The following is a 141,891-nucleotide window of genomic DNA, read 5'->3' as shown; positions in this document are numbered from 1 at the left end:
CCCATGGCCAGGTTCAAGGACTGTACCTTGTAAATGGTACAAGTCCTTGCCCTTGGAAATGGGCAAGAGGCGAATGAAAAAGGGGGAAAAAATCCTGATGTGAAACAAGAACTAATGCTCAGGAATACGAAGATCATGTCTGTCGTCCACTTGAGTACACCATGAGCACGTGGGAAAATCCAGGTAAATGAGAACTGGTTTGGTCAGGGGAGGACTTTCGGGGTCACATCCAGCTGTGCTCAGGGATTCCTCTGGGCTCTGCACAAAGGGGTCATTCCTAAGGGTGATCAGGGGACTATATGAGGTGCCAGAGATGGAACCCCAGTTGGAAACATGCAAGGCAAGTGCTCTCTCCCCTCTATGCTCGTTCTCTGGGCTGCCAAAGTCATTGTGAGGAAGGTGTGACCTTGTGGGGTGAGTCAAAACACAGGAAGCTTTATTGGCCAGAGACTGACAGGAAGACAATTTCAGGTGCTTAGAATAACAATCATTCCCCGTTCCTGAACAAATGATAGGAGAGGGGGCAATGATAGAGGAGGGGAGGGAAATACATCATTTAGCGATGGCTGCAGATGGGGAGTGGACAGTGAGCAATAGATTCCCTGGTGGGCTGGTCCCCTAGGCCCACCCTAGCTTTTCTGCAAACCTAAACAAAACTGGAAGGCTGGAGCAAAAGCGTAGCTGGTAAGGAGGGTACTTGCCTTGTAAGCAACTCACCTAGATTTGATCCTCAGCACTTCAGAAGGTCCCCCAAGCACTGCCAGAACTAACTCCTGAACACAGAACCAGGAGTCAACCCTGATCACCACTAGATATGGTCCAAAAACCAGCAAGGAAGGGCTAGAGCAATAGTTCATTGGGTTGGGCATTTGCCTTGCATGCAGCCCACCCAGGTTTGATCCTCAGCATCCCATATAGGTCCAGCCAGGAGTGATTCCTGAACACAGAGCCAGGAGTAACCCCTGAGAACTGCGGGGCCCAAAAAAAAAAAAACAAAACAAAGCGTAAAAGACCCACAAAGGAAAACAGGTTTCTGTGTGAGGGTTCCAGACTCCTTACCTTAGGTTTTGGAGGACAAGTAAAGACCATTATCCCTTGAAGTGCTGTTGGATTTTGGATCTGAATCTGACTTTCTGTGGGCCAGTTTCCCAGGCAATGAAAACTCTCCTTGTCAGTCTGTTTCCTTTTCCATGAAAATCTCCAAATAGCCCACGAGCCTGCTTTTGGCTTATGTGATAGTAACAGCTCTTGGAGCTAATATTGCTGGTGGGAATCAGACAGAGCAGTGGGTGCCAACTAGGGTCACATGCTCCTTCCATGTTTTATGGGTTGATCCTCCTTCCATCTCCAGCATCCCAGAGGGTTCCCCAGCCCTGCCAGAAGTGACCCCCAAAGCCAAAACTAAAGACCTCCTTTTGATTTGATTTGCTCATTCTTCTCTGTGTGTGAACCACATAAGGAAGCTCCTGGATTGCAAAAGGGGGCATCAGTCTTCCCCAGCATCCCAGTTCAGGGGACTCTGCATCTAGCTTCTTCCTAGACAAGGACCATTTCCTCATCCCGGAGTGTCACCATGATGCAGTGATGCTGTGATCACCTGGGATTCACCAGCTCTCATTCCAACTTAAAAATCAAGGCTGGAGTAATAGCACAGTGGGTAGGACATTTGCCTTGCACATGGTTGTCCCGGGTTCAATTCCTGGCGTTCCAAATAGTCCTCTGAACCTGCCCGGAATAATTTCTGAGTGCTGCCAGATGTGGCCCCCCAAAAAATCAGGGGCCAGATCAATAGCACAGTGGAGAGGGTGTTTGCCTTGCATGTGACGGACCCAGCTTCAATCTCAGCATCTCATAAGGTCCCCCAAGCCCAAGCCTGCCAGGAGTGATTTTTTTTTTTTTACAGAACAAATTGATTTATTTAAAACACACAAAAATACACAATAAAATAGAAGATTATTCTTAGAATTTTTAATGCTTTGTGAAAGATGAGGTAGGGTTAGAGAGTAAGACAGTAAGAAACTGATCAGGGGAGCACCTGACTAGTCCTAAGGCTTTAGATACAATGAAGCTGATTACATATTAATTCAGTCATTACATACTGGGAATAGTAGTTGGGGGAATCACTAATTTATAGGGAACTCCTACACAAACCAGATCCATCCACACCTCCCCAGTGCTACCCTGCCAGGGTCCTCAGGACACTAAAGCCACCTGGATGATATCACTCCTATCCTTTCTTCACCCCTGCCCCCACAATTCCCTTTCATAGATTCTTCCCTCCCCTAAGGTAAAGTGCAAGCTGAAAGTTTTTGCTCTCTGCAGCTGGAACAGCTACTGTTTGGACTCAAAGGATCCTAGGTGTGAACAGAGAGATTGTAAGGAACAGCCTGACTTTAATATTTCAAGTTTGCCTGACTCTCAGCCTCTTCCTCAAACATTATTTTGATCTTCTCCACTGCAAGTATCAAGCAAATGTACCAATTAAGCAATACCCGTATTCACGAACCATTCATAACTCCCAACCTGTTGCAAACTTCCTGTTTGAGGCATGGGTGTACCTCTCTTTCTCTCTGTCTCTCTGTCTCTCTGTCTCTCTCTCTCTGTCTCTCTCTGTCTCTCTCTGTCTCTCTGTCTCTCTCTGTCTCTCTGTCTCTCTCTCTCTCTCTCTCTCTCTCTCTCTCTCTCTCTCTCTCTCTCTCTCTCTCTCTCTCTCTCTCTCTCTCTCTCTCTCCCTGTCTCCCTGTCTCCCTGTCTCCCTCCTCAGTTGCCATGACAAAGACAGAAATGATTGCTAGTGAGTCTGACAATAGGTAAAAGCACAAGGGCTGCTGCCACATGCACTGCAGACAGGAACCCAATCTCAGACTGTGTCCATTTGTGGGGCATCTGCAGTAGAAGGACCTTAGGATCACAGATTTGTAATCTACTGGGGGAGGAGCTAGGCCTAATAGAGAAACCTCTGGTGTAAAATGTGCATTATTACTACTGGTCTGCTGAAAGGTCAAGCAAGTGGTTCGCCTAGCTCTCCTCCTTTCAGCCAGGCACTTTGCATGGTGTGCAGATAAGGAGAAATTGCAGCAGCTCCGGAATCTCAAAGGCTGGAGGCATCATAGACCCAGACTAGGACTCATGCCAAGAGTGAGTCCTAGAGTTGAAAGAGTAACAGACAGCTGCAAAGACCCAAATGTGTTTTGCGGTGTGTGTGTGTTTGTTTGTTGCAGAATATGGGAGGCCTCACCTACCCCAGGGAAGCTGGAGACTGAAGGCTTTCCAGGAAAGGTTTATAGGTTCCTGACCAATATCCAGTCTGAGATGGTTCTTAAACTGTAGCATATACTTTTTTTTTTCCCCAACCTGGAACGCTTCAGTCTGCTTGAGTAAACTTTGCCTTGCAAAGCCAAGACATCTCCTTAAAACTTGGCCTCTTAACTTTGCTTAGAAGACTGGGAGCTGGGGCCCGGAGAGATAGCACGGTGGCGTTTGCCTTGCAAGCAGCCGATCCAGGACCAAAGGTGGTTGGTTCGAATCCCGGTGTCCCATATGGTCCCCCGTGCCTGCCAGGAGCTGTTTCTGAGCAGACAGCCAGGAGTAACCCCTGAGCACAGCCGGGTGTGGCCCAAAAACCAAAAAAAAAAAAAAAAAAAGAAGACTGGGAGCTAATCTAATCACCCAATGCCCACCATCGATCTGGCTATGGTAACAATGGGCCCAACCCTTTCCCAGGTAATCCTTGTCCATTCCTCACTCATGTGATCACTTGGCTCCCTAACATGCCTGCATGGGTTCCAATCACATCTCCCCTTGCATCCCTGAGGATGCCCATTGCATAAGGGGCTATGGCAACTGGACTTCAAGCCCTCTCCCATACACCTCCCTGGAACATTGACTCAGGCCCTCACCTGCTTCTTGTTCTTTTATTTTATTTTATTTTATTTATTTATTTATTTATTTATTTATTTTTATTTTATTTTATTTTATTTTATTTTATTTTATTTTATTTTTGGTTTTTGGGTCACACCCGGCAGCACTAGGGGTTACTCCTGGCTCTACACTCAAAAATCGCTCCTGGCAGGCTCGCTTGGGGGACCATATGGGATGCAGGGATTCGAACCACCGTCCTTCTGCATGCAAGGCAAACACCCTACCTCCGTGCTATCTCTCCGGCCCCTTGTGTTTTTTTTGTTTGTTTGTTTTTGTTTTGTTTTGGCTTTTTTTGGTTTTTGGGTCAAACCAGCAGCACTCAGGGGTTACTCCTGGCTCTATGCTCAGAAATCACCCCTGACAGGCACAGGGGACCATATGGGATGCCGGGATTCAAACCACCGTCCTTCTGCATGAAAGGCAAACGCCTTACCTCCATGCTATCTCTCTGGCCCCCTGACCCCTTGTTCTTTTATTTTTATAAGATACACAGGAGAGCATACACAGAAAACCCCCATTAAGAGTTCCTCAAAGCAGGTCAGCTACTTGGAACTAACATGAAACTATTTGGAGTCCCCCAAAGCACTGAAGAAATTTCATTCCTTTAGATTCATCAGCTGCATTTCAGACTCTCTCTACTTGACACAGCTTAACTCTGCTATAGCATTTGCACGCATACAAATGGACAGGCTGCCTGGCTTTCATTGTTGCAAGGAAGATGTGGATGGGCAGGGCACTTTCAAGGGTCGCAAGCAGGGCAGTGAGAAGCAGCAGTAGCAGAAGTAGCACAGAACAAAGCCCTTGGTGTTATGACAAGGGTGTAGGAGGGTTGGTCCCTGCCCTTGTCTCTGAGGGTCAGCTCTGCATGCTAAGAGCCCATCCCTTCCTGCACAGCCTCCTTCCCTCATCCCCTTGGACACTGCACTGATCTCAGTTGGAACAACGACCGAAGACTTGGATCTCCTTCCTGCCAGCAGTGATTTCTGAATGCAGAGCCACGAGGATTAACTTTTGAGCACTGTCAGGTGTGGCTTCAAATCCAAAAACAACAACAACAACAATAATAATCAGGGGCCTGTGTTACACCCCACTCAGGAAGGGCACACATCAGAAAAGTGTTGCACTCCTGAAAAAGAATTATTTGCCAAAAAGGCCCGCTTAGAGCAGTCAAATCAGTTGACCCTTTGCGTGAATTGTTTGGCCATAATTCTAACTATCTCTCTCTTTATTTTTGACCATTATTAGAAATCAGGCCTCTGTAATTCTTTCTAACAAAGGAGGACAGTACAAATCCTGCCAAAAGTCTCCCACTGACCAGCTCTCTCTGATCTTTACTACCTTGGCGCCAAGATCATGTTTTTTCCCAAAACTTAGCTCATAGTAAAGCAATTTTCAGTTTTCCCCCCAAACTCTATAAAACATTTCTCTCTCTTCCCACTTCCCTGAAAATTACCTGGTTTCTCCTACTTACCCAAAACAAAGCTAACCCAAAACAAAACTGCCTTTCACCTTCAGTATCGGTTCTTTAATATGCAGATTTCAGCCACCTCTTCCATTCTGTTTCCCTAACCATCTCCCACTTTCTTTGATGTCAAAAAATTACACCCTGCATTCCAAACCTCAACCCTTAAAAGCTACCCAGCTCAAAAAATAAATTTGTCTTCGTCTTTCTAGACGCAAGTCCCCATGCATTCTGTGTGGTCTCATTCATTTCATATTTCATAATTCATTATTCCATATTCGCCTCTTCGTGCTTCCGCTTGACTTCCAGTGGGAAAATGAACTCACTAAGGTTATGCTTAGGAACTTTTTATCTCATCAGGATAAAACAGTCTGCAGCAGGCCTGAGCAATAGCACAGTGGAGAGGCTGTTTGCCTTGCACATGGACAACCCAGATTTGATCCCTGGCATCCCATACGATTCCCCAAGCCTGCCAGGAGTAAGTCCTGAACATTGCTAGGTGTGGCCCCCAAACCAATATAATCATCATCATCTAACAGAATTGAATTATAACTCGATTGGGCCCAGAGTATAAAGATACCTGTCTCTGGACTGGTGACAAAGGGGCCTTGTGTAGAAGCTGTCGGTGACATCACTTCCTCACTTCTTATCCTCACCCAGGGGACCCACAAGGCCTACATTGCAGTCTTTCCTCCAAGCATTGGGCAGGGAACTGCATCACTAATATATTGATGCAAGACCTCTCTGACTCCTCACTTCTGATCCAAGGACTGTGGCGATGGGATTAAGAGATAGAGGAAGCAATATGGCTTTTCTCAAATCCTAAAACCAGGGTCCATGAGTCAATCCAGTAAAGTGGTTCCTTACCTGGGACATGATTGCCCAGGGTCTGACCCCTAGTAGTGCTAACCATCTCTAGTCTCTGGGGCCTGCCCCAGTGATCCCTGAACACAGCCAGGTGTATTCTCCCTCCCCCCATCAGCTGGTGAGACAGTGTCCTTGCATGGGGCCAATCTAGGTTTGATCCCCAGCATCTCATATGCTTCCCCAAGCACTGCCAGGAGTAAGCCCTCAGCACAGCAGGGTATTTCCCCCAAACAAACAAAAATATTTTCTTAATAAAATAACATAACCAAAACCTGTTTCTAATCTCCACTATTTTTGTCTCTCTTTTTATTGTTTTTTGATTTTGTTTTGATGTTTGTTTTTGATTTGGGACCATACCTAGTAGTGCTCAAGGGCTTATTCCTCGCTCTGTGCTCTGGAATCATTTCTGGTGGGTTCAGGGGACTATGTGTGTGGTATTGGGGCTCGAATCTAAACTAGCCCCATGCAAACAAAAGTGCCCTACCTGCTGGATGATTTATTGCTCTGGCCTCATAATCTCCGTAATTTTAACACTAACTCTGTACCCTAAACAATAGATCTTTATTTCTTATAATTACTGACTTTTATCTTCTGTGAGCAATTATTCCTTAGTAGAATAAAAACCAATTGTTGGTGAACTTTCCCCATATCCCCCACACTCACACATTTTGTTTGGATGATATTTAACTTTGTTTTGTTTTGTTTGGGGGCCACACCATGTGGTGCTCAGAGTTTACTCCTGGCTCTGTGTTAAGGACTTCTGACTCCTGATAGACACAGGAGACCAGATGGCATGTCAGGGATCAAACCTGGGTCAGATTGTGTATAAGGTGAGCACCATACCCACTGTACTATTGCTTCAGTCTGAACTTTAGAATATGATATTTAAAGAACTGTTCAAAAAGCAATGGCATGAGTTTTTAGGGGCTGTTTTTTTTGGGGGGGGGGGGGCCACATCCAGCAGTGCTCAGTGCTTACTCTTGGCTCTGCATTGAGGAATTACTCTGCTTGGCTCACGGGACCATATGGGATGATAGGGATGGAACCTAGGTCTGCCATGTGTTCTCTCTCTCTCTCTCTCTCTCTCTCTCTCTCTCTCTCTCTCTCTCTCTCTCTCTCTCTCTCTCTCTCTCTTTCCCAGTTTTTTAGATTTGTTTGTTTGTTTAGGTCACACCTGGCAGCGCTCAGGGGTCACTCCTGGCTCTACACTCAGAAGTTGCTCCTGGCAGGCTTGGGGGATCATATGGGATGCTGGGATTCAAACCACCATCCTTCTGCATGCAAGGCATGCTATCTCTCTGACCCCAGTTTTTTAGATTTTAAACTCAACCCTAGTGGTGCTAAGCCTTACTCCTAGTTTCCTGGTTTTGTACTTAGGGATCACTCATGTTGGTACTTGTGGTGGTGGTGGTGGGGACTATATGAGGTACCAGGAATTGAAGGCAAACACCATGCAAGGCAAGCACCCTAGAAACTGTAATATCTTCAACTTAACCAGATGCATTTAGACAAAAAGGAACATTTTAGAAGATTCGTGGAATAATGGAAGCACCACGGAAACCAACAACTTTCCAAGAGAGCCATGTTTGGCACCCTTTTATCCTTTACCCTTCTCCCTTTACCCTTCAGACTTCACCCTTCACTTCACTACTCAGCACTGTCATTATGACCCATGTGGTGAAGTCAGCACTTTGAACGCCCAGTGGTTTCTGGGAGAAGAAAATTCAGACAAGGGACCATTGTTGAAAAGCTGAGGCCAGTTGTCTACGAATAGGCCACAGGGACTGGCCCCTCAGTGGGGCCCTAGGAGATGGCTCTGGTCATCATCACATGAAGCTTTCTTAAGCATAGGAACAGAAGCCCAGAAACAGATGAGGAGGTGTAGATGAAAGGAGAACTATGGGTATGGGGAAGACCCCAAAATCTCATTTTCCAACTTGAGGAATCAGATTATGAAATTTCGAGGATGTTATTTTTGACCACACCCAGAAATGATCAGGACTTACTCCTGATTATGCTCTGAGAAATCACTTCTGAGGGACCAGAGCAATAGCATAGCTGTAGGACATTTGCCTTGCATGCAACTGACCTGGGACAGACCCTGGTTCCATCCCCAACATCCGATACAGTCCGCCTGAGCCTGCCAGGAGCGGTTTCTGAGTGCAAAGCCAGGAGTGACCCCTGGGTATGCCCCCCCCCCCGGCAAAAAAAAAGAAAGAAATCATTTCTGGGACAGGTGGGGTTGGGAGGGTGGGGAGACTGGGGTGTGGGAGGAAAACAGAAGGATGGTAAATGTGCACTGGTAAAGGGTAGTATACATTGTATGAATGAAACTCAACAATGAACAATTTTGTAATCACATAGCTTTAATAAAGCAATTAAATAATTATCACTCTGACTGGGCTTGGGAGACCTTATGAAATGCTGGGGCTTGAACCCAGGTCTGCTGCAAAGCAAGTGCCCTCTCTACTGTCCTACTGCTTGCTATACCTCCAAGGTTTCAATGTTTCAAGCCAAATGGTTAGAAGACAAGAAAACCATAGTGAAAAACCAGAAACATCTAGAAAATACTCCAACTCTGGCCTCTGAAACCTGAACCAATATGATTTGGTGGGAACCCCAGCAGGATCATGGATCATTGTGTAGACAACAAAATAGTTTTGCCATGGGCTTCGCCATCTTTAAAGAATTAAACAGGAGCTGTTGGAGGCAAGTGCTCAGTAGTTGGAGAGCACCAAGTTGGGATGCATCCACCCCCTTCCCCTTTATTCTGATATGGAGGTTCTTACAGAAAATCACAAACTACATTCTAAGTTGCACCTCTTCTCTCCTGCATAATTTCAGGCTTCTAGCAGGGAGAATTTCCTGTGGACTTGATTTGGTACATATACAAGAGGAGACTTTTTCTTCTGGATTTTAGAGTGCAGATACAGATGAGGTTTCTGGGTCTATCAAAGCCATCATGGCTTGCCCTCTGGCTCATGGTTTGTGGTTCATGACTTAATGCTCACAGCAGACTCAGTGAATGCAAGCAACAGAAGCTGTGAAATCACATAGAATCACAAAGAATTTATGTCAAAGAATCATAGAATCATGTTGCAAAGCCTTTGATCTTTCATTTTGAACATGTTTGTCCCATTCTTGACTATACCCCTTGCCACCAATTGCTTGAATATTACTCAACCAAGACTAATGCAAAAGCCACATGCATTATAGTGGGGTGTGTGTGTGTGTGTGTGTGTGTGTGTGTGTGTGTGTGTGTGTGTGTGTAAATGTATATCCTGTTGAATATATAGCTTCCCTCCAGATGGGCAACTAGAGCTAGAAGGTTGGCTAAATATCACATGGAATTTAAAATCTGTTTGCAGATATTGGAAAAGGAGCTATGTTCATTCATTCATTCATTAATCCCACTCTTTTCCTTATTTCTTTTTTAAATTTTTAGTTTTTGGGTCATACCTAGCGGCGTGAGGGCAAACTTGAGGGCAAAGCACACTTTTTTTGGAGCAGAAGGCAGATCTAAAATGGGAAAGGAGAGAGGCTGGAATCTCAGTGTGGTTGGGGGCTGAGTAGGATGCAAACCCCACCAGAGTCCCATTGGGTGGTGGGTGGAAGGACTCTGGGGATGTGAGGGCTGAACCTCCTCCAGGGAGATGTGATGTTAACTGTGTCTTCAGCCAAGACTCTGGATGGAGATGTCTGTGGTTGGCAGAAACATGCAACTTTGGGCACAATGCCTGGTGCTCCATCCTAAACTTGCTTCTCTTAGCTTTTGTGTGTGTGTGGGGGGGGGGGAAGTTGGACCATAGTTGGTGATGCACAGGGGTAATTCCTAGCTCTTCTCTCAGGATAATTAATACATGAAGAACCACATAGGATGCCAAAGACCAAACCCAGGTCAGCTGCTTGAAAAGCAAAGACACCCACCCCCCACTCTACTCTATAGCCCCATTCCCTTTTTTCTCCTATCTTAAGATTCACTGTGCTAAAATGTTGGATAGAGATATAGATAAATGTAGGATGTTGAATGTATATTGGATAGATGTTGGATAAAGGGTTCTGGATTGGTGTTGAATGGCTATTAGATATTGGGTGGAGAGTGGTTAGGGGTTGGGTGGATATTGTACTAGTTTGGATAATATTTGATGGATGTTTCATGGGTGTTTGGTGGATATTGGATGGGTATTAGATGGACGTTGGATAGATCTTGGATGGATGTCAGATATTGAATGGATATTGAATACATCTTGGGTGGATGTCGGATGTGGGTTGGATGGAAAGAAAGATAATTAGGTGGGCTTAGTGGTAGGTCTATGCTAAGGAAGACTAGGAGAGGGAACACCTACAGTTTCTGGGATGAATTTGAACAGCATCTGTTGATACTGGGCATCCAATGGTCTTTTATGATGGCTAGATTCCAAGCTCTGAGTCCTCTGTTACCTACAAAAGGACTTTTGTTCTCATCAGACACAGAATGTATCTCTTACCCCGTGCTTTTTGAATTGTTTTCAGCACCCAGATGATCAGCAATTTTGTCTATGGCTTTTTGTTTTTCCACTGTGAAGGAGAGAGAAACAGAAGAAACTTGAGCTGCTGCTGATCTCCACCAGCCCCAGGATGCCTCAGATGCCCCTTGGTTTCCAGAGCCATTGCTCTCCATGGTCTGGGCCCTGAGTACCTCTGACCCCTCAAGACATTTAGCCAACTGGCCTTTCCATTCCTCCTTCCCTGCAGGACCCAGAAAAGTCTCTATCCCTTGGGCTTGTAGGTACTCATCACTGTTGTTTAGGGTTCCCGGGTCCTATTATAACATGGTGTGTGTGTGTGTGTGTGTGTGTGTGTGTGTGTGTGTGTGTGTGTGTGTGTGTGTGTGTTCAGGCTTTTCCACATCAACAAGAAATTCTGAGCAGGGTGTCAAAGAATTCAGCTTATTTCCAATCCTGGGGAGTTAGGTTCCAGAGGACAACCTGTGCTTCAGACCAATGACACATGAAGAGCTCCACCTTCCCTCCCATGACTGCATTCATCAGCTCTCATAGCTCTTAGACTCGAGAAAACCATGTAGGGGAAAACTATGTAGGGGATTAGCCATGGGGGGTAAAAGAGCAGATGCATGGGGAAGGATCAGAACAAAGGAACCTCTGTCCTCATGAGTGCTACTTAGGGCCATGCTCAGGGGCCTGAGCAAGCTCTTTGATACCCCAACCTGGAGGCTGCCCACCCCTCCTCCTCATATTTATGGAGGCTTCAATTCAGAGCAATGATTAATAAAATCAGAAGCCATTGGCAATTTTGACTTTATCTCTCTATTCCGTGGTCTCTTTGGAGGTGGGGCTGGACAATTATAACCCCCTCTGATAGAAGGCTAATCACAATTTGGTTAATAAGAGGATTGGTTCTTGAGGGAACCAGCTCCCAGATCTATATCTATATATATCCCAAAATCATCTAATTATCATAACAAATTCTATCCAGCAGGTGCTCAGGACTTTTTCCTGGCTCTTCACTCAGGGCTTTCTTCTAATGGGGCTCAGGTGACCATATGGGTTAACAGAGATTGAACCTAGGTGAACCATGTGCTAGGTAAGTGCCTATCCACTGTATATTCTCTCTCTCTCTCTCTCTCTCTCTCTCTCTCTCTCTCTCACTCTCTCTCTTCTCTCTCCTCTATCTCAAAGAAATTTCTAGTATTCAGTGCTCCCTGAGCCAGAAACTGAAGATGAAATGTATTTGGCATCATTTTGTTGCAGATGACTTTGTGACTTTGTTAAGTGGGGGAGAAGAGAGGAAATGGCCTCAAGTGGGACCTGTCAACTTCCTCTCTGTCCACCTCAGTCTCTGGAAGGGCCCAATGGGTTAGGATTGAGGTCTGCCACAAACATTTATTTTGTGTGGACACTTATGCCCACTAGCTCTACCTGTCAGTGATGAAAATGTGTCTGAGTCCCACTTGATCTATAGGGTGTGGGAATTAATTCTCAACATCTTGTTTATCAGGGGAGCTATGGGCTTTAGGCTGGAGCAAGGAAGTTCTCTTTGCTGTAAAAGTAAAACCAGCCTTAACTTCTGACTAGGCTCTCTTTTTGGGGGGGAAGTAGGACACACCCAGAAGTGTCCAGAAGTTACTCTGACTCTGTAGTCAGAAATCATTCCTTGTATTCTTTTTCTGTTTGTTTTGAGGCCACACCTAGAAATGCTCAGGGGGTAATTCCTGACTCTGCATTAAGAAATTACTCATGGCTAGGCCGGAGAAATAGTATGGAGGTAGAGCGTTTGCCTTGCATGCAGGAGGGTGGTTCGAATCCCAGCACCCCATATTGTCCCCCAGCCTGCCAGGAGCGATTTCTGAGCCTAGAGCCAGGAGTAACTCCTGAGCACTGCTGGGTGTGACCAAAATAAATAAATAAATTACTCATGGCTGTGCTCAGGGATGCCAAGGATTGAACCCGAGTCAGCCATGTGCAAGGCAAATGCTCAACCCACATACTATCACTCCATTTCCCACACTCTCTATATTCTTGTTTACCAAATAATCTTACAGCTTTGGAACTTTGGAATGGTATTTACTCATTGTTCACAAAGCATGGTATATAACCATATGATGTTTGGTAGTTTAAGTAAACAGGACCTAAAAAGACATGTCAGCGATAACTGCATATACCGTATTTTCCGGCGTATAAGACGACTTTTGAAACAAAAAGTCAACCAAAAATCGGGGGTCGTCTTATACGCCGAGTATATTCCAAAAAATGTTTCAACATGCCGCTAAACGAAACAAACAAACAAAAATAATCAGGCCGCAGAGTTTCCCAATCTCTTTCTTGGGGGCTCCCAAACAGTACTCAGGAGATATGCGGGCCACTTCTGGCAAAACCCAGCTAACCGTGTTCGTGGTTCAGTGCTAGGGTCCGAGGATGGGGTGTTGTTTGGTTCATGTAGTGGGGGAGATTAACTGACGCCACCAGGGAATTGCCAGAAAAGGTGCCTATGATAAAGGACCAATCGCTGCCAGGCTGCTCGGACCGCCTCTCGAACTCAGCCAATCCAAGCAGGCTTTTTAGGCATACAAATGAGACAATGTTCTGGACCCGAATCTACATTGTAAACAGCCTGCTCAGATTGGCCAGAGTCAGAGAGGAAGTCTATGACAGTAGAACCTTTGAACCTTTGCTTGTTGTGATTGGCTCACTGTGGTCCATACAGTTGCAGCACAGGAACGTTCTGTCTGATACAGCAAATATAGGCCTCAACCTATGTTTTAACTGCAAAATTAGGGGGTCATCTTATACGCCCAGTTGTCTTATATGCCGGAAAATACGGTAACTGTACGTGGTTATGGTCTTTGCTTTTTTTTTTGGGGGGGGGGGAGTTTGTTTTGTTTTGTTTTGGGTCACACTTAGCTGCGCTCAGGGGTTACTCCTGGCTCTTAGCTCAGAAATTGCTCCTAGCAGGCATGGGAAACCATATGGGATGCCGGACTCGAACCACCGTTCTTCTGCATGCGAGGCAAACCACTCTATCTCCATGCTATCTCTCCGGCCCCATGTTCTTTGCTTCCTGTTTCAGGAGAAGTAAAAAGAAAAATTTACTTAGAGATTGGAGGAGACAGATAGATAGATGATAAAGAGAGAAAGAAACAAAATCAAGAGAAAACATGGGCTGTTCTAGAGCAAAGATGACCAAGAGCACCTCAGAAAGTAGAGAAAGGAGTGATCCACTCTAAGTTAAGATGCACGTAGCCCCAGAAGGAGGAAAACAGCTGCCCATGCAAACCTAGCCTCACAGGTTTCCTCCCAGCCTGTACCCACATGGAGCTTTCTATAGAGAAGGGAGTCTTACTAGGCTGTTGCCAAGGGGAAGAGCTAGGAACTTTGGGTTTCCACCCTCATATTCTCAAAACCTCTCATTTCTGCTGGATCTTCTGTCTGGATGAATACAGACTTTTCTGGACTGATGCAGAGCCAATTAGAGATGTGGTGGTTTCATCTCCTATGCCCAAAAAGGATTCTGCCTCCATGCATTTTGGCTACTTTAGTGATAGGAATGTCTTTGAAGCTAAATGATTTGAATATTTCCCAAGATCTTGTTGCATACCCCCACCCTCATCTGATGACCTGGTTTGGTGTGAATAACCAGATTTGTGATTTTCTTGACTGCCATTGCTGGGGTGCTGCAGAAAAGATACTTCTGAACTGCATGAATCTGCTGGTTCGTCCCCATTCCATGGCTGTTACTGCAGAACTGGTTTAGCTCCTTCATGGGCCCTTGACTTATTGTAGGTGAAACTAGTGCACAAGGCTCTAGTTTATGAAGTTAGAGTTATTAATCGAATAGCTTTAAGAAGGTAGGAGTGAATTTCTCCATGTCCTGCGCTCGTGACCTATGTCCTGTGTTGGCCAATGTGCTATCATGGTACCAACTCATGCAGTTTCTCTCTGGTTTTGTCCCTTGGTGTCCATGTTGGCATCTTCCTGCTATCCCTGTCCCCCTCTGCTCACTGGTGTTTACTGCTCTGTCCCTTTGCCTACTGCCAGGTGGGCAATGCTGCTTCTCCACTCAGACACAGGTAAGACACCAAGAGAGGCTAACCCCCTCCTGGTCAAAGGGCCTTACCTGCCAGCTGCTGCAGCTGCCCCCTAGACATTTCCATCATCTGATTATCTGCCCTTCATATTGATCAGATACAAAATGACCAATTGCATGGGCTGAAGAAATAGTACAGAGGGTAAGGTGCTTACCTTGTATGCTGACCCAGGTATAGTCCTAAGCACCACATATGGTTTTCTGAGTCCTTCAGGAGTGATTCTTTTTAGTTGTTTGTTTGGGGTCCACACCTGGTGGTACTCAGGGGTTATGCCTCGCTCTGTGCACAGAAGTTACTCCTGCCTGGCTTAGGGGACCACATGGGATGTCAGGCATCAAGCCCGGGCCTGCCACATGCAAGACAAATGCCCTTCCTGCTGTGCCATAGCTTTGGCCCCCAGGAGTGATATATATATGTTGGTTTTTTGATAACACCCGGCAGCTCTCAGGGGTTACTTCTGGCTCTATGCTCAGAAATTGCTCCTGAGAGTCTTGGGGGACCATATGAGATGCTGGGATTTGAACCATAGTCTTTCTGTATGCAAGGCAAATAACCTTCATGTTATCTCTCCAGCCCCCAGGAGTGATTTTTGAGTGCAGAGTCAGAAGTTAACCTTGAGCATCACTGGGTGTAGCCTATAAACAACCCCCCAAAAAGACCAATTGTATAAACTAATTACCTTGAGCCCTTTTTCTTCTCTTCCCTTATAACTTTGCCATCCCAGTCCTCTGCTTGACACTAGGATTCATGGGCCCAGGCATAAGAATGTTTTTTCAAAGATTTTTAGGCCACACCTGGTACTGCTTGGGGGATTACTCCTTGCTTTATGGTTAGGGAATCCTTTCTGGTGAGGCTCAGGGGACCCTATGGAATGCCGGTAATCAAAACCAGGCCAACTATATATATGCAAGGCAATAAATATCTGACAGACGTGCCCACTCCTGGTGGGTCAGGACCATATGGGATGTCAGGGATCAAACCTGGGTTGACCACTTGCAAGACAAATGCCCTCCCCACTGTGCTATTGCTTCAGCTCTTCAAAAAGTATTTTAAAATTAGAATTGCTTCCAGGACTGAAATGATACTACAGCAAGCAGAGTGTTTGCTTTGCATGCACTGACCTTGGTTCAAATCCTGGCTCTATATCACCAGGAGTGATCCCTGAGCACCACTGCTAAAAATAAGAAAGGAAAGAAGGAAGGAGAGGGGAGGAAGGAAGGAGAGGGGAGGAAGGAAGGAGAGGGGAAGAAGAAGGAAGGAAAAAGGAAGGAAGAACGAAGAAAGAAGGAAGGTTAGTTATTAGTTGTAGGCAAAAGGTAGATTCCTTGTCCCTTTCCTCCTATCAAAGTTTAATCTGGGTTTAAATATTTACCCTAGGATTAGATAAAGACCCTTCCCAAGGCCTAGGAACCAGCCTGCCCTCACCCTGCCTAGCCTTGGGGCAAGGGTTGGGGGTCATTACAGCTACACAGCAAACACCAGCAGGCAGCCCTCCTGCTATTTCTTTTCTCAACACAATGGGAAAGGTCCTCAAGAAAAGCTGCTCCAGTCAGGGTGAGAGATTGGGGGGGGCCTGGCTCATCCTTCTCTCAGTGGGATGAGCTTGGGGGACACGACATGGACAGAGAAGCTATATACTGTCCCCTCCCTGACCCCTCCCTAAGATGCATATGCCTTTCCTAGCTTTTCTCCTGAGGACACACACAGAGATTTCTAGGGACTCCTCCAACCATGCTTAGAGACTCCCAAAATAGAGATGGGGGTTCCATGGGCTTCTGGACAATGTGGGAGCAGCCCAGGTGATTGACAGAGGAGATTGCAGGGCAGGTTCCTCCGTGTGCTGGCCTTGGCGTGATGTAGTGTCTGTGCCTCTCTACATAGGCTGTATGAGGCAGGGACACCTATGATGCTCAGGGCATCGTATGTGGAATCAGGGATTAAACTAGACTCAGCCAAAGAAGCCAGGGCTACTTGCTAGGGCAAGTGCTTTCCCTCTTGCCATAACTCTCTCGGACATAAATGTAACTTGATTTTAAAGATACTCTGGTGCAGGACTGTGCACCATCTGCCCCACAGTGGCTGTATATTTCTCTCTACATCAAGTTTCAAAATTCATCTATTGGGGCTAGAGCTTTAGCTAGCACAGCAATAGAGCAATTTGCCTTGCATGCAGCCAACACAGGATGGATCCCAGTTCAAATCGTGGCATCCCACATGGTCCCCCAAGCCTGCCAGGAGTGATTTCTGAATGCAGAGCCAGGAGTAACCCCTAAGCAACACTGGGTGTGACCCAACACCCCCCCCCCAAAAAAAAACACACACACACACAAAAACAAAATTTATCTATTTTGTGGCTTGTGATGGAACCCTATGTCCTCTGGAAACAGGAAGCTCCTCCCGATGTGGGGCCTCATAGTGCCTCCATCCTCCTCTGGGTGGGCTTTATTTTGTTGATTATCCTTTCCAGAGTCCTGTGAGCTCCTTGAACATCCTGGACATTCCCACTCTGAAGTCCTTTAAAAAGAGATTCCGAAGCCAGACAGCAATTGAGTCCTCAGGATTGAGGTCTTTGCCCAATACATGGTGGGGTTCTTCTCAGCTTTGCTGTGGTTCTTTTTGTGGTCTTGGGGGGTGGTGAGTCATTTCCATTTCTTTCTTGGTGACCCCCTAGCTGCTATGGAGGTATCTGAAGGAACACTACTAAGTGGGGGAAATTGTCTGTTGGCCATGTTGGTGCTGACCTTGGACGTCCAGGTAGAGTCTGGGGTTGTCCATCAGCTTTATTTTGAATTTAATTTTGATGAAACCACTGACTCTGCCTTTGATGGAAACCCAGAAGTACAGGATAGGTTTTTGAGAGTGAGAGGTTTTGGGGTTCCAGACGTGGGGTTTATGCCATAGGCAAATGTGTGTGGAGAATGTTCTATAATAGTCATGTCTGTGGCATGTAGACTGGGGTACACTGGAGTGGGGGTTCCCTGGTGCATCTGTCAAACACATCTAGAACCTCATCTGGAGCTGATGATCTCTCAAATTAGGTGAGTGTCCAGGCACAAAGGAGATGGAGTGTTTCCTCTTCATTTCTGTCTGGCTGCCTCTGACCAGGCCCTCCAGATAAGGATGCCTGGGGGGCCGCAAACTCAGGGCTCCAACTGGCTGCCCTTCCAGGTTTTTGGGTGCAACCTGGGAAACCCCCAAATGCCCAGTGCTAATCTGATGGAGGAGACATGAGCAATCATGTGACTGACCCTACCGGGACCTGCCAGGGCTGGGGAGAGCTGCTTCTCAGCACCTTCTGGGTTTCCTGGTTCAGAACCAGAAGCAGAGGCCCTGGCACTGCCCGAGGCTCCCAGACAAAGCTGTGCCAGAGGTGGGAAGGGTCCTGGGCTTTGGGACAACGATTTCCTTACGATTTCCTTACTGGAGCTCTGGCCAAGTCCTTCTGTGCACCTGGAGGAAACTAAGAAGAAACCAGTTCCTTGTGACGCATGAAGACAGGTGTTGAGGAGTCTGTCTGGAGCAGTGGGCAGGGCAACCAGCACCTGTCCTTGTGGTAAGGGACACCTTCAAAGAGAGATCATGGAGGTACATGGTACATGGCTGACTGTGTGGGTGCTCTTGACTACAGGCTTTGGAAACAACAGCCTTCTTCTCCTCATCCTGTTATGCTGAGGACCCTCCCCCTGTGCCTGGCAAGTGACTGCAAAGAAGTATTCTGAGCTCTAGGGACTTAGGGTACAGCATAGAGCTCTGAGGGGACACTCAGCTAGGATGCAGTGATTCATCCTGAGCCCAAGCCACTGGATCAGAAACCACTGGTCTTGTGGCTGGAGCGATAGCACAGTGGGGGGGGGGGGGCATCTGTCTTGTACACAGTTAACCTAGGTTTGCCTCGCATGCAGCTAACACAGAACAGACCCCAGTTCGATTCTCGGCATCCCATATGGTCTTCTGAGCCTGCCAGGAATGATTTCTGAGTGTAGAGCCAGGAGTAACTCCTGAGCACTGCTGGGTGCGACCTGCCCCTCCCCCCCCAAAACAGCAAAAACTATAAAGGGAAATTGTAGGTCTCACATCCTCTTTTGGTGTCATGCTAACCCTGTCATGTTTTACAAACCATTGATAAATGTCTCTTCTTCATTTTCTTTCTTTTTTCTTTTTTTGGTTTTGGGGGCCACAACTGGCGGCACTCAGGGGTTACCTCTGGTTCTGTGCAGAAGTCACTCCTGGCAAGCTCAGGATGCCGGGAATTGAACCTGGGTCCATCCCAGGTCAGCTGCGTGCAAGGTAAACACCCTTCCGCTTCGCTATTGTTCTGGCCCCTCCTCTCCCCTTCATTTGCCTGAAGAAACCATTATTCCCATGTTATTGCTGGGTTTTTTTGTTTGTTTGTTTGTTTGTTTGTTTGTGGGGCACATCTTGTAGTACTCAGAGACCAATATTCAGTGCAAGGACAGGCAAAGCTCATGGCTCTAGCTTGGCACACCTCTCTGCCAGTGCCCTAGTTTTGTTTTTCTCTTGACACTTGGTTCAAATTCAGTGGCACTCACAGGCTATTCAGAGTTAAATTTCACTCCTAGCAGTGCTCAGGGATCAACCCAGGCCTCTTGCATGAGATATCTGCAATCAGCCCTTTGAGCTCTTTCTCTCTATTTTGTTTTTCTCCCATTTTGTTTTGTTTTGTTTTGGGACCACACCCAGTGGTACTCAGGGCTTACACCTGTCTTGAGTTCAAGTATTACTCCTGGTTTTTCCAGGAGTGATTTCTGAGTGCAGAGCCAGAAATAACCCCTGAGCACCACCTGTTATGTCCCCCAAACCAAAACAACAACAACAAAAAAAAAGAATTACTCCTGGCAGGCTCAGGGGAACATATGGGATGCCAGGAATTGAACTCGGTTGGCCATGTACAAGACAAGTGCCCTACCTGCTGTGCTATTGCTCCGGCCCCCATTTTAATTATTTTAAGGCCAGCAGCAATAGCACCTGAGACCCTGAAGCTGATTTAACGCATTGTACATGAAAAGCTTGGCCAAAGAGGCATGCCACTCAGTGACTCAGAAAATCTCTGCAATTAGGGGCCGGCGAGGTGGCGCTAGAGGTAAGGCACCTGCCTTGCAAGCGCTAGCCAAGGAAAGATCGCGACCGCGGTTCGATCCCCCGGCGTCCCATATGGTTCCCCCCCAAGCCAGGGGCAATTTCTGAGCGCTTAGCCAGGAGTAACCCCTGAGCATCAAACGGGTGTGGCCCGAAAACCAAAAAAAAAAAAAAAAAAAAAAAAGAAAATCTCTGCAATTGATTTGGAAAGCCATGTTACTAGGATTTTCAAGGGTGACAGCTTGTTAAAAAACAAAAAGATGAATCTCGATTTTTAGGTCAAGAGGTAAAATGAGCATCATAGTGTTTTGAGAGCAACTATGGGGCCAGAGAGATACTACAATGATGGCACTTGCTTAGCATGGGGCTGAGCCCAGTTTGAACCCCAGCACAGGATGGAGTTCCCCGAGGACCACCAGGAGAGATTCCCCAAAAATAGAGCTAGGAGTAAGCTCCTTCAGTTGTGACCTACCCAAAACAAAGTCAAAACACAAAAATGCAAATATGGGTTCTGAAAGACTCTAAAAGCATTGCAGGGATGGATTCCATTTATCACGAAGAGATACGATGCCCTGCTCCCACAGTGCTTGGGTAGGGAACAAAAATGGGAATGACCCAAGGAGAGGTGACTTGTCACCAGGGCTGTATCCAGATGACAGAATGGCTGTCTCGAGTCTGGGTCCTAGGGTGTCATGTGCCCCCTCCGCCAGCCCTTTCTGTTTCCAGCAAGGAAAGAACCATCGGGGCTAGAACACAACTATTTGCTTTTTTTTTGAAGGGGGGCACACCTGGTGGTGCTCAGGAGTTACTCCTAGCTCTGCCCTCAGAAATCACTCCTAGGGTCCAGAGTCATAGCACAGTGGTCAGGCGTTTGCCTTGCACGTGGCCAACCCTGGACAGACCCCGGTTCAATTTCCAGCATTCCATGTGGTCCCCCGAGCCTGTCAGGAGCAATTTCTGAGTTTAGAGCCAGGAGTAACTCCTGAGCACCGCTGGGTGTGAGCCCAAAACAAAACAAAACAAAACAAAACAAAGCAAAACAAAACAGAAATTACTCCTGGGAGGATGGTGGATGCTGTGGGATGCCAGGGATTGAACCTGTGTCAGCTGCATGCAAGGTAAATGTCCTTGCTGTGCTATCACTCAGCCCCAATTGTTTATTTTTTTTATTTATTTTTTTGTGGTTTTTGGGTCACACCCGGGAGTGCTCAGGGGTTACTCCTGGCTCCATGCTCAGAAATTGCTCCTGGCAGGCATGGAGGACCATATGGGATGCCGGGATTCGAACCGATGACCTTCTGCATGAAAGGCAAACGCCTTACCTCATGCTATCTCTCCTGCCCGAATTGTTTAGTTTTTAACAGTTAAAAGTCCTGGGGCCAGAGCCATAGGACAGCAGTAGGAGGTTTGCCTTGCACATGGTCAACCTGGAACGGACCCAGCTTTGATTCCTGGTATCCCATATGGTCTTCCAAGCCTGACAGGAGCAATTTCTGAGTGCAGAGACAAGAGTAACTCCTGAGTGCTGTTAGGTATGGCCCCAAGACAAACAAACAAAGAAACATAAAATAAGTCCTGCTTTGGGTCCCCATCACACACAGGTGGATGAAAATGTTGCTCTTTCTCAGGTGAAGCGATATGGTATCAGCCACATTTTATTTATACATTTAGATGGTGTTTTATTTACTTATATGTGAGAGCCCTATTCAATAGAATTCAGTTCAGTGCTCACCTTTGGCCATGCTAAGGAGACAAGTGGTGCCAGGGATTGAACTCGGGGATCCTGTATACAAAGTCCAAGTCTCTCTGTCCATTCTCCCAGTCACGTTTACCCTAGTATTTGATCCCCAGTATCAAATTCATCATATGGCCCCCTGAGCCCCACCAGAAATAATCCTTGAGTACCAGGCCAAGAGTAAGTCCTGAGCACTACGGGGTGTGCCCCCCAAACCAAACCAAACATAGACAAGGTACTCCAATTGGCCACTTGATTGCTTTCTCTTTCCAAGGGAAATGTCTTTGAAATCTGAGCTTTAGAAAGGGACATCTGGGCTCTTCCTTCTGGCTTCCAGCTGCTCTAGGATATTCTGGTTCCCTAAGTGTGAGTGACTTTCACTGCCCCTCCCTGCTGGCACTGTTTCTCTGCTTGGTAATGTAAGTCTCCCCCACCTGCTCTCACACTGCCCCCCACCTCCTAATGACTTTTTGCTGAGGGATGTTGAAAATCCCATGAGTTGCCTGCCTGGTGGAGGCATTCAGGCAAACATGAGTGGAAGGTCCTCCTGACTCTTCCTTCCACCCAGCCCAGAGAAGGAGCACCTGGATCTGGTCCGTGATGGGATAGCTGGACTCTGGATGTGTGCATGCCCTGTGGACATGACCACATGCCTGTGTCTGCCCCATCAGCATCTGAGCCCCCAGATGAGTCAACCCCCCAGCTACTCTGGCCCTGCAGCACCCCCTCTCTTGGCTGCACTGGCTTCCCCAGGGATCATGAATCCCTTCCACTGGACAGAGGTTGTTGCCCAGACCCTCAATGCTTAGTCTCTAAACCCCCATCATGTGAACCCCAGATGACTCTGAGATGTGTATCCAGCACTGCAGGCCTAAGACCTAGCGCAGCCTTCAGACACATGCTGTCCTCTGTCTGAGGCCCAGTCCCCCCCCCCCCACCAAGAAGTGCTATCCTTGGGGGTCCAGACTAGCTACCTGCCATCCCCTGCCCCATGCTCCCCTCTGGCCTCTCCACATTCCCATATTCCACCCAGTATTCCAGCCTCCCTCCTCTGGCCTCTTGGAGAACCCCAGAATGTAAGCCGGCCACTCTTTTCCCCCAAAACTCACCAGTGCTTGTACCCCACTATTTGCCCATTGAAACCCAAAGCAAAATCTTATTCCATCTTTTCCACATGCCCATGACATTCCCTGGGAAGAAAATTAGGGGCCAACAGACAGCCCATGTTGCCTCTTGTAGTTGGAGGCAGCATCTCTGGCCCAGCCCTTCCTTCCTGCTCCCCATTTGAATTTTTCTTGGGGTGATTCTCATATATAACAGGATTCCATGGCCACCCTGAGAGGTTCCCCAACCTTGCCTGCAGTGTAAGATCCTTTCCCCACCATACAAGGTACTCAGAACCTAGAGTCCCCTCAGATATTGTACCCCACTCTCTTCCAACAAACTAGCTCTCATATACACTTGCTTGTCTCAACATGGCTTCCTTCCCTCTGGAATGTTCTTGGTTCTCCTACATGTCCTCAAGGATAAATCCTGTACTTACTAAGATCTTGGCTTAAACCTCATCCCCACCTTGGCACATTAAAATCTTCTGCTCTGGCACTCCAGAACTTTCTGTTCTGGCCTTTCAGAACATTCCTCCCTGTGCTGCATTTTTCCATATAGACCCAGCACTTCAGCAGTCTAGACATGGGGCAGCATTGATATTGTGGCCTAAAGAGTACATGCCAGCCAATCTTGACTCTACTTGGTTACCAAATAAATATTGCAGATGGCATAACTAAGCCACTAATACACCTCTTTGGTTTGAACGCCAGCTGCAAGGGGCCTTCCTCGATTCCTTTGTCTCCATCTCTGCCATTGCAAGAGATCCCAGCCCATACGGGAATCTGCTCAGTGTCCCAAGAATGACAAGCACCCAGCCAAGGACCTACCCTGGGCAAGGTGTAAATATTTGCTGAGGGAGTGAACAAGCAACTTGCAGGGTTTGGGCCTCAGTGGGGATTGGGGGTGGTGGTGTGTCACTCAAGGCTGAGTCAGTCCAGAATTCACTGGACACCATTAAGGGGGAAGGGACAGGAAAAAGCTGTCCTGGAATTTGATTCTCCCTAGAATCTCTTTCCAGTCCCCCACAAGAACCAGAGCGAGTAAAACCAGACCCTTGGATCTCCTGCCTGGGTGCTCCCCGAAGGTGGAGACACCCAGCCATTTCCAGACATACCTGCTGGGGCCAATCATTAACTTGGGGCCTTCAGAGGCTTCTTCACACCCCTCCCCCCAAGAGGCCAACACATGTACAGGAAGTCACCCCTTAGCAGGTGTTAAAATGAAGCTTCTCAGCAGCTCTTTTCTTCCTATGAAGCTGGGAAAAATGTGTGTGGTTGAGGTGGAAAAGACATCAGCCTGTGGCCCCTCAAAGGAGTCCTTTGAACCAGGAGTCCCTTGAACCCCACAAGAAAAGGACATAAAGACAGCAGGTTGGACTCATGCCCAACACCCCTCACTCCAGGAGGGCTGAGCAAGACCTGGTACTCAGGGTTTTCCTAACCTGCATGATGGTCTCAGTTTCCTATCCTGTAAAGCAGAGATGGTGTGTCTGAGGGAGCTTGTATGACCCATTAGGAACAGTGTCCTGGGGGCCGGAGAGATAGTATGGAGGTAAGGTGTTTGCCTTGCATGCAGGTCAGTTGCTCGAATCCCGGCATCCCATATGGTGCCCTGAGCCTGCCAGGAGCGATTTCTAAGCATAGAGCCAGGAGTAACCCCTGAGCGCTGCCTGGTGTAACCCAAAAACAAAAACAAAAACAAACAAACAAAAAAAAAAAACAGTGTCCTGTAACTGGAACAATAGTACATTGGGTAAGGCGTTTGCCTTGCACTTGGCTGACACAGGACACACCAGGATTCAATTTCCCCCCCGGCATCCCACATGGTCCCCAGAACCTGCCAGGAGCAATTTCTGAGTGAAGAGCCAGGAGTAACCCCTGAGTGCCGCTGGGTGTGGCCCCCAAACCAAAATAAATAAATGGAAAAGATTAAAAAAACAAAACAAAACAGTGTCCTGGGCAGGAGCGGTAGCACAGTGGGTAGGGCATTTGTCTTGCATGAGGCCAACTTATTTGGATCTTTGGCACATCACAGGGTCCCAGAACCTGCCAGAAGTGATTCCTGAGAGCAGAACCAGGAGTAACTAACCCCTTAGTGGCCAGAGAGAACCAAACCAAAACAAAACAAAAAAGAAAAGAAACAGAGCGTTCTGAACAAAGAGAAGAATAATGGATAGAGTAGGGTGCTTACCTTGTATGTGATTGACTAGGTTTAATCCCCAGAACCCCAGAGGATCCCCTGAGCCCCACCGAGAGATCCCTGAACAAAGGGCCAAATGTCTGTCTGTTCACAGCATCAACCTAGGACAGGGGTCTCAAACCCGAGGCCCGCGGGCTGTTTGTGGCCCTCCGTGCAACATTTTGTGGCCAGCGGCCGGCCTTCAAATATCGCAGTATTCGCGATTATTCGCTTACCGAATAATCGCAATTAAAATCGCATGAGTAAGAGAAAAATCGCATTAAACATTCACATACCCGGAGCAGTTCCGTTCAGGGTATGCAAATGCTTAATGCCATTTTTTTTTTTTTGCGATATTTTTCTTACTAATGCGATTTCTTATTGCGAATATTCGGTAAGTGAAATCCCTTATGCGGCCCTGCCTCACCCCGACTTTGCCTCCTGCGCTCCCCAGGTAAATTGAGTTTGAGACCCCTGCCCTAGGACCATCTCCCAATCTCCCAAGCATTGCTGGGTTGTGACTCTGCCTCCAAAAATAGATCCCCAAGGGGGCTCAAGTGAAGCACATAGGGGGCACATAGGAAGGGATCAGGGTGGAAACATTGTTTGCCTGAAACCCCTTCACGAGTAACTTTGTAATTCATGGCAACTGAAAAAAAAAAAAAAAAGACCCTCAAATGATATTTGATGGGCCCGGAGAGATAGCACAACACATTTGCCTTGCAAGCAGCTGATCCAGAACCCAAGGTGGTTGGTTCGAATCCCGGTGTCCCATATGGTCCCCCGTGCCTGCCAGGAGCTATTTCTGAGCAGCCAGCCAGGAGTAACCCCTGAGCAACGCTGGGTGTGGCCCAAACTCCCCCCAAAAATGATATTTGATGCTTTGTATGTGAGTGTATATACATGTATGTACATATGTATGTTGTCGGGAGGATGGACCACTCTGGCTGTGCTTCAGCTTAGCCCTGCTTCTGTGCTTAGGAAACACTTCTGGGGGGACTGAGAGTACAGAAGGCAGGATGTTTGCTTTGCATACAGCCAACCAGGGTTGGACCCCCAGCATCCCATAGGGTCCTCCTGAACACTATTAAGAGTGATTTCTGAGCACTGCTGGTGTGACCTAAAAGCAAAGAAAGAACAAAATAGAAAGAAACCACTCCTCGTGGTGCTTGGAGGACCACATGTGGTGCTCAGGATTGACCTGGGTTTGACCCTACGCCAGTTTGTGTGCCAGGCCTGCGCTCTAGCCACTGAACTATCTCTCCACTCCTCTTTCTGATACTTTAGCCTATTGTTGTGTTGAATTCCCTTTTCTCTTTATTTTTTCTTCTGATTTTTATATTAATATTTAATTTAATTAAGATTTGCCAAGCTGTTTTTAATCCAGTCACTTTTGGCATTCAATGTTCCAACTCTATTTACCACCACCAATGTGACCTCCGTCCACCGGAGCCCCCACCCTCCACTTTTCCACCCACCACCCCATACTGCCCCCTTGCAAGCAAAAATTTCCCTCAGATTGCTTGTCACAATCTGAAGGATCATTCCAGAGGCAACTGGAATGATCTAGGTCGTTTTGTTTTGCTTTGTTTATTTTTGGGTCACACCAGACACGCTCAGGACTTACTTCTGGCTCTGCGCTCAGAAATCGCTCCTGGTAGGCTCAGGAGACTATATGGGATGCCGAGAATTGAACGGGGGTCTGTCCTGTGTTAGCTGCATGCAAGGCAAACACCCTACTACTTGTGCTGTCTCTCCAGACCCAATTGGAATGATCTGAACTTGGATCAATCCCCATCTTTTTTCTCTTGATGATGAGGCACAAACCTGCCACCTATCTTTGCTCTTGAGAGGATGGAAACAGGGTGCGAGCGAGTATTTGCAAAGCCCCTCCCCTGAACACTGCCCTAAAGCTTATGGTCTGCCAGAGTGGCCAGCCCAGGGCGTCTTCTATTTGCTGCCCTGTCAGCATACACGGTCTAGCATGCTCTCCTAGACACCATGTTCCAGCTCTTCCACATTCTTTTTTTTTTTTTTTTTTTGGTTTTTGGGCCACACCCTGTGATGCTCAGGGGTTACTCCTGGCTATGCGCTCAGAAGTTGCTCCTGGCTTCTTGGGGGACCATATGGGACGCCGGGGGATCGAACCGTGATCCGTCCTAGGCTAGCGCAGGCACCTTACCTCCAGCGCCACCGCCCGGCCCCCTCTTCCACATTCTTTTTTTTTTTTTTTTTTTTTCTTTTCTTTTTATTAAGCACTTAAGCACTACATATTATTCTGAAGGCTCTACAATACTTCTAGGAGTAGATGAATAGAAGTTACTTCGAACAGAGAAGCCACATTGCACGGAGCAAGAAGTCTTCCTTAATCAATGTTCTCCAAACCCTTTGATGCGTAGTAACGGTTCACTCCAGAGACACGCCTATCTCTTTCCATCATTTGCCACTGGTATGGAAAATAGGCAATTCTTTTTTCCTTGCCCCCATTCGAGAACCGATGGATGTACGCCGTGGCCACTCCGGGGATGCAGATGCACACGCCCATGATGGCTAAGCCGGGAAGAATCTCGAACCACATCGCCGCAGCGCCCCAAAGCCCGAAACCTGCTTCCCACAGCCTCCCCTCTTCCACATTCTTACCAGCAGCTGCTGTGTTGCATCTTCCATGCATAAGTCACTGGGTCAAAGTGGATGTATGAGGCTCATCAAAGTTATGGGCTACACCTGGTGATGCTTAGGGCTTACTCCTGGCTCTGCAATCTCAGCTTACTCCTAGCTCTATGCCTGAAACTCACTCCTGGCAAGTCGAAGGGGACCCTCTGGGGTTCTGATAATTGAACCCAGGTCAGCTGTGTGCAAGGGCCGTGCTCTCCCCACCATACTACGGCCCCATGATCATCTTTTCATTGATTGTTTTTGCTTTTATTTACTTTGTTTGGGGGCCACACTCGGCAGTGCTTAGGGGTTCTCTTGGCTCTACACTCAGGAATTACTCGTTGTGGGTTTGGGGGACCATCTGTAATGCTGGAGAGTCGAACCTGTGTAGGTTATGAGTCCCAGAAGGAGGCGCTGGCTGGTAACCCAGATTGAAAGGAAGTCTCAAACTCCTCGCAGATGTGCCTCTCTCAGGACGAGGCTGAGGTTGATCAACTCGTAGGTTCTGGGCCTGGGACTCTGCATGTCCAATGAGCTCCTAGATGGTGCCACCATCAAACCTTCCTCCCATCCTCCTGTGGTTGCCAATTTAAAAAGAAGGGTCTCTATTGTCTCTGGATTTTATTATCATACTATCTTTTTTTTTTAGTATCCCACAAATAAGTGTGATCATTCTCTGTCTATCCCTCTCCCTCTGACTCCTTTCTCTCAGCATAATCCTCTCCATATCCATCCGCGTCTAAGCAAATCTCATGACTTCATTTTTCCTACCAGATGCTCCCTCAGTTCTGCGTCCAGGGGTTTTCAGCGTTTCGCAGCTCATGAGTAAGTCTGCTGCTGCTGCGTTTTAGACACTGTGAACTTTTTTCTTTCCTTGGCTAATAAACAATGAAAGTCTGAGACACCGGGATGCATTGCAGGAGCCCTGCTGAAAATGCACCTCTGGGATTTGATATGTGCTCCTCCGGGGGAGGGATATCTGAGTCTCTGCATTTATTTTTTGGGGTGTGTGTGAATTAGAAAAAAAAAACAAAACCCGATTTCTCTGGGATTTGCAGAGGTAGCACCTCCCTCCTTTAGGGGAGACCAAGCTATGTATTCAGGAAGGAGCCCGCCTGTGCGGGCCAGGGTCGGGTCACGCAGGTAGGCACCAGATGATGGGGGGACAACCCCAAGATTTGTTTAGTTGGGCACCCGGGCCCACTCCCTCTCCCCCAAGACCCCAAGACGCCGGGATTGTTTGGCGACTCTGCCAAACAGATCGGGGACACATTTCGCAGGTCTCGGGGCAGCCAGGCCTTGGGGCGCAGGGGATGCAACAGCGTGGGCTGCAAGGAGGTGGGCAGACTCCCCAATGACCCCCAAACCCCGCAGCCGCTCGCTCGGAGCTTGCAAAGGAAGTGACATGGGTGGGGAGGGACGTCAGCGAGGACCACTGGCCCCCCCAGGGCCCACCCCTTGGGTGGAGCCTGGCAGTGCTCGGCCCGCCTCCAGCTGCCCAGCGCTATAAGCCCGTGCGCCCCGCGCGCCCACCCTGCCCGCGCCCGCCGATCCCCGCCCCGAGGTCCCTCCCCAGCCCACGCGTGCCCAGGGGCCGGCCGGGAAGCAGGTGAGCGGGTGCTGGGTGGGGGTCCGGGTTGGGGGGCGCACATGCACGCACCCACGCGGCCGGGGACCCCTTCTTTGTGCCCTCCGGGTGGGCTCTCCAACACCCGCCAGCTCCGCGCGCGCCTCCCCGGGGCCCCCTTCCAGGGCTGGGGCAAGGCGGGGAAGGTCCTCAGAGCCCCCCACTCTTTTGTGTCTGGTTCCAGGTGCTCTCTAGGAACCCCCGGCAGGACTTTGCACCCTCCCCATCCCACCCCTGCGCCCCGATCGCGCCTCCGGGCATGGGGTGCGGCTGGCCGCCTGTGGCTTCACCTGCGGGTGCGCCTGGCTGCGCGCTCCTCTGTCCTCTCCTCCCTCCTCCCGGCCACTTGGGCTTTTCCCTCGCTCGAGGCTGGGGGAAGGGCGTTGCCGGGGCGACCGGCCCGGGTCCCCCCACCTCTGGATCTACCGCCCTGGGTTCTCTGGCCCTCTGCGCCCCTCCTCCGGGCTGGCCCGCCCTTCCCTTCTCTTCCCTTCCCGCTGCTCGGGCTGGGCTGGGCCTGGGGATGAGAACTGCCACCACGCTCCTTCCCTTGGCCCCTCCATCCTCCCTAGGCCCGGGGTTCATGCTGGGATACAACTGGGGGGGGAGGACTAAGGGGAGGTAGTTTTTTAGGCGCTGAGATCCTAGGGATAAAGTTGAGGGTGCCTGGGAGTTGGCCCCCAGGGTGGGGTGTTCTCCTGGTGTCAAAGGTGGGGTGTCCTGGCAGCAGGAAAAGGGCTGGAGTGATGGTCCAGCGGGGAGGTGCTCCCCTGAGACTTGGTTTCCCTCTCCTTCCACACCCCAGAGTGCCAGGAGTGATCTCCAAGCACCGTTGGGTGTGACCCAAGCCCCCAAACCAAAACAACACCTAACAAACCCCAAGAGGCAAAGAGGAGGGTTTTGATCTATGTCCCCGTGGTACCCAGGCTGCCTCCCGCACCCCAACCTGCCCACTCATATTTCCAGAGCCTTCCCGAGGCCAGAGGAGGTGAGCTGAGCCTGGCCTCCTGAGATGTGGGCAGAGGCTGTGATGGGAGACAAGGAGTGAGCGGGAAGGAGCATGGAGCGTGTGTGGCTTAAGGACTCAAGAGTATTTTGTGTGTGTGTGTGTGTGTGTTCGTGTTCGATTGTGTTGGCGTGTGTGATGGCGCAGGAGTGGTTGGTTGCGTGGCTGTTAGTTGTACCATGTGGGCGCATGGAAATGTGCGTGTCTGACTGTAGAGTGTGACTGAAAGTGGTCACAGGTGTGCATGTGGCATTGTGGGTGAGAGAGAGAGAGAGAGAGAGAGAGAGAGAGAGAGAGAGAGAGAGAGAGAGAGAGAGAGAGAGAGAGAGAGAGAGAGAGAATGTGTGTGTGTTGGGGAGAGAGAGAAAGAGAAAGAATGTGTGTGTTGGTGGGAGAGAGAGAAAGAGAGAAAGAATGAATGTGTGTGTGTTGGGGGAGAGACAGAGAGAGAGAGAGAGAGAGAGAGAGAGAGAGAGAGAGAGAGAGAGAGAGAGAGAATGTGTGTGTGTTGGGGAGAGAGAGAGAATGAATGTGTGTGTTGGTGGGAGAGAGAGAAAGAGAGAAAGAATGAATGTGTGTGTGTTGGGGGAGAGACAGACAGAGAGAGAGAGAGAGAGGGAGAGGAGAGAGAGAGAGTTAGTTTATGTTGGGATACAGGAGCCAGCAAGTCAAGAGCCGTATGTTAAAGCCACTGCAACACCAAAACACCTTGCATCACCCCTACAAGAGGCCTGGATTGGTGTCAGGGGAATCTAGCAAAGATGGGAGAGTCCGCAGAATCTTTGATGCTCCCTCTGGGCTGCTGAAGTGACTTCCCGCTGTGGGGAAAGAGGGTGCAGGAAAGGCAAACCTTGTGCCTGAGCACATTCTAGAGTGAGTTAGAGTGAATCCCAAAAGTATGGGTTCAGGCTGGGAAGTGGATGGAAGGAGTTGGAATCTGAAGGCTATATCTCGCAGTATCTCCTGTGTTTGGGGGGAAGAAGGTCATGCTGGGGTGGTGTTGGTGTGGAACTGGTGCACCAGAGCTGATGCTGAGCTCTAGCCCATGGCACTGTCTCTCAGGCAGAATATGGCTCCAGGTTGGAGACCTCACAATTGTGCACATACAGATGTTGGATTTCTTTCTTATTTTATTTTTTGACCATACGCTGTAGCTCTCAGGGATCACTTCTGGCAGTGCCCAGATGGAATTGCTGGGAATCAAATATGTGTGCTTCTCTTGCACGCAGCTGAATCTAGATTTGATCCCCAGCACCCCATAGGGTCCCCCAAGCACCACCAGGCATGATCCCTGAGTGCAGAGACAGGAGGCAGCCCTGAGAATTGCTGCTTGTGGCCCCCAAACAAAACAGAAAGCAAGGCAAGCGCCTTCCCCTTCTTCCCTGCTATAGATAGATACATAGATAGATAGATAGATACATAGATACATAGATATATAGATACATAGATTTAACATAATGCTGGATTCTAGAGCTGGGGGTGGAGTGGGGTCAGTCAGTGCTTATACAGATGTGCCAGGTGCTCAGTTACTCAATGCTCAGTTATTCTCTTTCCTACCTGAAAATGACCCTTCAAGGCTCTGGCTGCCTGACCTTATGAGCTTGCCAAGCAGATGGGCCATGGAAGCCCAAGTCTGTAAATAGGACACTGGAGACAGAGAAGAGGAGCACTTGTCTGTGAATAGATCTAGACTTCTCTCACCTGGCAGGTCCATCCTGAATTTAGATCCTGGGCAGGGACAAAAAAATGACAATAGTGCCTAAATATGGGAAAGGCCCTGCATCCCTGGGAAGGTGGAGGGAAGAGCTGAACTAATGGGCAGTGAGTTCCCCTCCCAGACCCCCCTACTCAGAGTGATTTCATTCTGCCCTTCTCAGACTTGGGCGGTGTGAGATGTGCTGTCATGTTCAGAGTCCACCAGATGGTGTGTGTGGATGGGGCAGCTGATGGACGAGGTGGGTTTCCTCCAGAGTCATGGGGAAGGTGAGGAGGCCAAGGCGGGGATCCTAGGTGGGTGCTCTGAAACATTTAGGGAAAGAGGAGGTGGTGAAGTGGGCAGGAAAGCAGCGAGTCAGCCACAGGACAGAGAGAATGAGGGGACTAATGGGCTAGGGTCAAGGGTAGGCAGCACTCTAGTGGGCAAGCAGAACAGTGGTTTTGGCAGGCAACAGCTTGCCAATAGCATTTGAATGGTGTTTAATCAGAGCCAGAAAGCCAGGCCAGCAGAGCCCTTCCTAGTCCCAGGAATCATTTAAGGGTTGAATGTCAAGAAGGAAAGTTTCTGACACTTGACATCTGAAATCTGACAGTCTGACATCCAAAGCTGGACTGCAGGTGTGGAACTTGGGCAGAGGAAGAAGTTTGAGGCTCCTTGTGCTCACCTTTGCCCAGACTGTAAGGTGTGGGGTGCCTATTAGGATCCTTGGCTCCTAGATTTATTTCTGCCACTTGATCGTCTTTGCCAGGGTCAAGCTCTGAGCATTTGTTCACAGCTCTGAGCATTCCTGACACCTCAGATTCAGGAGGACAGAGAGGATGGAGCCTCTCAGAGCCTTAAGCCCACCCTGCCGAACCTAGCACTTCTAGTTTAGTCTAATATATTTCAGAATCCTTTCTGGGGCTGTGTTGTATCTCTGAAATGGGGTGCTTTTTTTTTTTTTTTTTTGATATACCCAGCATTGCTCATGGTTTACTCCTGGCTTAGAGATCAAGAATTACTCTTAGGGGCACAAGCGGTAAGGTGTCTGCCTTGCCCATGCTAGCCTAGAACAGACCGAAGTTCGATCTCCTGGCATCCCATATGGTCCCCCAAGCCAGGAGCGATTTCTGAGTGCATAGCCAGGAGTAACCCCTGAGTGTCACAGGGTATGGCCCAAACAACAACAACAAAGTTACTCTTAAAAAAAATAAGATGGGGGCCGGGAAGGTGGCGCTAGAGGTAAGGTGTCTGCTTTGCAAGCGCTAGCCAAGGAAGGACTGCGGTTTGCTCCCCTAGTGTCCCATATGGTCCCCCCAAGCCAGGAGAGATTTCTGAGTGCATAGCCAGGAGTAACCCCTGAGCGTCAAAGGGGTGTGGCCCAAAAAACAACCAACCAAACAAACAAACAAAAAAATTAAGATTTACTCTTGACCAGCTTGGGGGACCATATAGAATGCTGGATATTAAACTGGTGTCTGCTATGTGTTAGGTAAATGCCCTCCTTACTCTACTATTGCTCTGGCCTCTGAATTTGTGGCTTTATTTTTAGAGTTAAAGGTTCACCAAGATACTGGCAGGACAGAGTTTCTATCAGGAATTCATGCTTTTTTTTTCCGGGGAGAGATGTTTTGGGCTACACTCAGCAGTGCTCAGGGCTTAACATTTTTTGATGGGGGAGGGGGTGAGAATAATTTAGAAAGTTTTTATTGAGATCAGGCAGCTAAAATTTTTAAAAAGTAGATAAAATCACATGTTTAAATTTACATAGTTTATTCTTTGTATTAGAAAGTAAAATATGGGGGCTGGAGCAGTGGCGCAAGTGGTAGGGCCTTTGCCTGCCAACAGTGCTTCTCAAATAGTGGGGTGTGCCCACCCCCCCCCCGGGGTGGCATGAGGCTCCTTAGAGGGGGGCGCATTTGACTTCAGCAAGCACTGTCCTAACAAGCTAGCCCCGTGTTGTGTTTATGTCCCTGTATGTCTCTGGAGCTGAGACTTGATGTGTCCTGCTTCAAGCCCCACTTTGAAAAGCTATGCATTGCAAAACGTGCTCATTGTAGCCATTAATCCAGACATCACCTCTGATTAAAAAATCAGCACAAATTATTTTATATATTTTTGTTTTGCATGTTAAAGTGTTTTTTTGTTTTGTTTTGTTTTGTTTTTTTGGTTTTTGGTTTTGGGGCCACACCTGACGATGCTCAGGGGTTACTCCTGGCTGTCTGCTCAGAAATAGCTCCTGGCAGGCATGGGGGACCATATGGGACACCGGGATTCGAACCAACCACCTTTGGTCCTGGATCGGCTGCTTGTAAGGCAAACACCGCTGTGCTATCTCTCTGGGCCCTAAAGTTTGTTTTTTTTTTTTAAAATAAAGGTACTATTTACAGTCGCGTGGGGGGGCACAAAAATGTTTTCTTCTTCCTAGGGGGGCATGACAGAAAATAATTGAGAAGCACTGCTATGCACTAACCTAGGATGGACTGTGGTTTGATCCCCCGGCTTTCCATATGGACCCCCAAGCCAGGAGCAATTTCTGAGCACATAGCCAGGAGTAAGGCCTGAGCATCACCAGGTGTGGCCCCAAAACCAAAAAAAAAAAAAAAATAAAGTAAAAAATGTCTAGGTACTGATTCATAATGTCTATAAGCAACATAAAACAATTCAGTTGTACAAATAGTAATCCCTTTAAATGAAATTTTAATCCTTAATTTAAGCTGAGTGCAATAATTTAGGAAAGTCAACTGAATATGCACAAAACCTATAAATCCTGAACTACAACACTGGTTTCTATAGCCACATATGTTTTTAATCAAAAGCATTTCCAGGGCCCGGAGAGATAGCACAGCGGTGTTTGCCTTGCAAGCAGCCGATCCAGGATCGATCCTGGACCAAAGGTGGTTGGTTCGAATCCCTGTGTCCCATATGGTCCCCCATGCCTGCCAGGAGCTATTTCTGAGCAGACAGCCAGGAGTAACCCCTGAGCTATGCCGGGTGTGACCCAAAAACCAAAAAAAAAAAAAAAAGGCATTTTCAAATTTAATAAGTACTAGTACTAACTAGTACTAACTAATGTTAATATATTATCCCAAATACTTATCTTGCCATCAGCTTTTTAAACAATGCTACTTTTTATCATATAAAAGCATATATATGCTTTATATATATTAATGTAAATATATTTATATATAAATACATACATATATAGATATATGTTTATATATTATATATATCTATATATATATTTGTTTTTTTGGTCACATTGGCGACACTCAGTGGTTACTCCTGGTTCTGTGCTCAGAAATTGCCCCTGGCAGGCTCAGGAAACCATATGGGATAGCGAGAATCGAACCACCATAGGTCCTGGGTGTTCGGCATTGTGTAAGACAAATGTCCTACAGCTGTGCTATTTCTCCAGCCCCTAGGTAATATATGTTTTGAGGCCATACCCAGTGATGCTCAGGGCTACTCCTGGTTCTGCATTTAAAAAATAGTCCTGGCAGGCTCGGGGGACTATGTGGGATGCCAGGGATCAAACCCAGGTCGGCCATGTGCAAGGCAAACACCCTACCTGCTGTGACATCACTGCAGCCCTCACAAAGCATATATTTTTAGAAAAGTTAATCTGATCTGGAAACATGACTTTCACTAACTTTAACAAATAACATGTTATAAACCCAAAAGGGTTTAAAAATAAAGCCTTCATGGAAGTTTTCTATAGTCTACTTCTATTCAATTCTTAGTCCCTTAGGCGTTGCCAGATACAGCCCTGGATTCCCCTGGAACCTTGCCCTCCTGCTCCTTTCCCTAGCACCACAGGGCCCAAACTGCACTGCCTCCTCACCCAGAACCACCAGCCCAGTTGGCAAAAAAAATCACAAAAGGGGCTCTGGGAGTGAGTGCTTGGGAGGCCCAAAATACAAAGGCCAGGTCAGAGGGATAGTACCTCAGGTAGGGTGCTTGCCTTGTGCGAAGCTGACCCAGGTTCAATCCCTGGCATCCCATGTGGTTCCTCTGATATCACCAGGAATAAATCCTGAGTGCAGAGCCAGAAGTAGTCCCTGAGCACCACCAGGTGTGGCCTAAAAATAAACCAACCAAGCAAAAACAACCAACCACCAAAAACCAAACGAACAATGAAAGGCAGTCCTGGGCTGGAGCTATAGCACAGTGGTTGAGACCTTGCTTTCGACTGACCCAGGATGGACCTGGGTTCTATCCTCGGCATCCCATATGAGCCTGCCAGGAGCGATTTCTGAGCAAAAACGATGAGTAAACCTCTGAGCACTGCAGGGTGTGGTCCTAATACTTAAAACCAACAAACCAAAAAGCAGTTACATGAAACTTTTAGTTTCTCAAAAATAAATTATTCTTGCCATCATAAGATTAAAGGGCCCGGAGAAATAGCACAGCGGCGTTTGCCTTGCAAGCAGCCGATCCAGGACCTAAGGTGGTTGGTTCGAATCCCAGTATCCCATATGGTCCCCTGTGCCTGCCAGGAGCTATTTCTGAGCAGACAGCCAGGAGTCACCCCTGAGCACCGCTGGGTGTGGCCCAAAAACAAACAAACAAACAAAAGGTTAAAGTGTATTTAAGCTTTTCCACATAAGACTATTTCCTTATAACTTCTCCTTAAGACAAAAACTGAAGTCAAAGATAGTACAATAGGTTAAGGTGCTTGCTTGCATGAGGCTGATTTGCATTTGATCCCTGGCATTTCATATAGTTCCCCACGCCCATCAGAAGTCATTCCCAAGTGCAGTCCAGGAGTAAACCAGAAGCATTGTCAGGTGTGCCCCCCTCCAAATGACCAAAAACAAAAGTTTTTTATTAAAAAAAAAGATATGGCCAGAGCAGTGGCACAGAGGTAGGAAAACCATGTTTTCCTTGCATGCAGCTGACCTAGGACGGACCATGGTTCAATTCCCTGCCATTCCATATGCCCCCCCCAAGCCAGGAGCGATTTCTGAATGCATAGCCAGGAGTAACCCCTTGAGTGTTACCGGGTGTGACCCAAAAATCAAAATAATAATAATAATAATAAATAAGAAAAAATAGAGCATTGACTAGCCTGCCTGGCAGGAAATTTGTTTTCTAGTGGGGCAGAATTACAGAATGGGGAACTGGAAACGCTGCCACTTTGAATCTTTAGTTTGGCCAGCCAAGAGAAGGCATGCAATAAAGAGTGAAGCAAACTGAGAATTTTTATCTCTGAATTGGGGTTCTCTTGGCCTTTGCCATATTTTGAGGGGAATCAATTGGAAAAAATATCAGACTGGTGACAAGAAATAGCCCCTATTGGGGCCTGAGTGATAGATAGCACAGTGTGCTGGGAGGGCATTTGTCCTGTACCTTTCCTACTCAGGTTCAATCCCTGGCATCCCTGAGCCTGCCAGGCGTGATTCCTGAGTGCACAGCCAGGAGGAACCCTTAATCACCACTGGGTGTGGCCAAAAAACACCGAAAACAAAATAAATAATTCTTGTAGCAACAGACATTGTGGAGGAGGTCAGGCACTTACCTGGTCTGTAACTGGGATTCAGACCCCCACACTAGCATGGCCCCTGAGCACTGATAGTTGTGGTCCTCAAAACAAAGAAATACAAATGCAAAAGATGAATTGACTTGAAGTGAGCGTCCTGGTGTTGGGGCTGGGATGATGTATGCATGAAACTGTCTCTAACAGTCTTGGAAATAATGGTACCAGGGTTTGAAATATATATATATATATTGTCTTTGGGTCACACCTGGCAGTGCTCAGGGGTTACTTCTGGCTCTACTCTTAGAAATCGCTCCTGGCAGGCTCAGGGGACCATATGGGATGCCAGGATTCGAACTACCATCCTTCTGCATGCAAGGCAAATGCTCTACCTCCATGCTATCTCTCCAGCCCACATATATATTTTATATATATATATATATTTCAAGTGGGCTGGAAAAATAGTTTAGTGGGTAAAGTGCTTGCCTCGCATGTGGCTGACCGGGTTCTTTTCCCCAGCATCCCCAGATGGCTCCCCTTAGCACAGCCAGGAGTGATTCCTGAATGCAAAGCCAGGTGTAACCCCTGAGCACTACCAGGTGTGACCCAAAAAATCCTAAACAGGAAAACAAAAATTGAAGAAAGTGAGCATAAGTTGTAAACAGACTTTTTGTTTTGTTTTTGGGGCCACACCTAGCAGTGCTCAGGGGGTTACTGGGATTACTCCTGGCAGGCTCAGGGGGCCATATAGGATGCCAGAGATTGAACCCGGGTCAGCTGCGTGCAAGGTAAAAGCCCTATTGTAAGTAGATTTTTTTTTTGTTTGTGGGTCACACCCAACAGTGTGCCAGAAATTACTCCTGGCAGCTTGGTGGACGATTTGGGATGCGGGGAATTGAACCCGGGTTCATCCCTGGTCATTTGCGTGCAATGCAAATGCCCCACCCACTGTGCTATTGCTCTGGCCCCGGTAAACAGATTTTTTTTTGGGGGGGGACCACACCCAATGACACTAAGAGGTTACTCCTGGCGATACACTCAGAAATTGATCCTGGCTTGGGGGACCATATGGGAAGCCGGGGATCAAACCGAGGTCTGTCCTGTGTCAGCCAAGTGCAAGGCAAGTACCCTACCACTGCACTACCGCTCTAGCCTCTTGTAAACAGATTCTTTTTCTTTTTTTGGTTTTTGAGTCACACCCGGCGGCACTCAGGGGTTACTCCTGGCTCTACACTCAGAAATCGCTCCCAACAGGCTCGGGGGACCATGTGGGATGCCGGGATTCGAACCACCGACCTTCTGCATGCAAGGCAAATGCCTTACCTCCATGCTATCTCTCTGGCCCGTAAACAGATTCTTAAGAAAAAACAAATTTTGGCCCTGTTTCCTAAAGTTGGGGGCCACAAATACTAGGCTTTTTTTTCTGGGGTGTGAGACTTTGGAAACTATGGAGGAACCAGACTGAGTTCAGGGTCAGGCTTTACACACACAACACCAAATAGCGTCCTGGGAGACTTGCCCAGGGACACTTTGAAGGCCTGTTTTTTTGTTTTCTTTGGGGGAGGCACACTTCACAGTTCTCAGGAGTTACACCTGGCTCTGCACTCAGGAATCACTCTTGGCAGGCTCAGGGAACTCTGTGGGATGCTGGGGATCAAACCTAGATCAGTTTATTTTTTTGTTTATTTATTTATTTTTTTGGGTCACACCCGGCAGCGCTCAGGGGTTACTCCTGGCTCTACACTCAGAAATCCCTCTTGGCAGGCTTGGGGGACCATAGTAGATCCATTTTATACTAGGCAAACACCCTCCCCTTGTGCTATCACTCTGGCCGCCAAAAGGCCTATCTGTGAACCCCATTATGACAGAAGCTACAAACAAGGGCACTGTCTCCCTTTTCTTGTCAATGTCTCTTTCCCATGGTTTTCTTTTTTCTTTTTTTTTTTTTTTTGGCCACACCCAATGGTGTTCAGGGGAGCACTGGTGCAGAACTTCTGGGGAGATGAATCCCCCAAACACCTCTTCAGATGAGGAGCTGGGACAGTGCTGAAGTCTCTTAGCACAGAGCTCTCTCTTTGAGAGATGTGCTTGGAATTCGATGCCACCTGTTGTTCTAAGCTAAGGAAACATTTTGGTTGTTGGGGTGGTGTGTGTGGGAAGGGATTGGGCCCACACTAAGTGATATTCTAGGCTCTGCTTATAGATCACTTCTGGACGTGCTCAAGGGGCCTGTGGGTTTTGGGGATAGAACCAGATGGGGAGCTCTACAAGGTAAATACATGCCTTAAACCCTTTGCTGTCCCTCAGCCCAGTTGTTCTAATATCTCAGGGCTGGCTCAGCCCTCCCACCTTTTTCCTGTTGCCTCACTGCTGTAGCTTAGTTTGTTTGCTGCAGGGCGCCACTTGCAGCCTGGTGCTTCCTGGCTCTTGCCTGCAGTTGGCTGTAACTAATTCCACTTGCTCATGCACTCATCTCCTTGGCCCCTTAGCTGTACTGTTCCATTTACTTATTTACACAGAGCAGGGCTCAGCCGAGGCACTGGGGCTTCCTTCCAGTATTGTAGAATGATTTTCTGGTGGTTCCCATAGATAGAATTACTCGTCACTGGCCCCAGTTCCTTTAAGGTCTGTTTGTTTGGTCCCTGCTGCCGAAGGAACCCAGAGGCTAGAAACACGTGGAGAGAGTTTCGGATCTAGTTGAAGGGCTGGGAACCTCAGACTGGGAAGAAGTTCCTCAAAGGTTTGGAAGTTATTTACTATTGCTTAATAGTAATAGGAATTGTACTAAGTTAGAGCCAAGACAGTGGGTCAGTCTTAGTTGGAAAGAGGGTTTTCTCATCTACTTGGCCAGAACTTGGGCTCTTCATGATTCTCTGTGTCCTTCCTGTCCCCAGATTCAGCTCTCCCTGCATGTTCCTGCATTGGGGAGCCCTTCACCCATGAATGCACTCCCTACTTCTCAGTCAGACCCATCTAGGACCCTGGAACCCTGGTTGCTGCTCCTGTGCTCTCCCAACTCCCATGGATCCCTCAAACATTCTCAGCTATTTGCTTTCTTTTATTCTTTTGTTCTTTTTCTTTTGTTCTTTCTTGCAGAGCTGGCGAGTGGGCAGGCTTGCAGCTGACCACTCGGGCAGGGGGGAGGGCAGCCCTGGATTTACCTCAGTTTCCCTTTTCCCTGGCTGAGATCTGTGTGGAGGCTTTTGCCTGGCACTGAGCCGGCACTGTTTTTATTTTCCTGTGGCTTGTCAGTTAGGACACAGGATAGGTACAGGAGGTAGGACAATGCCTTCCTGCCTCTAGGAGAGGAGCCTGCCTTCCACTGGGTGGGGGTTTCCAGGTCAAGGCCAGGGGTGTGGGTGTGGGGGGGGGGGAAGGTGAATCCCAGCAAAGCAGGATCTGAGCGGCCTGATGCCAATGTCTTATCTACAAATGAGGCCCATTTGGATCCATGGCACCCCCTTTATCCCTGCTTGCTCTCTTGTTCTATGAAGTTGTGTTCAGATGGATGGTGGTGGAGGGAAAGATCTTTCTAGCAGTACTTTGGAAACAGCTGGGCATATTATTCAGAAATTAATCCACTAAGCTGGGCATGTTATTCAGAAATCAGTCTACTAAGATTCCACAGAGCTACATGGTCAATAGTAAATGATGGGGCAGAGCAATAGCACAGAGGAGCTCCTGCATGAAGCTGACTCAGGTTTGATCCCTAGCATCTCACATGGTCCCCCAAGTCTACCAAGATTGATCCCTGAGTGCAGAGTCTGGAGTAAGCCTTGAGCACCACTGTTTTGGCCTAAACACCAAGGGGAGGGGGAAGTACATGTGTACTCTATCGAATAGTTAAAATGAACTACGAAAATTGGCATAAAAGGAACCAGCTGGGGCTGAAGCAATAACACAGGAGGGAGAATGTTTGCCTTGCACACAGCCAACCCAGGTTCAATCCTTCTCATCCCATGTGGTCCCCCAAGCCAGCCAGGAGTAATTTCTGAGTGCTGACCCAGGAGTAACCCTTGAATGCTGCTGAGTTTGGCCCTTCCAGCCCTCCGCCCATGAAACCTGTTTTCTGTGGACAGGAAGTACAAGTTCACTTTCTCAGCAGGAACTACACAGGGGTCTCAAACTCAATTTACCTGGGGGCCGCAGGAGACAAAGTCGGGGTGATCCTTGAGTGCAAAGTCAGTAGTAAGCCTTGAACATCGTGGGGTGTGACGCAAACAACTAAAACAAAACAAAGCAAAAAAAGATTCCTCTAGGGCAGGGCCACAAACCGTAGGGAGGGCCGCAAACGGCCTGCGGGCCGCGAGTTTGAGACCCCTGAACTACAGACATCACAGTTCTTCAATGGAAACTCTATGTGGACCAGAGAGAGAGCTTAGTGGGCAGAACATAAGTCTCAGATGTAGGAAAGCAAATCCTGGTCCCCACAGGGCTTGCCAGAATGTCCTAGAAGGATGTGAGCACAGAGCCAGGAGTAGCCCCTGAGCACTGTCAGGGTGGATCCAAGTAAAAATGGGCACACGGAACGACAGCGTAGCGGAAAGGGACTTGCCTTGCATGTGGCCTGCCTGACTTTGATTCCTGGCATCCCATAGGGTTGCCTGAACATTCCAGGAGTAATTTCTGAGCACAGAGCCAAGAGTAACTCCTAAGTGCTGCCAGGTGTAGTTAAAAAAATCAAAGACAGGAGGCCAGCGAGGTGGCGTTAGAGGTAAGGTGTCTGCCTTCCAAGCGCTAGCCAAGGATCAGGACCGCGGTTCGATCCCCCAGCCAGGGGCAATTTCTGAGCACTTAGCCAGGAGTAACCCCTGAGCATCAAATGGGTGTGGCCCGAAAAATCAAAAAAAAAATCAAAGACAGAAAAAAAGTGGGCATATGATGAAAAACCAACAAGCAAATCGAAAGAGTTGGTTTGTTAGATGGGCAGGGATGAGGGGGTCAGGAACATCTGAAGGATTGCAAGTCAGTGCTAAAATCCTGAGGGATGGTCCAGGGAAATCACTATGAAGGGAAAATAGTTAAATGAATGTTACCAAATATCCTCTTCCCCGGTAAATGCAGACTGAGACTACATGAGAGACAGCCCTCTTTGGGTGGTTGGGAGGGCATTGTTATAAAAACAAACCCAGAGAAACTGGGTTTTATTGTTGGTAAGAAGAGAATCAGCTACAAGCCTTCTGGGAAATAATTTGACAGATTTCATTCAATTTGTTAAAAGATTGTTCCTTGAATTCAAGCATCTTGCCTCTTGGAATTTATTCTCTAGAAGTAACCTAAAATTCAAAGAGGCTGTAGCATTTGGACCTGATTTGTTAATGATCACATTCTTTCCTGTTAAAAAGGACTCAGAACCTAAACAGAACAAACGGGGAAGGAAAAAAAAGAAAACCACCAAAAAAACCCTCAAAAATCAAACCCTAAAACCCCAAACAAAGGAGGCTGTCAGATAGGTCTGAACAAGCTACTGGAATGTTCTTGCTGCGATGGACCTTTAAAATGATCTCATTAGAAGTGAAGAAAAGGGCATGTACAATTGATTTACTGTAAGATTTGTTTACAAACAAAAATGCCCTTTCTCATGACCTTATCTTGCAAAAGAAAAGAAAAAAGAGCCAACATACTTAGAAGAAACGGAAATTTCAGTGGCTGTTACAGCTACTCACATGTCTCCCTTTCAAAATTTCACAGTATTTTTGTAATGAATGGGAACTACTGGGAAAAGGGGGGAGGAGGGATAGCTATGAAACAGAACCCACAACTCTGGCTCAATGACTGAGCAGGTGAAGATTCTTTAGGGAGATGGCTCCAGGGCTGGAAGAGGTGCTGCATGCTGAGTTCTCACTTTTGTTCATATGTTTTGTCTTTAGGCCACACTTGGTAGTACTCAGGGCTTAATCTTGGCTTTGCACTTAGGAAACACTCCTGGCAGTGCTCCGGGACCATATAAGATGCCAAGGATCAAACTCAGGTTGGCTGAACCCATGTTGGCTTCGTGCAAGGCAAGCGCCCTCCCTGTTGCTGTTATTGCTCTGGCCCTGGGGTTCTTGCTTCTGTGCTCAGCACCCCATGATCCTCTAAGTGCCACTACAGTCACTGTCTCCAGCGGATTTAAGACCTCCCTCCTGGGCTTCAGATATTCCTCTTCCAAGTCATTTTGGTTTGTTATCTCATATACTATCTGGCTTGGTAGAAAAGGGGGTTCTGTAATAAGGGACAAGGCAGTTATGTGACCTTTCCCATGGCCTATGCAGGTTAGACCATTTTGGCTAACCCCGATTGATCCCCAGCATCACAGAGGGTCCCCTGAATACTGCTAGGAGACACTCCTGAGTACAGAGCCAGTAGTAGTCCCTGAGCATCTCTATATGCCACCCAAACTCCCCCACCCCATAAAATAAAATAAAAATAAAATAAAGCCATTACTTTTTGCAATCAACACAACCCAGTGCATTTTTTGTTTTGTTTTGGGTCACACCCGGCAGTGCTCAGGGGCTACTCCTGGCTCTAGACTCAGAAATTGCCCCCCAGCAGGCTGAGGGGACCATATGGGATGCCAGGATTCAAACCACCGTCCTTCTGCATGCAAGGCAAACGCCCTACCTCCATGGTACCTCTCCAGCCCCACCCAGTGCATTTTGAGATTAAAGAATGGGTCTTGGCCTTAGCTGGATAGACCAGCTAATGGATGAACAAGTTTTATGGATTAACAGATGTTTGCGTAACACAGCCCCACCCGAATTACGAAGTGCTCCCCCACTTTCCACCAGCGCCCTTTGCCCCTGAGCTTTGTGAGGGGGTCTGGCCCTGCCTTCTATTTTATTGCTGTTGTTTATAAGGAAACTTTTCAAGGAATGGGCAGATGCTTAACTGGCATCGGAGAACTTGGCTCTCCCGCGACCCTATTTCAGATCCATTTTGAGGCAGCCACAGGGTTGAGTCGGCTGTTTTGGGGCACTCAGGGCCTACCCCTTGATCTCCATCAATAATTCATATCAGCAGAGCACGCAGGGCTGGCTTCTACTCTGGCCTCCCCCTCTCCCTGCCCATTATGCAGGTGCTAGCGCCAGGAAATGGCCTGGACTTTGGGCCGTGTTTTATTAAAGTCAAGAAGTGCAGACTTCAAATCAAGCCTCATTAATCCCCTCTTTCCCCTTGCAGTCCATTGCAGACAATCAGGGATGGTGGGTGGTGGATGATGGATGGAGGGTAGATGGTCGGTGGTGGGTGCTGGGTGGCAGACAGCAACTGGGCGGTAGGTGGATGGTGGGTGAATGTGGATGGTGGGTAGAGGGTGGTAGTAGTTGGTGAGCTCTACAGAGCAGGGAGGGCAAGCTAGGACCCTGCACAAGGAGCTGAGGACTGATGAAGCAGGGGGAGTAGAGTGGAGTGGGCACGTCCTGCTTTGTGAGTGCCTCCCACACTGAAAGTGAGTTGGGCATATCAGGGCACCCTCCCAGTCCTCCAGCTCATCCTCCCTTGGAAGAGTCCTGAGTAGAGAGAATTTAGGATTCCCAGCCTCCTGCTCTCACCTGAACTGGGTTTCTGATTCCTAGGCCACACCTGGTAATGCTCAGGGCTTACTCCTGGTTTTGTGCTCAGGGATCACTCCTGATCAGTTCAGGAAACCCTAAGGGGTGCTGGGAATGGAACATGGGTGAACTCTGTGCCCTTCCTGCTGTGTTCTCCCAGTGCCCATGTTTGTAGCGCGCTGGTTTGAACTTCAAGTTGTGCTGTTTGGGCGTGGGTGACCCCAGTGGCTCTTTGTTCATTCACAGAGACCCAGAGGTGGTCTCTGGCCATCCATTCTGAAATTCTGTAGTTCTCAGACCTATGTCACCACATTTCAGGTCACCACCACGGTAGCATCAGTGGTCCTGGAGACAGTAATTTGCTTCCAGAGCTCTGGAATTCTTTATTAACTAAATTGATTTCCTTGCACTTGGCTGACACAAGTTCAATCCCTGGCATCCCTTGTGGAATGACTACTGAGTGCAGAACCGGAAGAACCCCTGAGAAAGGTGTGGCCTAAGATAAACAAAGAAACCCCAAACCTGGAAGTAGCAGCAAGACTAGGCCCCCAAATTTGCTGGACTAACTCCCTTAACCACCTTTTGTTTCACTCTCAGGGAACTGAGCAGATTTTCCTTGTTCTTTTGTTTGGGTTTTGGGCTGACTCCTGAGCCTACTTGTTCTCGGGACCTGGCTTCTTGGTTTTAGAAGCTTCTAGATCCTGTACAGTGTTTCCAGATCTGCTTCTCCTGCAGTGGCCAGTAGTGTCTTACTGCAGGACAGGAGCCCTGAGCCCAGAGCACCATCCCCACAACTGTGGAGGGCAGATGCATTGGGGTTTGGGGGGGGTAGATCCTGGAAGGGGGTCCTATGTGGGAGATCCTCTGTCTAGGTTGGACATTTTTTTTGGTCTTTTTTAAAATTATTTTTTGTTTCTTTTTTGGGCCACTCGCAGCAATACTCAGGGGTTACTCCTGGCTCTGCACTCAAGTAATCACTCCTGGCAATTCTCTGGGGACCCTATGAGATGTCAGGGATAGAACCCATGCCAGTCATGTATAAGTCAAATGTCCTCCCCACTGTACTATTGCTCCAGGCCCGATTTCCAGAGTCAGCATGGCCTGGCTGTTTGGCCTGGCAATTACCTGCCTCTCCAAGCTTCATCTTCCTAGTCTAGAAAATGGGGCCGATAGTCTCTTCTGCAGAGTGCTTTTGTGGTGGGTCAGGAGCTGATGTGGCTTCACCTTCCTATACGCTCTTGCCCCCTCTGGGTTTTGCTCAGGAGCCTAAAGGCAGCGCTAGACAGAAGGACCTTCCAGGCACACCACTTTCATCTGGCCCATCTCTGTCCCAGGGATGGCAAGGAAAATCTTCCCTTGGTTTTTCCTCTCTAGGCTCCCTAGAATTTCCTCCCAAAGAGATTTCACTCCTCACACACTTAGCTTTTCAGAAAGGCTTGGGGTGAGATGGAGAGATGCTACTGAAAAGTTGAGGGATGGATTTGGGGAAGATTTGGATTGTCTTCATGGATACTGGGTCCTGCACAGGGAACTTGGACCGAGGACAGGCAGTTTCATAAAATTTCAAAGCAGGCAAATTTTAGAGAGGTGGCTACCGAACCATTAACCAAGGATAATTTTGTTTGTTTGTTTGTTTTTGTTTTGGGGCTACATCTGACAGTGCTCAGGGGTTACTCCTGGCTCTGTGCTCAGGGGTCATTCCCTCTTTCTCCTGTCTCCTTCTTGGAGAACTTAACTGGATTCTTGACACCTGGCATAGGCCTCCAGATGTGACTGTGACCCCAGTAGAATCCTTCTTGAGTTGGCTTTGGGAACTTTTTCTTGTGCAAGTGTTGTCAGGCCCCCAGAATGAAAGCTCTGATCCCTCAGAGTCCAACACCCCTGCTCTCCCAACTGGAACAAACACAGTGCTCTCAGATCCCTGGCAGGGCTCCTAGACTTGTGCTCTGCTTCTTCTCTCCCACAGGAGGGGCCTCCTGGGTTGGAGTGAAGGAAAATGAGGGGCCTGGGAATCTCCAGAGAGGAAGCACCACAGGAAATGGTGGCACGTCTTCTGTGTTTGAAGCTCGTTTTGTTTGTGTAATGCGTGGACCTGTTTCTAATCTCAAGCACGAAGATCCTGATCGGGCTGAGTGTGAAAGAAGAGGAGAGGGGAGAGGAGAGAGAGAATATACAAAGCTTGTAGGCAGAAGCATGTGCTTATGTGTACATGCACAGCGTGTGTATGTGTGTGTGTGTGTGTGTGTGTGTGTGTGTGTATACACCTTCATATGTGTATGTTTGAAAGAGAACCCTGTCAGTAAGATGCTGCCAGCATTTCTCTATGTCGTAGAGTTTGGGTTTCTGTGTATGTATTTACCCGTTGTATACATGTTGTTTATTCAATGTTAGAAGGAAACAGACCCACATGACTGTGGCTAGTACAGTGAGGACTCAGTCCTTCCCTGGTGTTTTATGGTCCTCTGGACTTTTCCTTCCTGTCAGAAATGAGGCCACTTTCCCATGGGGTCAAGAATTCTCAAAAGGGGCCAGAGAGATAGCATGACCTTCATGCAGAAGGCCAGTGGTTCGAATCCCGGCATCCCGTATGGTCCCCGAGGGTGCCAGGAGTGATTTCTGAGCGTAGAGTCAGGAGTAACCCCTGAGCATCGCCAGATGATGCCTAAACTCCCCTTGCCCATAAGATGAATACACAGAGGATGTTGGGACGCACAGAATTTTCTTTCTCTTGAGAAAAGTGGATCATACATGGAGGTCCTCCTGGTGGTGATCAGGGGACCCTATGGAATGCCAGGGATGGAACCCAGGTCAGAGGCTGCAAGGCAAACATCCTACCTGCTGTGCTATCATCCTGCCCCCTGCACAGAGTTTTCAGTCCTAGAGGTCACTGGGTCTCCATGCCAAGTGGAAGGAGTGGCCCAGGGTCTGCCTTCGTCAGACTGGCTTCTGGAGGTGAGGCCTGGGAGGTGTCCCCAAGCTCAGCCCCCTTGAGGAGCTGGCATCTGTGCCAGCTCTGGGATGGTGCTGGAAACATACCCAAGTATTATTGGCTGGAGGTAGGGCAGGGAGGGGACAAAGTCTGTGATGAGGAAAGCGATTATCCACCTGGGGAAGGAGGCAGTGTAAGGTGTAAGGTGTCATGTATGAAAGCGGTTAGCACCAATGGTTTCAATAAAATATTTTTAAGAAAGAAAAACCCATCTCACAGAAGCAGATGGGGTGTGGGGGGTGGGGAGGGATGGGAGGATGAGCATTGGTGACAGGATGGGTTTGGAGACATTGTGTGCCTGAAACCCTACCATGAATAACTTGGTGATTTTATGGTGTGTTTAGGGTATGTAAGGATGTTGTGTGTATGTGAGTGCAGTTGGGTACATGGAGGTGCTGGTGTGTATGTGGGTGTAGTTGAGGTGCATGGGGTGTTGGTGTGTGTGTGGTACAGTTCCACATCATCCTGGCTGTTTTTTCTATGCCTTGGTCTCAGCTCTCCTCAGCCTCCCTAGATCCTCCTGCATTTTTAAAAGTCTTCAACATCTTTTTTTTATTTTTGGTTTTTGGGCAGTGCTCAGGGGTTACTCCTGGCTCCACACTCAGAAATCCCTCCTGGCAGGCTCGTGGGACCATATGGGATGACGGGATTCGAATCAAAGACCTTCTGCATGAAAGGCAAACGCCTTACCTCCATGCCATCTCTCTGGCCCAAAAGTCTCCAATATCTATATTTGAATTTGAGGCACTGAGGTTCACAGGATCGTTAATAATGGGGTTTCATGCATGACACATCCCACTCCCCCGCACCACACCCTTCCCCAGACTGACCACTTCCCTTCACCATTGTCTGAGTGTTCCTGGAGTCCCCTTTCCCTCCCCTCTGCTAAGGAAGAATGTCATTCAAGATATTCTCAGTTGGTGCCTTTGGTTTGTGTGTGTGTGTGTGTGTGTGTGTGTGTGTGTGTGTGTGTGTGTGTGTGAGAGAGAGAGAGAGAGAGAGAGAGAGAGAGAGCCTGCCTGCCTGCCTGCCTTCTGTGTGGTTTTTGTTTTCTTATGTGTATGTGTGTGAGAGAGAGAGAGAGCGAGAGCGAGCCTGCCTTCTGTGTCTGTCCCTCTTGTGACCCCTCGAATGACTCAGGCAGACATCGCCCTGAAGAAGTGAGGCTCCTTAGGGAAGAGGCGTAACCAGTTAGCTCTGGGGCACCCACCACAGCTGCTCTGGGCAGCTTGAGTTCAGGGAGGAGGAGGAATATGGGATGCGGAACCCTTGCACCATGCAGTCTGAGAGCTGGGGGAGTGGAGTGGCTGGGCCAGGCAGCTCAGTGCCTCCCTACCCAAACCCAAACCCTCTGGGCCTCAGTTTTCCTGTCTGCAGCCATAGCACCTTCAACAGGAGAGTGAGGTCAGGGTGTTTTTATGGGCGAGAGCATTTTTCTCTCCGGGGAAGGATGCCTTATTTAAATGTTTCCTCAATCAAAGCAGTGGGGAGGGGTTCAATGCACAACTTCAGTGTATGCATTTTGTTTTAGTTTTTTTAATTTTTTTTTGTTTTTGGGTTACACCCAACAGCACCTAGGGGTTATTCCTGGCTCTACGCTCAGAAATTGCTCCTGACAGTCTGGGGGGGGGGGAGGGGGGGAACCACATGGAATGCCAGGATTTGAATCACTGTTCTTCTGCATGCAAGGCAATGCCTTACTTCCATCTATCTCTCCGGCCCCAAGTTTTTTAATTTTTCTTTTTTGGCCACACCTGTAGGTGCTCAGGGTTTTGTGCTTAGGAATTCCTCAGCACAGATCCACAAGTAAGCCCTGGACCAGTGGTCCTCAAACTATGGCCCGCAGGCCACATATTGTATTTGTATCTGTTTTGTTTCTTCATTGCAAAATAAGATATGCAGTTTGATAAGAATTCGTTCAGAAGTTTTGTTTTTACTATAGTCAGACCCTCCAATGGTCTGAGGGACAGTGAACTGGGCCCCTGTTTAAAAGTTTGAGGATCCCTGCCCTGGACTCTGCCAGGATTGATCCCTGAACATAAAACCAGGTGTAAGTCCTGAGCATCATGGGGGTTGGGGGGAAGGAATTGCTGAGCACAGAGCCATTGCTGAGCATTGCTGGTGTGGCACAAGCACAAGTCAACCCCCAACCCACCCCCCAACCCCCCAGTCAATCATGGTTGTTCACTCATGGCTGCCTCTGTGTTTCAGACGCTCCTGCGGTTCACCTGCTCCCCGCCATGGGCCTCGCTGCGCTGCTCAGGTCGCAGTTCCTGTGCCATCTTGTCTTCTGCTACATCTGCGCAGTCTTCATCGTTTCGGGGCTTATCGTCAACGTGCTACAGCTGTTCACGCTCCCGCTCTGGCCCTGGAAGAAGCAGCTGTTCCGTAGGATCAACTCGCGCCTGTCCTACTGCGTCTCCAGCCGTAAGAGCAACCCCAGCACGACACCCCCTCCACGGCAGATCTCCCCAGCACATGCGTGTCCCCCCCAAACACGTCCTCCCCCAGCACATGTGCCCCCTAGACGACACAGGCTTCCTTTGGGCAATGAATGTGCCTCAGTACCCCTGGGCCTCGTGTCCCCCCTTAGAAGTAGCATGTATGGGCCAGGGAGAGAGCATGGAGGTAGGGCATTTGCCTTGTACGCAGAAGTTCGGTGATTCAAATCCCGGCATCCCATATGGTCCCCCGAGCCTGGCAGGAGTGATATCTGAGCGTAGAGCCAGGAGTAACCCCTGAGCACTGCCGAGTGTGACCAAAACAAAAAAAAAAGAAGTAGCACATTTGTGTCATTCTGTCTTTGAGCCATATCCAGTGGTGCTCAGAGTTTATTCCTAGCTTGCACTCAGGAATCACTCCTGGCAGGCTCAGGGGCTATCAGGTTTGGACTGGTATCAAAACAAGACAAGCTACATATAGTTCTCCAAGTGGATCAATACTATTTCTATCAGGTTTTACAATTCAGACTTATAAGGAAAAAAAATAAAAGGAAAATCCTTGCTCATGATCTATCAACTCAGAACTGGTAAAGACATCCGACCAAAGACATCTTGGACCACTGGAGTGTTTTACATGAGTATGTCTTATAAATAAGCTCAGAAGGCCCTTCTGATTACAGAGAAAAATCTATAGTCACCTTTTTTTAGCTTTGGTTTTTGGATCACACCCGGCAGTGCTCAGGGTTTACTCCTGGCTGGGCTCAGGGAATCAATCATTTGGGATTCCGAGGATTGAATCTGGTTTGGCCACATGCAAGGCCAACACCCTCCTTACTGTGCTATCCCTCCAGTCTCTGTAGGAATGTTTATGGTGAACTGGGCCAATCATGGATTATTGTTTTAATATAAAATATAAAGTCCTAGTGTTGGGGTGAGGCCTTCCTTGGCACAGCATGGTGCCTTTAGTGGATGGGTCTGGAGTTTGGGTAACAGCAGAGAAATAATCACAGGCAGTCCAAATTTTATTGGAGTTAGCTTGGTTTATTCCAAGCCCTATCCGCCATGTGCAGACTTTGTGCCAGGTCTGCCTAGCTCATCTCCTTTCTCTCAGGAGCTCTCTCCGTTTCTCTGTCTCCATGCTTCCTTGATCTCTCTCTCTGATCTCCTTGCTTCCTTTTTCTCTCTCCCTTCCCTTTGGGCAGTGCTTTATATTCTTTATTCCAAACTGCAGACCCCTCCCAGGTGTGAGTGGTTCTGACCTTGCAAGTGAGATTAACATTTCAATAGAAAGTTTAGGGCTTTGGGCTTGGGCGAAGGAGTACCTTACAATGGATGTTATGTACTAGTTTTCTAGTTTTCCTCTTTTTTTGTTTTTGTTTTGTTTTTTGGGCCACACTGGTGATGCTCAGGGGTTATTTCTAGTTATGGGCTCAGAAATTGCTCCTGGCTTGGGGGACCATATGGGACACTGGGGAATCGAACTGAGGTCCATTCTCAGTCACCCCATGCAGGGCAAATGCCCTACCACTTGTGCCACCACTCCAGCTCCTAGTTTCTCTTTTCTTTTTTTTTCTGTTTTGGTTTTTGGGTCACACCAGCAGCACTCAGGCATTACTCCTGGCTCCACACTCAGAAATCGGTCCTGGCAGGCTCAGGGGACCATATGGGATGCTGGGATTCGAACCACCAACCCTCTGCAAACGCCCTACCTCCATGCTATCTCTCCAGCCCCTAGTTTTTCTTTTTTAATTTGTTTTTATTTTGCGGCTACACCTGGCAGTGCTCAGGGCTTACTCTGTGCCTAGGTATCATTGAATGATTCCTGGCAGGCTCGAGGGATCTGTGGGATGCTGGGCAAGGCAAGCGTGCAAGGCAAGCTCCTTCCCCACTGTGCTATCCCTTCAGCCTTGGCTTTTAGTTTTATCACAGAAAATAGCTTCAGAGTGGGGTGGGGGAAGAGGCAGGAGGGTCTGATCTTAAACCCCAGACCCAGAGTAGCTCAGAGAAGAGTTTGGAGACACCTAGTTGCTGGAGCTTTTTGTTAGAAACTTTAGTGTCTTTGTCCATGCTTGCAAACAGGTGTGTGATGAGAATGGACTGAAATGTGATTAGTTAATACTCCTGGGATGCCTTTTCATCTGGGTGGCTTGCACCTGGGGGTGAGAGGACCCCGACTCTGCCAGTTTGTAAATCATGAATGTTCACCCCATCCTGACCTCATCCAAATTCCAGTGGGAAAGAAGCTGGGGAGAATTCCTGGGGGAGAGATGAAGCCAGATAGGGTTCCCCAAAGTTCCTTTCCAGAGGCTGCCTCAGCAACCTTCCTTCCCATATTTCCCATTCACAGCATGTAAGTCCACTCAGAGACCCTGTGATGAAGAGTCTCTCCATGATAACATGTAAACCTTCCTCTCTGGGGACTCACCATCATGCCCTCAATCCGGTTCATGAAGACACATGTCCATGGTGTGTAAATCCTGCGTGCCAGCCCATTTCTCTCTGCTCTCCTTGTCCTGGCCCTCTGTGCTCCTGCCTCTGTTTGTTTGGCTCTTGCAGGAAATGAGAGGAAGATTTGACTGATCGAGCATGTGGCTTGTGTCTGAGGGTCCAGGCTCCATTGCTGCTATTTCTCTCTCAGAGATACTGAGCAGATACTGGGAAGCTTAGGGGTGTGTGGAAATGCCTTTAGGTTGGCGATTGGCAGCGAGTGAGTGAAGAGTGGCGCATCCCGGTCCTGTGTTTCAACTGGCCTTTATTTTTATTTTTACCTTTTACTCTTCCAAACCGCTCTGGCCGCCCGCCAGAGCTGTCTAAGAAAAAGAAATCGAAGCCACGCTTGGCGGCTGCAGGAAATCTAGTTGGGTCTGCATACCTGAGTAGGCTCGTGTCTACCTGCTATTTTCCATCGCACACTTCACACTGGGCCCACAGGCCCTGAGCTCCTCTTCCTCATCCTCATCTCTCATACACACCATACTGTGTGCTGGGGGCTGAGGCAGGGGTTCTTATTGTGATTTTGATTTGTATTTCCCTATAGTAAGTGATGCCAGCTATCTATATTTTTTTTCATGTGTCTGAGCTGTCTTGCTCATTTTCTTTTCTTTTTTTTTTGGTTTTTGGGCCACACCCGGCAGTGCTCAGGGGTTACTCCTGGCTGTCTGCTCAGAAATAGCTCCTGTTAGGCACGGGGGACCGTATGGGACACCGGGATTTGAACCAACCACCTTTGGTCCTGGATCGGCTGCTTGCAAGGCAAAAGCCGCTGTGCTATCTCTCCGGGCCCTCTTGCTCATTTTCTGATCAAGTTGCTTGTTTTGTTTCTTTTTTCTTTTTCTTTATTTGGTGGTGCTCAGGGCTAGTTTCTGACTGCACTCAGGTATCACTCCTGGCACAGCTCAGAGGACCATATGAAAGGCCAGAGATCAGAGATCAGCCATGTGCAAGGCCAACACCGACCATACTGCTGTACTCTCTGTGTCATTGCTTTGGATGCTAACTCCTTGTCCACTGTAATGTCCGATTCTCTTCTCCCAGTTGCAAGGTGGGGAGTTTTGATCTTGCAGGAATTTCTCCTGCCCATGAAGAGTATTCTCTTTCTCAGTTTCAAGGGGGTCTCTGACTCCTTCTTGCTTTTCCTTCTCTTGCTCATGGGCATCCTGGTAGATTCTGAACACTGAAGTGTCCACTGTGTCATAAACTATTGCATCTAAGCATGACCTGGTTTTGCCTCTGAGACCAGGATCTTGAATCCTTTGAGTTTAGTGCATTGAAATTGGAAGGTGTTCCCCTGACTTGCGTGGCATTTTGGGGTACAGATGGACCAGTGGGCAGGCCAGTGAATCGGACACTTCTACTTTCCCGAGTCAGTGACGGCAGGATTCATGAATAAATGACGCCCAGTTTGGACGCCCATTTGCTTTGCTAGCATCGTCTTTCACTTAGGGCTTAAGTTACAAGACTGAGTTTGACGTAGGTGTCTTGTGACTTCTGCTGGGGAGGCCTGCCTGCCTGCCTTCCTTCCCCAGGAGGTAAACTCACTGCATTGTTGAAAGAAAGGACCCCCGAGCTTTTACCTCACATTTGAGCCCTTTCTCTTCCTGCCACCTTCTGTCTGCTCCCCTACTTTGCTCCCTCCTAGTTTCAGTTTGGAACACATGGACACATGGACATATGGACTCTAGCTCTTAGACTACACCTTTCTTTCCTCCTTCCCTCCCTCTCTTCCTCTCTCCCTCCTTATCACCTTCCTTCCTCCCTCTCTCCCTCCCTTCTTTCCTCCCTTCTTTCCTTCCTCCCTCCCTCCCTCCCTCCTTCCCTTCCTTCCTTCCTTCCTTCCTTCCTTCCTTCCTTCCTTCCTTCCTTCCTTCCTTCCTTCCTTCCTTCCTTCCTTCCTTCCTTCCTTCCTTCCCTCCCTCCCTCCCTCCCTCCCTCCCTCCCTCCCTCCCCCCCTCACTTCCTATTCTCTGTGCTGTGCTCCATTCTTCCTTGTGGCAGGAACCATCTGTGGCACTATTGATCTGGGTGAATTTTGTGCAGGGCCTTATCCTTGTGCTGTCTCTGCTCTGTGCCATCCTGTTTTTCTCCCAGGGGACTCTACTCATAATAGGCTAGTTGCTATGTTTATTATATTGATGGCGTATGCTTTCAGCTGCCATCCTATCTGCCCCCCCCCACCCCCCACTTCTTGAGCTGGATCTCTAGGGTCCCATCTTCTTCTACATCTGACCTTTGTGCCTGCAAATATCTGCGCCTCCTGGTCCTGGTTTAATGTTCCTGGCTGTGTTGACCCAGCTATGGCACTTAACAGACCAGGCGCTTGGCACACAATCAGTACCAAAAAAGGGGGGGGGTTTCAGCAGCGCTGAGTCCATGGTTTCTATGAAAATACATTACCCTTGGGGGGTAGGGTTGTCGCCATTCGCTTCTCTTTATAGGAGAGCAGCTCTACCTGCAAAGATGTAGCACAGACACTTTCCAAGACATATTTTCTGGTTGATCCGAATCAACCAGAGCTACTGCTGAGTAGAGTCGCGACTGACTTTCTAGGACCTTCTAGGATCTAGGACTCTCCAAGAATCTTGTTTCCATAGAGTCAATTCTGCTGGGACTCTCTCAGCCCACATGGTCTCCCTTGGGCTTCCTCTTCCTGTCCCTGTCCCGAGTACTCTCATTCTTTGTTTTTTCTTCATCCTGCCCTTAACTTCCACGTTGCTTGTGTTGCTTGCTGCCCCGGATCTTAGCTTGGTCCTTCTTGGCCTCTTCCACTCCTGCGAAGCTTTTTACTCCAATACATGTGGTCTCATTCCTATTTATGTTTTGGGTTGGGGCCACACCCTGCTGTGCTCAGGAATCACTCTGGTGGTAGTCAGGGAAATATATAGGATGCTGGAGATTAAACCCAGGTTAGCTGTGTGCAAGGCAGGCATCTTCCCCACTGTGCTATCGCTTTGGTCCCTGATTCTTGTTTTTGCTCAACCTCCCAGAGTCTTAGACTCACTATCTTTCTAACAGTTAGGGCTTCTGGTCCTTTTACTGCAGAGACAAGGCTCTCACTCTGCCTGCTGGGAGCACTCCTGTGTCCTCCCCTGGGTCATCATTCTAGTATTCTAGTATTCCCAGACCTAACCCAAGTAGGGTAGAAAAGAGGGGCCAGAGTAATAGCATAACAGGGAGGGACTTTGCCTTGCATGTGGCCGACTGGGGTTGGATCCCAGCATCTCATAGGGTCCCCCAAACCTGCCAGGAGTGATCTGAGGGTAGAGCCAGGAGTGACTGATTCCTGAGAGCCATTGGGTATGGCCCAAAAACCAAAAATATGATAAAGCAAAAGAGAAGATGATATTTGGAAGTCAGGATATAGAATACTGAACTGAATCAGAGTTTGGGCATCTACGTCTCTGGCCTCCTGGCCCCAGGTAGTGGCAGGTCAGCCTGCAGAGGGATGGTGGCAGGTTGGGTCATGCTTCTGAATCTGCTTGCATGGGTTGGCAGACGGCACTTGCTTTGTTTTCCCTACAACCTGCTGCCTACGACTTGAGTTCCCCACATCACTCTGGCTGCCCTCCCCGCACTTTGGCATCATTAGCACAGCGTAGGTGTCCTGTTTCTGTGTTTTACACCTCAGGACCATTCGAAGTAGGCAGACTCGCTTCTCCTTCTCTCCTTTATGGAGCATTTCCATTAAGTAAAACTTGCTGAGAAGGATGCCGGGGGGCAGGGAGAAGAAAGGAATAGTGTTCAGCAACGGGAGAGAAAGAGGGGGAGAGAAGGAGGGAGGGGGCGGGAGGGAAAGAAGGGAGGGGGGGAGGGGAGAGGAAGGAATGAGAATGAGAATCCAGACCAGACCAGCAAGTGAGACGCATGTTTAAGGGAAAACATTTCCTTTTGGAAATTGAGGACTGGAATTATTGTTGTTGTTGTTGTTGTTGTTATTATTATTATTATTGGGTTTTGGGTAACATGTGGTTGTGCTTAGGGATTATTCCTGGCTCTATGCTCAGAAATCATTGCTGGCAGGCTTGGGGAACCATATGGTATTCTGGGATCGAACCTGGGTCAGCCACATCCAAGACAAATACCCTCTTCCACAGTTCTATGGCTCCGACCCATGAGGACTGGAATTGTTGTCCAAGCTGGTGGTAGTACACTAGTACACAGTGGGGCAAGGAAGTCTGGGAGAAATGAAAAATTCAGCGAGAGCTTCTCTTCACAGCAAGGTTGTCATTTTGGGGAACTAGCCGCTGGCTCTTTTGCTGTCAGATCCCAAACTGGGTGGTGTGTGAAGCCTGCCCATCGCCTCTGATTTTGTGAGAAACTTCTTTTTACAGCCGCAGCTGCTAAAAGGGGAGGCAGACTTGCTGAGTGACAGGTCCATTGGCTTTAGCAGTTATAATTAGTTTTTGTAAAACTGAGGAGAGTTGCTCTTAATCAAGATCTAATGATAAAAGGCTTGGTGCCTATGGTGCTAATTGGCTCTGATTGTGGGGTGAACAGAGAAGGAAAAGGGGGGCTGGGGAGGTGGCTCAGCAGGAAGGAGTCACCTTCCAGTGACTATAAAATTGCTTGTGAGCATGTGACAACTGAGATTTTTTTTCTGTGCTCAGAGACACAGTAGAATTATAAACACATGGGACCAATCAGCAGCGTTTCTCTAACCCAGAGCCATAGGGCTCTATGGCTCTGTAGGGCTCAGAGAGATGGCATAGAGGTCAGGCGTTCGCCTTGCATGCAGAAGGATGGTGGTTCGAATCCCGGCATCCCATATGGTCCCCCAAGCCTGCCAGGAGCAATTTCTGAGCATAGAGCCAGGAGTAGCCCCCGAGCACTGCAAAAATAAAAGAGGGGGACTGTAGGTGAAATTGTATAAAAGAGAGCCAGAGTGATAACACAGTGGTAGGACATTTGCCTTGCATGCAGACAACCTGGAACCGACCTGGGTTTGATCTCTGGCATCCCATATGGTCCTGCCATAGGTCCTGAGCCTGCCAGGAGCAACTTCTGAGTGCAGAGCCAGGAATAACGGCTGAGGGCTGCCTGAGTGCTTCTGGGTGTGGCCCAAAAACCAAAAAAAAAAAAAAAAAAAAAAAAAAGGGTAAAGGAGGGAGATATGGGATGCATATGCATATTGGGAACAGGGGCGGAGGAGGGCAGCACTGGTGGTGGGAATGCCCCTCATTCATTGTCAATATGTACCATAAATGATGCAGTGAAAGATCTGTAATGCACTTTGATCACAATAAAAATAAAAAAAAGAAAAGACCGACACACACAAAAAAAATAAAATTGTATAAAAGGGATCCATGGTATGAAATGAAGATCCATCTGAGGATGGGGGCGTTGGGGTGGGGCTCCACAGAAGGGGCCTGGGTGAAGACAATTGAGACACAGCAAGTTATAGGGCATATGGCACAGGAAAGGGTCAGACCCTCCCTCCAAACTTAGCGGCCCTCCACAGATGACAGCTGTAGGACAGCTATGTTTCTAGTCAATTAGAAGGAGAATTGATAGATTTTCTTCACATCTATAGTATGAAAATGCTCAGCTGTTTCACTCATGCAATAGCAACACCAGAGCACATTTCCCCCCATGTGTCCCCAGTTTCCTCCCACCCAGCCTGCTGCCTGCCAGACAGACATTTTCTTTTTATTCTCCCCCTCTAAACACTGGTTTGCGATACTGTTACTGAAGGGTTATCATGCCTATCACTTTTCCTCTTTTCAGCACCCAGTTCTTGCCCGGAGTGATTATTTCCATGGTGGTCCCTTCTCTAGCCTAACTGTACTTCCCTGCTCTTTGTAACAACTTCCTACTGTAGACTGGTCCTCCTGGCCCTCATCTCTATTGTCTCTGAATATTATCACCATACTATCTTTTATTTTCCTTATATCCCACAAATGGGTGAGATGATCTCTCTTCCTCTGAGTCATTTCACTCAATATAATATGCTCCATATTCATCCATGTATAAGGGAATTTCTAACTTCATTTTTTCCTAACAGCTGCTTAGTATTCCATTGTGTAGATGCACCACAGTTTCTTTAGCTACTCATCTATTCTTGGGTACTTGGTTGTTTCCAGATTCTTGTAAATAGAGCTGTGACAGGCAGAGGAGTGCAGAGGGCTTTTCTGCCTTGTGCTTTTGGACCCTTGTATATATTCCCAGGAGCAGTATTTCAGCCTGTGCACCATATCCTGGATGGGTGAAATCTACATCAGGGGGCTCCAAATCTCTTAGCTGGGACTACTGATCCCAGGGCTTTAGTAACCCATCCTTGCACCCCATCCCCAATATTGCCAGAATAGCCAAAGCTCAGCCAGAGATTTCCTAAGGGACCCCAGTTGGTTGGCAGCTGCAGAACCCAGATGTGTGAGGTGAGTCACATAGCGGTTCCAAGAGGCACCTGCTATGTTTGTCCTGAAGCCAGTAGGGGCCACAGCCTCAGTCCTGCTCCCCAAATCTGTGCCTCTGTGAAGCCCCTTTTTGTCCTCTGTCAGTTGTTAGGGTGGGGCTCTGTTCGTCTCCCCTTAATGGCAGGGTTGGTGAGGCATGGAAGGAGCTGTGGGAAGTTGCTTCCCCATATTATCTCCAACATGCGGGGTGCTACCTTGGGCCTTGCCCTCGATAACCATTGCCTGGTGCATGGGTTCTGGGCATGTTTGCCAGATGGGACATGGCATTGCAGAGGCACATTACAGGTTGCCTAAAGCACTGGAAGGCCTCAGTCTGCCTCAGTCTAGTAGGGTGCACCAAGGTGCCCTGTGCTTCCGGCTGCCACAAAAACATTTGTAGCTGTTTGTGCTCTGGCCGTGAAGGAGATGGGACAGGACCTCATGGGGACACTCGTGGGCTGTCAATGGAGGCATCTGTCACTCAGATTTGGATTTGCTGACCTCATTGTTGATGTCTGGGAAGAAAAAACAGCTCGTCTCCTCAATAATTGACTCTCCCTTTGCCTGAGAGGAAGGGGGATAAGGACAGGCGGATTTGCTGCTGTCCTGGTCGGAAAGTTGGTAAAAATAGTCTAGGAGTGGCTGAGCCATGGGTCAGTGGGGCAGCAGTTGCCTTGGACCTGGCTGGCCTCGCTTTGTCTGTCAGGGGTGGCCCAGAAACAACAAAATTAGAATGTTCCAGGAGACTTTCTCCTTCCCAATTCGGTAGCCCTGAAAATAGTCTGGATTTTGGCTGCTCCTTGCTTTGTTTTTGTTTCTTCAAGTCTTTTCCAAATTAGAGTCTCTGTAACAGTCGGTGAGGAGTGAATTTGAATGATGAAATCATGTCTATAGACTAAGAGAGTCAACGTAGTACATAGGTATAGATATTGGAGGCACAAGCCCTGCTGTGCTCAGGGCTCACTCTTGGCTCTGTGTTCAAGGATCACTCCTGGTGGGATGGGCATTGAGCCCAGGGTCAACCGTGTGCAAGGTGGACTCACTGCCCACTGAGCTCTTCAGTTTGGGGGTATGTGTGGGGGGTAGACCCACACCCTATTCTTGGGTTATTTCTGTGCTTTAGAGTGACCAAGTGGTATTGGGGGGCCATATGTGGTGTTGGGATCAAATTAAGAGTCTTGTTATCCTTGTTCTATTTCTCAGGATTCCCCTAAATTATAGTGTGATGATTGGGAAGTGGGGTGTGTGTGTGTTGTTCAGAGCAGGGATTTAGTTGAAGCTCCAAATTTACTTCAGTCAACTCCCCTCTTTTTTTTGGTTTTTGGGTCACACCCAGTGACTCTCAGGGATTACTCTTGACTCTGTGCACAGAAATTGCTCCTAGCAGGCACTGGGGACCATTTAGGATGCTGGGATTCAAACCACTGTCGCTGTGCTATCTTTCTAGCCTCTGCTTCTCTCATCCTCAAGGGCTTAAATTCTTTCCTTCCCTCTACCAGAACTTTCCTGTAGCAGGAGAGCCCCTGAAGAGGTTGACTGATGGTGGGATGGAGAATGAGGCCCTTTTCTTCCAGCTCGGAGCACGCTTCTGCCACCCTGTCTAGCCCCCGGTTCTGAGGTGGAAATATCAGGCTCGTGGAAATATTTGCTTTATTCGGATGGACAAAACTGAAGTCCAAAGACTCAGATTCAGTTCCAGCCAGCCAAAAGCCCCCGCCTTCCACAGACCCTTGCTCTTATACTCCAGAGTCAGGTCCCACCTAATGGTGGGATCAGATACCAACCAATGGTGAAAGCAGAATCAGGTCCTACCCTACGATGGGGGCAGAATGCCAGGTCACACCCTAGGGTAGGGCACAATCACCAATCAGTTTAGGGTAACATAGTAATCCCCCAAAATATTTACATACACAACACTTTCCCATCTGAAATCTTCCTCTCAACATTTCCCCCAATCCCCCCACTGGAACCTCTCTCTATCCCCAGGCCTCTCACAAAGGATTTCTTTTTCTTTTTCTTTTTAAAACTTCATTTAAAAGAAAAGCGTCACATAGTTGACCAGTTGACCATAATACACTTGTTTCTAGAAAAGTGAAAGCCAAGTTATTAAAAGAATAAAAAGAAAAAAATTTAAAAGGTAGAGAAGAATGAAAATTTTAAAAAGGAAAGGAAAATGAAAAGTACAGTGGCAAGCAAATTTGTGAAGATTATTTTTTTTTTTTTTTTTTTTTTTTTTTTTTTTGGTTTTTGGGCCACACCCGGTAATGCTCAGGGGTCACTCCTGGCTATGCGCTCAGAAGTTGCTCCTGGCTTGGGGGACCATATGGGACGCCGGGGATCGAACCGCGGTCCATCTAAGGCTAGCGCAGGCAAGGCAGGCACCTTACCTCTAGCGCCACCGCCCGGCCCCTTGTGAAGATTATTTGATCTCCAATGAGGTCATGAACACAGTAGCAGAAGATTAAGTAAGCTCTTGCTGCTAGTAGCTGTCCATTCTGTTAAATTGGGGTGTTCCTATAGGAATGGCAGTATCAAACAAATAAAGTTGTCCAGGAATTCAAAGCACTATTACTGGTACTGCAGCTTTTATGGGGCGTGTTCTTGACTGCCAGGCTTCCTGGAAGAGGAACTACCTTCCTGGAAGAGGGAGGCTGCCCACACTTTTGAGAGTGCCCAAAAGCCCAAATACCAGTTGACCTAATTTTGGTCAGATGATATCCCTGAAGGGAATTGTAGAGGGGTGATGAGGCAGTGCCACAAGCAAAGAGGTGACTATGTGGGATGGGTGCACCAGGCGTGGTTTCAACAGGGCTAGGGTTTGGTCCTCGCTCTCCTCTCAAGATGGCAGCAAGAAAGAAAACATCAGGGTGGACCCCCAATGGGGCGTGGCAGGGGAAGAAGTGGCCCACCTGCCTGGGCAGTGAGTGAGCAGCCCCTAATACCTCCACAGAGCTGGTGATGCTGCTAGAGTGGTGGTCAGGCACCGAGTGTGTTCTCCACGCGGACCCCCAGGACTCCTCCCTCTTTGGCAAGGAGAATGTCATCGTGGTGCTCAACCACAAGTACGAGATCGACTTTCTGTGCAGCTGGGCTCTGGCCGACCGCTTTGGGATGCTGGGGGTGAGTTGGGTGCAGGGGGTGTGATTTCCCCACCCCCCCCCACATACTTGCAAGGACATGCCCTTCACACACACACACACACATATGCACACATACGTGCAGAAACAGTGCCTCCCCCCATCTGCCTATAGACTGGAATCAGGCCTGTTGACATTTGTAGTTCTGCTATCACTTGGAGGTGTGGGTTTGGGGGGTTCAGAAGGCTATGCTAGTATGTGGCATTCAGGAATATGCAGCCCACCTGTTGCCTTGGCTGATGTTTGCCATTGCTAACATGGGGGACTGTAACAGAGAACTCCAGGGGTCCCCCAGCCATTGGGCTGGGCTTCAACAAAAATATTGTGCCTAGTCTGTGCTCAGATGCCCCTCAGTGAGCCTTAGAGAGCAGCTACTCTGCATCACACATGTGCTGGGAGTGGGACTGAGCTAGTAGGCCATATGCTTCAGACAGGGTAACCAAGGGGCTGGGATAGAACCCTGGATGGCCATCTGCAAGGCAATGCCCTCCCTGCCATGCTTTGGCTCTGGCCCAGTGGGGTCTGCAGTCAGTGGGCCCAACCATGTCACACCACCCTGTTTCAGACTGCCAAAGTCATGGCCAAGAAGGAGCTGGCCTATGTGCCCATCATCGGCTGGATGTGGCACTTCACCGAGATGGTTTTCTGCACTCGGAAGTGGGATCAGGACCGTAGTGCTGTCACGAACAGTCTGCTGCGCCTGCGTGACTACCCTGAGACTTTCTTTGTAAGTAGCCACTGGGACCTCCCCACCCCCACAGGGACCCTTTCCCAGGACCCCTGCTCCCCTGGGACCTTACACATAAGCAGGATCCCTTGCCTGTATCAGCCAAGCCCCCAAGTGAACCATCTGGCCTGGTCCCATGTCCTGAAGCAGGACAGAAGGCCTTGGGGTGGTATTAAGAGCTGGCTCTGCCCCATAGGGTGGGGGTCTGTAGGTCCCCCGCCTGAGCCCGGGCCTGTCCTGTCCCCAGTTCCTGATCCACTGCGAGGGGACGCGCTTCACGGAGCGGAAGCACCAGGCTAGCATGCAGGTGGCCCGCGCCAAGGGGCTGCCCAGCCTCAAGCATCACCTGCTGCCCCGCACTAAGGGCTTTGCTGTGACTGTGAAGAGCCTGAGGAACGTTGGTGAGGAGCAAGGGGTTGGCACAAGCGGGGTGGGGCTCCCTAACCCTGTTCCAACATGATCCCATCCCATTAGACCCCGGGCCCCAATGCTTCTTTTTGATTTGGTTTGGTTTGGTTTGGGGGTCACAACTGTTAATGTTCAGGTTGTGACTCCGGGCTCTGTGCTCAGGAGTTATTCCTGGCGTGCTCTGGGGATCCTTTGGGATGTCGGGGATTGAACATGGGTTGGCCATGTGCGAGGCAAACACTATCTGCTGTGCTATCACGTCTGCCTCTAGACCCCTGACCCCACCCCAGAACCTGGTCCAACCACCTGGGGAACTGGGGACATGTGCAGAACTTAGGACCAGGCATACACAGTACCTCCTACATGTGCCCTAATGTACACACATGCTCTCTGTTACACTGCAGACATTAAGGCACATTTCTCACACAGTCAAGCCGCACTTTTTATATGCCATGCATATTCGTGTGTCCCCCTTACGTCCCCTGCACACTTCTATGTCCACGTGTGGCTCTCCCAACCTCACCTCCTGCTCGCCCTCTGCTGCTCAGCTATGGTACTGCAGCATCATGGCCAGTGCAGGACACCCTGTGTGCCCTTGGGGGGTGGCCTGGAGCCCAGCTGGGTACCCTGCTCGGTTGTTGGTGTGTTGTGTTTGCACTTGCTGCCACCAGACTAGACTAGGCACCACTAGACTGCCCCAACACTGGGACTGCCTTCTCAGACTGCTCTTCTGGGCGTGCTCAGCAGCAACCCAGAACAAGGCCCAGGGGTAGGGAACAGAGGGGAGGCTGACCTAGGCTATCCACCCCAGGAAAGGGAGGGAGGCTGACCCAGGATTTCAGCCCACTGTGCCCCCCACCCGGGCTGCCAGCTCCACCTCATCTCTGCAGGGTCACAGAGCTCAGGCAGAGTTGTGCTGGGAACCATGTCTCTTAATGGGTCCATGTCACGGGCAGTTCTGGGGGTCCCGGGCCCACAACCAGCAAGGCTCATCTTTCTCACCCCAATGTTGCTCCTCTGCTTTAGGGCGGCCCCAGTGGTGATGGCAGATGAGCAGGGGTTCGGGTACAGGCATGGGCACCGTCCCCACAGTGAGCTGCTACGTGTTTTTCTGAGCCGCGTGTTGCTGCTTTTGGATGCTTTTGGATGCTGGAGGCGAGGCCGGAGCCGGGCACGCGTGCTCTGCGTGTGTAGACGCTGGTGGATGCACCCGCTATAGGCTGCTCCGTGTCTGTTTTATCTTTGTAGTTTCAGCTGTATATGACTGTACACTCAATTTCAGAAATGACCAGAGCCCCACGCTCCTGGGCGTCCTCAGTGGCAAGAAATACCACGCGGACATGTATGTCAGGTAGGATGCCCCTAGCCGGTTAGTTGGAACTGGAGGTGCCTCGGGCCATGGGCTCTGCTGCCTCCACACCTCCTGCTCCTCCCTCCTTCCTCTCCCTCCTCCCCACTTCCTTCTTCCTCCTCCCATTCCTCTCTCCTCCCTCCATTCTTTTTCCTCCTTCCCTCCCTTTTTTTTTTTTTTTTTTTTTGGTTTTTGGGCCACACCCGTTTGATGCTCAGGGGTTACTCCTGGCTATGTGCTCAGAAATCGCCCCTGGCTTGGGGGGACCATATGGGACGCCGGGGGATCGAACCGCGGTCCTTCCTTGGCTAGCGCTTGCAAGGCAGACACCTTACCTCCAGCGCCACCTACCCGGCCCCCCTTCCCTCCCTTTTTTCCTCCATCCCTTGTTTTTGTTTTTGTTTTTTGAGCCACACCCGGCAGTGCTCAGGGGTTACTCCTGGCTATCTGCTCAGAAATAGCTCCTGGCAGTCACGGGGGACCATACGGGACACCGGGATTCGAACCAACCACCTTTGGTCCTGGATCGGCTGCTTGCAAGGCAAACGCCGCTGTGCTATCCGGGCCCATCCTCCATCCCTTATTCCTTCCTCCATTCTCCCTCTATTTCCTCCTCTCTTCTTCCCCTTCCCCCTCCCTCCTCCTTTATTCCTTCCTCTTCCTTCTTTTCCTCCTTCTTCCCTCTCCTTTCTTACCCTCCCACACCCCTAGTCTCATGGGTTGTTCCACCCGTGCTCAGGGACTGCTCCCAGCAGTGCTGGCTGTCCAGCAGCATGAGGTCAGTGGACATTCGTGATGAGGACACTTGGTCCTGCATGAAGTCCTTCCCCATCCAGCCAAGCCATTTTTCCCAGTGACCTGTCTTGAGGAAGCTGAGAAAGCATCACTCTGCATATCAGGAGGGAGGTGTGGGGTCCACTGCTTAGGCAGCCCTTCCCCTGTGGCCGCTCCAGGTCCCCGTTACCCCCTCTGCCCTGCAGGCGGATCCCCCTAGAGGAAGTTCCGGAAGCAGAGGACGAGTGCTCGGCTTGGGTGCACAAGCTTTACCAGGAGAAGGTCAGTCTGGGACCTGGGCCGGCCCTAGGCTATGCTTGGTTTATTTGGGGAGAGCTGTTGGGTGGGAATTTGGGGACAAGGATTTCATGAAGGGGAGGAAGTTTCGGTGAGCTGCAGAACAGCCCCAGTGGACAGCCCATCCAGCGAGGGAACTACAAATAAAGGCATCTGCGCTGCCTCATGTAGATAGAGGCCCCTCCCAGGCTGGCCGGCTCACCCCCACTTCCCACCAGGACTGTGTGTGCTTGGAGCAGTTCGAACCCAGAATGTTCCAGAGATGAGTGTGAATGCTGCTGGGGGTAGCCATCCAAACATGTCCTGAGCCATGTGGGGTGCAGGCTGGGGGTGAGTGCACCAGCCAAGCCAACCCCCAGGTCCTGTACAGCCCCCCCAGAGTGGACTCAGTGGTCCAGCAGAAACCTGCTCTGTCCTCTTCGTTTCTCTCCCTACTCACCTTTCCAGTCATCCTGCCTTCCCAGGGGCCTGGGAGATGAGCCACCTTTGCCAAATGCAATGCTCCCACTAATGAGAATGCTCGTCCTAATATGCTAATGCTAACGTGCTAATGCTCTGAAGTACTCATATTCACGATACTTGTCCTGATAGGCCGTGCTCATACTCTGTGGTACTCATGCTCAGACACTCAACCTACAGTATTTATGCTCATAGGTTGACACTCGCGTTGGATCCTACGTTGGGCCCACAGTTGCTCTTGGCCACAAGGACCACTGGCAAAAACTGGGGTTGCCCTGTGGTGACACTGAAGGCCTAAGGTGTCTGTGGGCTTCTCTTCTCTTGCTGTCCAGCTGAGAGCGTGACTGCCCCGTGTCCCCGCTGGTCAGTCAGGCCTTGAGTGCGGGTGGGCTCCTGGGATTGTTTCTGGAACTCAGTGAGCAGGTTTGTATCCAGTGACTTCCAGCAGTGTGCACCCATCTTTAGCGAGTATCTTGGGGGAAGCAGAGAGCTTTCTGGAACACAGTGAAAGGCTGACGTGTCCAGGCCACTATGGCCAGCAGGCTTCGGAAACACTGTTGAGACTGCTACCCTTGGCATGGGCCACCCTTCCTGTCTAATCAAACCCTGAAGAGCCAGGGATGAGCTGGGTTTGTCCAGTGACCCATGACCGAATCTCCCTTCAGCCCTTCCTCTTCCCACTGTCACTTGGAGGTTAGAAGTTCAGCATAAGAGGGCCGGAAAGATAGCATGGAGGTAAGGCATTTGCCTTACAACTCTCACTTGGTCAGTGATCCCCAACCAGGCAGAGTCCGGTCTCCCATGTTTCTGGGTGAGACCAAAGGGGAGATGGGCAGATGCCTTGTCTGTGGGCACTTTTGGGGTCTCTCCATGGTGTGTGGGTGTATGGGGATGTCTGTGAGAGTACATGCATTTGTACACGCATGGGCATCGTGTCTGCGTGTGTACATGCATAAATGGCTGCGTTGGTATCTCCAGGCATGGATGGCTGTGCCCACACATCTCTGCCTGTGTTCGCATGTCTGCATGTTTGCTTATGTACATGTGTGTGGTCAAGCCATCCATGCCTGTCTGCTAAGGTATTGACTGGGGTGGAGGCCCCATACACTGGCAGGAGGGTGCCAGTCCAGGTGGCCCCCAACCTTGGCTTCTGTGTCCCTTACTACTCTTGCCAGCCCAGCCCAGCAGAACTGTGGCCACTATTCATAGCAGCCATCATTCGTCCCACCAGGACTGGGCCTTGAGACTCAGCACAGTTATCTCCAGGTCCTGTGCTCTGGCTCTGCAGATGACAGAGGGAGGTAGGGAGGGAGACAGACAGGTGGCAGTGGGTGGGTCCTACTCTGTCCCCCACAGGCTCTGCTGGTCTGCAGCACCTCAGTCCTTAACGCTGCCCAGCCTTGGAGCTGATCCCCCTGCGCCAGGAGAGCTGAGCTCCTGGGTCTGCCCCAGGCTGGGTACTGGGAGGGCTGGGCAAAGGGGGCGGCACAGTTGCTCAGGGAGGCACAGGGTGGCTCATAGCAGCTCTATCCCCAGGACGCCATCCAGGAGGAGTATGCCCAGACAGGCACGTTCCCCGGGACGCCTCTGGTTCTCGCACGCCGACCCTGGGCACTGCTCAACTGGCTCTTCTGGGCCTGCCTGCTGCTCTGCCCCTTCGTCTACCTCCTGCTCAGCCTGGCCCGCAGTGGCTCTTCCCTCACGCTGGCCAGCTGTGTCCTTGTCTTCTTCATGGGTAGGTGCAGGAGGGCACGGCCTTGGGGAGAGGGTGAGGGTGCTGGCACCTAGGCTTCACAGCTCCGAGTCCCCAGGGAAGGACATCCGTCACCTCCCCCACCAAGTCCTTGCAAGTATTTCTCAGCAGCTGGTGTGGGGCCTGGCCTGGCCCGCTTCCTAGCTGAGCTGGACGGGACAGAACAAGCCACTGCTGACTTCCTGCCTTTGCCCGCTGCCTGCATGGCACGTGTCTGCATGGCCTGCCTTGGTACCTGAGCCCCTACTCAGGCCTTGGCGCGCTTGTCCTTTACACTAAGCCGTGTTGCTGACCCTGGGTTCCGAGACAGTTGTGCAGGCAGAGGGTTTCCCGAGTCCCTTTGAAGTATTTGCCTCTGGTGCCCAAAGTCTAGCCAGAGGAAGGCATCCTTGTGCACCTATGCTAGTCCCAGGCTTGGAGCTGTGGTTAGACTGCATGGACCATTCAGGGATGCTAGGGCACATGTGCTAGGACATGGTCTCCTTAGTGCCCCAGAGGGGTCTGGGGAGCCATGGCAGCCTCACAGCCTTAGCCCAAGTCCATCCACCTTGCCTACATGCAGACTGTGGTCATACTGGCCAAAGCAGTCACTGCCCCTGAATGTCTGTGGCTTTGATGGGCCTATGATGATGCCTGGGGTCTGTGCCCCAGAAGCTCTCAGGATCTTGAACAACTTCAAGACATGCGAGGAAGGCAGGTTCCGTGCCATGCCTGCACCTGCAGGCCCGTGGGGGTGCCCAGGGGACTGGACTCCTGTGTGCCCCCAGCTGGGCCCTGGGACAAGTGGCAGTGGGTAGGGCCTCCTCTGTCCCCTTGCAGGCGCTGCTGTTCTCTGCAGCACCTTGGTCCTTCACATTGTCCAGTCTTGGCGCTGATCCCCCTGTGCCAGGAGTCGCCTGGACAACTGAGTTCCTGGGTCTGCCCCCAGGCTGGTTACCCCCCAGCCTTACTCTATTCAGGTCCCTGAGATCCCCACAAACTGAAGGGGTTCTGTTGTACATCCCCCCAACCTGCCCTGTCCCCACAGTGTCCATGGGTGTGCGATGGATGATTGGGGTGACGGAGATCGACAAGGGCTCGGCCTACGGTGACATGGACAACAAGCAAGGACATGGCGACTGAAGAGGGGATTCCCCTGCTCCCCAGTGCCAGCATGTAGCCCTGTGTGTGTAGGGGCACTGCAGGTGAAGACAGACTGGCCCGGGGGGTTATCCAAGCCTCGACCCAACTCGACTCCATCTAGAGACTTCCAGGGTGCAAGGGCAGAGGGAATGAGCGTGTGCTCCCGACCCTTGGGCTGAGTTATCAGTGCTTTGGAAAGACAAAATGCCACCCCAGTTCGTGGTCCCCGTGTTTGATTCTTACACTGTTCCCTTTGGCCCTGCCTTTGTCCTTTCCAGCTGTGCCCAGGGGCTTGGTGGTGGTAGGTGTGTGTGTGTGTGGGGGGGGGGACAGGGGATTACTTTGGAATTCTGGTTCATGCTCAGGGGTCTTGCCTGAGGCAGCCTGGGAACCAGGCCCAACCAACACACACTGGGTCCTTTGAACCATCCTGGGTATAAGAACAGAACCTGGCAGGAGGCCCCACAAGACTTCAACTGCCTTGGCACACCCATGGGCACAGACATGGACCCAGAGATCTCAGCAGACCAAGGAGTGGTGCTGTTTCGGGGTGTCACCTGGCAAAGGTCTGCAGCCCCAGCTACCCCTGCCAAGGGCCACTGTCTCTGACTCCTCATAAGCATATGCCCAGGGAGTCGAACTGAGGGTGTGGGCTCCTGGGGGAGGAGTCCCAGTGCTCTGTGAGAAGGTGTTCACCTTTGGCAAGCCTCCACCTCAGTTTCCTCAGCAGATACTCATAGACCTGAGTTATTTCAGAGTTCAGAAGGGCAGAGTACACGCCAACCTGTAGGAAGCTACAACTCAGGACCGAGAGCACTGTGGGATGGCGCTTGCCACGCATGTGACCAGCTGGGCTCAATCTCCAGCATCTTGTAGGGTCCCCTAGCATTACTGAGGGTGCCATTCCCCCCAAAAAAGAGCTAGCTGTTTATGGGATGGGTGGGGGAGCACAGTCATACAGTGATGGGACTCTGCTTGGTTGGGCAATTGTGCTCCCTGGGAGGCTGGAGCACTGTCCACATGTCTCACTAGACGGGTGAGAACAGCGGCCTTCTGGAGCTGGATGCGGAGCCAGGCTGAGAAGCACAGCCTGATCTTGGGGAAGCCACGTACACGTGCCCCACAAGACATGTGACCCAACTGCACAGAACTACCCAGTAAGAGCATGCACCAAAGCACTGTGCTGCTGTGCTGCTGGAAGATGCAGCTTGGGCCATGTGAGTAAGCAACATGAAGAATTAAACACAGCAAGTGGGTGCAGAAATCAGAGCTGACGGGAGTGGGGGGCACATACAGGGGACACTTGATATTGGGGCTGAGGATGGAGAAGGGACCCAAGTGGCCTGCTTGGACGCAAATCCCTGCAGGTGGGTGGCCAAAGGCACCTCCTGGTTCTAGAACCACAGGGACTGTCAGGCTCCTGCAGCTGTTTGTTCGCTTTCAAGCTGACAACTAACCCTTAAATTCACAGGGAGACAGAAATGGTTTGGAACAGCCAAAACAACCTTTTTAAGAAGGAAAAACCTGGCACTCATAGGGCCCCCAGCACCACCCTAAATGACTCCCGAGCACTGAGTGTGACCTAGCCCTTCCAGTTCTCCAAAGTTAAGTACAGCCATTGGCTGCAAGGTACAGGTCTCAGGTGCAAATGAGCAGATACAGGCCTTCATGGGTCGCAAAATGAGCGAGCAGAGGACAGAAGTCAGGCTTCCATGAATTAAACCACTGAGCTAGGAGTCAGACATGCACTGTCACAACCAGGGCCTTGTCACTAGAAATGATACCCAAAGAACATGCAGCAGGAAAGGAGAGTCAGCAGGGCCAGAGAGATGGAGAGACAAGCTTGAATGGCTGATCCTTGACACCCCAGAGCGCCCTCCCCCCCATACTGGCACAGAGCCAGGTGTGATTCCTGAGCACTGATATGTGTGACTCCAAGGGGAAGAACAAAGCTCTGGCTCCCTCCAAGATGCCACCAATTAGGGAGAAAGAGGGTAAGGAACTCCTAGGCTGGTCACTGTGCCCAGCATGCCCAGGACTCCAACTTTCATCCCAGTCACTGCCTGGTACCGCTACGCCCCCAAAATAAAAATAAAGACTGACAAAAGGGAGGAAAAAGGTAGGACGCAAGTGGGAAGAGGGCTTTGGCTATTAAGCATCCAGGAACAGGGGTGTGGCACAGTTCAGCAAGTTAATGAACAAAATGGCAGAGACCAGCGAGATGCTTCTGTGGAGCAAAAGCCTGGGCCAGCAAAACCTGAAGCATTCCCAGTGCCCTGCTGTGGTCAGCTATGAAAAGCAGCCGAGCTGTTGCTGCTGAGTTCTATGGGTCTAGGATGGCACTGAGATGTGCAGTCTGACACGGTAACCCCTCAGCGGAGAGCTCACTCACTGCACTCCTCATCCTGTCCCCCACCCCGTCCCATCCCTCTGCAGAGGCCGGACTGGCGCAGCTGAAAACCGTTAAGGCACAGGCTCACTAAGCATTCCTAAAATAAACCATTTATTGAAAAAAGTACTTTCCTTAAATTTCATTCAACGGCCTTTGCATAACAAACTTGCGGCTAACGCCGCCAATACAGCGGGACGGGTGGGCAGGGCCCACAGTCAGTGCAGGACGGACGGACGGACGGACAGGGCTGGCGGCCTGTGGGGCCTGTCTGCCAGGCAGTGCCTGAGCACTGGTCCCTGTACAGTAGTAATGGCACTTAACACGCAGCCTCCTGACCTTCCTGATCCTGGCACGGGGCTGAGAAACGGAGCAGCAGGAGTAGGGGCAACCCCATCATGGTCAGGGAGGGCTGTCAGCCCACATGCCCACACGGATGCCCCGGCATCACCGCCAGGGAAGTCGCACAGCAGGGCAGAGTCAGAGTCACTCTTCATCTGTGCATACCTGCAAGGGGCAGGAAATGGCTGAGCCCAGGGGCCAGAGGGGGACACGGTACCCTGCCCTGGGCATGCCAGGCTGAGAACAGAGTCCCAGGGAAACGAGTACACACACACACACAGACACACTTCTCACATCACCTTCAAACAGGCAAGGCAGAGCTAAGCCCCAGGCAGAAGCAAAGGGTGAAATAACCATGAAACCCACATGCGTGCCTGATAGCACAAGGTAGAGCTGAGCCCCAGGGAGTCAAGTCGGGTTTCCTAGTGGGGACAGTGTCCCAGTGCCCAAGGAATAGTCCTTGGTGCCACCCCTATCATACGGGGACCTTCCTACTTCCCAAATCCATGTCTCAGACCCACTCCACAGTGCTGCCCAACACAAGGCTCTGCAGCATGCAAGAAGCTACTTCCGAGGGAAGCGCCTGTCACACAGTGGGAAGGGGGTCTCCACCCTGTGAGGGACCTGAGTTTCTCCCTCTGTGACCTGGGTCCCCTTTGGGACATAAGTCTCCCCCACTGTGACCAAGTCTCCCCAGTGAGGCTGGACCAAGACTAACTACTGAGCCTGACCTTGCCGCTCCATCCTGCTCTGCCCACTGCGGACGCCCGGCCACCTATTACGGCTGTGGGCAGTTCTAAGAACCCTCCCCCGCCCACTGGGTGTCCGACAACATTTCCTAGTGGAGAAGCCAGGCCACCCCTGTCCCTGCAGAGTGTAGGTGCCCTGTGGATCGGGGGTTACCTTGACGAAGGAGTGGTCGAGGAGCTGGCTGGCCGTCCACCGCATGCGTGGCTCGCTCTCCAGGCAGTGTGACAGGAAGTCCTTGCCCTCGGGACTCAGCCGCTCGGGGATGGGGGGCTTGTGCCCCATCCCCACCTTGTACATGATCTGGAAGTTGTGCTCATACTCGTGCCAAGGCCTCTGAGAAGGGCAAGAATCAGGGTTCAGCATTGCAGTCGGGGGGCCTCCCCGCCCACAACACCCTCAATCAGAACAGCGCACAATGACACCAAGCCTCCCCTTTACTGAGCCAAGTGGCCAGCCCCAGGGGCCCCAGATGTCCTGTGAGTTAGGTTCCATCAAGGACCATCAGCGAGGAAATAATGATGCAAGAACAGCCGTGATACCTCAGAGCTTGACCCCAAACTTACTCGGCTCACTGCCCGCTTCTCCAAACACAAACAAAAGGATCACTCTGTCACTGGGAAATCTGTCCCCCCACCAAACTGCACCCTAAAACTACTACCCTCCTGCATCTTCCCCCACAGTCTTTGGTAAAGACAGGTCTCATTCTGGGGAGATCTGCGTTGCTTCGGTGCTAGTTTGTGTGGCTGTGAGGGAACTTGTTTCCTCTGGTGTCTGGTTTCACTGAAGTGATGGGCAGGTGTCAGGTCTTCCCAGGTGGAAGCGGAGAGAAACACTGAGCAAGTGAGAGTGTGGTCAACAGCAGCAGCAGAAATGCCTTTTCTGAAGAGGTTTCTAACTGTCCGCTCCATGCACACCACATCTTTGCACTCACTTTCCATCAGCTGCATCCTCATACCATCCGTTTCTGGAACCCAGACACTAGCACAGAGTAGGACAGGGCTCCCGGCTCCCGCTGAGAATCTTTTTTTTTTTTTTTTTTTTTTTTTTTGGTTTTGGGGCCACACCCGGCGATGCTCAGGGGTTACTCCTGGCTGTCTGCTCAGAAATAGCTCCTGGCAGGCACGGAAGACCATATGGGACACCGGGATTTGAACCAACCACCTTTGGTCCTGAATCGGCTGCTTGCAAGGCAAACACCGCTGTGCTATCTCTCCGGGCCCTCGCTGAGAATCTTGGGCTCTGCTTGCCCTCACCGCATCTCCCCGAACCCTCTTCTTTCTGATCTTTCTACCCCCGCAATTGGCCTCTGGCTGGACTATTGAGCACATGGAGCCTTTTCCAACTTCTTTTCAAAAGGCCCCTACAAACTTCTGGCTCTTCTGCCTAGGGCCAAGAGCTTCTTTCCTTTACTGTGGCTCCGTGCTCCAACCCAGCATCTTGTATGTGTAAGGCGGGTCTGATCATTGGCCCTTCATTCTTGATACTGTTGTGGTGTGGGTTATCCATCGTGTTTGTCCATTGGCTGCTGAAGGAACCCTCATCCTTGCAAGTGTGGGTGTTCCTATATGATGCTGAACCAAACTGTCATGAGGCGGCTCCATGGGGACCAGGGAAACTGTGACATGACCTGGTACAAGCCTGCTGCTTTCTCGGTTCACTCCTAAGAGATCTCTGCATTCCCACACTACCCTGGCCTTCACTTGACCATGCCTTCTGACAGACCCGACCTTCAGCGTCAGTAGGCCAAGTCAGTGGCGCACCCCTGCCCTGGCCCCCCCTGCAGTGTGACATCTGCTTACCTTGCCAGTCACCATCTCTATGACGACACAGCCCAGGCTCCAGATGTCGGCGGCCCGCCCATGGCCTTCCCCCTTGGCGCGGGTGATGACCTCTGGGGCCATGTAGGCTGGGAATGGCAGGCACAGAAAAGGTTTTACAGAGCAGCAGCGCCGTGTCAGCACCCCACAAGCCACCCAGTCGCCATGGGAAGAAACATTACAACAAAACTAGATGGATCCAACACCTCCCTAGACATTTCAGGGTCTAGGTTATTGCTGAAAAGACAACTCTGAATGCATGGGTATCGCGCCACTGAGAAGACGAAATTTAACCCACAATTCAGAAGGATGTGGGATTCCATAGCACTGAAGCGCAGTTACCACCACAATAAATGGGACGGGACGCCTCCAGGGAAATCATTTCATTCAAATGAATAGTTATTCTGGCGAGAGGTTTTTCCTTCCTCCTCTCACCAGAAGGGAAACTGAGGCTCTCCCTTTACCCACCAGTGTTTTTTGTTTGTTTTGTTTTGGGGTCACACCTAGAGGTGCTCAGGGGTTACTCCTGGCTCTGCACCCAGAAATCGCTCCTGGCAGGCTCAGGGGACCATATGGGATGCCCGGGATTGAACCTGGTTCAGCCCCAGGTTGGCCATGGGCGAGGCAGATGCCCTACCCACTGTGCTATTGCTCCAGCTCCTCCCGCCAGCTTTTCTGGCCAGAAGCCCAGCGCACAGGTGGAGTTCTGGCCCTGAAGCCACCCACCTGCTGTTCCCAGCGTGCTATTTACTTCTCCGGGCATGGTCTGCGCATTGTTTTTCAGTTTGACGGAGCACCCGAAGTCGCCCAGCTTGATGAGGCCAGCGGAGGTGAGGAAGATGTTGGCGCCTAGAAGAAAGTAGGCGTGAGCCACCATGTCACATGGGCTCCATATTTCACTCCCCCAACACCAAGCCACGGCCCCAAGAGGACAAGTTCGGGGACACTATTTAGAAGAGCATTGCAGAGACTAATGGAGAGCAGTGAAAATTTAAATGCGGTGCTGGAGGCACAAACCAAAAACCTGAACTGAAATACATGCTTAATTTCTTTCTTTCTTTTTTTTTTTTTTTGGTTTTTGGGCCACACCCGGCGTTGCTCAGGGGTTACTTCTGGCTGTCTGCTCAGAAATAGCTCCTAGCAGGCCCGGGGGACCATATGGGACACCGGGATTCGAACCAACCACCTTTGGTCCTGGATCCGCTGCTTGCAAGGCAAACGCCGCTGTGCTATCTCTCCGGGCCCTCATGCTTAATTTCTAACACTGAAAACCCACGAGGACCACAAAGATACCAGGGTGGGTAGGGCCCCTGATCAGCCTGGCTGACCCCGGTTCGATCCCCAGCACCACTTCCCAGGGTCACTTCCAGATCTGTCAGAGCCAGACATGACCCCTGAGCACTACCAGCATTGGCAACGCTTCACAAGACACCCACGCCCAACAGAGGTGTGTGGATAGGCGGGGCAGGACACTCAGCAGGTGCTCAAGCTGTTGGGAATATCACTTGACAGCTGCATTCGGAGACCGACGTCATGAGCAGGGTGAAGGCCAGGGCATACGGGGACCAGGGTCCCCAGAGTGCAAGAGAACAGAATATCTGTCCACGTCCACGTCCACTCTCCCTGACCCCAAACACACTCATGTGGGGTTCAGGGGCATCAGGTACACGCTGATGTAAACCATCCTGGGAAACACAGTGGGTGTGAGGACAGTGGGCAGGTGTGGGGACAACATGCACCTTTGATGTCGCGATGGACGATGCCGTGCTCATGGAGGACGTTGATGGCGACTGTGATCTGCTTGGAGTACAGGCGAATGACATGTTCCTGGAGCCCCAGCCGGGACACCTCTTCCAGGGTGCCCTCGTCGCAGTACTCCATAAAGATGTACATCTCCTCCTAGAGGGAACAACGGGCAGCTTGGGTTCACGTGGGGTTTCCCTGGCTGGTGCACATGTGACCTCTCCCGCCACACCAACTGGGTCCTCCCCAGAGGTAGCAACAGCCACCTGGGAGAAGAGCATCACCACGCTACAGGGCACACTTTCCACTGCCCTGGACAGGTCAGCATCTGCATGACCCCAGAAAGAAAGCAAGAGGTTTCAAGGCTGATGAGTTTGCCATGAGCACAGTGTGCGTAAAAAACACCAAATCATAACACCTAACTCTCCTGGGAGTTCAGCCACAAGAGGATTCAAGGTTTCCTGTGCCTCTCATGGTTTCCTCCCCACGAGAGACAAAGGTGAGGTTTCACCTCCCCTTCCACCATGCTCCTTAAATATGTGGATGGGGTAGGGAGATGGGGTCAAAGGGCAGAGCACAGGCTCTGCACCTGGGATACCCAGGGTCACTGAGCATTGCCAGTTGTGACCCCCAAACTGAAAAGTATACATGAAAGGAAATCTAATAATAATGTAGCCAAGGGCAGCAACCAAAAGCAAATTAAAATAGAATGAGGGTTAGAACCGAGCAATAGGACAGCAGACAGGGTGCTTGCCTTGCAGATGGCTGACCCAGATTCAATCCCAGCATTCCATATGGTTCCCCGAACCCGCCAGAAATGATTCCTGAGTGCAGAGACAGGAGTAAACCCACAGTATTGCCGGGCATGGGCCCCACGCCAAAAGAAAACAAAAAATAAAAAAATGGGAGGAGGGTCATCGTTGGGCATGCGGGTGGCCAGATGCAATAACTCTATCCATAATATAAATTACTCTAACAACCTGAGATAGAATTAAATAGCAAATTAATTCTACACAGAAAATAAAAATGATGGAACGGCATACAGCTCATTAGATTATGCCTTGAAACTTACTACAACCAAGTGAGGATAGAACAGAGTGTCGGGAACCTGTGACTGGTGAGTGTGGTTGGCAAGCCTGGGCTCAGGGCACTGGGACAGGTATGGCTTGTGAGCAGAGGATGCAGAGCCCGACCCCGCTGTCTCAGACTGGCACCTTAGAGGCAGCAGGAAGTGCTCACCCTGTGAAGCTCCACCCCGAAGTACCGAACCAGATTGGGGTGCTTGAGGCCCTCAAAGATCTTCAGTTCGTCTGCCGTTTCCTTGATGGTCTTGTGGTCATTGGGCTGAAAGCGGATCTGCAGAAGGTGGGCCAGGTAAGTGCTGGCTGGGCTAGCAGGTCAGAGACCAACCCAGGCTAGCAGCAGGCCAATGTCCTTCCATTTGGGGCCTGTCCACGCAGGTACCTTTTCATATAGGTGCCCTTCCCAGCACTATTACAGCTACAACATGGCTTATTCTGAGTCCCATCTGGACAGGTTCCCACCTGAACCCCATCCCTGGTGGTACTGAGGCTGTGGTCTGGACGCACCATTAAAAGTTCGGGCCCTCTGCCCCACCCAGGTCCCAAGCTGGCAAAGCGCCAGAGCAGGTTTGGCCTGGTCACACACCCGGTGCCCTGCCAGCCTCGGGAACATTCCCCCTGCAGTGCAAGCACTCACCTCCTTCATCGCCATCAGCTCGCCAGTGTCCACGCTGATGCAAGTGTAGACCTTTCCATACTGACCTTCCCCTGAAACGGGACCAACAAACTCAGGCCCCAGGAGGCTCAAGCACTGGCAGACTGACTGGCGAATCTGATTCTGGCATCAGCCCGTCTGAGCCCGCCATTCAGAGACCCACCTGCCCAATTCCCACTAATCCTCCCTGCCTCCTTCCGTCCAGCTCCCCATGGCATGAGTCCACAATCCCTAACTACACCTGGAGGCCCAAGACCACCCCCCCACCAGGCCTTAAGGGCTTCTTGAGAGATGGGAAGGGGTAGCAGGATCAGGAATAATTTGGGGGATAGGAAAGGGGTCAGTGATGGAGTGTACTATTCAATCTGCTTCCAAGAGTCTACTGAGGAAACCTCCAAGGCTCTGAGCTTTCTCTTCCACTGCCCACTGCAGGGTTGAGGCAGTACTGCCCTGATTCTCTTCTACCTCATTCCCAGAGCCGTGTCTCCTGAGGGGAAAACAGGAAGCAGCATGTCTCAGAAGACCTAGTGGACAGGGGATCTTCGCGGGCAAGTACGGAGCCTGGCTTAGCTCACTATGGACAACTGTGGGGGTCACGAACAAGAACAGTGCCACCGTGGACCACTTTAGAGTCCCTTTCAGCACACGATACACTCAAAAAGCCCCAGGCCCCGTGCAGAGGTACTGCAAACAGACACAGTCGGGCATTGCCACTCATGCACCAAGTGCCCGGCACCACCTTCTTACCGATTTTATTTCCTCTTTGCCACTTGAAAGTCACCTTCCGCAAGCCCACGTGCATGACGTTGTCATAGGATTTGGGCGTGTCGCAGACCTGGCCAATGATGTTTTTCCTCCTCATCTCGCGACAACGCTTCTCTTCAAACAGCCGCACCGACTTCTGGATCGCTTCTATGGGCCCCTGCTTCGAAGCAGTTTCTGCAGATGCAGCAGCATCGAGTCAACTTCCAGCCACTTACAGACACATTGTGGGGAAAAAGCACATATGGGGGCCACATTTGACAGTGCTCAGGGCTTACTCCTGGCTCTGTGCTCTGGGGTCACTCCTGAAGGGACTTGGGTATCCATCCTAGGCATCTTGCATGGGCAAGACAAGCAACCTAGCACCCCCTGCCCTCTCTCCAACAAATGCTCCAGATACTTCTTTTTTATTGTTTTTTTTGTTTTGTTTTGTTTTTTGGGGGTCACACCTGGCAGGGCTGGGGTGACTCCTGGCTCTATGCTCAGAAATCGCTCCTGGCAGACTTGGGGGACCATATGGGATGCTGGGATTCGAACTACTATCCTTCTGTACGCAAGGCAAACGCCCTGCCTCCATGCTGTCTCTCTGGCCCCGCTCCAGCTAATTCTAATGGGAACAGCCAGCTGCTGCCAAAGAAAACTTTCCCACTCACACTCAGACTCACTCATACCAGTGAGTCACTCCTGTCACTCACATGGCTCTACCAGCCTGGCTGCTGCTCAGAAGACATGCCTGGACCCTCCTCTGCAGCCAAGGACACTCAGAGGCCAGACATATCTCACTAAAGCACGAAGTGGATTGCATCTCTCATTTCATCTCATTACCATACAGTTACAGGCCAGTGTGTGGACTCTACTATCTGCAGAACAAGGACGCAGCCAGGGGCTTTGAACTGTGGCTCACCCTTGCTCCTGTGCTCACTTCTTATCTGCCAAAGACACCCTCTTCTCCTGGTGTCAGGTGAGCAAGTTCTGCTGAGATGCCCACACCACGTCTTCTCCAGGAAGCCCTCTCTGATGAACTGAAACTGTCCCTTCTCCGGCAAGAATCAAGAGCAAGGCTCTCAGATCAGTGCATGCCCTCCTTATACTCTTGCTGCCAGACAATGCACAAGTGACTTCATTAATAGGATCCCTACTCAGTAACTGTTGGTGTTCAACAGCACTTGCAGATAAAACACCATCCTGGGCCTGCTAAGTCTTAGTTCCAGTGATTCAATCCCAAATGTTCTCCCTAGGCTCTGGATCCAGTGATCAAGAGGCAAGGGCACGCAAGGAGATCCCCAGGATCTATTCTGAAAAATAACAACCAATTCTTTGCAAACCTTCCTACTTCTCTAAGAACAGTCCAAGACAGCACATTAGCTGTTGCTGCAGTTACGGGTGCAGCAGGAAACACACCAAGGACAGAAGAGACCATAGGACAGGATGGACACAAAAGGTCTCGGGGTTACAGGACAGCACAGAAAGGAAAGGTCTAAGCATCCAGAAACTGAAACAGCTATGCGCTCAGCACCCCACTCCAAGCAGCACAGTGAAGCCCTGTGTCCCCCTTACCCTTGGTCTGGCTGAGGAGGGTCCGGAGTTCCCAGCTTCTCCGAGTGGATCCCGTGGACTCGCCCTTTGGATATGCTGGCTCTACAGGGAGCAGTGTTCACATCAGAACCCAGAACAGACACAGGCGCAGGCAGCAGCTGTCACTGTTCCAGCCTGCCTTCTGGTGACCGCTCCCCATTCCCAGGATTGAAGACACTGTTTCCACAGGTGACCTGGGACACTGCACCCAGCTCCCAAGAGTCCCTACGGCTTCACAGATTCCCTCCACTTTGGTTTCTGGGCCACATCCGGCGGGGCTTAGGGGCTTCTCCTAGATCTGTGGTCAGAAATTACTCCTGACAGGAAGGCTCGGGGGGGGGGGGGGGGGGGCATACGGAATGCTGGGGGCTGAATCAGGGTCAGCCATATGTAAGTCAGATGCCTTCCTCACACTGCTATCATTCCGGCCCTCCCCAGCCATAAGAATGTTGCTTTCTTCATGAACAGCAAAATCCTGCTCAGGTAACCTGCCCAGCAAGCAGTGCTGACCATGTTCCACACCTTATTCCTACAGACTCGGGGGTCAATTCAGCATGTTACCCTCTGAGAGCAGAGCCGCACTGTTGTGTTTTGGAGTGCTGGGCTTCCCAAGCAGTACTGGGGCAGGGGGCAGGGGGCAGGGCCACTCTAGGAAATACTCATCCATCTCAAAGCTTGGGCCCAGCAATGCAACGCTGCTCAGGAACCAATGGTGCTGGAGGCAGCCAAGATCACCCCCAGCAGTCTGTGAGGCACCGTGTGGTGGCAGGGAAGGCAGGATCCATCTGAGCTATCTGAGCTATCTTCCGGGCCTATTTGTTTCTAAAGTAAGTAAGATGTGAGGCCTGAAAAGTGGTGGCAAAACGGCTCAAGGCTCTTTCTAGCCAGCACCAGTTGTTCAGTTTGAACCCAGAGAGGCCACATGCATGTCACATGAAGTGTGGCTGGGAAGAGGGGCTGAGAGGTTTGGGTGCCTGCCTGGCAAGCACAGGACTTGGATGCCTGGCTGAGGCAAGTCTGGGAACCCCGTGAGGAAGATCCTAATAAGAAAGAAACTAGGACACGGCGCTTGGCTGGGAAGGCGCTCAGGGCAGCAGCAGGCCAAGACCCAATCCTGGGGCAAACCTGACTTCCTGGTGGTCTGGACTCTCTAGCCACGGAGAAAAAACTTGGAAATAAGCTTTTAAGTAAACACAGATATAAAAACATATGGGCCCCGCCAAGAGAGAGTGCAGTGGGCAGGGTAACTGCCTTCAAGTAGCCAATGCAGGCTTGATCCTTGACAGCATCTATGGTTCCCAGAGCTTAGCAGAAGCGATCTTTAGGGGCAGAGCCAGGAGTAATCCCTGAGCACTGCCGGATGTGGCTTCCCCCAAACAAACAAAAACCAATCCAACGTGTGAGACCTTGATTCAACCTTCCTGGCACTGTAAAAAAAAAGGGGGGGGGGGAGAACCACTACAAATAGGGAGCAGGGCTGGGTAGAGAACCCAAAGGGCTGGTACACTCACCCCGAGGCCCCACCACTGCAGCACATGGTACTGCTCCAGCAGGACCCCCGTCCAAGCACTCTGCAGGCACACCACCTGAGAGCCAAGTGCACACAGCTTGCAGAGTGTAGGGCCTGCTCCAGAAGCCCTGCTCCAGGTAGGCTGGGCAGAACCAAGCTAAAACAGGCATCGCTGCCCTGGCCACTCACCATCTCGCTCCTCAGTAGGGCTGGAGTGGCGGCTCAGGGACCGGAAGTGTAGTTCAGCAGCCACAGAAGCAAGGCGGTCATTCTCGGGGACGCTGGAACCCCTGCAGGCAGTGTAGGGGGTGAGATATTGGCCTTGCAGGCAGCAGACCTCAGTTTAATCCCTGGCACCATCAAGAGTCACCCACTGTCACTGCTAGGAGTGACCTCTGAGCACCACTGGGGAGTACAAAAGGAGGAAAGAAAGAATAAACAGGGCCCGGAGAGATAGCACAGCGGCGTTTGCCTTGCAAGCAGCCGATCCAGGACCTAAGGTGGTTGGTTCGAATCCCGGTGTCCCATATGGTCCCCCGTGCCTGCCAGGAGCTATTTCTGAGCAGACAGCCAGGAGTGACCCCTGAGCAACGCCGGGTGTGGCCCAAAAACCAAAAAAAAAAAAAATAAAGAATAAACAGAGCTGTCAACTCAATGGGCCAGGGTGACAGGCCTGAGGGCTCTCCCAGAGCAGTAACTCTCTGACTTTGCAATCTGGAGGCTCCAGAATGTCCAGTGTACAGCATAAAGCGGTGCCGGGCTCCTCTGTAGCCAACACAGGGCAAACCCTGCCATGTGAGCAGCCACAGCAAGCACCAACGAGTCTGCCAGGTGGGGCTTCAGGACCATGATCTGAGGCCCAGCGAACAGAGGGATAGCGAATGGGGTCAAAATCACTCCTCCATTCCTTGTCTGTGTTGAACTCCATTTATAGATCAAAGATTTCAAATTTCTTCAGTCAAGTGAAAGAGAGCACGGGGGCTTCTCAAGCAAAGGCCAAGCAAGGGCACAGAAGAGAGCAGGAAGCTTCTAGAAAGATCAAGCTCAGCAGTCATGCTTCCAGCCTAGAGAGCGCTCAGCCATACAGCGCAAGCCCTCAGACTCCAGGGAGGGCCCAGAGAGGGATGTGTCAGATCAGCACCCTCATTTCTTTTTTTCTTTTTTGGTTTTTGGGCCACACCCGGTAACGCTCAGGGGTTACTCCTGGCTATGCGCTCAGAAGTCGCTCCTGGCTTGGGGGACCATATGGGACGCCGGGGGATCGAACCGCGGTCCGTCTCCTAGGCTAGCGCAGGTAAGGCAGGCACCTTACCTCCAGCGCCACCGCCCGGCCCCAGCACCCTCATTTCTTTTCAGGGCACAACAGGGCATGCATGGAGGGATGCAGGCAGGGCCGTGTCACAGAACAGCGTCAGGACAAGGAGCTCTGCGTCCTTTCCCTGGAAGGCTGAGGAGGCCCAGAGGGAAGGGAAGGGAAGGGGAAGAAAATAGAGGGAAAAGAAGAGGCAGGAAGAATGGGGAAGGGGAGGAGATGAAGGATAGGGAAAGGAAGAGAAAGGAGGGAAGGGAAAATGAAGCAAGGGGAGAGGGAAGGGACCACTTCCCTGCACTAGGGCTGAGGTGTCAGCCCCTGAGGCTGAGGGAAGGCACACAGTCCTCATCAGAAATGCTCCTCAGACTAGGGCCGCAAGTCACCCCTCCAGCTCACCCCTCCATGCCCACAGGCAGAAGGAGGTGGGGCTTCAGTGGCTGCAGAATTCCAGACACCACTAAGCTATGGTGCAGCTGTGAGCGCATGGTGAGTTGCCAGCACCAAGTGTGCACCAGACCCCTGAGGCCCGACGGGGGTCACGCCCAAAGCAGAGCCACAGTAGACTGACCCTTCTGGACACCAGGAGCACACCCAGGGTCTGTGACGTGCCACTCCCCAGAGCCCGGGCATAAGGTCATGACTGAGGCTCCTCAGAGGCCCTGTAGGCTTCTGGGTCAGAGCACAAACTAAGGAGGGGCAGCTCCCCCACTGGGCACAGAGACCCTAACGGTGGGGCATCGAAGGCGAGCACCTTGCTCTGAAGCCCCACACTGCATCTACCCCTTTTCCTACACTGTTCACACAGGAAGGTATCTCACATTGGGTATCAGAGGTCACGAACTGGGTCCAGGAGGAGACGGCGGCTGAATGTCCTCTAGATAGACATGAGAGCCAGGAAGCTGCACCCCTCCTCATGCCCACCAGGTTCTGGGCCCCCATGTCCACCCACTCTGCTGAGTGCAAACATCCAGTGTCTGAGGGGCCCTGCACCCCCAGTACTGAGAGCCCTCCGTAAGATGCACAGACAGGGCCGGGCGGTGGCGCTGGAGGTAAGGTGCCTGCCTTGCCTGCGCTAGCCTAGGACGGACCGCGGTTCGATCCCCCAGCGTCCCATATGGTCCCCCAAGAAGCCAGGAGCAACTTCTGAGCGCATAGCCAGGAGTAACCCCTGAGCGTCACAGGGTGTGGCCCAAAAACCAAAAAAAAAAAAAAAAAAAAAGATGCACAGACAGCAGCAACCTGGCACAGGATGTACCTAGCAAGGGTCTGGGTCAGTGCCCTCCCAGAGCAGTGCTGAGGTTGGGTCCCTCGCTGCTCCTGGAGTTGCTCCTGGAGTTGGGCCAGGAGCGGAAAAGGGTCTAGTCCTATTAACTGTCCCACACAGTACAGCAGAGACCATTGGTCCTCAATACCTCCAAGCCTAGTCCCCTCAGCTGTGGAGCAGAAACAGAGGCCATCATACATGGCCATTATGTCCGTCCAGCCCCCTGTCATCATGCCAGTCATGATGTCATGCCAGGGCCCTTTGGCCATCATACCAAGTTCCCATGATTGTCATGCTGGTCCCCATGGCCGTCATGCCTGTCCCCAGAGCCATCATGCCCAGCCTCATGGCTGTCATGCCCAAATTGGTCCCCACAGCCCAACTCCATGGCAGTGCAGTGCAGGCAGAAACAGTAACACCAGGTCCCCGTGGCCATGCAGCCAGGACAGGGGTCCTCAGCCTGATCCCCAAGGCCATGCAGCCGGGCAATGAGACTACCTGGCATCATGGGCACTGCTGGTGGGTTTGAGCGCTGTGGAGTCGCTGCCAGCAGGGCCAGGGCGCCCAGTGGCGGTGGCGGCAACAGCGCGCGCATCCGAAGGCACGCTACGAGTGCTAAATGAGAAGAAAAGCTTCAGGGACACGGAGAGGACGGGCTGAAGTCACAACGTCCGAAGTCACAGGCAGTGGACGGGGGTGGGGTGGGGAAGGCACTTAAAATATCAGACAAACATGAACTAGGCTCAAGATTCAGGTCTGAGAGAGGAGAGACTCCATGCAAACTCAGCATATTCCACGCACAACTGCCTTTCCAAAGTGGGTCCTGGGGCACAGCTGAAGTCTGCAGGCAACTTTCTCCTTCCAGGAAGCTCAGGGTACAGTTTCTAACTGGCTTCTGAGGGCATGCTTTTTCATAGTCACACACACACACAGAGACAACACAGACACACAGACACACAGGTCAATGACCAGAAAGACACACACACACACACACACACACACACACACACACACACACACACACACACACACACACACACATGTCAATGACCAGAAAGATCATTCCAGTTTCTATTTTTCAACTTCTTGTACTGGTCAAAAAAAGCTATGTTAAATCTGTCTGCTCTGGGTTCTTTCTCAAAGACAGGAAATGATCCCGGGATGCTGTTGAAAATGCTAGAACGCACGCAGAAGTTTGAAGTCATAGTCATACAAATGCTGTGAAAGAATCATAGGAAAGCAGGCGACTGGTCTGTGGCCCAGCAGTGGGCTTATTTCCTCTGCAAGCATGAGCTCAAGGATGAGCTCAGAACACCGCTAGTTAAAGAGCTTTTAAGCACGTGCAAAGCTGGACAGGACAGGAAGTGAAATGGCCAGAGTGGCACCTTGGGGAACCCCAGTACCTGAATCCCTCTGGAGTCGGGATGACGAGGTGTGGGTTGGGAGGGTCGCTGTGGCAGCGCGGCACCTTCACGGGGCGGGGGCTGTTCCGGTGAATGGCTGCCTCGAGAAGGAGATATGCAGAGTTAGAGGGGCAGCAAGGGCTGACAGCCAGTGAGGTGGTGGCCATCAGGGGTGACTTGGTTCTGCTGGAAGAAATCCTGTCCAGCAGTGAAAACACGGGAAGAGTCAACACAGTTCAAATGACCTTATGAAAAACACACATGACCTCCCAGGGTCAAACATATGCTCCATCTAAAAGACCAGAGGCCTGGCCCAGCCTAGCCCAGAGACAGATGGAAACAAGGCCAGTCTAAGAAAAGGGAGCATGCCATGGTGGCTACATGCTGGAGAAGGTGCTGGCGCCAAGGACACTTCAGACAAACCCAAAACCATCATCCCAGCATGAATGAAGCTCTATTTCCTTCCTTCAACTGGACGTAGAAGCTCTGGCTGCAGTTTAAATCACCTACTGTTTCTTCCAGAACACCTCTGCTCATTTTAAATATGCTTAAAGGTAAATATGAATGGCATTTTAAATGTGAATTTTTTTTAGAGTTTTTTGTTTGAGTTTGGGCCACATCCAATGGTACTCAGGAATTGCTCCTGGTGATACTTAGAGGACCATATGGGATCAAATCTGGGTTGGTTTCGTGCAAAGCAAACAACCTACCTGCCCACATACTAGCGTGATTTTAAAATAGAATTTTTAAAAGAGGATTTATGAACCTCATCTATTGGTAACAACACTAGGATCTGACTTTCTGTAAAAGAAGCATGGCTAATAAGGGAGGTGACGTATTTTTGTCTCTTCTCCTGGGTCCTTCTTAATGGCAATAACCCTCCTCAGGTTCTCTGCAAGTCATTTTACTTTAGATGTTAATAATCTTATTGCAGATGTTTTGTTCTAAAGAGATTTAGTTTTAAAAAAGATACTTCCTTCTTCAGACTTCAGTTCCTTGCACAGGACAGACAGAGGACCACAGACAGGGAGAAAGGAAGAAAAGGTACAAAACAAAAAACAAAAAAGGGGCCAGAAAGATAGCATGGAGGTAAGGCATTTGCCTTGCATGCAGAAGGACAGTGGTTTGAATCCCAACATCCCATATGTCCCCCCAACCTGCCAGGAGTGATTTCTGAGTGTAGAGCTAGGAGTAACCCCTGAGCGCTGCTGTGTGTGACTCCCCCCACCAAAAAAAAAAAAAAAAAAAAAGGTGGGGGTAAAGAAATATCCAGTGGGGGCCGGAAAGATAGCATGGAGGTAAGGCGTTTGCCTTTCATGCAGAAGGTCATCAGTTCGAATCCGGCTTCCCATATGGTCCCCCATGCCTGCCAAGAGCAATTTCTGAGCATGGAGCCAGGAGTTTCCCCTGAGCACTGCCGGGTGTGACCCAAACACCACCAAAAAAAAAAAAAAAAAAAAAAAAAAAGGAAAGAAAGAAAAAGAAATATCCAGGGCACCTTGGCCAAGAGCGGGGAATTGAAAGGAAGTAAAGTGATATGTACAATGACCCTTCAGTGACAGCATTATTACAAACCACAGCACCTAAAAGAAGAAAGAGCGTGAAAAGAGAGAGAGAGACAGACAGACAGACAGACAGACAGACAGACAGAGAAGTAGAGGCAGGCTGGGGTGGGGTGTAAGATGGGAGGTTAACTGGGGAAATTGGTGATGAGAAATTAACACTCAAATTAACACTCAACTACTAACAACTTTTTAACTCTATCTCATGGAATTTAATAAAAAAATTTTTTTAAAGAAAAAAATATCCAGGAAAGAATATTAGCTAATTTGTGTCCCTGGATCATAATCTCAATTATTGCAATATTAAATAAAAGAGGTCAATAACATGAAAAGTGGGCGGTGAATAATCCACAAGAAAAAAGATGATCTGGTAAGAGACGTAGTCAGACTGTTTTCATTTCAACAAGAATTCTAGTAATTAAAGAGTCAAAGCTGACTCCAGAGGCCAGGAGGTCAACTCAAAAGGCCAGCCACTAGGCTAGACCTCAGATGCAACCCGAGTGGTCCCTGCCCACTGCTCTCAATAGCATCACACTGAGCCGTTGGGCCAGAGACAGGCCAAGTGCCCCTTGTCCTCCAGCACTTGCCTGGGAGACAATGCACCTCAAAAATATTACTACACACAGCCAACCTGGGCTTAATCCCCAGCCAGCCATTTGCCCCCCAAGCCAGCCAGAAGTAAGTCCTGAGTACAGCCAGGTATGGCACGGAAACAATCAAAACTATTATTACAGAAGTCTGCCATGAAGATGAAGGAAACATTCTGTTAAGACAGATACAAATGCACATCTACCGACGTTCTTCAGGAAGGAAATGAAACACTGAAGAGTAAATACGTCTAACTGCTGCGAATCTCAGAAACTAGGAAGAAAAATGTCAACATGAAACAGAGTGATGACTGATGAGTCCAGAGACATTTCACAGCAGACCAAAAACAAACAGAGTGTGCCAGGACGTCCTGAACCAACAGTGAAGCCAGATGGAGTAGGAGGTCAGAGTGCTGTTGGGGAAGAAAGCAGATCAGCTTCCATGTGACCCGGGAAGACTTCTGAATTCCACCCTGCTGAGCAGACCCCAGGGAGGACAGGAGAATGGTGGTGGTGGTGGGGGGGGGGGGTTGTGTGAGAAAGTCAGGGGACTCCAAGGAGTGCTAATGCAGAGGAACAGAGAGGGGTGAAACTGTGTGTGTATGAGCAGAAAGTCGAGGGCCCCTAGGAGCTCTAATGCAGGGAACAAGCCAGGTTGGGGCAGAAAGTAGAGGGCTCCCAGGAGCATTCATGCAGGGGGACAGAAATGGCAGCTGTTCTCCAAATACATGCAAGCGAGAGCTCATGTGCAACTTTTTTCTTTTTTTTGGGGGGGGGGGGTCACTCAGGGGTGGTGATCAGGGGTTCCTCCAGGCTCTGTGCTCAGGAATCGCTCCTGGCATACATGGGGACCATAAGGGATGCTGGGAATTGAACCACCATCCGTTCTGAATCAGCAGCGTGCAAGGCAAACGCCCTACCACTGTGCTATCTCTCCGGCCCATGTGTGCAGCCTTGTCTACACGGAACTGCTTCCACTGATGTTTCTAGTTAGTAATAATTTCACAATGAAAATCACTCCCAAGGCAATAAAAAGGTTTCAAGAAGTGCTTTTCACTGAGTGACTGATCTAAGTTCTTAGGAAACGATTTTGTTTTAATGTAAGGCAACAATTTAGATTCCTGAGATCAGGAAATCAAAGGACTGGTGATAATGGCCTTCAGCAGAACTTTGATACAAAGGCAGCACGTTTCATGTGAAACCCTCAACCTGTTGTGTCATTGCTTCACAGCATTGGGAGAAAATCTATCAGCATATGACAGTGGAAGGTAAAGACGCCAAGTGTGAAAATCTAGTCTAGTGTCCTTCTGTGGACTATCAAGGACCTGCAAGAAATAACTGCTGCTCAACAAAGTAACTGGCTAAAAAGTTCTTTTCTTCTGTATAACTAGAATTTCTTCAAATACTGAAGCTTCTTTCCTTTTACCCTTAAAATTTAGTCCATAGGGGAAAAACTTTGCTTTTTATTTACCATCTGAAGAATAGGGTAAAACAACATACATATTTCCTGACATAAATTTGTTTGAACTCTCCCTATCATGTGCAGCTGAATCTGGACAAGACCCGGACATGGTGTGGGAAGGCTGTGAGCGAGCTCACTGGCCTGGAAAGCAGTGAAGGGAAGACAACTTGGACAGGGCTGAGAGTGAGTGCAGTGTCTGCAGAGTCAAACCTCCAGGCCACAGGCTACATAGAGCTCAGGTTTCATGTTTGGTGGGCGGGGGAGGGGGGGGGCCCAGGTTCCTTGAGCATCAAGCGAAGCAGCCCCCAGGGCACTCAGAGAAGCCCGAGCATTCCCAGGGATGACCCACAAGGTCCAAATTTAAAAGTAGATAATAAATAAAGCTGATGAGCCATAATTTATACAATTGGCTATAAACCGAATGAAACTCAACAAAATTTTAGGCGCTACCCAACTGTGCTCGGATATCCACAGTGCTTGGAGAACCAATATGGTGCTGGCCACATGCAAAAAAGCAAGCACCTTACCGGATGTACTATTGCTCCGGACAAATCACAAAATTTTTTGTTTTCAGGGCCCGGAGAGATAGCACAGCGGTGTTTGCCTTGCAAGCAGCCGATCCAGGACCAAAGGTGGTTGGTTCGAATCCCGGTGTCCCATATGGTCCCCTGAGCCTGCCAGGAGCTATTTCTGAGCAGACAGCCAGGAGTAACCCCTGAGCACCGCCGGGTGTGACCCAAAAAAACAAAAACAAAAAAAAAAAAATTTTCTGTTTTCAGTGAAAACAAACAGGAAGATGCTCTGGGAGCAGGGAGGTGGTGGGCTCCCTTCCCCCCAACAATGCTCTCACCTAGTCCCTCAGGGGCAAGAAGGGAATGAGCACTGATGGGTGTGGACACAGTGGGCATTTATTTTCCTCCTCCTCCTGCATTTGGGGACAAATACAGCATTCTCTCTAAACATCCCATTCTGACATGAATGCTGTCTGCCTCCTGAACATTTCATTCTCAAAGCTTCTCTGTCCCATTATTTATTTATTTGTTTGTTTGTTGTTGTTTTAGGGCCACACCTAGTGGTGCTCAGGGGTTCCTCCTGACACTGTGCCCAGAAGTAGCTCCTGGCAGGCTGGAGGGACCATATGGGATGTTGGGGATCACATGACGGTCTGTCCCAGGTCAACCGCGTGCAAGACAAAAACTGCACCGCTGTGCTATCACTCCAGCCCATGTACCATTTTAAAGGACTACGATAGGACTATGGACCCAAGCCATGCCATACACCTTTCTAAAGTACAAACCTGTAACAGGGCTGTGTGGCTTCCCTATGACATGGCCGATGCATTCATTCATCAAAGCTTGTAAACTCTAGGTAAAAGAAAGAGGAAAATGAGAAAGAAGATGGTTTTTATAAGGTCTCAACTGTAAATGGCTTCAGAGTTTAAAAGTGGCATGAACAACGAAGCTATCTGCTGTTAACAGAGAGAATTTATTTATCCTTAAGGCAACCATGCTCAGCATCATATGGTCTGGAGGCTAAACTCAACTGAATTTACACTAGAACAATTCTTGGGCTGAGGGAATTTACTAGAGCAATAGTGATAACACTCGACAGATGTGTTAAACTAGCTAGCTAGTCCTCTTTCTTCACCAAACTGATAAAAAGCACCAACTAAGTCAACAGCCTACAAAGTATGAGGCAGAGAGTCAAGAGGTGCTTGGGTGTCACCTGGCCCTCAGTCTGACTCAGGGACAAACTTCTGCAAAGAGAAAAGGAAACCAAGTGTTTTGACTTCCGGCCTGCCCCTCTCTCCTTCGCCATCCCCCTGTCCCTCCCACTCAGTCCCCTTCCCTGGCCGGGCTCCTCCCTGGTCTCCTCCCCACTGTCCCCACCCACCTACCCACGCAAAATAAAAAATTAGAAAAAAAAAGGGGGGGGGCAGCGAGGTGGCGCTAGAGGTAAGGTGTCTGCCTTGCAAGCGCTAGCTTAGGACGAACCAAGGTTCAATCCCCCGGCGTTCCATATGGTCCCCCCAAGCCAGGGGCAATTTCTGAGCGCTTAGCCAGGAGTAACCCCTGAGCATCAAACGGGTGTGGCCCGAAAAAAAAAAGAAGAAAAAGAAAACCAAGTGTTTCCCTCTGCTCTCTGGAGACTTTCACCTTCCCAGGATCGTCAGTATTATAATAATGTGTGAGATTAATCAACACCAAAAAATCCACCCAAACAGCAAGGGATAGAGATACACCTACTTACTGAATGAGAAAATAAAGCTACCAGCAACAAAAAAGCCCTTTCAAGCATTCCATACCAAGAAGTCGTCTTCAGGTAAAGCTGAAATAAAGGCAGGTTCGATGGCTTGTAGAAAGTCAAAGCCTTGCGTTGCCCACCTGTGACAGGAGAAATTCAAGGGTCACAGAACACCTGAGACAGAGTGGGCAGTTTCAGTCAATACAATATGTAAGTGATGCAACTGGAAAGTTGAAACAAACAAACAAACAACAATACATAGGCAAATTTCAAAGAGGTGGTACTGAATATGCTCACAGAATATGGTGCTGGACAAATGGTTTCTAGTGATGGGACTGGTCACACATTTGTTTTCCATTGACACAGGAAGGAAGATAGATCAGTAATTACAAAGACATGACAAGGAGGGTGTGGATTCCTTGAAAGCTGACTCATTTGGGAAATACAATTTTAGGTTGCTGGGGTGCCTTTTTGGGGGGGGGGGGCACAATACTCATTGGTGCTCAGAGCTTACTACCGGCTCTACATTCAGGACTCACTCCTGGTGTCTCGGGGGACCAGGGATTAAAGTCAGGTTGGTCTCATGTAAGACAAATTCCTTACCCACTACTATTGTTCCAGCTTGTGAATATTTTAAAGTTTTTCAAGAGTTAGAGCTTCCTGAGTAAGTAGTTTTATTTAAAAATAAAACAAGTCTAATGACCAAGGAAAATACACCATTTTATGTCACCTGCTCAGAAATCCCACATGAAACACAAGAATTGGCCTTTCTTTGCCAACAGGGAAAAAAACCACTCGGGCTCATTACCTGGGCCTGGTACCTCTCCCACTCTCGCACTTGGTCAGCACATAATTCATCCACTTCCGGGCAAAGCTGATATATTTATCTCCTATCTTCTGTCTGAACTCTCCAGACATCAAACGAACCACTTCCTTGTGATACTGTATGGAGGAATTTGAGAAATTTATTGATGTTAAGGGCACAACCATCAAAACACTATAATGTCACATCATGTCATTTTCCTATGCCCACAGGGGACCAGATAAAGAAGCTACACTACATACAATGAGATACCATTTTGCAGTTGAAAAGATGAAACTGTAATGTATGGACCAAAAATGAAAGAATCGTCCCTGGTTCATGTCCAGGTGCCCCCTCCAAAAGAAAAAAAAACAAAAATGGAAGGATCTTGAGATGATTTTTCTATGTGAAACAAGAAAAGAACTACCATGGTGTCACTCTTGAGAGGAATATGAGGAACTTAAGCAAACTAACTGGTAATGGGACAACCATCTCTTAGACTCAGAGTTAATATAGTATCTAGTGGGGGTGTGTCGGTGTACATGTGTGTATATAAGTGTGTCTGTACATGTGTGTATATGTGTGTACTCAATAGAGGGGTCCTTTTGGTGGTGGAAGTGGTAGCTATTCATTATGAAGCCAAACCTTGAAAGTCCATTGTACTTTAAACCAAATTTTTCCTGTTTTCTATGGGGCCCAACAGTTCTAGACAGAGCAGGAGCGGCCCTGGAGAGAGCGGTTTCACAGCGAGCTCTAATGTGCCTTCATGACACTGCACCTCAGCATCAAGGGCTGGGAGTTGCACAAGGGCCAGGCAGAAGCCCACTTTGAAAGGGATCAGTGGGAGTCAAATACTCTCGAAAGGCAGCAGCTAGGCTGAGCCTGCACCCACCTCAAACCCAAAGTTGTAACCCTGGATCATGGCCTCACGATAGTACTGCTGCAGCGTGGCTGACTCAGCCTCGTCCACCTCCGCGTCAAACTCAGCTGTGAACATGTGGTCCACACAGTCAATGGCGTCGCTGATCCGGGTGCAAAGCTCCAATGCGTCATTCTGGAAAGGCCCAAAGCACTGTCACTAGCATGGAGGGGCTGGCACAGGCTCCTGAGCTCGTGGCAGATTTTTACCTTTATTCATCAGCGACCTCACATGCCCCCCAAGAAATGCTGCCTGGGCACAAATGTATTAAGCGAGGTCTACGAGTCAAATGTGCTAATGACAGAGCAAAGAAAAACCCTGAAAGGGATTTTTGAAAAGTTCTGTGTTTCCAGTTGGAATTATAGCCCAGCTGGAGTGAGGTATGGGGAAGGTCACAACATCACCAGAGACCGCCACTGCAGCGGACTGGGCCATGCTCCCACGGTTATCTGGAAGCAATGGCTGAAACTGTCAATGCTACCACTACGTTCCTCTTGACTTCTTTGGTATTCTTTAATGTTAGTTAAAAAGCAAAGGGGGAAATACATTGAAATGATAAGATCTAATTACAGCCCGGTGTTGAACAACTGATTTTGGAGAAACTTTGGTATTAACCCTGGGCGGTGCTCAGTTGAGTACGGGTTCCAAATGCCACAGTAGAACAACCTCCTTCTCCACAGCATACCTCAGTCATTCTGTCCCCCACAAAAGGCCCAGCCCCGAGCATCTCTAGAAATGTTGGTGACAGTTCTGGCTGCCAGAACTTGGCAGGAGGCAGTGTGTGCCCAAATGTGAAATCTACTGCACCTCTAATCATCCCACACCAGCCCCTGTACCTGTACACATGCGCACAAGAGCACACATACACGTACACAACTCCCCGTACAAACATGCATACACATACCAGATCCCTACAAACATGCACACACATGTACAAAGGCACTCACACACCAGCTCCCTGTGCACGTGTGGGAGAGCATTCCCATAACCCAGATGCTTAGAAGAGACTACTTAGAAGAGCCCATCAAGAATCTCATGGAGGGGCCGGGCGGTGGCACTAAAGGTAAGGTGCCTGCCTTACCTGCGCTACCCTAGGACGGACCACGGTTCGATCCCCCGGCGTCCCATATGGTCCCCCAAGCCAGGAGCGACTTCTGAGCGCATAGCCAGGAGTAACCCCTGAGCGTCACCGGGTGTGGCCCAAAAACCAAAAAAAAAAAAAAAAAAAAAAAAAAGAATCTCATGGATAATAAGTCAAGTCAATGAACTGAAAAGAAAGACTGTCCTACTATTGTGGCAAGGCAGAAGAGCTACTACTGCTTCTGGGAGTCAAGCCCAAAGGCTAAAGAAGACCTCACGAGGTGTCTGGGAACATGGCACAGACATGAAGAGCTCATGGGAGAGGAGATGGTGCCGTGGGGCCCACAGAAAGGAAGGGAGGTCCTGCCTGGTCATATCCCAAAAGGCGTGAGGCCCGTCCACAGGGGCACTGGCTATTAGGAGGCAATGAGTCTAATTACTTGTCAAATGACAAAGAGAATAAAGTAGCACTGACTTAGAAGTCAGTTTTGTTTATGACTTTTGTTTTCGGTTTTTGGGTTTTTTTTGAGCCACATCCGGTGACGCTCAGGGGTTACTTCTGGCTATGGGCTCAGAAATGGCTCCTGGCTTGGGGGACCATATGGACGCCGGGGATCAAACAGAGGTCCATCCAGGGTCAGCCACATGCAATGCTCTGCCGCTGTGCTATTGCTCCGGTTCCCCCACCCCACCTTTTTTTTTATTTTAAAACTTTTTTTGGTTTTGGCTGCACCCAGCAGTCTCAGGGTTTACTTCTGGCACTATGCTCAGGAATCAATCCCAGCAGTGCTTAAGGAACATATGTGGTGTCAGGGACCAAAAATGAGTAGAAGACATGCAAGACAACTGCTAAAACCCAGTAGTCTCTCTGGCCCCCCCCAAAAATTGTTTTAAGTACTGGCAGCTGCTAAGGGAACCAGAAACTCTCAGACCAGAAGACAAATAACTTGACTCCAGTGTCCGCGATTTCCCATCTGCTACATCACAGAGCCACGTGACTGTCCAAATGTCTCCCCTTTCCAGTGGACGGGCTACAGTTCTAGGAAAATTCTGGTATAGATAGGCAGTGCCCATTAGAGGGAGAGCAAGTGGGGAAGGGCAATAAAGGTGGAAGCTTGAGTCTACGCATGACAGCATCAGGGAAGTTGCCGGCTGTACCTTGAGCTGCTGTAGCGCTTTGGCGATGACTGGCTGGCTGGATGTTTGCTCCTGGCGCAGAGGCAGGAGGCCCTCGATGGCCTGCTGGAAGGCCTTTCTCTGCATGTTGAGGTGGGCAGACTGCAAAACCACCAGCAGTAGGTGCTCTACCTGAGGTAGGGAGCAGGTAACAGGGCACAGGTTTAGTGCAGACCCACCTCCTGCTTCCTCCCAATTCTGCCCAGCCTCAAACTTCCAACACCCTACAAAGCTGACCCTGGATGGCAGCACATGAAGATGCTGTGCTAGACACTCCTCACACAAGGGCCTGGGACAATGTGCCTGAGGAAGTTCCTTAGGGGCAGTGTGGGTGTGCCCCAACATGCATATGCCCCCAGCATGAAAGGCGAAAAAGAGTGAGGTCGGCGAAGAGACCAAGGGCCTAGCTGGCAAGGTTGGCAGTCACTGCAATCGGCTCAGGGGTGACAGGGGACAGGCAGGTGTAAGAAGGATTAGGCAAGGAGCTAGTATGATTAAGTAGGACACGGGCCAGCCCATTTGCTGGCACTAATGACCTCTTGAGCATTGCTGAGGTAGTACAGGCAAGCAGAAGGGCCAGGGGAGCACTGAATCCTCACATCCTAGCACTAAACCACAGCTGGCCAAGAATCATCAGGAATGGCCACCAGAGCATGGGTCCCCCATGCCAGTTATCCCTTTTGATCAAAACAAAGTAGGGGAGGGGAGGAGAGGGCAGCACTGAGTAACTGAATGGGGGGCAGGGCAGCAAGGGGCAGCGGAGCACTTTGGGATGCAGAGATAGGTGCAAGTCAATTTTCTAAAAATGCAATGAGTGACATGAGCTGGGGACCAACAGGGAGCTGAGAAATACTCATCCCAACCATCAGTCTTGCTGCATAGCACCTGGCGAGGCAAGAGGAATCAGGTTGGCAGAACTGGGGAGAGAGGAAAGAGGCCGGGTGCCGGCTTTCGGTAGCTAAGTATGAGGGGCGAGATAAACAGCTTTTCTTTCTTTTGTTTTGTTTTGGTTGACTATGCATTCAGAAATTGCTCCTGGCTTGGGAGGACCATATGGAATACCAGGAAATCGAACTGTGGTCTATCCTAGGCTAGCGCTTGCAAGGCAGCCACTGCTCCGGCCCCAAGGGGTCCACAGCTTTAAGGAGAAAGTTATAGAACCAGTTGGGGACTTCTGATGGCAGGTGGATGACATACCAAGCAAATGAATAGCAGGGAAGCAGAGGGACTGTGGAGAACTGGGGTCTCTGAGCCACAGGAGAAGCAGTACTTCTTTAGGCCTGCCTCACTTACCGCACCGACAGCCAAACTGAATGGGGCTGCCCGTGTTTGAGTCTGACTCCAGCCCAGATCAGCTCCCAGCACCAACACCCTGACAGAAGAGGGCTGCCTGTGTCTGAGTCCTGTACCCAGATGTGGTGAGCAGCAGCCCTCAGAACCTGTTAGCTTTTACCCTTCCCCCCAACTTCCTGCCTATCTCATCTGGAAAGGGAGACCCTCCCACATCTGGAAGGGGTCGGTAATTGGATTGGCCTGGGGGAAGGGTGAGGCAGAGAGAAGTCTGAGCAAGGAATACGCAACAGGTAAAGAGACACAGGTTGGGTGCAGAGAGGCTGGTTAGCTTAGAGACCATGTGAAATATATGTACATGGCAGTTAGAGCATTATGATAAAGCTGGATATCTCCTAAAACTTCATGACTGCTGCGGATAATTTCCTTGCCGTTATCCTGAAACCTAAAGACCCGCCAGGCTGTAGGGGCTGAGGCGCCGGGCCAAGCTGAGAAAGGCCTCACCATCTTCCATCCATCCTTCCACGCCATCCACTACCAGGACCATATCACTAATAACATAATACAATAGTTAAAGCTACTTGTTGGCTGCTGGCAAAAACTGGCAGATACCATGGTGTTGAGTTTTGGGGAAGGAGCGTCAGTTAGGCTCACCCCTGGAGTCAAGCTCACCAGAGGTGAGGGGGCAGCAGGTCGGGGACCCACCTGCATACTTCTCAGCGTGTCCACAGTCTCCACCTGAGGGACCACTTTGATAGGCTGCTCGTCCCAGGCAGCCCAGCTGTCATGGTCACCATGCTTGGTAAGCAGCAGGTAAGCCAGGTCTAGGTCATCGGCATCCTTGGTGCAGTCCTTCCCCGCCACCGCATTCAGCAGTTGCAGGATGATCTTCTTCTCAGCAAAGGCGTGGGGCACGAACACATGCAGGCTCTCTAGGCCAGGCACCAGTACCTGGAAGGGTCACAGGAGAGCCACTGCAGGGAGGCGGGAGGGGAGGGCCCCAAGGAAGGAGGGGCGCACAGTTCCACCACAGGCCATGGGAGGGATGCCTGCTTCGAGGGTACCCCGGGTGAGCTTCATTTTCAGCCACAAGTAAGCCAGTAGTAGCCTAGATACACCTGTTGAAGCAGGGGCCCCAGAAGTCCTCGAGTCATGTGACACATGTACAAATCTGCACATCTACCAAAATAGGGCAGGGGATGAATTCCATCCCATTTCTAGCCCAGATCCCCAGAGCACCTCCAGGAATGATGCTTGAGTAGAGTCAGGAATAAGCCCTGGGCAGGACCAAATGTAGCCCCCAAACCCAACCCCCTTCATACCACCCTAAAATAAAAAAAGCTCTAGTGCCTAGATGGTGCCCATGAGTAAGGTAGCCACTTCCATCCAGCCAAACCCAGTTCTACTTTTTTTTATTTTTATTTTTTTTGGTTTTGGGGCAGCACTCAAGGGTTTTCCCTGGCTCTGTGCTCAGAAATCGCTCCTGGCAGGCACGGGGAACCATATGGGATGCCAGGATTCAAACCAACATCGGTCCTGGGTCGGCTGCTTGCAAGGCAAACACCCTAACACTGTTCTATCTCTCTGGCCCCAGTTCTACTTATGAGAATGGAGTCAGAGAGTTGGTAGCCCAAAGCAGTTGGGTGTGATCCCAAAACAAACAGACAAAAAAAAGTTATGGGGAAAAATAATCGAGATAGTGTCAGGAAATGAGGGGACAATAAAACTTTACTTTTTGTTTGTTTAGGGGTCACACCCGGACTCCTGGCTCTGAGCTCAGAAATCACTCCTGGCAGGCTCGGGGGGGACCCAGGTCTGTCCTGGGTCGGCCGAGTGCAAGGCAAACATCTTTCCATTGTGCTATCTCTCCTGCCCAAAGCCGACACTTTAAAACAACATTTTCATACAGGATCTAAATGTGTGCCACCTAGCAAATAGAAGGAGTAAATGTGGGGCTGAAGCCAAGAGTACAGTGGGCAGAACTCTTGCCTTGCATACGGCTAACCTGGGTTCCATAGAGTCCCCCAAACACTGCCAGGAGAGTCCCTAAGCACAAGGCCAGGAGTTACGCACCAAGGAGCGCTGGGTGTGGCTCAAACACAAAAATTAAAAAGCCGCAGAGTAAATGTGACTGGGGCTTGGAGAGAGAGTATAGTGGAGTAGGGCACTTATCTGGTAAGTGCTGCCTCAGATTCGATCCCTGGCACCCCTTTGGTGCCCTGACCTCTGAGTACAGTCAGGGATAAACCCTGAGCACCGCTGAGTATAACCTATACAACCCCCCAACCCCCACCCAGAAAAACAAAGCGTAAGCATGTCTATTTGATCTGCATCCTTAAAGCAGTAAGTATAAGAAACTATTCACAGGAAAGTATGGACCAGCCTTATGCCTGTGATCGTCAGGCACATTCACTGACCAGCTACAGAGAAAAAGCAAAAGTGCCTGCCTGGTTTAGAGTAAGACGGGTTCACTTGAGCCCAACTCTGCACTCACCTTGACATATTCCTTTGACTTCAGAACATCTAGAAGGCCTTGAACTGGGGCTGAAAGCACGAACTCAGCTGCGATCTCCAGGTCCTAGATCACAGTACAGGGAAACGTCAGGATTAGCATCTGCCCAAGCTCAGACTGAGAGTACTCAGGCTTGCAGAATGTGAACACACCTTTCTCAGCATCTTCGCAAAGCCCAGTGCCTTGGAGGCTCGCTCCCGGGCTTCGTGAAAGAGCTCCTTCAGCGCCCGGCTGATCTCTATGACTGATCTCCTGTGGGCAAGTGGACAGGGGGACACAATGAGAGACGAAAAATGTGGTGGGAGCAGGGGCCAGCTCCAAGGCTGCCAATAAAACCTGCAATCAACTATCAGTAACTTTAAAGTACAAGCTGGCTGCCCAGAATTTTCTAGAAGGATGTATTCAATGAACAACTTTTAGTAACAGAAAGCTCCATTTTATCTGAGTTTATCTGGATAGCCAATTCCCTCCAACATGAACGATCTAATCAAAAGGGAAGGAAAAAAATGGTAGCTCTGCTGGTCCCTCACTCCCAAATCTCACATTAGTGGCCTCTGTAGATTCTCTGTGATGGATCTCCCAAGTCACTGGCTCTCTGGAGCCAGAAGCCAGACCACCCAACACCACCCTGGATCAAGTCTCCTCCAGGGCTTCTCCAGAGCTACCTCAGTCCTGAATGTACCTGTTGGCTGAGCTCTCAACTCCATGACACCCACAACAAATTGATTTTATCCCTCAGCTGGGCAGCACTGTCTGAGACTCTTGACCCCTCTTTTCTCAGGACTGGCACCTTGGTTCCAAAGTCCAAATGTAGTTGATATTGGAGGGAGAGAGAAAAGCTTTCAGCTTTAAAGAAAGCACCCCACCCTCACACCCTAAGACTTCCTGTGGGGGTTATGGCTCATTGTCAGGGTCAGAAAGCAACCCAGAGGCCGGAGTGATAGCACAGTGGTAGGGTGTTGGCCTTGCACACTGCTGATCCAGGACGAACCCGGGTTCAATCTCTGGCATCTCTTATGGTCCCCTGAGCCTGCCAGGAGTGATTTCTGAGCACAGAACCAGAGATTAAATTATGAGCACCAACCATGTATGTCCCTCTACCCCCCAAAAAAGGTCAGTAAGTGAACTCTACTCTCAAATCACTGCTTGTCAATTTGTACATTTTTTCTTTCTCTAAGACATTCTACTTACTAGGCTACATAAACTAAATTCACCTTTAGACAAAGCTTCCCATAAACCTCCAATTAGGAGCTCAGATGAAAAAGAAAAGGCAGACATGGACCTCTCGAGGCTCCTGGGGCCCCATCTTGAAGTTAAGCATCATAAGGTGTGGGCAGAATGCCTGGCAGGCTTCTTGGGGAGAAGAGCTGCTGAGAGCAGGGAGGGCAGAGCAGCACTGACCTAATCTCATCTGAGGCACTACTGTCGTCGGCGCTGGTCCAGAACTCAGCGCAGCTTTCCCGAAGGCCGAACTCCAGGAAACTCCCAGTGGACTTCAGCAGCATTCCCGCGATGTCACTAGGGAGAAAGACACACACAGTACAACACAGAAGGAACCATCCTCACTGAGCTCAAGTTTAGAAGAGGAAGCTCCAGTGATGTTGAAAGGCCATGAGTTTGATATATAAGACCGTGATTGATGAAGAAAAGCAAAAATCCCTGAGTGTAACTCCCTCTGTTCTACTACTAGGTTTTCATTCTAAATTTGAAGTGGTCACAGTAGCTACATAAATATTACCCAAAGGGTCAAAATAATAAAACTGCCCTGTGTACTGCTCTCACAAGACACTTTTCAAACCCTTCCCTCCCCCCACCATCTCATACTCCATAAACCCAAAATACTCTGTTGGATGATGCTTTCTGTGGAGTATCCGATCCGAATCCCAGGGTTAAGAGAGGTAAACCCAAGTATATTCAATGAAGCTGAACAGTGCTGTGAGAATTCCACTGCTGCCTATAGACCGCTGGGAGGCTCAGGAAAGAAAGATCCAGATAGAGTCCAGGTACAGGGCACTGTCAGATGGCACAGGTATATGTCTCTCAAAGAAACTGCCAGGGAAGTGTGTACGGTTGGGGACAGGGGCGGGGCAGAACCAGGATGAATGAGGGGTATGTTGGGAAGAGAAAGCAGAGGAGGAAGGACAACACAGGCAAGTCAGGAATAAATTCCATGGCGAATGCTTGGCCAGAGGCAGGGCTGTGAGTGGGACAGGAGCAGGGGTGGTGGAGATCCACTGAGCCAGCTGATCTTCAGGTGGCAGCAAAGAGGAATTCAGCACAGCAGAGGGATGGAGAGCTGCTCAGAGACAGAGGCGTCCAGAGGGTTCACTCGACAAGCAAGAGTAACCGGTACATACCAGGCAGGCATCAGTGAGCAAGAAAAGGAAAACAGGAAGCCAGGAGGATAAAAAAAGGGAAATGACAGCCTTTCTGATATGGGCAGGAGCTATGAGGAGAAATAAGACTAAGGAAGAAGTTCCATCCCGAACATAGGAGTGTTTATAAATACAAAGACAAAAAGGAGACAGTCACAGGGGAATGAGCAGCACAGCTTTGGGGCTGGAAAGAGCACAGGGCAAAGAAAAAAGAGCTCAGAGCCCTGGCCACTAGGTGACTCTGGCAGTCTGAAAAGCAGCTTTGACCAGAAGTGGGGGTACAGCGTACTGAGAGGAAAAGAGACACTAAAAGCAAGAAAAATGCGGGCCAAAGCAGCGTGCAGGACAAACCATGGAAGGCCAAGGCAGGGAATGAGGGCACCGCGCACTTGCAGGATGGATGTGAGGGAGGCACCAAATCGTGCAGTAGACACGCTTTGAGAAGTCCAGTAGGAAATGGGCAAGCAGGGATTGGACAGCAGTGTGAGGAGCCAAGTAATCCATTGTCTACTCAACACAGATAAGTAGAGGGGGCACAGAAGGAACCCCCAAGGCACCTGGGGCGAGCAGGGAGAAGCTACACAATGGCAGCTGTGGTGGGCCCAGCACACACATACCCCTTGACCACAGAGAGGGGCTATCACCCTGATCCTCTCTCAGCTGTCCCTGCTTCCCTCTTATCTCCTCCACAGACAGATCCAGTCTGGATGGACCCAGTCCACCCCACACACAATCTCAGGGTCCCTCAGGACCAGTCTGTCTCCTTGCCACTGCAGAAATCTGTGCATGGGACCTTCCAATATCCCACCAGAACCCGCTGGACACTATCCACAGCCCCACTGTGCTTGCTCATATAAGGACACTTGAAGGAGGGAGGACACAGGCCAGCAAAGGTGGCAGGACACGGGCCTGGGCATGCTTAGGGTGCACACAGTGCCTTACCAGAACAGCTTCCCAGCCTGTGCCTCTCCTCCCCGGATGTAATGGGTGATTTCTTTGGTGAAATTCCACTCTTCTTCTAAGAGATTTTTTAAGCTATGGGATGCTTGAGGTAATTGCTGTAGCATTTGGATCCAGCTTCTCATGTAATCGAAATACACCTGCAGACATAAGCAGGTAGAAAAGCGACAGCTGAGAACACAAACCAATCACCAACAGAAACCCACCACCCTCTTTCCTGGTTAGGATGAATATGATCTCAGCCAGGCAAGGAATGTGGGGGGCTGCAGGGATTCTGGGAGCCATGACCCCAGAAACACGACTGGCTCAGCTTTTCAGCGATTCCACTCAGAAAGCAGAAGTGACAAAGACTTCTCTCCTGCCCACGTCTGTGGATGTGAGTTCTGGCCCATGTGAGTTCCGAGTAGTGGGCACCTCTCACCTTGGATAGATTGTGCGGGTGCAGCTGGGAAACACTGCCCCATGACTCTCAGGTGGAGAGTAACAAGGGTGGGGTGGCATGTGTAGACCCCACATCCCTCCCTAACAGCCAGGTTTGGGGTGGAAATTCCCAAGGTTTAGGACAAAACCGGGACTCAATGCCAAATGCACACACTCACCGCTCATACAATCACAGGCTGGGGGCCAGACTCTGTCAGTCAACAGCCACCACTTAGCCCTCAGCCCTGTTGTCAGAGGGTGTCCACTTGTCATTCTATGTTTACATTAGTCAGTGACTGTGCTGGGGTGCACTGGTGTCCAGCTCCCTTTCTTAGTGAATGTCACTATAGCAAGCATCTATCTGCATGTGGGATAGGCCTGTACATGCCCTATAGCTCCAGACCACAGAGTACAGTGGCCACCTGGACAGCATTGAGCATGACATAAACAGGGTTGCCACCCCTCTAGGAGCAATGACTGTGCCAAGTCCTTGAATCTCTGTGGCCAATGCTCAGGAGTTCAGCTCAGGCTCAGACCTGTGTGTCGTCTCTAAGAGGCCTCCCTGGGGTTCATTTGCAGACTAACAGCCTAGAAGCTCCGTTCATATGTCCAGGGAGAGCAGAGGACAGAACCTCAAGTCAAGAGAGGTACTACTGAAGGCCAGAGGAAGGTATAGAGGCACTGCTTTCCAGAGAAGAATGAAGGTGGGAAGGAGGCCTGGCCCCAGGAAGGGCTCTGCTGAGGGGCAGCAGCATGGGAAAGCCTACAGTGGATCATCTAGGGGGCTTTGCCTCTACCACATAATCAGGGACCAATCTCAGATACGCCATGTCCTCTGATGAATGGGCCAACATGCTTCAGGGTTCAGCTTCCTTGGTCACAAGGCTCCAAGAAGCCCTTCTGCTCAGCTGGCTCAGAGGTCCCATCCCTCAGCCCTCATGGCACCTCACATAACTCTAATCCCTGCTCTGAACACTTGGGGTGCAAGACTTGACGGTGCCCCTAGAACAAAAGTGGCCATGAAAGGGTCCCCCCAGAAGGCTTTTGATGTTGGATCTGAACTGTATCCTCTGTTTTACCTTATACACAGAACTCACTCCTAGCTTCTCCCAAAACAGAGGCTTTGTCCTAGTGTTCTTTTCCCTTCATCCATCCCTTCTGAGATGTCAAAGATCCACAGAGACTTGATTAGCATGAGATAGGAACTTAGGTCTGTCACATCTGCCATTCCACCCCCCCCCCCGCCCCCCGCCCATGTGGCTTGAACCTGTACAATAAAGATTGCAGGGGAAGGTGGGTTTGGTGTGCTCTCAGTCCGTGAGGCTGGAAGCCACTGGACCCCTGCGCCTTTTCTCTCCTTACAACTGTCTTGTTTTATTAACTTCTGCAGCAACCCTGCTTCAGACCTGTTCTCCCAGGGTTGGATTAAAGCAAGTGGAGCCTTACACCTCTGCCCGAAGATGAAGTGACCGATGTCTCTGTGTTCAGGGTTAGCGCTGTAGCCACTACCTTGCTGACCACTGAGGCTGTGTCACTGTGGCGTCGGGGGTGTGGTGGCCCTACCATGAGCATCTTGTGCAGGTCCTCCTGGAAGGCGTCCATGTTGCAGTCAGCCTTGTCGCGGTCGAGCAACACTTCATGCAGCATGAACTGGTAGTACTGCTTCATCAGCAGGCCACCCTTCAGCACCTCCTTGCACTCACGCACCAGCTGCACACAGATAGTCAGGGTCAGTAGCAGTTGTTCAGATTACCGGCAGCCTTCACCAAGAAAAACTACCAGTGGGAAAAACTGATCTGGCAAGAATCATTCTCTCCCATCAACCGTTTTCTATGGAAAAGAAATTTTGCAGGAGAAAAAAGAGCTGTTTTTCCTACTTGATGACAGGGAGAAACTGGCCTCTTTTACACAAAAACATAACAAAGATTCGAGTAGACTTACAGCATGCTGGTCTTAGAAATTATTTTGCAGTTTACCCACTGTGTGGCTTTCACCATCCAAAACACTAAAAATCCTCCAAATAAACTACCTACAGCTAATGTGGTGAAATCATATGAACGTCCAAGGCCCCCCACCCAGGAAGTCACCACACATGAGTTCAAAAGATAATGGGAAAAGAAGAGGAGGGTGGGAGACAAATACTTTTCCTTGGGGAGTGCTGGCGCCCAAAGCCATGCAGCCACAAGGGCCTCTTGGACCCAGGTAATCACCCTCCTTTTTCTTTCTTTCTTTCTTTCTTTCTTTTCTTTTCCTTCCTTCCTTCCTTCCTTCCTTCCTTCCTTCCTTCCTTCCTTCCTTCCTTCCTCCCTCCCTCCCTCCCTCCCTCCCTCCCTCCCTTCCTCCCTTTCTTCTTTCCTTCCTTCCTTCCTTCCTTCCTTCCTTCCTTCCTTCCTTCCTTCCTTCCTTCCTTCCTTCCTTCCTTCCTTCTTTTTGCTTTTTTGGGGCCACACCCATTGACATTCAGGGGTTACTCCTGGCTATGCACTCAGAGATCACTCCTGGTTTGGAAGACTATATGGGATGCTGGTGGATTGAACTGCGGCCCATCCTAGGTTAACACATGCAAGGTAAATGCCCTACCACTTGCACCACTGCTCTGGCCCCCCAGCTGAGAAAGTAAACAGCAGGAGCTTTCTAGAACCTAAACCTGTATGACTCACTCAGTTATTATGTCTTTTTTTATTCCTACCTGGGAATAATCCAAGGTGCAGACTAAGACTTGCATGTGTCCACATGATTATCACAATGACAGTCAATATAGTGGACACTGAATAAAATATATGCATCTAGATTGGACAGCACTGCAGCCATTTAAAGTTTGGATGGAAATACACCAAAATGTTTTAGTGGTTATCTCCACATAGCAGAATAACAAGACAACATTCATTTTATTTTTCTGTATCATTTCTATACTTCTCACATTTTCTAAAATAAGCATGTATTGCTTTTATGAACCTGAGTTTCCCCTCTAAAGTATTTTAAAGTTCATTTGTGGTGAGAGTAAAAAATAAATTAAATCTATTAAAAAGTGTTCTGTTCAAATTTTAGGGTCATAAATTTCTGTTAAAATTGTTATTTAGGGGGCTGGCAAGGTGGTGCTAGAGGTAAGGTGTCTGCCTTGCAAGCGCTAGCCAAGAAAGATCGTGACCGCGGTTCAATCCCGTGACGTCCCATATGGTCCCCCCAAGCCAGGGGCAATTTCTGAGCGCTTAGCCAGGAGTAACCCCTGGTTACTGGTTTTGGGTATGGTCCGAAAACCAAAAAGAAAAAAGTTATTTAGGTGCTAATTACATCTTTGAATGAACTGAAGCCCTAATTTCCATCTTTTTTCTTCCAGTCATGCTACACTAATCTCAGTATATTATCGCTATTCATTTTCCAAAACGTTTTACCTCCAAATCACTGCTGATTCTCACAATGGTCATTAGCTAAGTAAACTCCACCTTGATTTACTCCTGCGCTATCTGTTCTATGGAAAATAAAAGTAAACGTTTACTGGGGTCAGAGCAGTGGCGCATGTGGTAGGACATTTGCCTTGCATGTGCTGACCTAGAATGGACCACGGTTCGATCCCTCGGAGTCCCATATGGTCCCCCAAGCCAGGAGCGATTTCTCAGCACATAGCCAGGAGTAACCCCTGGGCGTCTCCGGGTGTGGTCCAAAAACCAAAAAAAAAAAAAAAAAAAGTAAACATTTACTTTACCAAAACTTCCCACCTGAAACCTCAATCTAGAGAAAAGAGGAAAAGCTCAGTTCAGCTCACATGGAGCAGTGGAGGTCAGAAGGACCTCCAAATAATGCAGGCTGATGGGAAGTAAGGGGTACGAGAGCAGGAGAGCAAGACAGGATTTGCCACAGCAGACTCCCTGCTTTCTATGTGCTCCCCACCTCCTCTAGCATGGGCATAGTGTCCCTACAAAACTCAGCAATTCTTCTCTTCCATTTTGAAACTTTCCTTTTAGTGTCAACCTGGTAGCATCCCTCGTATAATTATCAACAGAGTGAGGCTCTCACTCTGCCAGAAATAATAGCCTGCAGCTACTGCTATCACCCCTGGAATATTAACTCCCCTCCCCCAAAATCCCACCCACAATTAGGAATTAAGAAAAGCAGCTGTTTACAATTTAAACCATACTGTTGCCTAAGGCAAGCAAAAAAAAAATCTCATCATCTTCCCTCTGTAGACTCTTAAAACATATCGGTTAGTACACAGCTCAACAGAAAATACATGGAACATATATGATCTCTTGTGATTGCATTTCAATTTCCAGTCCTCTCAACACACACTTTCATGCCTTTCTAGAAAAAGAAAGTGGATGGTATAAATTTAGGCTGAGCCCGATCGCTGGGCCAGCATGTGAAGAACTCTTTTAAGAAACACTAGTGTGGGCCCGAAGAGATAGCACATCGGCGTTTGAATTGCAAGCAGCCGATCCAGGACCAAAGGTGGTTGGTTCGAATCCCGGTGTCCCATATGGTCCCCCCCCCCCCCTCCGTGCCTGTCAGGAGCTATTTCTGAGCAGACAGCCAGGAGTAACCCCTGAGCACTGCAGGGTGTGGCCCAAAAACCAAAAAAAAACAAAAAAAAGAACACTAATGCACTTATTTTTCACTATCAGCCCACGAACAGGAAAGGAATCCTGACAGTGGAAATTCTAAGCCTAGTGAAGGAAGCCGTCATTGCTAAGGGTGTTGAACAGTCCTGGAAACACACCTGCTTGATGCTCAGAAGGGAAGGCTCACCAGCCGGCCTCTGCTCCAATCTTAACTTCAGACACTCATGGATGACGTTGAGGAGGACTCGGCAGAGGACCAGGAAGGCAGGCTCGAAAGAGGGGAGGTCCATGGCCTGCAGCTCGTCCCAGGACACAGCGCTACATGTCTGCTCTGAGGGGGCTGGCGTTCGGGAGAGCTGCACGTAATCCGAGCCCCACATGGCATCAGGAAACTCAGAAAACTGAAACGAAAATCAGCAAAGCATGGGAAGGTTCTGGGGTCACAGTCAGGAACTGGTATATTTGCTCTATTGTGGCCACAAGTCTCCAAGATCGTAGATCTACAGGACAACTTAATTTTAGAATAATGCAACTCATTTAGAAAGTTCAAGATCCTAATGGGAGCTAAAACAGTTACACTAAAAAGCATACTATTTGAGATGACCCGGGTCATCTTCGTCACTCATAAAATGATCAAAATCCTGATTTCTACGGCATTACTCACAACTTTCCCTAGATTAAGAAAGCCAGAGAGGGGCCAGAGAGAGAACAGCAGGTAGGACATCTGCCATGTACAAAACTGAACTGGGTTCAATCCCCAATACCACATATAATCGATCACCTGAGCACCACCAGGAGTGATCCTAAACAGAGAGTAAGACAAGAGCACACCAGGTGTATCCCTTCCCCCGAAAAATAAAAGAAAAGGGAAGAAAAAGAAAGCCACCAATTTATTAAAATCTAAGCAGCTTACAATATCAGACAGCCATCTATGCCAACATAAAGGTTGTGTCTAATTCTTCTGTCCTTCACAACAGATATGGGAGGGTCCTTCAGCCTTGCCCGGAGACCCCACTCAAGTATACATCGGCAGATCATCCCTGAGGTGTCTGCACTGCTAGTGTCTCACCAAAACCCTCTATGCTCCTCCCCATAATATGGGTCTCTAACTGTTCTCTAACCTTTGGCAAAAGCATCCTAAACAAACACTCAAGGACTCCTTTCACAGGGATTTTTGAGGTGAATAAAATAGAAGGGCATAACTTTCCTTCCATTTTGAACACTAACAATGGCAACCACGGCGTCCTCACTCTGTCCCTGCTGAGCTCGCACGGGTCACCCTCTTTGTGTCCTGTGTGACCAACATTACTGTGGCGTTTAAATCAATAACGGGGGCATTTCTTCAATTTCAAAAACTGCAGAGTTGACAATGGAGGACTTGTTATAAATGTAGTTAAGGGTTAAAAGCTCGAGGCAAAAGTGATTATTTATTTTCCTTTGGCACAAAGAATGACATTAAGTTTACTTAATGTGCTACAAAATTTGGCAAACTCTCCCTGAAATAATTCTAAAGAATATTTTGTTTGTTTTTTGGGCCACACTCAGTGGTGCTCAGGGCTTACTCCTGGCACTATAGACAGGAATTACTCCTGGGAGGCTCAGGAAACCATATGAAATGATGGGGATTAAACCCAGGTCTGCATCATACAAGACAAATGACTTACCTGCTGTACCATCTCTCAGGTCCTAAAGAATTAGATTTTTGGTTTGGTTTGGTTTGGGGGCACACCCAGTGATACTCAGGGGTTACTCCTGGCTCTGCACTCAGGAAGCACTCTTGGTGGTCCTTAGGGCACCATATGGGATGTCAGAGATCAAACCTAGGTCCACAGCATGTAAGACAAGTGCCCTACCTGCTGTACTATCTCTGGTCCCTAATTCATTTGGGCATTTCAGTTCCCAGCTGCTGACCTAACTGCCAGAGGTTCTCTGGAAAGGAACAGGCTTTACTTCTCCACCAGGAAGATACCTCCACCAAGAAGGGTGACCCAAGAGGAAGAAAAGAGACACTTGGAAAAACAGAGAAAACAGTCACTTCAACTAAAACCAACACAAACAATCAGGACAACTGGTAATAAGATGCAGGAAAGAGCAAGAACCAGGAAAACATCCCAAAGTAAGAATCCATTAAAAAGCTCTGGGGAGCAAAAAGGAATAAACCCAGATTTCTCAAAGTAGCTCAAGAAAGGCAGTGCAGAGGCCAGAGCGGTGGTGCAAGCATTTGCCTTGCACAAGCTAACCTAGGACTGACCATGGTTCCATCACCTGGCGTCCAATATGGTCCTCCAAGCCAGGAGCGATTTCTGAGCACATAGACAGGAGTAACCCCTGAGTGTCACCGGGTGTGGCCCAAAAAGCAAATAATAATAATAATAATAATAATAATAATAATAATAATAATAGTAGTAGTAGTAGTAGTAGTAGTAGTAGTAGTAGTAGTAGTAAAAAAATAAAAAAAGGAAAGAAAAGAAAAGAAAAAAGAAAGGCAGTGCAAATAAAGTGGAGATTGTCCAAGTGGCATTAATATCCAGGCAGCATTAGCTCAAAGACTGCAAGGACCCCAGGAAATAGTTGAAATTAAAGAAGAAAGAAAACAGACTGTCAAAAGCAAAAACCAACACTGGACCTGACCTTGAGTTTCTCATTCAAATGTGAGGAAAAGAGCAATAAACTGAACATGTGCTATTACTGCCTCTGGTCACAATACAGGCTCACACACAGGATAAAATCTGGGATCAATTCAGGCTCCCAGTGAAGTCAGTGATGTGAGGACATCAACTAAAATGCAATGTAATGGCTAGCATCAAGCCCATGAAATTTTAGGTGGACTTGCAAATATGTGGAGGACAGTTTATAGACTAAAAATAAAAACAGGCCAGCAATTCTTGAAAATAATAGGAAACAGACTCATAGGCTGTGAAAGCTTGCTAAAAATTTCTTTTTATCTAAAGGGTAATCTTTTTCTTTTTTTTTAATTACAAGTCTTTCACGGTTATATTTAAGGTCCATAGTGACAGTGAATTAGGGCCATTCCCACCACCAGTGTTGACCTCCGTCTGCCACTGTTCCCAGCATGCATCCCAAACCCCTCCCCTTAGCCCCCTGCACTGCTAGTATAACAGGTCCCTTTTGTGCATAGCTTGTTGTGGTTTGGGTCTCTTGATTCTATTGTCATTGACTTTGGGTTGGGTATTTAGGTCTGATCTTTTTTTTTATTTCCATTCAATGCTCATGAGACCGCTTTGCCCCTGGTACCATTCACTTTTCTTTTTTCTCAATTTGAAGGAAGCTATAGAAATATGAGGCTTAGAACAAGATAGTTCATGTAAAGATAGAAGAGCCGAAGGGGGGGGGGGGGAGAGAGAGAACACATGTAGTCAGGAGTAAAATCTGAGCGCTGCTAGGTGTGGTCCCAAAGCAAAAACAAAAGCAAAAGAACTATGTGTTTATGGGGCTGGAGAGATAGCACAGCGGTAGAGCATTTGCCTTGTATGCAGCCAATCCAGGACAGATGGTGGTTCAAATCCCAGCATCCCATATGGTCCCCCCAGCCTGTCAGGAACAATTTCTAAGCACAGAGCCCGGAGCGCCGCCAGATGTGACTCAAAGACAAAAAACAAAACAAACAAATAAAGAAGCATGTGTTGAAGATATGCATTACAAAACAATATTCCAGGGGGCCGGAGAGATAGCATGGGAGGTAAAGCATTTGCCTTGTATATGGAAGGACAGTGGTTCGAATCCTGGCATCCCATATGGTCCCCTGAACCTGCCAGGAGCGATTTCTGAGCGTAGAACCAGGAGTAACCCCTGAACGCTGCAGAGTGAGACCCAAAAACAAAAACAAAACAAAAAAAACAATATTCCAAATATGGGCCGGAGCAATGGTGCAGGCAGTAGGGCATTTGCTTTGCATGCGCTAACCTAGAACAGACTGCGGTTCGATCCCCTGACATCCCATATGGTCCCCCAAGCCAGGAGCGATTTCTGAGCGCATAGCCAGGAGTAACCTCTGATGTCCCCAGGTGTGGCAAAAAAAAAAAAAAAAAAAAGATCCCAACATTAAATTGTATGTTAGGGAAATCCATATAAAAGTGCCCTTTTAGGGGGCTGATAAATGCCGCCCAGGCATCCCAAAGGGTCCCTGGAGCAGTGCCAGGAGTGATCCTGAGTGCAGAGCCAGAAATGAGCCCTGAGCACAGCCAGGTTTGGCCAATACAAAAATAAACAAACAAAAATCCTTTGAAGAGTATAAAGAAACTAGACAGGGCAAGCAATTGCACAGCAGGTAGTATGTTTGCCTTGCACCAGGCCTACCAGGTTAGATAACTGACATCCCATATGATCCCCGGAGGCTGCCCGGAGTAAATTGAGCACCACTGGGTGTGGCCCAACCTCCCCTCCACAAAAAAGAGTAAAACATAGTAGAAGGAAAAAGGCAAATAGGGGCCGGAGAAATAGCACAGCAGTAGGTTGTTTGCCTTACAAGCAGCTGATTCGAATAGAATGGTGGTTCGAATCCCGGCATTTCATATGGTCCCCTGTGCCTGCCAGGAGTGACTTCTGAGCGCAGAGTCAGGAGTAAACCCTGAGAGCTGCTGGGTGTGACCCCCCCCCCCAAAAAAAAGGGAGGGAAGGAAGGAAGGAACGAAGGGAGGGAGGGAGGGAGGGAGGGAGGGAGGGAGGGAGGGAGGGAAGGAAAGAAAGAGAAAGAGGGCCCGGAGAGATAGCACAGCGGCGTTTGCCTTGCAAGCAGCCGATCCAGGACCAAAGGTGGTTGGTTCGAATCCCAGTGTCCCGTATGGTCCCCCGTGCCTGCCAGGAGCTATTTCTGAGCAGATAGCCAGGAGTGACCCCTGAGCACTGCCGGGTGTGGCCCAAAAACCAAAAATTAAAAAAAATAAAAAAAAAAAAAGAGAAAGAAAGAAAAAGAAAGAAAAAATGGAAGGAAGGAAGGAAGGAAGGAAGGAAGGAAGGAAGGAAGGAAGGAAGGAAGGAAGGAAGGAAGGAAGGAAGGAAGGAAGGAAGGAAAAGGTGCAAATTTTTGTTCTTTTCTTTTTTCCAAGTGAATATAACGAAGGTTGGAGCAAAGAGGCTGAAAAATCAAAAAGATCCTGAACAAGCACAAAGCCTTGCATGAGATGCTCCAGCTCAGATCCCAAACCCCAGCTGTGCCCTCATGGCCCCAGGCAACAGCCAAGGAATCTCTCCATGGGATCTGGCTATAGAATCTAGTCGTGGAGTCTGGCCACAGGATCTAACCACGGAACCCAGGGTTCTGTCCTGATCCACAGCAAAGAAGTTCGGGGGGCCAGTCGTGCCATTGCTCTGGGCAGGGAAGGGGTGACAGCAGCTCCGTCTTCTGTGCGCCCCAAGAACAGAGCTGCGGCCAGGATCTGGGGCGCCTGTGATGCAGGGGACCCTAGGGTAGCCACAGACTCATGACAGCTGGGCTGGACGGCAGAGAGGGACGCTGGGGTGTCACATGGGGTCAAGTTGGGTGCCCAGAAAAAGGCAAACTCGAAAGGGAAGTCGGTGACAGCAAAAGCACCATCACCCGGAGAAGCCAGAGAAGTCGCATCAAGGTTAAGGCCTGCCAGGGCATGTTAGACACACCACTCTGCACCCAGGCAACCAATCAACGCAGCCTTTGGACCCAAACAGCATTTCATGTGGCCTCTAGACCCAAAGCGGCCGCTGGACAAACAGCCAATCAGCGCATTCCTTAGGCCTGTTCTTGCAGATCTCCTTTAGGTCAAGCAAAAGCTCTGGCCCAAAGGTGATCTTCCTTAGCTCACCTGGGCTCTGCACAAGTCAGGTTTGCATTTCACTGCATTCTAGATAAAAATAAAGCGACATGGAGACTGGTAGGAGAGACAGTGGGGAGCCAGGACTTCAGGCTCTGCATGCACGGGGACCTAAGTCTGACCTCAGGGCACCGTTCCTTCAACGAGTCCTTGTAGACTTGAGCACCCTCTCCACCACCATTCCACTAGCCCAAGCACAGAACTATCTAGAAGGGTCAGAGACAGCTAAGTGTTAGAGGGAATGGCTGCTGGGTTCCCCAGTACTGCAAGGGAGGCTTCCTCCCTACCCAAGTCAAGTAGCAATTCTTCCCTCATAAATAAGCTGCTTTCTAAGTCAACAGAAAATCTACAAGCAGTGGAGCCCGAGAGATAGCACAGCGTTAGGGCATTTGCCTTGCATGTGACGACCCGGGTCAGACCTGGGTTCTACCCCAGCACCCCATATGGTCCCCCGAGCCTGCCAGGAGCGATTTCTGAGTGTAGAGCCAGGAGTAACCCCTGAGCACCACCGGTGTGGCCCAAAAACTAACAAAAAATAATAAAACAAAAACAAAAAAAGAGAAAAGAAAAGTAAAAAGAAAAGAAAATCTACAAGCAGATGAACAAAGCTTCTACTTTTTACTGTGAATCAATGTAAAGTTCATGGAACTGGTAAGAGAGGTGGAGTCGGGCCTGGAGAGAGAGCACAGCGGATCCAGGACCAAAGGTGGTTGGTTCGAATCCCGGTGTCCCATATGGTCCCCCGTGCCTGCCAGGAGCTATTTCTGAGCAGACAGCCAGGAGTAACCCCTGAGCGCCCCAGGTGTGGCCCAAAAACAAAAAACAAAAAAAGAGAGAGAGAGAGGTGGAGTCAGGCTAACTGTGACTGCAGACTCAATGAGGGTGATGGCAAAGATAAGGGGGGGAGGGGCTGGTGCTCAGGGCTGCAGGGGACATCGAAGAAACAACCTGAAGGCCCGTGAGAATCAGGGTACCTGGTGATGCCCCTGTCCACACTGGCAGCAGGATACCTGATATGCCCCAAAGCTCAGAAGGGCCAAAGGAACAAAAAGATATGCAAAAACCTAAGAACTTTAAGGCTGATAGGCCAAAGTCCTAGGATTGAGTCTGCCAACAATCTGTATTCTGGGGGAAAGTTCTTCTTGTCTGTGAAGTAAAGAAACAACATCTCTGACTGAAGTGATAGTACAGCAGGGAGGGCACTTGCCTTGCACACAGCTAACCCTGGTTCGATCCCTGGCATCCCATATGGTCCCAAGGCTGCCAGGAGTAATTTGAGGAGGAGGAGGAGGAAGTGGAGGAAGAGAAAGAAGAAACTACAAAATCTGGCATACAGTAAGATATTATAGATAGGAGAGGTTTAGAATGCACATGAATATGGTACAGTATGAATACACGAGGCAACCTTTTCAAGCTTTCCTGTGCTTACATGAAATAATTACCATAAATACCCAAAGAGAATATTTCATTAGCCAGTAAACTTCCAATAATTACAATGATTAACGGTTATTTCCCATTCAAAGGGAAGTATGAAGCAAGAAAAATCTTCCTAGAATTTGAGATAATATACAAAACCAGTTAAAATTTGTTTCCATATTACATTACAATATAAATGTGGGGGCTGGAGAGCAAAAGGAGAAAGAAGCCTGCTGTGCAAGCAGCCAACTCCTATTCGATCCTTGGCACAAGAGAGGGGTTTCCAGAACACCTCCAGGGGGCAGCCCTGAGCAAAGAGTCAGGAAAGGCCCCTGAGCACCAATGGGTATGGCTTCAAAGCCAAAAACAAAAACGAAACAAAAAATATGAATTTTCATTTTACATTTCTCTACTGAAAATGTCTAGTAAAATAAAACCTAACACTAAGGGATATCAAGTAAGTATATAACAATCTATAGAGAGTTTATGAGCATGTACCACTTTGAATGCACAAACCCCATAAAACACCACCACAAAGCATAGTGTCATAATATGCAAATTCTGAAATAATCCGGGGCACTGGGAAATCCTAGTGGGGCATGGAGCCTGGAATGAATGAATGAATGAATGAGTGGCTCTAAGGCTATTGCTGATCTCAGAGAGAAAGTGCACTATAAAGTCTCACCCCAAAGCTACTTTGATGAGCTCTTCTACAGCTAAAGAAAAGAACCACACTGAACCCCCCTCCCAAAAGAAAGCGAATATACTTGACACTACACTAACTGAAAGGTTTATTCCACACAGGGCACAGGTACTACATATGCCTAAACCACAGTGATAGTGGCACGTGTCTTGCTACCACCAAGGAAAGAAAGCCAGCGCCAGCAAGGCCAGGAGGCACTGACCAGGAAGTCAGGTGCCCCAAGAGTGCTCATGAGGCTAGGGTTAGTTGTGGGTGCTCAGCTGCCACAAACCCCAGGCCGGCTGAGGGGTCTGAAAGATGGAGGAGGAGCCAGAAGTGGAGACTGAGCCCAGAGTGGCATGGAGGTGGAGGGAAATGGCTGCCAGCTACATACTCACACATGTGAATCGGAGCACGGATCAGAGCACTGCAAAGCGAGCTGAGTGTAGGGGCTGTAGTGAAACAAGCACAGGGAGATGAAAACAAAGAAGAGAATAAACACAGAAAAGAATTAGGAATATCCCTGGGTCCAGAAGAAGAAAGACATGCGTCCTCAGGGCTTGAGCAACAAACAGTGCAGTAGAGAAGGCGTTTGCCTTGCACAGGAGCAATCCTTTGACATTTCAAATAATTATCCCCTGAGCACTACTAGGAGTGCAGTGCCCCTGAGTGTAGAGCCACGTATATGCCCTGATATTGGGTGTGTACCCTAAACACAGAAAGAACATCCCTGCAGTGTGCTAAAAGGCACCAGACTGAGATTCTAGGATTTCCCCATGAAAGGGTCTGCTTCCCGCCAGCCAGCCTCACCTGACCCTGCCTTATGAAGTTAGGTTTTATCCAGCCACATCCCCCAAGCCTCAGCACTTTATGGAAGGGGAAGGGCTTGCCTTTGTGATCTGCCTCAGTGACCAGTGACACCAAAAGACACCTGGAGATCAACTTTTAGTCTTTCACGAGCTCCACCACAGTTCTGGAGCGGAGAAAGAGGCCAGCCCCAGCCAGGTCCACGTGGCCAGAGAACCTACCTCCATGGCATGCTCGCTGCTGAGCAGGGCCATACGTGCCCTTTGCAAGGAGCCATTCATCAGCTTGTGGAGCCGCAAAATGAGCTTCCTCAAGCCCATCTGCTTCAGTGCTTTGTCTACGAAGGGTCTATAAATAGAAGTCAGACAATGCTGGCTTGAGCCGCCTTCCAGGCTGCCATCCGGGGCCACCCAGCCCACCATCTCCTCCTCCAGCTCCAAGCTCCTCAGCCTCTGGGCCGAGATGTGCTGGGTGGGTGGCAGCAGCAGCGGCCTGGGCTCTGGAGCATGCTCCTCATCGTCACTCTCCTCCGTGCTACTCCCCAGCTCCTTCAAGTCTCCTTCAGGGTCATAGCTCTCGCCGTCCTCGTCGGGCCCTGTCCCCTTGGACGAACGTGGGGATGGGATTTCAAACACTGGCCAGCCAATGTCTGACAAGTTCTTGATGCCCAACACCGTGCCCATAATCCGAAGCTTCTGGTTCAGGTCCTTGGTGATGTTCAGCCACAAGCAGAGCGCCTGCACCCTGTCCTGGAAGTCCTTGGCCGCGTATTTCTCGTAGTCCTTCTGCAGCGCCTGCAGCGATGGATAAAGTGCTTCTATGTACTCGAGCAGCTCCATGATGCGCTTCACCTGCTCGAACGACACCCGCTGGCGCTGCAGGTGCTCATGGTAGGTGGAGCCAGCTGCGGGGGGCCCTTTCCAAGTGCCACTGCCGTTGCGCGCCGAGGCCAAGCTGCTGTAGTTGACCTTGAAGGTCAGGATCTCGTTGATGATGTCCGGGATGGCCTGGCGCGCCGTGTACAGGAAGAGGTCCTGGTCGTTGATGGTCCGCCCTGCGTGCCAGGCCTGCAGCTCGAGCCAGATGAGCTCGTTCGAGCGGTTAAACCAAAAGGCAGACGTGCTCTCCTGGCCCCTCTGCTCCCGGTCCTTCTTCTTGGAGACCGACGTGAGCTTGAGCAGCAGCCGCAGTGTCTCAAAGAACTTGAGGCGGTCAGCGGGGCAGTCGGTCCGGGAGGTCTGGCGGGCTGTCCTAGGGATGGGCAGGGGCACCGACACGGGCAGCTTAGCGTTGCTGCAGCCCAGGCTGAGGTAAGGCTTATGGAGGTCTACGTCCGGGATGGGCTTTTTGGGCAAAGCGCCGCCCACCGCGTCCAGCATGAAGGAGCACTGCGCGTTCTTTTTGTGGTCACGCTCGGTGCTCCGGAGCGCTGCCCGGATCTTCTTCTCCTGCTTGTAGGCGTGCTCCTCTGTGCTCTCGGCTGGCCGGCCCACGTCTCGGTGGGGTGGCTGGCTTGGGGCATTCATCTTGTCTATGAGGAAAAAAAGCAGAGCATTCTATTATTTAGAAAGCCTGAAGCTAACTACCGTGTTCTCCATCAGACTGGTCTCCAGAGAGACTTACTTGTTCCAGTTGCTATTAGGAACAGGGAAAAAAAATAAATCATCGGGGCTGGAGAGATAGCATGGAGGTAAGGCGTTTGCCTTTCATGCGGAAGGACGGTGGTTGGAATCCCGGCACCCCATATGGTCCCCTGTGCCTGTCAGCGGCAATTTCTGAGCATAGAGCCAGAAGTAACCCCTGAGCACTGCCGGGTGTGACCCCAAAACAAAAACAAACAAACAAACAAAAGCATCATATGGTATTTGAAAAGCAAATGGCTCAAGATAGACAGGTAACATCTGCAAAGTCTCACCACACTTGCTTCCTCCACAAACATTCCTTTTGTTTTTTTGGTTTTTGGGCCACACTTGGAGGTACTCAAGGGTAAGCTTACTCCTGGCTGTGCTCAAGGGACCATAGAAGATGCTGGGGATCAAACCTGGGTCGGCTGTGTGCAGTGTAAATGCCCTCGCCACTGTGCTATTGCTCTGGCCCCCTACATTCCTTCTATAACCTACCACGAGGGGCTTGCTCCTTTGATTAGTTATACAGAGATTCACATCCCCACAAGGGATCGGCTGGAGCTGTACAAAGGAGAAAAGAACTTGCCATGGATCGGTCCTCCTGACCCTCATCTATATTACCTTTGGGTATTATTACCACACTATCCCCCTTTTTTTTTATATCCTACAAATGAGTGCTATCTCTCTACGTCTTTCTCTCTCCCTCTGACTCTTTTTCACTCATCTCAAGACTCTCCATATTCATTCACGTAGAAAGAATTTTCATGACTTACTTCTTCCTAACAGCTGCGAAGTATTCCATTTGTAGATGTACCACGGTTTCTTTTATAACTGGGCACTTATGATGTTTCAATTAAGACATTTATTAAAAAAAATTTTTTTAAAGGAGAAATAAGAGAAGACCTGACCCAAATCCGCCTGCCCTAGTGGGGAACCAAATGTGTAAGCTCAGAATCATGTGTAAAGTGAAGAGGTCTGGGACACCTTAAACTGATTCTCATAAAATAAAAACACAAGAAGATGGCTGAAGAACAAAGCGGTTAACTTGGGACTGGAGAAATAAGACAATAGGTAGGGTTTTAGCCTATAACAAGGCCCACCTGAGTTACAGCCTCATAATGCAAGATGCCCCCCAGGCAATCACTCCCTCCAGGAATGATCCCTGAGTATAAGACCAAGAATCTGTCCTGAGTACTTCCAGGCAAAATAAATAAATTTAAAAATTTGTTGAAAACCACTTTACCTCCTAACCTGGTTTTGTTCCTGGTCACGTATGGTCCCCAAACACTGTCAACAGTGATCCATCCATAAATAGAGCCAGGAGTAAGTAAGCCCTGAGCACTGCCAAGTGTGGCCCCAAACCAAAATTTAATGTAAATAAAATAAAACTCGAGAATAAAGATTTTCTAAACACATTATCCTGAACATACCATAATTTACATTTAGTTTGCTTTCTGAGTCAACCAAAAATATTTTCTGCCTATAAGTATTTTTGCTATACTTTAATGCAAAAAAAAATCCCTGATTATCCTTAATTTTCTAAATTAGTATAAATGTAAATTTTTGTTTTTCTGACATGATGAGTACAGAACCCAGGACTCTCTTACACTTGCAAGGAAAACACTTTACTCTAGAGCCACAATTTTATCTGTGGTTTTTCATCTGTTTCACTTCTAAATTATCTTAAAATCTTTTCCATAATCATCCGTGTAAGAAATGACTTCACAATAGTATTGTTTCTAGCTCCAACTCTTTATCAACCTTCATTCATTTAAAGAAAAAACAGAATTCAAGCCAGCCACTTGCTGTTGCGTTTAGTTGGAGGTCTCCCTACCTGATGAGTGGAGCCCCAGGACGCCAATTGTTGCTAGACAAGAAGCAACTATATTTCCCAAAGAGATGAGGAGCTTCCAAGTACGCTGCCTTTTACTTTTCAATCTCTCCAGTCATTGAAGTCTACTCAGTGACTATGAATCAAGAAACAACATGCTGGGGCAGGACAGATAGCATGGAGGTAAGGCGTTTGCCTTACATGCAGAAGGTCAGTGGTTCAAATCCCAGAATCCCACATGGTCCCCTGTGCCTGCCAGGAGCGATTTCTGAGCATGGAGCCAGTAGTGACCTGAACACTGCCGGGTGTGACCCAAAAATCAAAAACCAAAAAAAAAAATAGAAAGAAAGAAAGAAACAACATGCAACCCCCCACACTAAGTCAGCCTGAGAGTGGAAAAGGAGGTTCCTTTACTTTCTTTCTTGAAGCATCTTTGGTTCACAGTGATACTAGCTTAGGAGCAGTCTCACAGGCCCATAAATAAATGCACAGGCCACACCACATCCATAGGAACCCACATTTTTCACCCCTCTCTAAGGACAGCACTTGGGGTCAGGCCTCTGCTCACCTCCAGCTGTGGATTGCTCGCTCTGTGCTGGGTTTGTTTTTTTGTTTTTCTTTTCAGTTCATTTACTTGGTTTCTTTGTATTCCACATATAAACCTTTTCAGTATTGGGGACTGAAGAGATAGAATAGCAGGTAGAGAACCTACCTGCCTTCAGGCAGCTGGACCTGGGTTCGACTCCCAACATCCTTATATGGTCCCCTGAATTCTTCCAGGACTGATTCCCTGAGCACAGTCAGGAGTAACCCCTGAGCACCGCTGGGGTGTAGCCCAAACCCCTCACCCCCAAAAAAATATTCTGCATTATTGGCCTTTGTCCTAATTCATTCTCTTAATGCGATCTTCAATTGCTGCTATAAAATACTAACTATTTATAGAGAACTCAACACAACTCAACCCAAAAAGATGCTGAGCATCTCTTATGCAGGAAGAGACTGTTCACACTTCACTTAGTGTAAAATAAAGCCTACTGTATGGGGGCTGGAGAGAACACAGAGGAGAGGACACTTGCCTTGTAAGTGACTGACCTGGGTTTGATCCCCACCATCCTCTCTGGTCCTTGAGCACCGCCAAGAGTGATCCCTGAGTGCAGAATCAGGAGCAAGCCCCTGAGCACCACCATGTGTGGCCCCAAAATCACAAAGAAAGAAAAAGTATGGTTCAAAGTACTTTCACCCACAGTTTTTAGCAGTAGCTACTAGCCTCTATCTCAAAGGTTGATTTATTGGTGGTGGTGGGCTGGGGCTATACCCAGCAATGCTCAGGGGTTGCTCTTAGCTCTGTACTCAGGCATCTCTCTTGGCAGGTTTGGGGGACCCTATGGGATGCAGGGGATCAACCCTAGTTGCAAGGAAAGTTCCCTCTCCACTGTACTCTTGCTCTGGCCCTAAAAGGATGACCTTAAATAAAACCACAGCTAAGCACTGTCAAGCATCCACCTATGAACCTACCTTCCTTCATCTGTGAACTGATCAAGAGCCTGCCAGGCACTTAGCTTCAACCTGTCACAACAGCTGACAATTATCAGGTCAACAAAAAGCCAGATGTCCTCACCTAGATGTCCCTATACTGCTGTCATGTTGATCACAGATCTTTTTTTTTAAACCCCCATCACAGATCTTACCAGCAAAAAGTCAGCATTCTGAAAGCCCAAATATATCCAGAAGATATATGCAAAATGAGTTAGTTGCACTTTCAGCCACCTAACTGGCCTTGAGTCCTCACCCATCCATAATGGCAGCTCTGCAAAGGCCACAGGCCATGGCTTGCCCACATGCCTGCAGGCTTCTCCGAGGGCCACCTCGACAGACACAGCAGAGCATTCCTTTTAGTGTGGCACAGATATGTCTTAGACACCCAGCACCAAGCCAAGAAAGGCCACAAGACAACTGTGCACTCTTGACAACCTGCGCTGGTCCAGGAAAGGCCATGAGACAGCCATGCGCTCAGACAACCAGTAGTGACTGATGCAGGAAAGGCCATGGGGTAACCGTGCTCTGACTAATGCAACCCACAATCTGATACAGGAGATAACACTGTGCACTAACTAACCAGCACTGACTCAGCACACGTTGCCTCCTGGTCTCTATTTCAGATCTAAACAAGATACTTGAGGAATCTGTGAAAAAGTGGATCCAGATCCATTTTGAGAATTATCAATGAAGAACATTCCTAGCTTCCAAGCAGAGTAAGTCCAGGCCACAGGACTTCTGTAAACATTTGTAAAGGAAGGGGAAAATCTTCTTTCCTAAGACACCACTCGAGATTTCTCCCAGGAGCCGGAGAGGTAGCATGGAGGTAAGGCATTTGCCTTGCGTGCAGAAGGATGGTGGTTTGAATCCCTGCATCCCATATAATCCCCCGAGCCTGCCAGAAGCCATTTCTGAGCGGAGAGCCAGCAGTAACCCCTGAGTACAGCTAGGTGTGACCCAAAAACGGAAAAAAAAAAATTTTTTTTCTCCCAGAAAGAGCTTCTCTCGGGCCTACAAACACAATCAAAACCTTTCTCCTCCCTTCCCAAGGACAAGGTAAAACAGGAACCGTGAGGTGCAGTGAGTTCAGGACTGTGAACCACATGCGAACTTCACACGCCCAACTACATACAATGAACAACACCCAATGCACTTCACATGCTGAGCTACAAACAATGCACTACACACAGTAAATTGCACAGTATACTTCATACTCTGTAGAATCATGTATGTATGTATGTATCATGAACTCCATACGGTACATACACTGTACAATGAACTTTGCATGGTCCACTACACACACTGAACTATGTACAGTAAAGTCAGTACAGAGAACCTCCACATGAGTTACATACAATGAACTTCATACTGTGTGAACTTCATCCAATAAACTATTCAGTGACCTCTGTGATACGAGTCACATACAGTGAACTTTGCAGCATGACCTCTATCCAGATTCAAGACAGCTGTGTGGGAGAACCAGGGAGGAGACCCCGGTCCATAGAGCAGGGAATATGGGTACAGAAAAGTGAATGGGAGGAACTGAAGGTCACCTGAGGGGGGACAAGTGATGGGGCATGTTCCACACTGAGATCAAGAACAAAACCCTTGTCCTATGAGTGCACAGAAAGATGTTTTGGTGGAAACTCGGAGATGGTCTCCAGGGATGGTTAGCTGAGATGCAGAGGAAAATTCTGCACCCATAATCTGGGCTCTGAGACCTGTACTAGGGAGGGGGCCAGGGGCAGCAGAAGGGAATAGGATTCAGCTTGCTTGTGTCAGAGCAGCAAGAGGAGGGTAGAGTCCACTGTCAGCAGCCAGGGCAGAGCATGGCTCAGGAGCAGAAGGCAGTCCCACCCATCTCTGTATGAAAGGAAGGGGCAGCCCCAAGGTCCTGCTTCAGGGGGCAAGAGCAGTTGTGGCAACAGTCTGGGCCTCAGGCTCTGGGGGCATGCTAGGAGGAAAGCCTATTTGTATTTGTGCCCACAGAGCCCCACACGGTGTCTGGAAGACAGATTTCAGAAACTTCCACCTAAGATGTGCAAAGGATCAAACGAAAATGCCTGACATATCAGACAGCCAGGATGAGCCCACAAGCTCTCATGCTTATCCACATGACTTGTCCACACTCATTCATGCTCTCACCCATGTAGCTCATCCACACTATTCCACGTGGCTAATCCACGCATGGCCTCTTCCCCATCTTCACAGGATGGCAGCTGCTTAAGCATGGACCTCACCAGACAAGCTTTGCTTTGGAGAAGTCCTTTCTCCTATGGCACCAGGAAAGGTTTGGGGCGAAGCATCCCAGGATCAGCTGAGTGAAAGGGGGCTCAGCTGGAGGGGGCCCGGCTGGACTCACCTTTCAGATTGGCCCGGCTCGTGGGCCGCCCGGCATTGTTCCTCTGGTGTTTGGTGGACTGGCGCTTCATCTGCCGGGGCGTGCTGGGCGGAGAGGTGCTGTAAAGGCCCTCGGTGTTGGCTTCCTCCACAAAGTCCTCGGGCTCAGACTCTGAGTTCTCACTGGTACCATCTCCCAGAGGGCCCTCCTGCCTGGGGGGCAAAAGCAGAGAGAGGGGTGAGCAGCGGCCTCAGCTACCTCCAAGTCCCCCCGCAGTTGCACACTGCCTGCCATATGTCCAAGGCCAGGATCCTGGTCATGGTCCCTTTCTTCCTGCAGGTCCTTGCAAGAGGCACACATTTTTTTCCCTTCTTTGCAATAGAAATGAAGTTTTGAAAGAAAAAACATTGGGAGTTCTGGAGGGAGAAAAGAACAAAAAGGCGGAAATGGTACAGATCTGGCAAGACTAAGTACGGGCTTGGGCGCCAGCCCCAGACAAGCTTAATTGCTAAGCGGGCACGCATGGCCCTGCCTGGGGCAGCAGTGCCCTTCTCTCCTGGAAGTCAAGCAGTCTAGAAGTAAAGGTAACATCACGGTCCAGCGGGCACAGGGTGACAGGGATGGGGGGGGGGGGGCTGCCGGGAAGGGTGAGAAGGGTTTCACTGCTCTTAGTCTTCCCACTCCAAGCCCTCATTAGCTAGTTAGTCCCAGAAACTCTCCCTGCCAACATTCCATGCCCGATCTGTTTCTCTAACACCGTCCCTACTTCGATAAAACTCTACTTCTAACAAGCTAACAGAATCAGCCTGGCAGGTCACTGAACTGCACAGAGATAAATAAAATGTGACCTAGAACAAGTTCCCTTTTCACAACTAAAAACGCTGCAGGATGACCCAAATCTACAAAAGCTCTGGCAGGCCAAGACACAAGTTTTGGCATGTAGAATACTGCCAGTGAGGAGCAGGCACCTGCGGGGGTATGCACTCAGCAAAGCCCAGGGCCTGTTCCCCAAAAACCAACCGGAGCACAAACCACTGTAGGAGCTCTCCATGAAACTCTCACCAACGATGCTTTTCTTGGTCTCACACTGGCTCAGCGAACCTTGAGCTCACAGAAGAACTTAAAGTTCTGGGTCGGTCTGTGCCTGTGAGAGCCAGAGGGAAGATCCTGAGGTTCTAGGTTCTTCCATCCTTGTTGAGAGCCAACGGGAAGACCTTGAGGTTCTAGGTCCTTCTGTCTGTGCTAAGAGTCAGTAGAAAGGTCCCTGAGGTTCTAGATCGCTCCATTTCTGCTGAGTGAGCAGAAAAACCTCTGGCCACTCAGTTCAACTTCCTGCCTGCTGCGCAACCAGCAAGGCCTGGAACCATGAACGAGCAGCTCTAGGATGTGAAGAGATGGGCTCAGATCCCAACTGAAGGGCTGGGAGAGGCTCAAAGGGTTCCTCATTTGCTTTGCCATGGGGAGGACTGATTTCATCCCTGGCACCACAGGGAGCACTGGCAGGAGCAGCCCCCACCCCCAAAGCCAGTACCAACCAAATCTTTGAGTGTGGGCCTGGGCCAAATGACTGCAAACACCCTCAGTTCTCAGACAGGAGGGAAGTAGGGAGGGAAGATCCAGACTTCAGGAATTCACAGGTCAAAGGGACCCGACCTGGAAACCAGACTCTTGGAAGCCAGAGTGGGGGGGGCTTCCCAAACAGAAGGAATTCCAGCTTCCCTCCCTCCCTTTCCATTTATGTAGATGCCCCAATCAAATAGATTACTGCATCCAAGGCCCCAGGCTTTGGCAGACTAAAGGAGCTGCAAGAAGCACAGGGGAGTAACAGACTCTAGATTAGGCAGAAAGTATTGAGAAGATTAATGATGGAGAAGCACATTCAGGGAAAGTGCCGGTGGGGAGAGGGAGAGGGAGAGAGGGAGGGGTGAGAGAGAGGGAGGGGGGGAGAGAGAGAGGAGAGAGAGAGTTCACACGGATACAATAAACACGGCTGCCGCCAAAGATTTCCAAATGATGCAATTATCTAACCACAAACCTAAAGATTCCCGAGAAGAGAAAAGGCACCAACCAATAGTGCTGTATTAACTGAAGTGAAGGCCCAACACATATCAACAGCCCTCCTTCTCCATCAGTCTGCCCAGAAAACCAGGGCGGGGAAATGCCATGCAGGAAACGCCAGGGCCCAGTATGATTGCTCCTCAAAATAAAATTGACTACAGGCATGAGACAGAGGAGAAGCTGATACACTGAAAAATGTTCCCAGGAGCCAACTTGCTCAATCAAGAAGGTTTGCACAGTTCCTGATTTCTATTCCTTCCAGTAAATCAGTAACCTAATTTGAGTGGGGGCAAAGTCCAACATTATTTCAAGGAATCCCAAACCCAATATATAAAATTCACAATGTCTACCATGTTATAAAAAAATAATAATAATAAAAATAAAACAAGTCCAAGGGGACAAGAAAAATAGCACAGTGGGGAGGAAGTTGTCTTGCATGCAGCCAACAGGGGGTTCAATCCCCAGCATTCCATTTGGTCCCGAGCCCTCCAAAATTGATCCCTGAGTGCAGAGCCTGGAGTAACCCTTGAGCACTGCAGAATGTGACCCAAACAAAACAAAACAAAACAAAATCCACAAAGAAGTGGTCAGGTAGGGAAGAAAAATTGAGAGAAATAAGGAATGACAGAAGTGGAACTTATAGGAAGAAATACTCAGAACAAGGTATGCAGACTGTAGCACACAAGAGACAGGTCTGTGGGCCTGGACTGTGACAAGAGAAGCTATTCGAAGTCTGCAAGTGCAGGGGAAATGCAAGACAAAAGGAAAGAACGGTGGCCAGAAGAAGCTCTGCAGCATGTAACAGTAGTGACAGACTAACAGTATTACATCATAGTCTGTGTCAGAGAAGGGGAACCTCTCGGATATCTTTGAGAAAATGCAGACTGTAAGTTTTCATCACTTAAAAGAAAAGCTCCTATGGGACCAGAACAAAAGCTCAGCAGGGAAAGAATTTGCCTTGAAGGAGGCCAACAGGGTTCACATCTCTTTTCTGGCATCCCAAACCCCACCCCACCTCCCCCCAAAAAGCTCCTATGCTCACAGATCCAAAAGCTCTGGGTCCAAGCACCTCTTAAAACAAAACAAAAACAAAACAGCCTGTGGATGATGCAAATCATAACAAAATTGAGGGAGGAAGGAAAGAAGGAAGGGAGGGAAGGAGGGAAAGAGGGAGGGAGGGAAGAAGGAAGGAAGGAAGGAAGGAAGGAAGGAAGGAAGGAAGGAAGGAAGGAAGGAAGGAAGGAAGGAAGGAAGGAAGGAAGGAAGGAAGGAAGGGAGGGAGGGAAGGAGGAAGGGAGGGAAGGAGGGAGGAAGGGAGGGAGAGAGGGAGGGAGAAGGGAGGAAGGGAGGGAGAGAGGGAGGGGGGAAGGAGGGAGGGAGGGAGGGAGAGAATCTAGTGAGAGGAAAAGTTTAAAAGCTGCCAGAGGAAAACTTTGGAGCCTTTGTTTAGAAGCAATACATAATGGGGTGAAAGAGGAAATTAAGCAAAAGGGTTTTTTCTTTAAAAATGAGCATTTCCAGACAAAATCTAGGAAAATAAATACTAGTGGTAAGTTCCAAAGTTCTTGCATCATTTCAGTTAACTTAACCAAAGCATCCCAAACATCATTTTGTCCTAGCTCATGCATATGAACTAATGTGGTCAGCTGACTGGTTAAAGCGTTTCCATGGATACCAATTGTTTTGGAGACGAAAAGTAGTGGGTTTGCCTGTGTAACACTAGTTTCACAGCATTCAGAAACACAAATACTAAATGTCTTTCCCCCTGGTATTCAAATGCTGACATTCACATAAAAGTGTCATTTCACCCTTATCACAAACTTTGCAAGAATTCAATTCATTTGACACTAGAATCCTGCCCAAGAAACTGTGTCTGGAGATTTCACTCATGGGAGACCCAACAGGACACTTCATGGACATGGGAGGCAGATGGGGGACCCGGGCAGGGGGCCCTTTACCACAGCAGGGTAAATGCTCCAACACAATTGGCTCTGGCCTTTCCAACTGGCAGACTTCACACTGTACTTTCGGGCTAGAGAGAATGTAAAGGTGAAAAGGCACTTGCTTTGCATGCAGCCAGCCATGGTTTGATCCCCAGCACCATACAAGCAAGATCCCTCAAACACTGCCAGGACGGACCCCTGAGTGTAGAGCAGGTGTTAAGCCCTAGAGGCAGGGCCCCAGGAGAGGCTGGGCCATACCCAGCAGTACTCAGGGCTTACTTACTCCTGGCTCTGCACTCAGGGGTCTTTCCAGGCAGATTCAGAGGACCATAAAGGATGCTAGGGACTAAACCTGGGTTGATGGAACCTCCCCACTGTGCTAACTACTCAGATCCCAAGTCATTTTACATTTCACAGAATTAGGAAACACCCCCGCCCCCAACACTGTGTAGTCTTCAACTTCGCTGATGTTATCACACTCAGTACAAAAACTATCAAAACGATAGTTTTTTAAGTGTGAAGACAAATAGATGATCTATCTGTGAGCAGATGCCCATGGAAGAAACAGAGGAAGCACCAACCAATGTAGTGTAAGACCAAACAGGAAGGAAGAAAAGCATGCAACTAACTGATAGGCCTTCACCCACTGTCATGACATCGCACCGGGTACCTGTCAAGGGTCTACATTCATCACGGTAATAGTGAGAAGAGACTTGGAAATTCCCGGGAGGGAGGGGGGTAACAGGCTCCGATCTCCTATAGCACATTAATTTGGCAGTAATAAACCAAGTATCTTTAAAATTATGCATGTGCCCAAAGGTGGCAATAACCCAAGTAGAGTGCAATGGATCAGCAAAGTGTGGCCTATGACATTGGTGGAATGCAGAAAGAAACTCACTTGGTGGTACTCAGAGGCCACTCACTCCCAATATTCAGGGAACCACATAGCACTGAGGATAACGGGGGTCTCCCACATGCCAGGCATGTGCTCCAGCCCTGGGCCATTGCCTTGCCCACAATCCTGCTCAGAACATTGGGACACAGGTGACAATGCAGTTGGCAGTGCCAAGACACCTGTGGGAGACCCAACAGGCCACTTTATGGACCTGGGAGGTGGATGGGGGAGGCAGGCAGGGCTCTTTCCCATGGCAGGGAAAAGGCTCCAGGTTCCTGCCAAATGAGAGTACTGGAGATTTGGTACTTACCAGTGGGGAAGAACTGGCATGGCCAAACCCGAGCTCACCCCTGAAACAGGCGCACAGTGCCAAGGCCCCCAGAATAAGCGCTGGGCTGGACTGGGCTGTGATGAGCACAGAGAGTTCCCAGTGATGCTCCCTCTCTCAAACTCGGCCCTCCTTACAACATTTTGTGGCCCTGCCCTAGAGGAATCATTTTTTGTTTTGTTTTGTTTTAGTTGTTTGGGTCACACCCCCCAATGAGGAATCATTTTTTGTTCTGTTTTGTTTTAGTTGTTTGGGTCACACCCCCCAATGTTCAAGGCTTACTACTGACTTTGTACTCAAGGATCACTCCAACTTTGCCTCCTGAAGCCCCCATGTAAATTGAGTTTGCTCTACATGAAAAGAGGCTCCAGGACATGAGCACTGTGTGGGGAGAACAGACACGAATCCCACCGGGCACTTAGAAGTGTTCACAGGAAGGAAAATGGCCTGGACCCCAGCCCCACTGGGAATTCTAGTTTTATTTCCTCAGCTGTCTGGAACATCCCCCACCCCCACCCCATCCTACCCCTGTCCCCTTACTGCTCTCTGCAGACAAACTAATGGGTCTCAGGCTCTTGTGTCTGCTGGGGGGGGGGGGGGGTGAACAGAGATGACAGAGATGTCCTGGCTAGTTCTTTTCTATGCCTTTTTTCTATTTTGAGCTCAAATCAATCACAGACTTCATGCCCGCAGGATAAGGACATTATTAGAGAGGCAAATTGCGAATTCCTGGGTATTCGCTTGATCCCTGGCCAAAATCTGAAAACCCAAACTTGAAGCATCCTCCATGCCAAAGTCAGCGGGTCCCCACCTCAGCCAAGGCCTTACTCCTCACGGCTACCACAACCTTCCTACTTTGGGACAGAAATGCCAGAGGAGCAGATGAGATTCCCTAACAAGGCTGGGGGCTGAGCAGCTTGAAACCAAACTGGAACTCCCTCCCGCACACTGCAGGTTCTGAGATTCCCAGCAGGAAGGAAAAATGAGATCTCCTGACACTTTCAGCATGTAGGGAAGAAAGGAGGACTAGGGATAGTCAAAGAATCCAGACTGAATGAGGCTGGGAGGTGGGGAACCATTTTTTCTGCAAACGCTACAGTGATGAGGCCAGGTTCGAGGCCCACAGTCCAGACAGACAGGACATGGATGGCCCAAAGATGCCCCAAAGCCCATGAAGTTCCTCATCTTGGATTTAGGTCAATCTTTGGCAAATGAGATTAATATTACTCTAGTATTTCTGGCTTAACTTAAAAAAAAAATCAGTATGGGGCCGGAGAGTTAGCATGGAGGTAAGGCGTTTGCCTTTCATGCAGGAGGTCATCGGTTCGAATCCCGGCGCCCCATATGGTCCCCTGTGCCTGCCAGGAGCAATTTCTGAGCCTGGAGCCAGGAATAACCCCTGAGCACTGCCAGGTGTGACCCAAAAAAAAAAAAAAAAAAAAGAAAAAAAAAAAATCAGCCATATCTTCTATCATTTGAAGTCAACTATGACTCCCTGATATTTCTTTTTAATACCTGATAAATTTTTGTCCTTTTTTCTTGTTTCTTTATATTGCATCTCTTCCTATAGTCACACAGGCTTATTAAAACTTAAGAGAACTGGGGCTGGAGTAATAACAGTAGGGAGGGTGTTTGCCTTGCACACACCCAACCTGGATTTGATACCATCCCATATGGTCCCCCACGCCTATCAGGAGTAATTTCTGAGCAGAGACAGGAGTATCCCCTGAGCACTGCCAGCTGTAAGGTAAGGAAGAAAGGGAGAGAGGGAGGACGGGAGGGAGGGAGGAAGGATTTTTTTTTTTTTTGAGCCATACCCAGTGGTACTTTGTGCTCAGGAATTACTCCTGGTGGATGCCGGGGATAGAAGCTGAGTCGAACACATGCAAGGCAAGGGCCCTCCCTGCTATATTATCATTCTAGCCCCCACTTCTGTTTTATTTTTTAGCTGATGAAAAATCGCAAAACCTTCTGTAACCAAAGAAGTGTTATTCTGACAAACCTTATTTCAAAAGCAATTATCAGTTTAAATTTCCAAGCTCTTTAGACTGACTGGTATTAAATGAATGCACATTTGTTAGATACTCTCCTGCAACTCCTAAGACTGCAAAAATAATGACTATGAAACAGTGCTCAGATTATAAATTTGATCATTATTTTATATGCTACAGAGCCCACATGAACATGTAAATATACATATATATATGTTAATCCATTAATGAACTACTTCATTCTGAGTATAAAAAGCTATAGACAGCTCATAAAAAGGGGGAATTTTAGGACCAGAGTGACAATATGCAGGTAGGGCACTTGCCTTGCATTCAGTTAAGACAGGTTCAATTCCCAGCACCCCATAGGGTCCCAAATTACTACAGGAATGATCCCTGAACACAAAGTCAGGAGTAAGTCTTGAGCACAGCCAGAGGTGGGCCAAAGCCCTGCCCCAATAGATGTCTCTAAAAAGAGGAGACATTTTATTTGTCTTGGTTAAATGCTAGGCAAGGCTTGGGGCAAGGTTCTGCTTGTTTTGAAGGCCAAATCTAGTGGCTACTCCCAACCTGGTGGGCCAGAGCCCGGGAACCCAGGCTCGCCACAGGCAACAAGCCTGTCACCACTGCGCCCCCTGTCGGCTCCTGATGGGAGTTCCCGAAAAAGCTTGAGGAGCTTCTGTAGCAAATAAATGAAGAGGGACAACAACTAGAGACTCAAATTTTCGCTGTTAGGGCAAATGCTTCCTTGGTTATTAGTCTCTTCTCAGCAGGTCATAAAATCATTCTAGGATATAACTTTCTAGTAAGATGCCTGAGCTTCTGTACCTCTCCAGAATCACCTTGCATGGCTGATGTTGACTCACAGGTCCTTGAATTTTCCTGAAATCAAAGGTTCCTTGTTTACAAATGCTTCTTTACACCCAGCATGTTCCCTTTAGTTTATGGGGGGGTGGGGTGGGGGGTTTAATTCAAACTCTCACAAGTATTAAACGACAGACATCATTTGGTGCCCAAATCTGGTCTGAAATCTCCAGGGGGTCCTTGGTCCCACATTAAGGGTCTGCTCTTTCAGCCAGTGAAAGGAGGAAAATAGGAGTAATTTCGATTACTAGGGGTTACTTCTGCTGAAGTGGTGAGGAGAGAAGGGCTGCCTGTCCTCATAGTCCAGGGCAAGAGATAAGAAGTTAAGGGTTGGACTGACAGATAGCACAGTGGGTAGGGCACTTGCCTTGCATGTGGCTGACCCAGGTTCAATCTCCAGCATCCTATATGGTTCCCCAAACCCACCAGGAGTGATTCTTGAGCACAGAGTCAGGAGTAATCCTGGCACCATGGGTGTGGCCCAAAAAACAAAACAAAACAAAAGTTAGGACAGTCCCTCAAAAAGATTCCTACATTTGCAGAACTTGCTGGAGCCATTCCTAACCTAGTCTGCAGGGCTCCCGCCTGCTGTCAGACAGTAGGCACCAGGGCCAGGGAAGCAGAACAGAACCCCAGATCTCACACACACATTCTGACTTATTATTTTGAGCTGTAGAGTATGGCGACACCCTCTTATTTCTAAGACCCGGGGCAGGTGGTATTTTAATGCCCTAAGCAGCCCATGTACCCTGTACCTTGGGTTGGGGTCATCCCACCAAGCGGTAATGGACCACTCCCTTCCCCCAATTCTGGACAGAGCTGAACCTTGTTTGGGGGAAAACCTTCAGGCATTAAAACAAGTCTATGGCAGGATGGATCTCAAGGGCATTTCTCCACAGGGTCATTTACCCTGGTCATGAATCAGACACAAGATCCACAGTTTTTGTCTTAAATATCTGGATTTCTTGGGGACCGAGAGATAGCATGGAGGTAAGGCGTTTGCCTTTCATGCAGAAGGTCACTGGTTCAAATCCCGGCATCCCATATGGTCCCCCGAGCGTGCCAGGAGCCTGAGCACTGGCGGGTGTGACCCAAAAACCAAAAAAAAAAAAAAAAAAAAAAAAAATCTGGATTCCTTGCTACCCTGGTCTGCCTGTGACAAGCAACTGGCTTCCTTATCACTAGCTGAGTCCAAGGCAGTAGAGCTCAGAGGGCCCCTGACATTTCCCAAAGACCTCAGAGAATATTTGCTTTGCTCTGCTCTGCTCAGCCAGGAAAGCTCGTTTTCCCTCCACCAAGAAGGGATGTCTGCGGGGAAAGGATGCTACCAGGTGTTTTGGGGCTCTAGGCTGCATAGAGCATGTTGAAACGGGCTCTGAAACCAAACCAGGGGCCTGAGTCAGGGAGCAGCTTTCAGGGACTGGAGCCAAAACACCAGGGGAACAGGCAGGATGTGGGAGCTGGTGGCAAAGGAGCCTCACTGGCTGGGGTCACTGAGCTCAAGTCTTGTGGCTCCAGGAACTTGTCCCTCTTTCTCTGTTGCGCCCCTCAAAGCAAACCGTAGTGGACGAAGTCTTAGCAGCAGAGAACCTTTGGGGTTTGGGTGAAAGCTTCCGTGCTGGGCTTTCACCACAGAACCTTTTCTGGAAAAAAAAACTGTGCTGGCATGTCTCAACACTTCCATATCTGATACTAGGAATCTCTCTTGAAGGTGGACACGAAAATTGCTGTCGTTATTCACACAGAGAAGCTGACAAAGACCCAGGAGTTAAATTACAGCACATGCAAAGGGCAGACACCAAAGCTTCTAAAACAATGCCTAGGGCAGACTAGCATCTGCTCCCAAATGTTCAAATGGGAGAGTACACATAATACTGGAATTTACAGAGATAAGTTGCAGGAAAAAAAAATAAATAAAAATGAGTCTCAAAATACAGAAAGCTTAGAAAAATCAATAGGACTTCATATCAGAACTATTGATAGTAACCTTTTTCAGAATTCCCCACCATAAACCAAAGCTCTTAGAATCAGAGAAATGCTGACTGATGCAGAGAGTTTTATAAATTAAAAAAAAAATTGCGGGCCCGGAGAGATAGCACAGCGGCGTTTGCCTTGCAAGCAGCCGATCCAGGACCAAAGGTGGTTGGTTCGAATCCCGGTGTCCCATATGGTCCCCCGTGCCTGCCAGGAGCTATTTCTGAGCAGACAGCCAGGAGTAACCCCTGAGCACCACCGGGTGTGACCCAAAAAAAATCAAAAAGAAAAAAAAAATTGCATTCACTTTACTAAGGAAGCAGTTGGAACTGATCTGGAAAATATCATTCGAATGCAGTTTCCGACATTTTACACAGTGCAAAGGTCCTTATCTAAGTTATCAAGTATGACCAAGCCAAGTAAGCACCTGAAAACATACAAGAAGAATGACCATACTGTGTGTCCCTCTGACACATTCTGTCACGGGCTCCACCTGGGATGAGTCCATGACCATCCTCCAGTGGTGGTGAAGAATTCTGAGTAAGGATGGGAAGTGTGAAAATAAATTTCAATTGCAGCAACAGAAGGAGCAGGGAAAGGCAGGTCCTCAAACCTTCCTTGCTTTTAAGACTTCTGCAGACACAAGGAAAACGATCACTTTTGGAGCGGGGAGCCACACTCAGTGGTGCTTAGGGGTTACTCCCGGCTCTGTGCTCAGAAATCGCTCCTGGCAGGCTCAGGGGACCATATGGGATGCTAGGATTTGAACCTTCTGCATGCAAGGCAAATGCTCTACCTCCATGCTATCTCTCCGGCCCCTATTTTTTTTTAATCTTTATTTAAGCACCATGATTACAAGCATGATTGTAGTTGGGTTTTAGTCATAAACAAAACAGTACATGATAGCATGGCCGAGCAGTCTAAGGACCACTATTTAAAAATTATCTGCCAGGGGCCGGGCGGTGGCGCTGGAGGTAAGGTGCCTGCCTTACCTGCGCTAGCCTTGGAAGGACCGCGGTTCGATCCCCCGGCATCCCATATGGTCCCCCAAGCCAGGAGCGACTTCTGAGCGCATAGCCAGGAGTAACCCCTGAGCGTCACCGGGTGTGGCCCAAAAACAAAAAAAAAAAAAAAAAAAAAATTATCTGCCCAGGCCTGCAGGTCAGAGGAGAGTGTACTGTCTGCAATCCACATTCAGACCAATTTGATACTTCTCTACAAGTCCACATTCAAGGACATGCCACCCAGAGCACCTTGCCAGGTGAGGACACAAGCATGCTTGGTCCTACCTTCAAGGAATCAGGCTGATTCCAAGCACTACTTGGGTCCCAACCCCATTTCTTTCCAAGTGCTGCTGGTCTCTGAGTGCGAGGCCCTGCACTCCAGGTGCACCGGCCTGATGCCCATGTGCAGGTTATGAACCCTGGCCAACACTGCCTTGGTACTGGATAGCAAGGGCATTGGCACGTGTAGGAAGCTTGATAGGGTAGCATAGCATTTCAACAGGGTGCAAAACATGTCACGAAGGTGCCAGGATGTGGGGTTACCCAGAAGGCAAGGGGGCCCACTGGAAGTAAAAAGGCCAAAAGCAATCTCATTGAGAGGCTGGAGAATAGTGGTTTGGTGGACATGCACCTTTCTCCCAACCCAGAACAGGGCCAATGGGGACCCACTGTCCTTTCCTGTAGCCAACAGGAAATAATTATAATTATAATATTATAATTCATTTTATTATAGTATTATAATTTCAGGACCAGATTTGCAGAAAAAAAAAGAAGCAAGAATTCTCAGAGCAGGGCCAGAGAGATAGCATGGAGGTAAGGCATTTGCCTTCCATGCAGAAGGAAGGTGGTTCGAATCCCAGCATCCCATATGGTCCCCCGAGCCTGCCAGGAGCGATTTCTGAGTGTAGAGCCAGGAGTAAACCAAGCGCTGCTGGGTGACCCAAAAACCAAAAAAAAAAAAAAAGAAAGAATTCTCAGAGCATGGGGTCAGAGCAATAGCATGAGGTAGAGTGTTTGCCTTGTATAAGGCATACTGGAATGGACCTGGGTTCGATTCCTGGCATTCCATATAGTCTACTGAGCCACAGGCGATTTCTGAGCGCAGAGCCAGGAGTAATCCCTGAGTACCACCAAGTGTGGCCCAACCCTGGCCCCAATAGAATTCTCAGAGCTGCCAGAGGCTACCTGGCCAGCAGAGCCCTGGACAATCTCACTGCAGTGACACAGCGCACAAACCTTGTGGTGAGATATTCGCCCCCATGGTCATGGTCACAGGCAGAATCTACTGTTGTCATGGGATAAAGACCAGAGACTGCAGCATTACAGCCGGGAGACACCGAGGCCAGGCAGACATGAACAGACCAATTGTTAGAATAGGATGGGCCCTGTCTCTCTTTAGGAGTTCAGGGAGACTTCAAGTTTGGTTTTGGTTTTTTTTCTCCTACAAACAAACTATCACTCTCCACCTCCCTGCATGGTCAGTCAGGTCACTGAATCTCAACATTCCAATGGCCCGTGACTGACTGTCAAAGACAGACCTGGAAGGTTCCTCCTGCAGCTCTGGACATGCAGGGACATTGCACCAGGTGGTCATCAGGTCAAGGAGGCAATACCGGAGCGAGTCCTCAGCTGCCCGGGCCTGGCCAGGTTGTGTCCTCTCAGGCCTGTTTCTCCACTACCAGGTCAGCGCTCACCAAACTCCTTTCCAAGACCCTCGGCGCCCAGTGTTCTTCAACCAGTGCTCAGCTTAGGACCAGAGTCAGAAGCTCGCCAAACTCCTTTCCAAGACCCTCGGTGCCCAGTGTTCTTCAACCAGTGCTCAGCTTAGGACCAGAGTCAGAAGCAAACGCAGTCCCAAACGTGGGGCCCAGATCTCCCATGACAAATGCCAAGTTGCACCTGCTCCTTGGTGCAGAGAGAAAGAGCAATTATGATTTGCAATGGCACAATAACATAATAACAGCACACTGACACCCTGAATTTTCCTCTGCAGCGTGTCTGCTCACCGGTTCCACAAGGAGCTGTGTCTCCCTAAAACAGGGATCCGTGACAGATACAACCCACAACCATGGCCAGCGTAGAGCCCAGCACCCAGATAGTCACTACTCCGTGGTTGCACTGAAGCTGACGGGCTGGGACGCTCAGTCTATCGCTGTTTCTGCTCACACGTTTCCTGATGCTGAAACAGAGACTGAAGCCCACTTCGGGGACAGTTGTGACGGCTCTGCTAACTGCCAGACCCTTCCCAGCAACTTCACAAACATTCGGTACCTTCAGCCAGGTGGGGTGAATTTCTGCACTGCCCAGGTTATTTGGGGACGTAGGGCAACCTTGCGTCTATACCACCCTCCCTCTCAGATACGCTGAGAAGGGGACTGTCATTCTGGAAGAACCTGGATACTTCTAACATGCCTTGGCACACAAGGAACAGAAAGGCGCTTGTTAAAAGACACACCTTGAACATTTATGGTCGCAGACAGACACTCAGCCACACTTCCTAAGCAGACGAGTCAAGCCCAGGGTACATTTCAGCCTCTGACATCACTTCTAGCTGACAAACCCTGTTACCCCAAGTGAACTCACTAATGTATGAGTAAATAAAAGCAGCAAGAGGGACCCAGCTGATCAGAAAAATGAGAGGGAAATGTTATGAAAGAGAATCCAAGTTGATTTATAACTGATGGCAACTTTCCTTTTTTTTTGGGGGGGAGGAGCTTTTTGGGTCACACCCAGTGACTCTCAGGGGTTACTCCTGGCTTTGTGCTCAGAAATCTCTCCTGGTTTGGGGAAGCATGAGATGCTGGGGATTGAACCCAGGTCTGTCCTGAGTCAGCTGTGTGCAAGGCAAATGCCCTACCCCTGTGCTATCGCACCGGCCGGGTGTGACCCAAAAACCAAAAAAAAAAAAAAAAAAAAGAATTGTAAAGAACGGGGCCAGAGAGATAGCATGGAGATAGGGCATTTGCCTTGTATACAGGATGTTGATTCAAATCCTGGCATCCCATATGATCCCCGGAGCCTGCCAGGAGCGATATCTGAGCATAGAGCCAGGAGTAACCCCTGAGCGCTGCCGGGTGAGACCCCCAAAAAACAAAAAAACAAACCAATAAAAGAATTGTAAAGAAGGGGCTGAAGTAGTGGCACAAATGGTAAGGCTCCTTGCACGTACTAGTGCTAACCTAGGACAGACAATGGTTCGATCCCTCGGCATTCCATATGGTCCCCCAAGCAAGGAGCAATTTCTGAGCACATAACCAGGAGTAACCCCTGTGTGTCACCAGGTATGCTCCCCCCTCCAAAAAACACCAAAAAAAGAAAATTGTAAAGGAGGAGTTCTACAATTCTATAAGCAATCAAGGCTCTAGTTTCCAGGGGTCTCAAACTCAATTTACCTGGGGGCCACAGGAGGCAAAGTCGGGGTGATCCTTGAGTGCAAAGTCAGTAGTAAGCCTTGAACATCGAGGGGTGTGACCCAAACAACTAAAACAAAACAAAACAAAAAAAGATTCCTCTAGGGCAGGGCCACAAAATGCTGTACGGAAGGCCGCAAACGGCCCTCGGGCTGCGAGTTTGAGACCCCTGATTTAGCCCTTTACTGCAAAATAAAAACATGTGACATGTTTACTACCAAACTATTAGGGGAAACATCCTATATGTTTTGGGAGGGAGGCGAGCCATCCCCAGCAGGTCTCGGGGATGATTCCTGGAGGGCTTGGAGGACCATATGGCCAACCTGGGTTGGCCATGGAAGGCGAGTGCCCCCACCCCCACCCCCCCCCCCCGCCCCAGTTCTATCCCTTCAGCACCATCAAACATCATTTTCCCTTCACAGACCTTGGTGGTACTGCACAGCCAAGGTCACATATGTGTGCTCAGAGGCAGGGCTAGACACGGGCAGGTCTACAGGGAGACAGACCAGGCTCCTGTCAGGAAAGGATGTTCCAGACCTGGCCTGGGGGACCAAGAAGGACAGATCTGGAGCCTGTGTTATACACTGATGCTCTCCCTACCCTTTTCCAGGGCGCTTGACCCAATAGGGTTATTTTGTTTGCTTGTTTGGTTGGTTGGTTTTGGTTTTCGGGTCACACCCAGCGTGCTCAGGACTTATTCCTGGCTCTGTGCTCAGTGAGTTCAGTAGGTTCATTGGGTTCAGAGGATCATATATGGTGCCAGGGATCAAACCCAAGTCAGCTAAAAGCTGTGTAGATGGAAATATTGCTCAGGAGTTACCCCTGACTCTGTGCTCAGAAATTACTCCTGGCAGGCTAAGAAAACTATATGAGAAGCTACGGATCAGATTCAGGTCTGCCACAGGCAAAACAAACACTCCTGCTGTGCTATCACTCCGGTCCCATCCCTCAACTCATTTTTAAGGGAACCTACAGAGCAATAGTTAGGATTTCAGGAAGCCTGACTCCAAACCATTAAAGTTCAATAATGCAATCTCTGGCATCCCAAGCCCCAACAGAAGTGAACCCCAAGAAAAGAGCTCAGGAGTAACTCCTAAGAACCACCAGGTTTGAACCAGAAACCAAATAAAAATAAATAAACAATAAAGAGTATGTCTCATCAACCAAATCAAACAACAAATGGTGAAGCAGTATAAGGGGAAATGGGCTGAGATCTCTCTGGCCCTGTGCTCCCCACCTCTGGGGGATATCTGGCCACCTCTCTGAGCAAATATCCCATCCACAAACCCAAGCATATCAGCTGCAAAACTCCAGCTTTGGGGAGCTCACTCTGGGAAGGGGCCAGCAACCAGAAAACCACTCCAAAAACTCCTGGGCACATTCTTCTCTTCCATTTTATTTTCTTTTATTTTTCTCAATAACTTTGCTTTCCCTTATCTTTGTGTGTGTGTGTGTGTGTGTGTGTGTGTGTGTGTGTGTGTGTGTGTGTGTGTGTGTGTGTGTGTGTGGTTTTTGGGTCACACCCGGCAGTGCTCAGGGGTTATTCCTGGCTCCAGGCTCAGAAATTGCCCCTGGCAGACACGGGGGACCATATGGGACTCGGGGATTCGAACCGATGACCTCCTGCATGAAAGGCAAATGCCTTACCTCCATGCTATCTCTCCGGCCCCTGCTTTCCCTTATCTTGAAACAAATATAGTATGATCAGTTATGTCAACTATGTGATGCATTTTCTTTAAATAAAAATAATAATAAAACTCCTGGGCACAAACTGGCAAAGGAAATCAGGTCCACAGGGCCTGCCAATGGCAATTCCTTCCAAAATATGTGTTTGAATTGATGCACCAAAATCTAAAGTGGTTCTAAGTGTTTTTAACTCGATTCTATGACATGGACTAGAGTAACTATCACCATCACAACCATTTTGGAACAAGATTCTTGGGAGTCAAGAAGCATTTTGTACAAACACTAGATACTGCCCCCTTCACCACAACTTTTCCCAAAATTGTGCCAAAGGGTTGGGGGTGGGTAGAGGCAGGGGAGGAAGGGTTGGGGAGTCTATGAGACTTGCATGAATAAAAAAAAACTATCACTGGGGGCTTCTTGAAGAAAAGTCTTGAAGTGACAAGGATATATCCCACCTTAAAGCAGGCATGACAGAATCTACTGAAAGAGGGGATTAAAAACAAGCAACCACAAGGAAAACCCTGAGGACCCCCTAAACCACATGGATCTCCAAAAACACACTGGGCAGGGCAGAGAGGGCCAGGAACCAGGCCACAGGGCAGAGCAATGACAGGTACAGGCTTTCCTCTGGGATGCAGCCCCTAGCCTTGCAAACCCAGGACCTCTAAAACTAACAGCCCATGCAGACCCTGAAAATCATGAGGACCCCCAAAACTACAAGGGCCCCCCAAAATCACAGAAACCCCCAAAATATGCAGACCTCTGAACCATGAGGGTACCCCAAACCACGAGGACTCCTGAAATCATGCAAACCCAGAAACCAAGAGAACCCCCCAAACTATGCAGATCCATGAAACCAATGGACCACCAAAATCTTGTAGACAGCTGAAACTACATGGACCCCCAAATGACACAGACCCCCGATACCACAAGAACCCTCAAATCACCACACAGATCTCCCAATACCACATGGTCTCTGAAACCATGCAGGCCCTGATACCATGCAGACCCTGAAAACCATGAGGACCCCCTAAATCACATGAGTCTCCAAAAATACATGGACCCCCCAAAACCACAGACCCCCCCCAGAACCACTCAAACCTCTGGTACTACAAAGACCACAAAACCACATGGAGCCCCAAAATCATGTGGACCCCCCTCAAACCATGCAGACCCCTGAAGCCACGTGGAAACCCCACCCCCTCAACCAATGCAGGCCCAGTCCCCTGACAGCGCACTCACGGGAAGGACACTGTCAGTGACTGCTGTCTGCTTCAATCCAAGCCGCTCAACCCCTGGCCCTGCCTCTGCCCTCCACAGGGACCAACATCCCAGTAGGTGAGGCCAGGGAGGAGCCAGGGCAGGGGTGGGGATAACACCCCCCAGCTTGGCCCTCCTCGCTTACATCTCCCACTATCCCGCCCCCCCCAAGACCGGCTCCCTGGGAGGAGTCTTTTTTGTTTGTTTGTTTTTTGTTTTTTTGTTTTGTTTTATTTTTTGGTTTTTGGGTTATACCCGGCAGCGCTCAGGGGTTACTCCTGGCTCTACACTCAGAAATCGCTCCTGACAGGCTCAGGGGACCATATGGGATGCTGGGATTCGAACCACAGTCCCTCTGCATGCAAGGCAAACGCCTTACCTCCATGCTACTTCTCAGGCCCCACCGGAAGGAGTCTTCAGGACAGGAAAGACACAACCTTGGAGCCAGCACTAAGCGTGAAGGAATGAGGAACGCAAGGTGAGGAAGCAGCCAGGGCTCAGCTCCCCTCGGAACAAGCCGGACAGGACTCGGGCAGGACACGCCTGCCACGGGAGCAGGAGCAACTTCCAACAACACAATGATTACCGACAGCCA

At 49.4% G+C, this 141,891-nt stretch overlaps 3 protein-coding genes across 5 annotated transcripts; 1 reads left to right on the top strand and 2 right to left on the bottom strand.

Annotated features, from left to right (window-relative positions):
- Window positions 1–27,210: 27,210 nt before the first annotated feature.
- LOC125996596 (NADH dehydrogenase [ubiquinone] 1 alpha subcomplex subunit 1) lies at window positions 27,211–27,566 on the bottom strand. The gene has a single exon (XM_049765544.1). The coding sequence runs from the start codon at window positions 27,527–27,529 to the stop codon at window positions 27,317–27,319; it is 213 nt and encodes a 70-aa protein (XP_049621501.1). The 5' UTR covers window positions 27,530–27,566; the 3' UTR covers window positions 27,211–27,316.
- A 1,568-nt stretch (window positions 27,567–29,134) lies between these two features.
- AGPAT4 (1-acylglycerol-3-phosphate O-acyltransferase 4) lies at window positions 29,135–69,505 on the top strand. Its single transcript, XM_049765515.1, has 9 exons — window positions 29,135–29,215; window positions 50,147–50,362; window positions 62,215–62,384; window positions 62,967–63,128; window positions 63,376–63,529; window positions 64,785–64,887; window positions 65,868–65,943; window positions 67,954–68,152; window positions 69,198–69,505. The coding sequence occupies exons 2-9, from the start codon at window positions 50,176–50,178 to the stop codon at window positions 69,290–69,292; spliced, it is 1,146 nt and encodes a 381-aa protein (XP_049621472.1). The 5' UTR covers window positions 29,135–29,215; window positions 50,147–50,175; the 3' UTR covers window positions 69,293–69,505.
- Window positions 69,506–71,778: 2,273 nt separating this feature from the next.
- MAP3K4 (mitogen-activated protein kinase kinase kinase 4) lies at window positions 71,779–124,096 on the bottom strand. Of its 3 annotated transcripts, XM_049765473.1 has the most exons (26): window positions 123,908–124,096; window positions 116,775–118,084; window positions 108,000–108,242; window positions 104,849–104,995; window positions 102,848–103,005; window positions 100,932–101,048; window positions 99,683–99,782; window positions 99,513–99,596; window positions 97,724–97,969; window positions 95,711–95,830; window positions 93,446–93,607; window positions 92,560–92,693; window positions 91,813–91,891; window positions 90,805–90,871; window positions 85,897–85,993; window positions 84,992–85,108; window positions 82,107–82,207; window positions 80,390–80,470; window positions 78,818–79,009; window positions 78,053–78,123; window positions 77,573–77,689; window positions 76,330–76,489; window positions 75,317–75,439; window positions 74,573–74,679; window positions 72,927–73,106; window positions 71,779–72,188 (listed from the first exon to the last, which is right to left on the bottom strand). In XM_049765473.1, the coding sequence occupies exons 1-26, from the start codon at window positions 123,975–123,977 to the stop codon at window positions 72,168–72,170; spliced, it is 4,404 nt and encodes a 1,467-aa protein (XP_049621430.1). In that variant the 5' UTR covers window positions 123,978–124,096; the 3' UTR covers window positions 71,779–72,167. The 3 variants fall into 3 exon arrangements, with proteins under 3 accessions (XP_049621430.1, XP_049621431.1, XP_049621432.1); XM_049765474.1 differs by lacking the exon at window positions 84,992–85,108 and having other exon boundaries at window positions 95,711–95,856; window positions 97,720–97,969; XM_049765475.1 differs by lacking the exons at window positions 71,779–72,188; window positions 72,927–73,106; window positions 74,573–74,679; ... (2 more) ...; window positions 77,573–77,689; window positions 78,053–78,123 and having other exon boundaries at window positions 78,951–79,045; window positions 95,711–95,856; window positions 97,720–97,969.
- Window positions 124,097–141,891: the final 17,795 nt, after the last annotated feature.

The sequence above is a fragment of the Suncus etruscus genome, chromosome 18 (genome assembly GCF_024139225.1).
Source record: "Suncus etruscus isolate mSunEtr1 chromosome 18, mSunEtr1.pri.cur, whole genome shotgun sequence".
Classification (NCBI taxonomy): domain Eukaryota; kingdom Metazoa; phylum Chordata; class Mammalia; order Eulipotyphla; family Soricidae; genus Suncus; species Suncus etruscus.
Note: the sequence above shows the minus strand (reverse complement) of the source record. Positions and strands in the feature narration are given on the sequence as shown.

Bases quoted from the DNA above. Each gene is read 5' to 3' on its own strand.
- LOC125996596 (XM_049765544.1), bottom strand. From the start codon at position 27,529: ATGTGGTTCGAGATTCTTCCCGGCTTAGCCATCATGGGCGTGTGCATC.
- AGPAT4 (XM_049765515.1), top strand. From the start codon at position 50,176: ATGGGCCTCGCTGCGCTGCTCAGGTCGCAGTTCCTGTGCCATCTTGTC. The intron at 64,888-65,867 runs GTAGGATGCCCC...TCTGCCCTGCAG, and splicing joins CACGCGGACATGTATGTCAG to GCGGATCCCCCTAGAGGAAG. The intron at 65,944-67,953 runs GTCAGTCTGGGA...CTCTATCCCCAG, and splicing joins ACAAGCTTTACCAGGAGAAG to GACGCCATCCAGGAGGAGTA.
- MAP3K4 (XM_049765473.1), bottom strand. From the start codon at position 123,977: ATGAAGCGCCAGTCCACCAAACACCAGAGGAACAATGCCGGGCGGCCC. The intron at 77,690-78,052 runs GTGAGTGCTTGC...CACCTTCTGCAG, and splicing joins AGCTGATGGCGATGAAGGAG to ATCCGCTTTCAGCCCAATGA. The intron at 74,680-75,316 runs GTGGGTGGCTTC...TGCCATTCCCAG, and splicing joins TAGCACGCTGGGAACAGCAG to CCTACATGGCCCCAGAGGTC.